Source organism: Astyanax mexicanus, chromosome 6, assembly GCF_023375975.1.
Source record: "Astyanax mexicanus isolate ESR-SI-001 chromosome 6, AstMex3_surface, whole genome shotgun sequence".
Classification (NCBI taxonomy): Eukaryota; Metazoa; Chordata; class Actinopteri; order Characiformes; family Acestrorhamphidae; genus Astyanax; species Astyanax mexicanus.
This window is the reverse complement of record NC_064413.1, coordinates 12,381,411-12,525,589: the sequence shown is the minus strand read 5'-3', so window position 1 is coordinate 12,525,589 and position 144,179 is coordinate 12,381,411. Positions and strand designations below refer to the sequence as shown.

General features: G+C 38.6%; 4 protein-coding genes across 9 annotated transcripts in view; 1 reads left to right on the top strand and 3 right to left on the bottom strand.

Moving 5' to 3' along the window:
* Positions 1–36,899: 36,899 nt before the first annotated feature.
* On the bottom strand, positions 36,900–48,822 carry cdk5 (cyclin-dependent kinase 5). The gene is made up of 12 exons (XM_007239269.3): positions 48,670–48,822; positions 47,236–47,324; positions 46,910–46,977; positions 46,712–46,772; positions 46,393–46,449; positions 43,776–43,871; positions 43,601–43,675; positions 43,417–43,513; positions 43,244–43,313; positions 42,414–42,474; positions 41,757–41,837; positions 36,900–41,644 (listed from the first exon to the last, which is right to left on the bottom strand). Exons 1-12 carry the CDS (start codon positions 48,704–48,706, stop codon positions 41,558–41,560), a joined length of 879 nt encoding a protein of 292 aa, XP_007239331.1. The 5' UTR covers positions 48,707–48,822; the 3' UTR covers positions 36,900–41,557.
* Positions 48,823–51,764: 2,942 nt separating this feature from the next.
* Positions 51,765–66,968, bottom strand: abcb8 (ATP-binding cassette, sub-family B (MDR/TAP), member 8). Its single transcript, XM_007239271.4, has 16 exons — positions 66,733–66,968; positions 63,598–63,922; positions 63,219–63,374; positions 63,032–63,126; positions 62,375–62,480; positions 62,107–62,268; positions 61,858–61,943; positions 60,598–60,695; positions 60,397–60,502; positions 60,158–60,191; positions 59,348–59,484; positions 57,587–57,681; positions 56,867–57,000; positions 55,881–56,028; positions 54,852–55,102; positions 51,765–52,275 (listed from the first exon to the last, which is right to left on the bottom strand). Exons 1-16 carry the CDS (start codon positions 66,840–66,842, stop codon positions 52,192–52,194), a joined length of 2,127 nt encoding a protein of 708 aa, XP_007239333.2. The 5' UTR covers positions 66,843–66,968; the 3' UTR covers positions 51,765–52,191.
* A 2,040-nt stretch (positions 66,969–69,008) lies between these two features.
* On the top strand, positions 69,009–93,591 carry atg9b (autophagy related 9B). Its single transcript, XM_049480484.1, has 15 exons — positions 69,009–69,094; positions 71,183–71,335; positions 71,975–72,020; positions 72,407–72,469; positions 72,649–72,819; positions 75,620–75,761; positions 76,443–77,191; positions 79,074–79,227; positions 80,327–80,506; positions 81,668–81,913; positions 86,393–86,634; positions 87,104–87,206; positions 88,524–88,608; positions 88,902–89,087; positions 89,365–93,591. The coding sequence occupies exons 2-14, from the start codon at positions 71,227–71,229 to the stop codon at positions 89,066–89,068; spliced, it is 2,457 nt and encodes an 818-aa protein (XP_049336441.1). The 5' UTR covers positions 69,009–69,094; positions 71,183–71,226; the 3' UTR covers positions 89,069–89,087; positions 89,365–93,591.
* Positions 93,592–98,675: 5,084 nt separating this feature from the next.
* Positions 98,676–144,179, bottom strand: part of asic1c (acid-sensing (proton-gated) ion channel 1c) — a 222,435-nt gene continuing 176,931 nt past the window's right edge. For 4 of the 6 annotated variants that reach the window (XM_049480485.1, XM_022673947.2, XM_022673949.2 and 1 more), the window contains exons 3-12: positions 143,034–143,161; positions 129,593–129,743; positions 127,690–127,746; positions 124,645–124,798; positions 123,117–123,208; positions 122,901–122,980; positions 119,690–119,761; positions 114,099–114,151; positions 113,852–113,887; positions 98,676–102,354 (exon numbers count right to left, since the gene is read on the bottom strand). In XM_049480485.1, coding sequence (XP_049336442.1) covers positions 102,276–102,354; positions 113,852–113,887; positions 114,099–114,151; positions 119,690–119,761; positions 122,901–122,980; positions 123,117–123,208; positions 124,645–124,798; positions 127,690–127,746; positions 129,593–129,743; positions 143,034–143,161 — 902 coding nt within the window. In that variant the 3' untranslated portion in view covers positions 98,676–102,275. The remainder of the gene's footprint in view (positions 102,355–113,851; positions 113,888–114,098; positions 114,152–119,689; positions 119,762–122,900; positions 122,981–123,116; positions 123,209–124,644; positions 124,799–127,689; positions 127,747–129,592; positions 129,744–143,033; positions 143,162–144,179) is intronic. The other 2 variants (XM_022673946.2, XM_022673948.2) reach the window with 2 other exon arrangements.

Sequence of the window (144,179 nt, the reverse complement as noted above, 5' to 3'; positions counted from 1 at the left end):
GTGAAATGGTGCAGGCTGAATTTGGGCTGACCCACACTGGCTCTGCATGGGATTTGTGTGGGCATGCCAGAGTGCGGGTTGCCCACATATAACCCACACTGGCCCTTCAGGGTGTGAAATGGTGCAGGCTGAATGTGGGCTGACCCACAGTGGGCCTGCCTGGGATTTGTGTGGGCATGCCAGAGTGCGGGTTGCCCACATATAACCCACACTGGCCCTTCAGGGTGTGAAATGGTGCAGGCTGAATGTGGGCTGACCCACAGTGGGCCTGCCTGGGATTTGTGTGGGCGCATCAAAGTGTTGGCTGTCCAAATAATTCCCACACTGGGCCTACAGGGGCATTAATGCACTGGACCAGTTCAGGCTAGCCCACAGCGGCCTTTTATAGGATTTGAGTGGGCCAGCCAATGAACAGGCTGCCCACAGAAAACCCATGTTGGGCCTGTTTGGAATTTTAATGGGCTAGCCCCTGCCCACAGTGCCCACACTTAGCCCACGAAGGGCCGATGTGTAGCTTTTTGCTGGGTCAGCGGTACAGTTCAAAAAGCGCCGCAGTACAGTTTAAATAGCTCCGCGGCACAGTTTAAAAAGCTCCGCGGCACAGTATAAAAAGCTCAGCGGTAAAGTTTAAAAAGCTCAGCGGCACAGTTTAAAAAGCTCAGCGGCACAATTTAAAAAGCTCAGCGGTACAATTTAAAAAGCTCCGCGGCACAGTTTAAAAAGCTCAGCGGCACAATTTAAAAAGCTCAGCTGTACAGTTTAAAAAGCTCACGGTACAGTTTAAAAAGCTCACGTTACAGTTTAAAAAGCTCCGCGGTACAGTTTAAAAACCTCCGTGGCACAGTTTAAAAAGCTCACTGTACAGTTTAAAAAGCCCCGCGGTACAGTCTAAAAAGCTCTGCGTTACAGTTTAAAAAGCTCCGCGGTACAGTTTTAAAAGCGTCGTGGCACAGTTTAAAAAGCTCCGCGGTACAGTTTAAAAAGCTCAGCGGCAGAGTTTAAAAACCTCAGCGGCACAGTTTAAAAAGCTCAGCGGTAAAATTTAAAAAGCTCTGCGGTACAGTTTAAAAAGCTCCGCGGTACAGTTTAAAAAGCTCATGTTACAGTTTAAATAGCTCCGCGGTACAGTTTAAAAAGCTCTGCGGTGCAGTTTAAAAAGCTCAGCGGTACAGTTTAAAAAGCGCCGCAGAACAGTTTAAATAGCTCCGCGGTACAGTTTAAAAAGCTCCGCAGTACAGTTTAAAAACCTCCGCGGCACAGTTTAAAAACCTCTGCGGCACAGTTTAAAAAGCTAAGCGGCACAGTTTAAAAACCTGTGTGGCACAGTTTAAAAAGCTCAGCGGTACAGTTTAAAAAGCTCAGCAGCACAGTTTAAAAAGCTCAGCGGCACACTTTAAAAATGCTCCGCGGTACAGTTTAAAAAGCTCACGGTACAGTTTAAAATGCTCCGCGGTACAGTTTAAAAACCTCCGTGGCACAGTTTAAAAAGCTCACGGTACAGTTTAAAAAGCTCACGTTACAGTTTAAAAAGCCCCGCGGTACAGTTTAAAAAGCTCCGCGGTACAGTTTTAAAAGCGTCGTGGCACAGTTTAAAAAGCTCCGCGTTACAGTTTTAAAAGCTCCACGGTACAGTTTAAAAAGCTCAGCGGTACAGTTTAAAAAGCTCAGCGGCACAGTTTAAAAAGCTCAGCGGTACAGTTTAAATAGCTCAGCGGTAGAGTTTAAAAAATTCCGCGGTACAATTTAAAAACCTCTGCGGCACAGTTTAAAAACTTCCGTGGCACAGTTTAAAAAGCTCCGCGGTACAGTTTAAAAAGCTCAGCGGTACAGTTTAAAAAGCTCAGCGGCACAGTTTAAAAAGCTCCGCGGCACAGTATAAAAAGCTCAGCGGTAAAGTTTAAAAAGCTCAGCGGCACAGTTTAAAAAGCTCAGCGGCACAATTTAAAAAGCTCAGCGGTACAATTTAAAAAGCTCCGCGGCACAGTTTAAAAAGCTCAGCGGCACAATTTAAAAAGCTCAGCTGTACAGTTTAGAAAGCTCACGGTACAGTTTAAAAAGCTCACGTTACAGTTTAAAAAGCTCCGCGGTACAGTTTAAAAACCTCCGTGGCACAGTTTAAAAAGCTCACTGTACAGTTTAAAAAGCCCCGCGGTACAGTCTAAAAAGCTCTGCGTTACAGTTTAAAAAGCTCCGCGGTACAGTTTTAAAAGCGTCGTGGCACAGTTTAAAAAGCTCCGCGGTACAGTTCAAAAAGCTCCGCGGCAGAGTTTAAAAACCTCAGCGGCACAATTTAAAAAGCTCAGCGGTAGAGTTCAAAAAGCTCCCCGGCACAGTTTAAAAAGCTCCGCGGCACAGTTCAAAAAGATCCCCGGCACAGTTTAAAAATCTCAGCGGCACAGTTTAAAAAGCGCCACAGTATATTTAAATAGCTCCGCGGTACAGTTTAAAAAGCTCAGCGGTACAGTTTAAAAATCTCAGCGGCACAGTTTAAAAACCTCCGCGGCACAGTTTAAAAAGCTCAGCGGTACAGTTTAAAAAGCTCAGCGGCACAGTTTAAAAAGCTCAGCGGCACAATTTAAAAAGCTCAGCAGTACAATTTAAAAAGCTCCACAGTACAGTTTAAAAAGCTCACGGTACAGTTTAAAAAGCTCACGTTACAGTTTAAAAAGCTCCGCGGTACAGTTTAAAAACCTCCGTGGCACAGTTTAAAAAGCTCACGGTACAGTTTAAAAAGCTCACGGTACAGTTTAAAAAGCCCCGCGGTACAGTTTAAAAAGCTCCGCGGTACAGTTTTAAAAGCGTCGTGGCACAGTTTAAAAAGCTCCGCATTACAGTTTTAAAAGCTCCGCGGTACAGTTTAAAAAGCTCAGTGGTACAGTTTAAAAAGCTCAGCAGCACAGTTTAAAAAGCTAGGCGGTACAGTTTAAATAGCTCAGCGGTAGAGTTTAAAAAATTCTGCGGTACAATTTAAAAACCTCTGCGGCACAGTTTAAAAACTTCCGTGGCACAGTTTAAAAAGCTCGGCGGTACAGTTTAAAAAGCTCAGCGGTACAGTTTAAAAAGCTCCGTGGTACAGATTAAAAACCTCCGCGGCACAGTATAAAAAGCTCAGCGGTACAGTTTAAAAAGCTCAGCGGCACAGTTTAAAAAGCTCAGCGGCACAATTTAAAAAGCTCCGCAGTACAGTTTAAAAAGCTCCGCGGTACAGTTTAAAAAGCTCAGCGGCACAGTTTAAAAAGCTCCGCGGTACAGTTTAAAAAGCTCCGCGGTACAGTTTAAAAAGCTCAGCGGTACAGTTTAAAAACCTCGGCGGCACAGTTTAAAGACCTCCGCGGCACAGTGTAAAAAAACCTCCGCGGCACAGTTTAAAAAGCTCAGCGGCACAGTTTAAAAAGCTCAGTGGCACAGTTTAAAAACCTCCGTGGCACAGTTTAAAAATCTCAGCGGTACAGTTCAAAAAGCGCCGCAGTACAGTTTAAATAGCTCCGCGATACAGTTTAAAAAGCTCAGCGGCACAGTTTAAAAAGCTCAGTGGCACAGTTTAAAAACCTCCGTGGCACAGTTTAAAAATCTCAGCGGTACAGTTTAAAAAGCGCCGCAGTACAGTTTAAATAGCTCCGCGATACAGTTTAAAAAACTCTGCGGTACAGTTGAAAAAGCTCAGCGGTACAGTTTAAAAACCTCCGCGGCACAGTTTAAAAACCTCCGCAGTACAGTTTAAAAACCTCGGCGGCACAGTTTAAAGACCTCTGCGGCACAGATTAAAAACCTCCGCGGCACAGTTTAAAAATCTCAGCGGTACAGTTTAAAAAGCGCCGCAGTACAGTTTAAATAGCTCAGCGGTAGAGTTTAAAAAATTTCGCGGTACACTTTAAAAACCTCTGCGGCACAGTTTAAAATCTTCCGTGGCACAGTTTAAAAAGCTCCGCGGTACAGTTTAAAAACCTCCGTGGCACAGTTTAAAAATCTCAGCGGTACAGTTTAAAAAGCGCCGCAGTACAGTTTAAATAGCTCCGCGGTCCAGTTGAAAAAGCTCAGCGGTACAGTTTAAAAAGCGCAGCAGTATAGTTTAAATAGCTCCGCGGTACAGTTTAAAAAGCTCAGCGGTACAGTTTAAAAATCTCAGCGGCACAGTTTAAAAACCTCCGCGGCACAGTTTAAAAAGCTCAGCGGTACAGTTTAAAAAGCTCAGCGGCACAGTTTAAAAAGCTCAGCGGCACAATTTAAAAAGCTCAGCGGTACAATTTAAAAAGCTCCACGGTACAGGTTAAAAAGCTCACGGTACAGTTTAAAAAGCTCACGTTACAGTTTAAAAAGCTCCGCGGTACAGTTTAAAAACCTCCGTGGCACAGTTTAAAAAGCTCACGGTACAGTTTAAAAAGCTCACGTTACAGTTTAAAAAGCCCCGCGGTACAGTTAAAAAACCTCCGCGGTACAGTTTTAAAAGCGTCGTCGCACAGTTTAAAAAGCTCCGTGTTACAGTTTTAAAAGCTCCGCGGTACAGTTTAAAAAGCTCAGCGGTACAGTTTAAAAAGCTCAGCGGCACAGTTTAAAAAGCTCAGCTGTACAGTTTAAATAGCTCAGCGGTAGAGTCTAAAAAAATTTGGCGGTACAATTTAAAAACCTCTGCGGCACAGTTTAAAAAGCTCCGCGGTACAGTTTAAAAAGCTCAGCGGTACAGTTTAAAAAGCTCCGCGGTACAGATTAAAAACCTCCGTGGCACAGTATAAAAAGCTCAGCGGTACAGTTTAAAAAGCTCACCGGCACAGTTTAAAAAGCTCAGCGGCACAGTTTAAAAAGCTCAGCGGTACAGTTTAAATAGCTCAGCGGTAGATTTTAAAAAATTTCGCGGTACAATTTAAAAACCTCTGCGGCACAGTTTAAAAAGCTCCGCGGTACAGATTAAAAACCTCCGTGGCACAGTATAAAAGGCTCAGCGGTACAGTTTAAAAAGCTCAGCGGCACAGTTTAAAAAGCTCAGCGGCACAATTTAAAAAGCTCAGCGGTACAATTTAAAAAGCTCCACGGTACAGTTTAAAAAGCTCACGGTACAGTTTAAAAAGCTCACGTTACAGTTTAAAAAGCTCCGCGGTACAGTTTAAAAACCTCCGTGGCACAGTTTAAAAAGCTCACGGTACAGTTTAAAAAGCTCACGTTACAGTTTAAAAAGCCCCGCGGTACAGTTAAAAAACCTCCGCGGTACAGTTTTAAAAGCGTCGTCGCACAGTTTAAAAAGCTCCGTGTTACAGTTTTAAAAGCTCAGCGGTACAGTTTAAAAAGCTCAGCGGCACAGTTTAAAAAGCTCAGCGGTACAGTTTAAATAGCTCAGCGGTAGAGTTTAAAAAATTTCGCGGTACAATTTAAAAACCTCTGCGGCACAGTTTAAAAAGCTCCGCGGTACAGTTTAAAAAGCTCAGCGGTACAGTTTAAAAAGCTCCGCGGTACAGATTAAAAACCTCCGTGGCACAGTATAAAAAGCTCAGCGGTACAGTTTAAAAAGCTCAGCGGCACAGTTTAAAAAGCTCAGCGGCACAATTTAAAAAGCTCAGCGGTACAATTTAAAAAGCTCCGCGATACAGTTTAAAAAGCTGTGCGGCACAGTTTAAAAACCTCCGTGGCACAGTTTAAAAAGCTCACGGTACAGTTTAAAAATCTCATGTTACAGTTTAAAAAGCTCCGCGGTACAGTTTAAAAAGCTCAGCAGTACAGTTTAAAAAGCTCCGGAGTACAATTTAAAAAGCTCCGCGGCACAGTTCAAAAAGCTCCCCAGCAAAGTTTAAAAAGCTCCGAAGCACAGTTTAAAAAGCTCAGCGGCACAGTTTAAAAAGCTAAGCGGCACAGTTTAAAAATCTCAGCGGCACAGTTTAAAAACCTCCGCGGCACAGTTTAAAAAGCTAAGCGGCACAGTTTAAAAATCTCAGCGGCACAGTTTAAAAAGCGCCGCAGTATATTTAAATAGCTCCGCGGTACAGTTTAAAAAGCTCAGCGGTACAGTTTAAAAATCTCAGCGGCACAGTTTAAAAACCTCCGCGGCACAGTTTAAAAAGCTCAGCAGTACAATTTAAAAAGCTCCACAGTACAGTTTAAAAAGCTCAGCGGCACAGTTTAAAAAGCTCAGCGGCACAATGTAAAAAGCTCAGCAGTACAATTTAAAAAGCTCCACAGTACAGTTTAAAAAGCTCACGGTACAGTTTAAAAAGCTCACGTTACAGTTTAAAAAGCCCCGCGGTACAGTTTAAAAAGCTCCGCGGTACAGTTTTAAAAGCGTCGTGGCACAGTTTAAAAAGCTCCGCATTACAGTTTTAAAAGCTCCGCGGTACAGTTTAAAAAGCTCAGTGGTACAGTTTAAAAAGCTCAGCAGCACAGTTTAAAAAGCTAGGCGGTACAGTTTAAATAGCTCAGCGGTAGAGTTTAAAAAATTCTGCGGTACAATTTAAAAACCTCTGCGGCACAGTTTAAAAACTTCCGTGGCACAGTTTAAAAAGCTCGGCGGTACAGTTTAAAAAGCTCAGCGGTACAGTTTAAAAAGCTCCGTGGTACAGATTAAAAACCTCCGCGGCACAGTATAAAAAGCTCAGCGGTACAGTTTAAAAAGCTCAGCGGCACAGTTTAAAAAGCTCAGCGGCACAATTTAAAAAGCTCCGCAGTACAGTTTAAAAAGCTCCGCGGTACAGTTTAAAAAGCTCAGCGGCACAGTTTAAAAAGCTCCGCGGTACAGTTTAAAAAGCTTCGCGGTACAGTTTAAAAAGCTCAGCGGTACAGTTTAAAAACCTCGGCGGCACAGTTTAAAGACCTCCGCGGCACAGTGTAAAAAAACCTCCGCGGCACAGTTTAAAAAGCTCAGCGGCACAGTTTAAAAAGCTCAGTGGCACAGTTTAAAAACCTCCGTGGCACAGTTTAAAAATCTCAGCGGTACAGTTCAAAAAGCGCCGCAGTACAGTTCAAATAGCTCCGCGATACAGTTGAAAAAGCTCAGTGGCACAGTTTAAAAACCTCCGTGGCACAGTTTAAAAATCTCAGCGGTACAGTTTAAATAGCTCCGCGATACAGTTTAAAAAACTCTGCGGTACAGTTGAAAAAGCTCAGCGGTACAGTTTAAAAACCTCCGCGGCACAGTTTAAAAACCTCCGCAGTACAGTTTAAAAACCTCGGCGGCACAGTTTAAAGACCTCTGCGGCACAGATTAAAAACCTCCGCGGCACAGTTTAAAAATCTCAGCGGTACAGTTTAAAAAGCGCCGCAGTACAGTTTAAATAGCTCAGCGGTAGAGTTTAAAAAATTTCGCGGTACAATTTAAAAACCTCTGCGGCACAGTTTAAAATCTTCCGTGGCACAGTTTAAAAAGCTCCGCGGTACAGTTTAAAAACCTCCGTGGCACAGTTTAAAAATCTCAGCGGTACAGTTTAAAAAGCGCCGCAGTACAGTTTAAATAGCTCCGCGGTCCAGTTTAAATAGCTCCGCGGTACAGTTTAAAAAGCTCAGCGGTACAGTTTAAAAATCTCAGCGGCACAGTTTAAAAACCTCCGCGGCACAGTTTAAAAAGCTCAGCGGTACAGTTTAAAAAGCTCAGCGGCACAGTTTAAAAAGCTCAGCGGCACAATTTAAAAAGCTCAGCGGTACAATTTAAAAAGCTCCACGGTACAGTTTAAAAAGCTCACGGTACAGTTTAAAAAGCTCACGTTACAGTTTAAAAAGCTCCGCGGTACAGTTTAAAAACCTCCGTGGCACAGTTTAAAAAGCTCACGGTACAGTTTAAAAAGCTCACGTTACAGTTTAAAAAGCCCCGCGGTACAGTTAAAAAACCTCCGCGGTACAGTTTTAAAAGCGTCGTCGCACAGTTTAAAAAGCTCCGTGTTACAGTTTTAAAAGCTCCGCGGTACAGTTTAAAAAGCTCAGCGGTACAGTTTAAAAAGCTCAGCGGCACAGTTTAAAAAGCTCAGCGGTACAGTTTAAATAGCTCAGCGGTAGAGTTTAAAAAATTTCGCGGTACAATTTAAAAACCTCTGCGGCACAGTTTAAAAAGCTCCGCGGTACAGTTTAAAAAGCTCAGCGGTACAGTTTAAAAAGCTCCGCGGTACAGATTAAAAACCTCCGTGGCACAGTATAAAAAGCTCAGCGGTACAGTTTAAAAAGCTCACCGGCACAGTTTAAAAAGCTCAGCGGCACAGTTTAAAAAGCTCAGCGGTACAGTTTAAATAGCTCAGCGGTAGATTTTAAAAAATTTCGCGGTACAATTTAAAAACCTCTGCGGCACAGTTTAAAAAGCTCCGCGGTACAGATTAAAAACCTCCGTGGCACAGTATAAAAGGCTCAGCGGTACAGTTTAAAAAGCTCAGCGGCACAGTTTAAAAAGCTCAGCGGCACAATTTAAAAAGCTCAGCGGTACAATTTAAAAAGCTCCACGGTACAGTTTAAAAAGCTCACGGTACAGTTTAAAAAGCTCACGTTACAGTTTAAAAAGCTCCGCGGTACAGTTTAAAAACCTCCGTGGCACAGTTTAAAAAGCTCACGGTACAGTTTAAAAAGCTCACGTTACAGTTTAAAAAGCCCCGCGGTACAGTTAAAAAACCTCCGCGGTACAGTTTTAAAAGCGTCGTCGCACAGTTTAAAAAGCTCCGTGTTACAGTTTTAAAAGCTCCGCGGTACAGTTTAAAAAGCTCAGCGGTACAGTTTAAAAAGCTCAGCGGCACAGTTTAAAAAGCTCAGCGGTACAGTTTAAATAGCTCAGCGGTAGAGTTTAAAAAATTTCGCGGTACAATTTAAAAACCTCTGCGGCACAGTTTAAAAAGCTCCGCGGTACAGTTTAAAAAGCTCAGCGGTACAGTTTAAAAAGCTCCGCGGTACAGATTAAAAACCTCCGTGGCACAGTATAAAAAGCTCAGCGGTACAGTTTAAAAAGCTCAGCGGCACAGTTTAAAAAGCTCAGCGGCACAATTTAAAAAGCTCAGCGGTACAATTTAAAAAGCTCTGCGATACAGTTTAAAAAGCTGTGCGGCACAGTTTAAAAACCTCCGTGGCACAGTTTAAAAAGCTCACGGTACAGTTTAAAAATCTCATGTTACAGTTTAAAAAGCTCCGCGGTACAGTTTAAAAAGCTCAGCAGTACAGTTTAAAAAGCTCCGGAGTACAATTTAAAAAGCTCCGCGGCACAGTTCAAAAAGCTCCCCAGCAAAGTTTAAAAAGCTCCGAAGCACAGTTTAAAAAGCTCAGCGGCACAGTTTAAAAAGCTCAGCGGCACAGTTTAAAAAGCTCAGCGGTACAGTTTAAAAAGCACACCGGTACAGTTTAAAAAGCTCAGCGGTACAGTTTAAAAACCTCCGTGGCACAGTTTAAAAACCTCCGCGGTACAGTTTAAAAAGCTCGGCTGCACAGTTTAACAAGCTCAGCGGCACAGTTTAAAAAGCTCAGCGGTACAATTTAAAAAGCTCCGCGGTACAGTTTAAAGAGCTAAGCGGTACAATTTAAAAAGCTCAGCATTGCAGTTTAAAAAGTTCCGCAGTACAGTTTAAAAAGCTCCGCGGTACAGTTTAAAAAGCTCCGCAGTACAGTTTAAAAAGCTCCGCGGCACAGTTTAAAAAGCTCAGCGGTACAATTTAAAAAGCTCCGCGGTACAGTTTTAAAAGCTCAGCAGTACAGTTTAAAAAGCTCCGGAATACAATTTAAAAAGCTCAGCGGTACAGTTCAAAAAGCTCCCCAGCAAAGTTTAAAAAGCTCAGCAGTACAGTTTAAAAAGCTCAGCAGTACAGTTTAAAAAGCGCCACGGTACAGTTTAAAAAGCTCTGCGGCACAGTTTAAAAAGCTCAGCGGCACAGTTTAAAAAGCTCAGCGGCACAGTTTAAAAAGCTCAGCGGTACAATTTAAAAAGCTCAGCGGTACAGTTTAAAAAGCACAGCAGTACAGTTTAAAAAGCTCAGCGGTACAGTTTAAAAACCTCCGTGGCACAGTTTAAAAACCTCCGCAGTACAGTTTAAAAAGCTCCGCTGCACAGTTTAACAAGCTCAGTGGCACAGTTTAAAAAGCTCCGCGGTACAGTTGAAAAAGCTCAGCGGTACAGTTTAAAAAGCATAGCGGTACAGTTTAAAAACCTCCGCGGCACAGTTTAAAAACCTCCGCGGCACAGTTTAAAAAGCTAAGCGGCACAGTTTAAAAACCTCCGTGGCACAGGTTAAAAATCTCAGCGGTACAGTTTAAAAAGCGCCGCAGTATAGTTTAAATAGCTCCGCGGTACAGTTTAAAAAGCTCAGCGGTACAGTTTAAAAAGCTCAGCGGTACAGTTTAAAAATCTCAGCGGCACAGTTTAAAAACCTCCGCGGCACAGTTTAAAAAACTCCGCGGTACAGTTTAAAAAGCTCAGCAGTACAGTTTAAAAAGCTCCGGAGTACAATTTAAAAAGCTCAGCGGTACAGTTCAAAAAGCTCCCCGGCACAGTTTAAAAAGCTCCGCGGCACAGTTCAAACAGCTCCCCAGCAAAGTTTAAAAAGCTCCGCAGCACAGTTTAAAAAGCTCAGCAGTACAGTTTAAAAAGCGCCACGGTACAGTTTAAATAGATCCGCGGTACAGTTTAAAAAGCTCTGCGGCACAGTTTAACAAGCTCCGCGGTACAGTTTAAAAAGCTCTGCGGTACAGTTAAAAAAAGCTCAGTGGTACAGTTTAAAAAGCTCCACGCCACAGTTTAAAAAGCTCAGCGGCACAGTTTAAAAAGCTCCGCGGTACAGTTTAAAAAGCTCCGCGGTACAGTTTAAAAAGCTCCGCGGTACAGTTTAAAAAGATCCGCGGTACAGTTTAAAAAGCTCAGTGGTACAGTTTAAAAAGTTCAGCGGTACAGTTTAAAAAGCTCAGCATTACAGTTTAAAAAGCTCCGTGGTACAGTTTAAAAAGCACAGCGCTACAGTTTAAAAAGCTCAGCGGTACAGTTTAAAAACCTATGTGGCACAGTTTAAAAAGCTCTGTGGTACAGTTTAAAAACCTCCGCGGTACAGTTTAAAAAGCTCAGTGGTACAGTTTAAAAAGCTCCGTGGTACAGTTTAAAAAGCACAGCGCTACAGTTTAAAAAGCTCAGCGGTACAGTTTAAAAACCTCCGTGGCACAGTTTAAAAACCTCCGCGGTACAGTTTAAAAAGCTCCGCGGCACAGTTTAAAAAGCTCAGCGGCACAGTTTAAAAAGCTCAGCGGTACAATTTAAAAAGCTCCGCGGTACAGTTTTAAAAGCTAAGCGGTACAATTGAAAAAGCTCAGCATTACAGTTTACAAAGTTCCGCAGTACAGTTTAAAAAGCTCCGCGGTTCCTGCATGTTAAAAGGTCCGCGGTACAGTTTAAAAAGTTCCGCAGTACAGTTTAAAAAGCTCCGCGGTTCCTGCATGTTAAAAGGTCCGCGGTACAGTTTAAAAAGCTCCGCAGTACAGTTTAAAAAGCTCCGCAGTACAGTTTAAAAAGCTCCGCGGCACAGTTTAAAAACCTCTGCGGCAAAGTTTAAAATGCACCACGGTACAGTTTAAAAAGCTCAGCGGCACAGTTTAAAAAGTTCTGCGGTACAGTTTAAAAAGCTCTGCGGTACAGTTAAAAAAAGCTCAGTGGTACAGTTTAAAAAGCTCCACGCCACAGTTTAAAAAGCTCAGCGGCACAGTTTAAAAAGCTCCGCGGTACAGTTTAAAAAGCTCCGTGGTACAGTTTAAAAAGATCCGCGGTACAGTTTAAAAAGCTCAGTGGTACAGTTTAAAAAGCTCAGCGGTACAATTTAAAAAGCTCAGCATTACAGTTTAAAAAGCTCTGCGGTACAGTTAAAAAAAGCTCAGTGGTACAGTTTAAAAAGCTCCGCAGTACAGTTTAAAAAGCTCCGCAGTACAGTTTAAAAAGCTCCGCGGCACAGTTTAAAAACCTCTGCGGCAAAGTTTAAAATGCACCACGGTACAGTTTAAAAAGCTCAGCGGCACAGTTTAAAAAGTTCTGCGGTACAGGTTAAAAAGCTCTGCGGTACAGTTAAAAAAAGCTCAGTGGTACAGTTTAAAAAGCTCCACGCCACAGTTTAAAAAGCTCAGCGGCACAGTTTAAAAAGCTCCGCGGTACAGTTTAAAAAGCTCCGCGGTACAGTTTAAAAAGATCCGCGGTACAGTTTAAAAAGCACAGCGGTACAGTTTAAAAAGCTCAGCGGTACAGTTTAAAAACCTCCGTGGCACAGTTTAAAAACCTCCACGGTACAGTTTAAAAAGCTCCGCGGCACAGTTTAAAAAGCTCAGCGGCACAGTTTAAAAAGCTCAGCGGTACAATTTAAAAAGCTCCGCAGTACAGTTTTAAAAGCTAAGCGGTACAATTTAAAAAGCTCAGCATTACAGTTTAAAAAGTTCCGCAGTACAGTTTAAAAAGCTCCGCGGTTCCTGCATGTTAAAAGGTCCGCGGTACAGTTTAAAAAGCTCCGCAGTACAGTTTAAAAAGCTCCGCGGCACAGTTTAAAAACCTCCGCGGCAAAGTTTAAAATGCACCACGGTACAGTTTAAAAAGCTCAGCGGCACAGTTTAAAAAGTTCTGCGGTACAGTTTAAAAAGCTCTGCGGTACAGTTAAAAAAAGCTCAGTGGTACAGTTTAAAAAGCTCCACGACACAGTTTAAAAAGCTCAGCGGCACAGTTTAAAAAGCTCCGCGGTACAGTTTAAAAAGCTCTGCGGTACAGTTAAAAAAAGCTCAGTGGTACAGTTTAAAAAGCTCCACGACACAGTTTAAAAAGCTCAGCGGCACAGTTTAAAAAGCTCAGTGGTACAGTTTAAAAAGCTCCACGACACAGTTTAAAAAGCTCAGCGGCACAGTTTAAAAAGCTCCGCGGTACAGTTTAAAAAGATCCGCGGTACAGTTTAAAAAGCTCAGTGGTACAGTTTAAAAAGCTCAGCGGTACAATTTAAAAATCTCCGCGGTACAGTTAAAAAAAGCTCAGTGGTACAGTTTAAAAAGCTCCACGCCACATTTTAAAAAGATCAGCGGCACAGTTTAAAAAGCTCCGCGGTACAGTTTAAAAAGCTCCGCGGTACAGTTTAAAAACCTCTGCGGCACAGTTTAAAAACCTCCGTGGCACAGTTTAAAAAGCTCCACGTTACAGTTTAAAAAGCTCAGCGGTACAGTTTTAAAAGCGTCACGGCACAGTTTAAAATGCTCCGCGGTACAGTTTTAAAAGCTCCACGGTACAGTTTAAAAACCTCCGCGGCACAGTTTAAAAACCTCCGTGGCACAGTTTAAAAAGCTCCGCTGTACAGTTTAAAAAGCTCAGCATTACAGTTTAAAAAGTTCCGCAGTACAGTTTAAAAAGCTCCGTGGTACAGTTTAAAAAGCTCTGCGGCACAGTTTAAAAAGTTCTGCGGTACAGTTTAAAAAGCTCAGCATTACAGTTTAAAAAGTTCCGCAGTACAGTTTAAAATGCTACGTGGTTCCTGCATGTTAAAAGCTCAGCGATACAGTTTAAAAAGCTCCGCAGTACCGTTTTAAAAGCGTCGCGGCACAGTTTAAAAAGCTCCGCTGTACAGTTTAAAAAGCTCATGGTACAGTTTAAAAAGCTCCGCTGTACAGTTTAAAAAGCTCAGCGGTACAGCTTAAAAAGCTCAGCGGTACAATTTAAAAAGCTCCGCGGTACAGTTTAAAAAGCTCAACGTTACAGTTTAAAAAGCTCCGCGGTACAGTTTTAAAAGCGTCGCGGCACAGTTTAAAATGCTCCACGGTACAGTTTTAAAAGCTCCACGGTACAGTTTAAAAACCTCCGCGGCACAGTTTAAAAACCTCCGTGGCACAGTTTAAAAAGCTCCGCTGTACAGTTTAAAAAGCTCAGCGGTACAGTTTAAAAAGCACAGCGGTACAGTTTAAAAAGCTCAGCGGTACAGTTTAAAAACCACCATGGCACAGTTTAAAAAGCTCCGCGGTACAGTTTAAATAGCTCAGCGGTACAGTTTAAAAAGCTCCGCGGTACAGTTTAAAAAGCTCTGAAGTACAGTTTAAAAACCTATGTGGCACAGTTTAAAAAGCTCTGTGGTACAGTTTAAAAAGCTCCGCGGTACAGTTTAAAAATCTCAGCGGTACAGTTTAAAAAGCTCTGCGGTACAGTTTTAAAAGCGTCGCGGCACAGTTTAAAATGCTCCACGGTACAGTTTTAAAAGCTCCACGGTACAGTTTAAAAACCTCCGCGGCACAGTTTAAAAACCTCCGTGGCACAGTTTAAAAAGCTCCGCTGTACAGTTTAAAAAGCTCAGCGGTACAGTTTAAAAAGCACAGCGGTACAGTTTAAAAAGCTCAGCGGTACAGTTTAAAAACCACCATGGCACAGTTTAAAAAGCTCCGCGGTACAGTTTAAATAGCTCAGCGGTACAGTTTAAAAAGCTCCGCGGTACAGTTTAAAAAGCTCTGAAGTACAGTTTAAAAACCTATGTGGCACAGTTTAAAAAGCTCTGTGGTACAGTTTAAAAAGCTCCGCGGTACAGTTTAAAAATCTCAGCGGTACAGTTTAAAAAGCTCTGCGGCACAGTTTAAAAAGCTCCGCGGTACAGTTTAAAAAGCTAAGCGGCACAATTTAAAAAGCTCAGCATTACAGTTTAAAAAGCTCCGCAATACAGTTTAAAAAGCTCTGTGGCACAGTTTAAAAACCTCCGAGGTACAGTTTAAAAACCTCCACGGTACAGTTTAAAAACCTCTGCGGCACATTTGAAAAACCTCCGTGGCACAGTTTAAAAAGCTCCGCTGTACAGTTTAAAAACCTCACGGTACAGTTTAAAAAGCTCAGCATTACAGTTTAAAAAGCTCCACGTACAGTTTAAAAAGCTCAGCAGTACAGTTTAAAAAGCTCAGCGGTACAGTTTAAAAAGCTCTGCGGTACAGTTTAAAAAGCTCCACGTACAGTTTAAAAAGCTCAGCAGTACAGTTTAAAAAGCTCAGCGGTACAGTTTAAAAAGCTCTGCGGTACAGTTAAAAAAAGCTCAGTGGTACAGTTTAAAAAGCTCCACGCCACAGTTTAAAAAGCTCAGCGGCACAGTTTAAAAAGCTCCGTGGTACAGTTTAAAAAGCTCCGCGGTACAGTTTAAAAAGATCCGCGGTACAGTTTAAAAAGCTCAGCGGTACAATTTAAAAATCTCAGCATTACAGTTTAAAAAGTTCCGCGGTTCCTGCATGTTAAAAGCTCCGCGGTACAGTTTAAAAAGCTCCGCAGTACAGTTTAAAAAGCTCTGCGGCACAGTTTAAAAACCTCCACGGTACAGTTTTAAAAGCGTCGCGGCACAGTTTAAAAAGCTCCGCTGTACAGTTTAAAAAGCTCAAGGCACAGTTTAAAAAGCTCCACGGTACAGTTTAACAAGCTCACGGTACAGTTTAAAAAGCTCAAGGTACAGTTTAAAAAGCTCCGCTGCACAGTTTAAAAAGCTCCGTGGTACAGTTTAAAAAGCTCAGCGGTACAGTTTAAAAACCTCCGCGGTACAGATTAAAAACCTCCGTGGCACAGTTTAAAAAGATCCGCTGTACAGTTTAAAAAGCCCAGCGGTACAGTTTAAAAAGCACAGCGGTACAGTTTAAAAAGCTCAGTGGTACAGTTTAAAAACCTCCATGGCACAGTTTAAAAAGCGCCGCGGTACAGTTTAAAAAGCTCAGCGGCACAGTTTAAAAAGCTCCGCTGTACAGTTTAAAAAGCTCCGCGGTACAGTTTAAAAAGCTCAGCGGTACAGTTTAAAAAGCTCCGCGGTACAGTTTAAAAAGCTCACGTTACAGTTTAAAAAGCTCAGTGGTACAGTTTAACAAGCTCAGTGGTACAGTTTAAAAAGCACAGCGGTACAGTTTAAAAAGCTCAGCGGTACAGTTTAAAAACCTCCGTGGCACAGTTTAAAAAGCTCTGCAGTACAGTTTAACAAGCTCCGCGGTACAGTTTAAAAAGCTCAGCGGCACAGTTTAAAAAGTTCTGCGGTACAGTTTAAAAAGCTCAGTGGTACAGTTTAAAAAGCTCCACGCCACAGTTTAAAAAGCTCAGCGGCACAGTTTAAAAAGCTCCGCGGTACAGTTTAAAAAGATCCGCGGTACAGTTTAAAAAGCTCCGCGGTACAATTTAAAAAGATCCGCGGTACAGTTTAAAAAGCTCAGTGGTACAGTTTAAAAAGCTCCGTGGTACAGTTTAAAAAGCACAGCGCTACAGTTTAAAAAGCTCAGCGGTACAGTTTAAAAACCTCCGTGGCACAGTTTAAAAACCTCTGCGGTACAGTTTAAAAAGCTCTGCGGCACAGTTTAAAAAGCTCAGCGGCACAGTTTAAAAAGCTCAGCGGTACAATTTAAAAAGCTCCGCGGTACAGTTTTAAAAGCTAAGCGGTACAATTTAAAAAGCTCAGCATTACAGTTTAAAAGTTCCGCAGTACAGTTTAAAAAGCTCCGCGGTTCCTGCATGTTAAAAGGTCTGCGGTACAGTTTAAAAAGCTCCGCAGTACAGTTTAAAAAGCTCCGCAGTACAGTTTAAAAAGCTCCGCGGCACAGTTTAAAAACCTCTGCGGCAAAGTTTAAAATGCACCACGGTACAGTTTAAAAAGCTCAGCGGCACAGTTTAAAAAGTTCTGTGGTACAGTTTAAAAAGCTCTGCGGTACAGTTAAAAAAAGCTCAGTGGTACAGTTTAAAAAGCTCCACGCCACAGTTTAAAAAGCTCAGCGGCACAGTTTAAAAAGCTCCGCGGTACAGTTTAAAAAGCTCCGCGGTACAGTTTAAAAACCTCTGCGGCACAGTTTAAAAACCTCCGTGGCACAGTTTAAAAAGCTCCACGTTACAGTTTAAAAAGCTCAGCGGTACAGTTTTAAAAGCGTCACGGCACAGTTTAAAATGCTCCGCAGTACAGTTTTAAAAGCTCCACGGTACAGTTTAAAAACCTCCGTGGCACAGTTTAAAAACCTCCGTGGCACAGTTTAAAAACCTCCGTGGCACAGTTTAAAAAGATCCGCTGTACAGTTTAAAAAGCCCAGCGGTACAGTTTAAAAAGCTCAGCGGCACAGTTTAAAAAGCTCCGCTGTATAGTTTAAAAAGCTCCGCGGTACAGTTTAAAAAGCTCAGCGGTACAGTTTAAAATGCTCCGCGGTACAGTTTAAAAAGCTCAGTGGTACAGTTTAACAAGCTCAGTGGTACAGTTTAAAAAGCACAGCGGTACAGTTTAAAAAGCTCAGCGGTACAGTTTAAAAACCTCCGTGGCACAGTTTAAAAAGCTCAGCATTACAGTTTAAAAAGTTCCGCGGTACAGTTTAAAAAGCTCCGCGGTACAGTTTAAAAAGCTCAACGGTACAGTTTAAAAAGCACAGCGGTACAGTTTAAAAAGCTCCGTGGTACAGTTTAAAAAGCACAGCGGTACAGTTTAAAAAGCTCAGCGGTACAGTTTAAAAACCTCCGTGGCACAGTTTAAAAACCTCCGCGGTACAGTTTAAAAAGCTCCGCGGCACAGTTTAAAAAGCTCAGCGGCACAGTTTAAAAAGCTCAGCGGTACAATTTAAAAAGCTCCGCGGTACAGTTTAAAAAGCTCCGCGGCACAGTTTAAAAAGCTCAGCGGCACAGTTTAAAAAGCTCAGCGGTACAATTTAAAAAGCTCCGCAGTACAGTTTAAAAAGCTCCGCGGCACAGTTTAAAAAGCTCAGCGGCACAGTTTTAAAAGCTAAGCGGTACAATTTAAAAAGCTCAGCATTACAGTTTAAAAAGTTCCGCAGTACAGTTTAAAAAGCTCCGCGGTTCCTGCATGTTAAAAGGTCCGCGGTACAGTTTAAAAAGCTCCGCAGTACAGTTTAAAAAGCTCCGCAGTACAGTTTAAAAAGCTCCGCGGTACAGTTTAAAAAGCTCCGCGGTACAGTTTAAAAAGCTCAGCGGTACAATTTAAAAAGCTCCGCGGTACAGTTTAAAAAGCTCAGCGGTACAATTTAAAAAGCTCAGCATTACAGTTTAAAAAGTTCCGCGGTTCCTGCATGTTAAAAGCTCCGCGGTACAGTTTAAAAAGCTCTGCAGTACAGTTTAAAAAGCTCAGCGGCACAGTTTAAAAAGCTCCGCTGTACAGTTTAAAAAGCTCCGCGGTACAGTTTAAAAAGCTCAGCGGTACAGTTTAAAAAGCTCCGCGGTACAGTTTAAAAAGCTCACGTTACAGTTTAAAAAGCTCAGTGGTACAGTTTAACAAGCTCAGTGGTACAGTTTAAAAAGCACAGCGGTACAGTTTAAAAAGCTCCGCGGTACAGTTTAAAAAGCTCAGTGGTACAGTTTAAAAAGCTCAGCGGTACAGTTTAAAAACCTCCGCGGTACAGTTTAAAAAGCTCAGTGGTACAGTTTAACAAGCTCAGTGGTACAGTTTAAAAAGCACAGCGGTACAGTTTAAATAGCTCAGCGGTACAGTTTAAAAAGCTCCGCAGTACAGTTTAAAAAGCTCAGCGGCACAGTTTAAAAAGCTCCGCTGTACAGTTTAAAAAGCTCCGCGGTACAGTTTAAAAAGCTCAGCGGTACAGTTTAAAAAGCTCCGCGGTACAGTTTAAAAAGCTCACGTTACAGTTTAAAAAGCTCAGTGGTACAGTTTAACAAGCTCAGTGGTACAGTTTAAAAAGCTCAGCGGTACAGTTTAAAAACCTCCGTGGCACAGTTTAAAAAGCTCTGCAGTACAGTTTAACAAGCTCCGCGGTACAGTTTAAAAAGTTCTGCGGTACAGTTTAAAAAGCTCTGCGGCACAGTTTAAAAAGCTCCGTGGTACCGTTTAAAAAGCTAAGCGGCACAATTTAAAAAGCTCAGCATTACAGTTTAAAAAGCTCCGCAATACAGTTTAAAAAGCTCTGCGGCACAGTTTAAAAACCTCCGAGGTACAGTTTTAAAAACCTCCACGGTACAGTTTAAAAACCTCCGCGGCACATTTGAAAAACCTCCGTGGCACAGTTTAAAAAGCTCCGCTGTACAGTTTAAAAACCTCACGGTACAGTTTAAAAAGCTCAGCGGTACAGTTTAAAAAGCTCCACGGTACAGTTTAAATAGCTCTGCAGTACAGTTTAACAAGCTCCGCGGTACAGTTTAAAAAGCTCAGCGGCACAGTTTAAAAAGTTCTGCGGTACAGTTTAAAAAGCTCTGCGGTACAGTTAAAAAAAGCTCAGTGGTACAGTTTAAAAAGCTCCACGCCACAGTTTAAAAAGCTCAGCGGCACAGTTTAAAAAGCTACGCGGTACAGTTTAAAAAGCTCCGCGGTACAGTTTAAAAAGCTCCGCGGTACAGTTTAAAAAGCTCAGCGGTACAATTTAAAAAGCTCAGCATTACAGTTTAAAAAGTTCCGCGGTTCCTGCATGTTAAAAGCTCCGCGGTACAGTTTAAAAAGCTCCGCAGTACAGCTTAAAAAGCTCTGCGGCACAGTTTAAAAACCTCCGCGGTACAGTTTTAAAAGCGTCGCGGCACAGTTTAAAAAGCTCCGCTGTACAGTTTAAAAAGCTCAAGGCACAGTTTAAAAAGCTCCACGGTACAGTTTAAACAGCTCACGGTACAGTTTAAAAAGCTCAAGGTACAGTTTAAAAAGCTCCGCTGCACAGTTTAAAAAGCTCCGTGGTACAGTTTAAAAAGCTCAGTGGTACAGTTTAACAAGCTCAGTGGTACAGTTTAAAAAGCACAGCGGTACAGTTTAAAAAGCTCAGCGGTACAGTTTAAAAACCTCCGTGGCACAGTTTAAAAAGCTCAGCGGTACAGTTTAAAAAGCTCCGCGGTACAGTTTAAAAAGCTCCGCGGTACAGTTTAAAAAGCTCAGCGGTACAGTTTAAAAAGCTCCGCGGTACAGTTTAAAAAGCTCAGCGGTACAATTTAAAAAGCTCCGCGGTACAGTTTTAAAAGCTAAGCGGTACAATTTAAAAAGCTCAGCATTACAGTTTAAAAAGTTCCGCGGTACAGTTTAAAAAGCTCCGCAGTACAGTTTAAAAAGCTCCGCAGTACAGTTTAAAAAGCTCCGCGGCACAGTTTAAAAACCTCTGCGGCAAAGTTTAAAATGCACCACGGTACAGTTTAAAAAGCTCAGCGGCACAGTTTAAAAAGTTCTGCGGTACAGTTTAAAAAGCTCTGCGGTACAGTTTAAAAAGATCCGCGGTACAGTTTAAAAAGGTCAGTGGTACAATTTAAAAAGCTCAGCATTACAGTTTAAGAAGCTCTGCGGTACAGTTAAAAAAAGCTCAGTGGTACAGTTTGAAAAGCTCCACGCCACAGTTTAAAAAGCTCAGCGGCACAGTTTAAAAAGCTCCGCGGTACAGTTTAAAAAGCTCCGCGGTACACTTTAAAAACCTCTGCGGCACAGTTTAAAAACCTCCGTGGCACAGTTTAAAAAGCTCCACGTTACAGTTTAAAAAGCTCAGCGGTACAGTTTTAAAAGCGTCACGGCACAGTTTAAAATGCTCCGCAGTACAGTTTTAAAAGCTCCACGGTACAGTTTAAAAACCTCCGCGGCACAGTTTAAAAACCTCCGTGGCACAGTTTAAAAAGATCCGCTGTACAGTTTAAAAAGCCCAGCGGTACAGTTTAAAAAGCACAGCGGTACAGTTTAAAAAGCTCAGTGGTACAGTTTAAAAAGCGCCGCGGTACAGTTTAAATAGCTCCGCGGTACAGTTTAAAAAGCTCCGCGGTACAGTTTAAAAACCTCCGCGGCAGAGTTTAAAAAGCTCCACGTTACAGTTTAAAAAGCTCAGCGGTACAGTTTTAAAAGCGTCACAGCACAGTTTAAAATGCTCCGCAGTACAGTTTTAAAAGCTCCACGGTACAGTTTAAAAACCTCCGCGGCACAGTTTAAAAAGCTCCGCGGCACAGTTTAAAAAGCTCAGCGGCACAGTTTAAAAAGCTCAGCGGTACAATTTAAAAAGCTCCGCGGTACAGTTTTAAAAGCTAAGCGGTAAAATTTAAAAAGCTCAGCATTACAGTTTAAAAAGTTCCGCAGTACAGTTTTAAAAGCTCAGCGGTACAGTTTAAAAACCTCCGTGGCACAGTTTAAAAACCTCCGCGGTACAGTTTAAAAAGCTCCGCGGCACAGTTTAAAAAGCTCAGCGGCAAAGTTTAAAAAGCTCAGCGGTACAATTTAAAAAGCTCCGCGGTACAGTTTTAAAAGCTAAGCGGTACAATTTAAAAAGCTCAGCATTACAGTTTAAAAAGTTCCGCGGTACAGTTTAAAAAGCTCCGCAGTACAGTTTAAAAAGCTCCGCAGTACAGTTTAAAAAGCTCCGCGGCACAGTTTAAAAACCTCTGCGGCAAAGTTTAAAATGCACCACGGTACAGTTTAAAAAGCTCAGCGGCACAGTTTAAAAAGTTCTGCGGTACAGTTTAAAAAGCTCTGCGGTACAGTTTAAAAAGATCCGCGGTACAGTTTAAAAAGCTCAGTGGTACAATTTAAAAAGCTCAGCATTACAGTTTAAGAAGCTCTGCGGTACAGTTAAAAAAAGCTCAGTGGTACAGTTTAAAAAGCTCCACGCCACAGTTTAAAAAGCTCAGCGGCACAGTTTAAAAAGCTCCGCGGTACAGTTTAAAAAGCTCCGCGGTACACTTTAAAAACCTCTGCGGCACAGTTTAAAAACCTCTGTGGCACAGTTTAAAAAGCTCCACGTTACAGTTTAAAAACCTCCGCGGCACAGTTTAAAAACCTCCGTGGCACAGTTTAAAAAGATCCGCTGTACAGTTTAAAAAGCCCAGCGGTACAGTTTAAAAAGCACAGCGGTACAGTTTAAAAAGCTCAGTGGTACAGTTTAAAAACCTCCATGGCACAGTTTGAAAAGCGCCGCGGTACAGTTTAAAAAGCTCAGCGGCACAGTTTAAAAAGCTCCGCTGTACAGTTTAAAAAGCTCCGCGGTACAGTTTAAAAAGCTCAGCGGTACAGTTTAAAAAGCTCCGCGGTACAGTTTAAAAAGCTCACGTTACAATTTAAAAAGCTCAGTGGTACAGTTTAACAAGCTCAGTGGTACAGTTTAAAAAGCACAGCGGTACAGTTTAAAAAGCTCAGCGGTACAGTTTAAAAACCTCCGTGGCACAGTTTAAAAAGCTCTGCAGTACAGTTTAACAAGCTCCGCGGTACAGTTTAAAAAGCTCAGCGGCACAGTTTAAAAAGTTCTGCGGTACAGTTTAAAAAGCTCAGTGGTACAGTTTAAAAAGCTCCACGCCACAGTTTAAAAAGCTCAGCGGCACAGTTTAAAAAGCTCCGCGGTACAGTTTAAAAAGATCCGCGGTACAGTTTAAAAAGCTCCGCGGTACAATTTAAAAAGATCCGCGGTACAGTTTAAAAAGCTCAGTGGTACAGTTTAAAAAGCTCCGTGGTACAGTTTAAAAAGCACAGCGCTACAGTTTAAAAAGCTCAGCGGTACAGTTTAAAAACCTCCGTGGCACAGTTTAAAAACCTCTGCGGTACAGTTTAAAAAGCTCTGCGGCACAGTTTAAAAAGCTCAGCGGCACAGTTTAAAAAGCTCAGCGGTACAATTTAAAAAGCTCCGCGGTACAGTTTTAAAAGCTAAGCGGTACAATTTAAAAAGCTCAGCATTACAGTTTAAAAGTTCCGCAGTACAGTTTAAAAAGCTCCGCGGTTCCTGCATGTTAAAAGGTCTGCGGTACAGTTTAAAAAGCTCCGCAGTACAGTTTAAAAAGCTCCGCAGTACAGTTTAAAAAGCTCCGCGGCACAGTTTAAAAACCTCTGCGGCAAAGTTTAAAATGCACCACGGTACAGTTTAAAAAGCTCAGCGGCACAGTTTAAAAAGTTCTGTGGTACAGTTTAAAAAGCTCTGCGGTACAGTTAAAAAAAGCTCAGTGGTACAGTTTAAAAAGCTCCACGCCACAGTTTAAAAAGCTCAGCGGCACAGTTTAAAAAGCTCCGCGGTACAGTTTAAAAAGCTCCGCGGTACAGTTTAAAAACCTCTGCGGCACAGTTTAAAAACCTCCGTGGCACAGTTTAAAAAGCTCCACGTTACAGTTTAAAAAGCTCAGCGGTACAGTTTTAAAAGCGTCACGGCACAGTTTAAAATGCTCCGCAGTACAGTTTTAAAAGCTCCACGGTACAGTTTAAAAACCTCCGTGGCACAGTTTAAAAACCTCCGTGGCACAGTTTAAAAAGATCCGCTGTACAGTTTAAAAAGCCCAGCGGTACAGTTTAAAAAGCTCAGCGGCACAGTTTAAAAAGCTCCGCTGTATAGTTTAAAAAGCTCCGCGGTACAGTTTAAAAAGCTCAGCGGTACAGTTTAAAATGCTCCGCGGTACAGTTTAAAAAGCTCAGTGGTACAGTTTAACAAGCTCAGCGGTACAGTTTAAAAAGCACAGCGGTACAGTTTAAAAAGCTCAGCGGTACAGTTTAAAAACCTCCGTGGCACAGTTTAAAAAGCTCAGCATTACAGTTTAAAAAGTTCCGCGGTACAGTTTAAAAAGCTCCGCGGTACAGTTTAAAAAGCTCAACGGTACAGTTTAAAAAGCACAGCGGTACAGTTTAAAAAGCTCCGTGGTACAGTTTAAAAAGCACAGCGGTACAGTTTAAAAAGCTCAGCGGTACAGTTTAAAAACCTCCGTGGCACAGTTTAAAAACCTCCGCGGTACAGTTTAAAAAGCTCCGCGGCACAGTTTAAAAAGCTCAGCGGCACAGTTTAAAAAGCTCAGCGGTACAATTTAAAAAGCTCCGCGGTACAGTTTAAAAAGCTCCGCGGCACAGTTTAAAAAGCTCAGCGGCACAGTTTAAAAAGCTCAGCGGTACAATTTAAAAAGCTCCGCGGTACAGTTTAAAAAGCTCCGCGGCACAGTTTAAAAAGCTCAGCGGCACAGTTTTAAAAGCTAAGCGGTACAATTTAAAAAGCTCAGCATTACAGTTTAAAAAGTTCCGCAGTACAGTTTAAAAAGCTCCGCGGTTCCTGCATGTTAAAAGGTCCGCGGTACAGTTTAAAAAGCTCCGCAGTACAGTTTAAAAAGCTCCGCAGTACAGTTTAAAAAGCTCCGCGGTACAGTTTAAAAAGCTCCGCGGTACAGTTTAAAAAGCTCAGCGGTACAATTTAAAAAGCTCAGCATTACAGTTTAAAAAGTTCCGCGGTTCCTGCATGTTAAAAGCTCCGCGGTACAGTTTAAAAAGCTCCGCAGTACAGTTTAAAAAGCTCAGCGGCACAGTTTAAAAAGCTCCGCTGTACAGTTTAAAAAGCTCCGCGGTACAGTTTAAAAAGCTCAGCGGTACAGTTTAAAAAGCTCCGCGGTACAGTTTAAAAAGCTCACGTTACAGTTTAAAAAGCTCAGTGGTACAGTTTAACAAGCTCAGTGGTACAGTTTAAAAAGCACAGCGGTACAGTTTAAAAAGCTCCGCGGTACAGTTTAAAAAGCTCAGTGGTACAGTTTAAAAAGCTCAGCGGTACAGTTTAAAAACCTCCGCGGTACAGTTTAAAAAGCTCAGTGGTACAGTTTAACAAGCTCAGTGGTACAGTTTAAAAAGCACAGCGGTACAGTTTAAATAGCTCAGCGGTACAGTTTAAAAAGCTCCGCAGTACAGTTTAAAAAGCTCAGCGGCACAGTTTAAAAAGCTCCGCTGTACAGTTTAAAAAGCTCCGCGGTACAGTTTAAAAAGCTCAGCGGTACAGTTTAAAAAGCTCCGCGGTACAGTTTAAAAAGCTCAGTGGTACAGTTTAACAAGCTCAGTGGTACAGTTTAAAAAGCACAGCGGTACAGTTTAAAAAGCTCCGCGGTACAGTTTAAAAAGCTCACGTTACAGTTTAAAAAGCTCAGTGGTACAGTTTAACAAGCTCAGTGGTACAGTTTAAAAAGCTCAGCGGTACAGTTTAAAAACCTCCGTGGCACAGTTTAAAAAGCTCTGCAGTACAGTTTAACAAGCTCCGCGGTACAGTTTAAAAAGTTCTGCGGTACAGTTTAAAAAGCTCTGCGGCACAGTTTAAAAAGCTCCGTGGTACCGTTTAAAAAGCTCCGCGGTACAGTTTAAAAACCTCCGCGGCACATTTGAAAAACCTCCGTGGCACAGTTTAAAAAGCTCCGCTGTACAGTTTAAAAACCTCACGGTACAGTTTAAAAAGCTCAGCGGTACAGTTTAAAAAGCTCCACGGTACAGTTTAAATAGCTCTGCAGTACAGTTTAACAAGCTCCGCGGTACAGTTTAAAAAGCTCAGCGGCACAGTTTAAAAAGTTCTGCGGTACAGTTTAAAAAGCTCTGCGGTACAGTTAAAAAAAGCTCAGTGGTACAGTTTAAAAAGCTCCACGCCACAGTTTAAAAAGCTCAGCGGCACAGTTTAAAAAGCTCCGCGGTACAGTTTAAAAAGCTCCGCGGTACAGTTTAAAAAGCTCCGCGGTACAGTTTAAAAAGCTCAGCGGTACAATTTAAAAAGCTCAGCATTACAGTTTAAAAAGTTCCGCGGTTCCTGCATGTTAAAAGCTCCGCGGTACAGTTTAAAAAGCTCCGCAGTACAGCTTAAAAAGCTCTGCGGCACAGTTTAAAAACCTCCGCGGTACAGTTTTAAAAGCGTCGCGGCACAGTTTAAAAAGCTCCGCTGTACAGTTTAAAAAGCTCAAGGCACAGTTTAAAAAGCTCCACGGTACAGTTTAAACAGCTCACGGTACAGTTTAAAAAGCTCCGTGGTACAGTTTAAAAAGCTCAGTGGTACAGTTTAACAAGCTCAGTGGTACAGTTTAAAAAGCACAGCGGTACAGTTTAAAAAGCTCAGCGGTACAGTTTAAAAACCTCCGTGGCACAGTTTAAAAAGCTCAGCGGTACAGTTTAAAAAGCTCCGCGGTACAGTTTAAAAAGCTCCGCGGTACAGTTTAAAAAGCTCAGCGGTACAGTTTAAAAAGCTCCGCGGTACAGTTTAAAAAGCTCACGTTACAGTTTAAAAAGCTCAGTGGTACAGTTTAACAAGCTAACTGGTACAGTTTAAAGAGCTAAGCGGTACAATTTAAAAAGCTCAGCATTACAGTTTAAAAAGTTCCGCGGTACAGTTTAAAAAGCTCCGCAGTACAGTTTAAAATGCACAGCGGTACAGTTTAAAAAGCTCCGTGGTACAGTTTAAAAAGCTCAGCGGTACAGTTTAAAAAGCTCAGCGGCACAGTTTAAAAACCTCCGCGGCACAGTTTAAAAACCTCCGCGGCACAGTTTAAAAAGCTCAGCGGTACAGTTTAAAAAGCTCACGTTACAGTTTAAAAAGCTCAGTGGTACAGTTTAACAAGCTCAGTGGTACAGTTTAAAAAGCTCAGCGGTACAGTTTAAAAACCTCCGTGGCACAGTTTAAAAAGCTCTGCAGTACAGTTTAACAAGCTCCGCGGTACAGTTTAAAAAGTTCTGCGGTACAGTTTAAAAAGCTCTGCGGCACAGTTTAAAAAGCTCCGTGGTACCGTTTAAAAAGCTCCGCGGTACAGTTTAAAAACCTCCGCGGCACATTTGAAAAACCTCCGTGGCACAGTTTAAAAAGCTCCGCTGTACAGTTTAAAAACCTCACGGTACAGTTTAAAAAGCTCAGCGGTACAGTTTAAAAAGCTCCACGGTACAGTTTAAATAGCTCTGCAGTACAGTTTAACAAGCTCCGCGGTACAGTTTAAAAAGCTCAGCGGCACAGTTTAAAAAGTTCTGCGGTACAGTTTAAAAAGCTCTGCGGTACAGTTAAAAAAAGCTCAGTGGTACAGTTTAAAAAGCTCCACGCCACAGTTTAAAAAGCTCAGCGGCACAGTTTAAAAAGCTCCGCGGTACAGTTTAAAAAGCTCCGCGGTACAGTTTAAAAAGCTCCGCGGTACAGTTTAAAAAGCTCAGCGGTACAATTTAAAAAGCTCAGCATTACAGTTTAAAAAGTTCCGCGGTTCCTGCATGTTAAAAGCTCCGCGGTACAGTTTAAAAAGCTCCGCAGTACAGCTTAAAAAGCTCTGCGGCACAGTTTAAAAACCTCCGCGGTACAGTTTTAAAAGCGTCGCGGCACAGTTTAAAAAGCTCCGCTGTACAGTTTAAAAAGCTCAAGGCACAGTTTAAAAAGCTCCACGGTACAGTTTAAACAGCTCACGGTACAGTTTAAAAAGCTCCGTGGTACAGTTTAAAAAGCTCAGTGGTACAGTTTAACAAGCTCAGTGGTACAGTTTAAAAAGCACAGCGGTACAGTTTAAAAAGCTCAGCGGTACAGTTTAAAAACCTCCGTGGCACAGTTTAAAAAGCTCAGCGGTACAGTTTAAAAAGCTCCGCGGTACAGTTTAAAAAGCTCCGCGGTACAGTTTAAAAAGCTCAGCGGTACAGTTTAAAAAGCTCCGCGGTACAGTTTAAAAAGCTCACGTTACAGTTTAAAAAGCTCAGTGGTACAGTTTAACAAGCTAACTGGTACAGTTTAAAGAGCTAAGCGGTACAATTTAAAAAGCTCAGCATTACAGTTTAAAAAGTTCCGCGGTACAGTTTAAAAAGCTCCGCAGTACAGTTTAAAATGCACAGCGGTACAGTTTAAAAAGCTCCGTGGTACAGTTTAAAAAGCTCAGCGGTACAGTTTAAAAAGCTCAGCGGCACAGTTTAAAAACCTCCGCGGCACAGTTTAAAAACCTCCGCGGCACAGTTTAAAAAGCTCAGCGGTACAGTTTAAAAAGCTCCGCAGTACAGTTTAAAAAGCTCCGCGGCACAGTTTAAAAACCTCTGCGGCAAAGCTTAAAATGCACCACGGTACAGTTTAAAAAGCTCACGTTACAGTTTAAAAAGCTCAGTGGTACAGTTTAACAAGCTCAGTGGTACAGTTTAAAAAGCACAGCGGTACAGTTTAAAAAGCTCCACGGTACAGTTTAAAAAGCTAAGTGGTACAGTTTAACAAGCTCAGTGGTACAGTTTAAAAAGCACAGCGGTACAGTTTAAAAAGCTCAGCGGTACAGTTTAAAAACCTCCGTGGCACAGTTTAAAAAGCTCAGCGGCACAGTTTAAAAAGTTCTGCGGTACAGTTTAAAAAGCTCTGCGGTACAGTTAAAAAAAGCTCAGTGGTACAGTTTAAAAAGCTCCACGCCACAGTTTAAAAAGCTCAGCGGCACAGTTTAAAAAGCTCCGCGGTACAGTTTAAAAAGCTCCGCGGTACAGTTTAAAAAGCTCCGCGGTACAGTTTAAAAAGCTCAGCATTACAGTTTAAAAAGTTCCGCAGTTCCTGCATGTTAAAAGCTCCGCGGTACAGTTTAAAAAGCTCCGCAGTACAGTTTAAAAAGCTCAGCGGCACAGTTTAAAAAGCTCCGCTGTACAGTTTAAAAAGCTCCGCGGTACAGTTTAAAAAGCTCAGCGGTACAGTTTAAAAAGCTCCGCGGTACAGTTTAAAAAGCTCACGTTACAGTTTAAAAAGCTCAGTGGTACAGTTTAACAAGCTCAGTGGTACAGTTTAAAAAGCACAGCGGTACAGTTTAAAAAGCTCCGCGGTACAGTTTAAAAACCTCCGTGGCACAGTTTAAAAAGCTCTGCAGTACAGTTTAACAAGCTCCGCGGTACAGTTTAAAAAGCTCAGCGGCACAGTTTAAAAAGTTCTGCGGTACAGTTTAAAAAGCTCTGCGGCACAGTTTAAAAAGCTCCGTGGTACCGTTTAAAAAGCTAAGTGGCACAATTTAAAAAGCTCAGCATTACAGTTTAAAAAGCTCCGCAATACAGTTTAAAAAGCTCTGTGGCACAGTTTAAAAACCTCCGAGGTACAGTTTTAAAAACCTCCACGGTACAGTTTAAAAACCTCCGCGGCACATTTGAAAAACCTCCGTGGCACAGTTTAAAAAGCTCCGCTGTACAGTTTAAAAACCTCACGGTACAGTTTAAAAAGCTCAGCGGTACAGTTTAAAAAGCTCCACGGTACAGTTTAAATAGCTCTGCAGTACAGTTTAACAAGCTCCGCGGTACAGTTTAAAAAGCTCAGCGGCACAGTTTAAAAAGTTCTGCGGTACAGTTTAAAAAGCTCTGCGGTACAGTTAAAAAAAGGTCAGTGGTACAGTTTAAAAAGCTCCACGCCACAGTTTAAAAAGCTCAGCGGCACAGTTTAAAAAGCTCCGCGGTACAGTTTAAAAAGCTCCGCGGTACAGTTTAAAAAGCTCCGCGGTACAGTTTAAAAAGCTCAGCGGTACAATTTAAAAAGCTCAGCATTACAGTTTAAAAAGTTCCGCGGTTCCTGCATGTTAAAAGCTCCGCGGTACAGTTTAAAAAGCTCCGCAGTACAGCTTAAAAAGCTCTGCGGCACAGTTTAAAAACCTCCGCGGTACAGTTTTAAAAGCGTCGCGGCACAGTTTAAAAAGCTCCGCTGTACAGTTTAAAAAGCTCAAGGCACAGTTTAAAAAGCTCCACGGTACAGTTTAAACAGCTCACGGTACAGTTTAAAAAGCTCAAGGTACAGTTTAAAAAGCTCCGCTGCACAGTTTAAAAAGCTCCGTGGTACAGTTTAAAAAGCTCAGCGGTACAGTTTAAAAACCTCCGCGGCACAGTTTAAAAAGCTCCGCTGTACAGTTTAAAAAGCTCACGTTACAGTTTAAAAAGCTCAGCGGTACAGTTTAAAAAGCACAGCGGTACAGTTTAAAAAGCTCAGCAGTACAGTTTAAAAACCTCCGTGGCACAGTTTAAAAAGCTCTGCAGTACAGTTTAAAAACCTCCGTGGTACAGTTTAAAAACCTCCGCGGTACAGTTTAAAAAGCTCAGCGGTACAATTTAAAAAGCTCCGTGGTACAGTTTAAAGAGCTAAGCGGTACAATTTAAAAAGCTCAGCATTACAGTTTAAAAAGTTCCGCGGTACAGTTTAAAAAGCTCCGCGGTACAGTTTAAAATGCACAGCGGTACAGTTTAAAAAGCTCCGTGGTACAGTTTAAAAAGCACAGTGGTACAGTTTAAAAAGCACAGCGGTACAGTTTAAAAACCTCCGTGGCACAGTTTAAAAACCTCCGCGGCACAGTTTAAAAAGCTCAATGGCACAGTTTAAAAAGCTCAGCGGTACAATTTAAAAAGCTCCGCGGTACAGTTTTAAAAGCTAAGCGGTACAATTTAAAAAGCTCAGCATTACAGTTTAAAAAGTTCCGCAGTACAGTTTAAAAAGCTCCGCGGTTCCTGCATGTTAAAACGTCCGCGGTACAGTTTAAAAAGCTCCGCAGTACAGTTTAAAAAGCTCCGCAGTACAGTTTAAAAAGCTCCGCGGCACAGTTTAAAAACCTCTGCGGCAAAGCTTAAAATGCACCACGGTACAGTTTAAAAAGCTCAGCGGCACAGTTTAAAAAGTTCTGCGGTACAGTTTAAAAAGCTCTGCGGTACAGTTAAAAAAAGCTCAGAGGTACAGTTTAAAAAGCTCCACGCCACAGTTTAAAAAGCTCCACGCCACAGTTTAAAAAGCTCAGCGGCACAGTTTAAAAAGCCCCGCGGTACAGTTTAAAAAGCTCCGCGGTACAGTTTAAAAAGCTCAGTGGTACAGTTTAAAAAGCTCAGCGGTACAATTTAAAAAGCTCAGCATTACAGTTTAAAAAGCTCTGCGGTACAGTTAAAAAAAGCTCAGTGGTACAGTTTAAAAAGCTCAGCGGCACAGTTTAAAAAGCTCCGCGGTACAGTGTAAAAAGCTCCACGGTACAGTTTAAAAAGCTCAGCGGTACAGTGTAAAAAGCTCAGCGGTACAGTTTAAAAAGCTCCACGGTACAGTTTAAAAAGCTCCGCTGCACAGTTTAAAAAGCTCCGTGGTACAGTTTAAAAAGCTCAGCGGTACAGTTTAAAAACCTCCGCGGCACAGTTTAAAAAGCTCACGTTACAGTTTAAAAAGCTCACGTTACAGTTTAAAAAGCTCAGTGGTACAGTTTAAAAAGCTCAGCGGTACAGTTTAAAAAGCTCCGTGGTACAGTTTAAAAAGCTCCGCGGTACAGTTTAAAAAGCTCAGCGGTACAGTTTAAAAACCTCCGAGGCACAGTTTAAAAAGCTCCACGTTACAGTTTAAAAAGCTCAGCGGTACAGTTTTAAAAGCGTCACGGCACAGTTTAAAATGCTCCGCAGTACAGTTTTATAAGCTCCACGGTACAGTTTAAAAACCTCCGTGGCACAGTTTAAAAACCTCCGCGGCACAGTTTAAAAAGCTCAATGGCACAGTTTAAAAAGCTCAGCGGTACAATTTAAAAAGCTCCGCGGTACAGTTTTAAAAGCTAAGCGGTACAATTTAAAAAGCTCAGCATTACAGTTTAAAAAGTTCCGCAGTACAGTTTAAAAAGCTCCGCGGTTCCTGCATGTTAAAACGTCCGCGGTACAGTTTAAAAAGCTCCGCAGTACAGTTTAAAAAGCTCCGCAGTACAGTTTAAAAAGCTCCGCGGCACAGTTTAAAAACCTCTGCGGCAAAGCTTAAAATGCACCACGGTACAGTTTAAAAAGCTCAGCGGCACAGTTTAAAAAGTTCTGCGGTACAGTTTAAAAAGCTCTGCGGTACAGTTAAAAAAAGCTCAGAGGTACAGTTTAAAAAGCTCCACGCCACAGTTTAAAAAGCTCAGCGGCACAGTTTAAAAAGCCCCGCGGTACAGTTTAAAAAGCTCCGCGGTACAGTTTAAAAAGCTCAGTGGTACAGTTTAAAAAGCTCAGCGGTACAATTTAAAAAGCTCAGCATTACAGTTTAAAAAGCTCTGCGGTACAGTTAAAAAAAGCTCAGTGGTACAGTTTAAAAAGCTCAGCGGCACAGTTTAAAAAGCTCCGCGGTACAGTGTAAAAAGCTCCACGGTACAGTTTAAAAAGCTCAGCGGTACAGTGTAAAAAGCTCAGCGGTACAGTTTAAAAAGCTCCACGGTACAGTTTAAAAAGCTCCGCTGCACAGTTTAAAAAGCTCCGTGGTACAGTTTAAAAAGCTCAGCGGTACAGTTTAAAAACCTCCGCGGCACAGTTTAAAAAGCTCACGTTACAGTTTAAAAAGCTCACGTTACAGTTTAAAAAGCTCAGTGGTACAGTTTAAAAAGCTCAGCGGTACAGTTTAAAAAGCTCCGTGGTACAGTTTAAAAAGCTCCGCGGTACAGTTTAAAAAGCTCAGCGGTACAGTTTAAAAACCTCCGAGGCACAGTTTAAAAAGCTCCACGTTACAGTTTAAAAAGCTCAGCGGTACAGTTTTAAAAGCGTCACGGCACAGTTTAAAATGCTCCGCAGTACAGTTTTATAAGCTCCACGGTACAGTTTAAAAACCTCCGTGGCACAGTTTAAAAACCTCCGTGGCACAGTTTAAAAAGCTCCGCTGTACAGTTTAAAAAGCCCAGCGGTACAGTTTAAAAAGCACAGCGGTACAGTTTAAAAAGCTCAGTGGTACAGTTTAAAAACCTCCATGGCACAGTTTAAAAAGCGCCGCGGTACAGTTTAAAAAGCTCAGCGGCACAGTTTAAAAAGCTCCGCTGTACAGTTTAAAAAGCTCCGCGGTACAGTTTAACAAGCTCTGCGGTACAGTTTAACAAGCTCAGTGGTACAGTTTAAAAAGCACAGCGGTACAGTTTAAAAAGCTCAGCGGTACAGTTTAAAAACCTCCGTGGCACAGTTTAAAAAGCTCTGCAGTACAGTTTAACAAGCTCTGCGGTACAGTTTAAAAAGCTCAGCGGCACAGTTTAAAAAGTTCTGCGGTACAGTTTAAAAAGCTCTGCGGTACAGTTAAAAAAAGCTCAGTGGTACAGTTTAAAAAGCTCCACGCCACAGTTTAAAAAGCTCAGCGGCACAGTTTAAAAAGCTCCGCAGTACAGTTTAAAAAGCTCTGCGGCACAGTTTAAAAACCTCCGCGGTACAGTTTTAAAAGCGTCGCGGCACAGTTTAAAAAGCTCCGCTGTACAGTTTAAAAAGCTCCACGGTACAGTTTAAAAAGCTCAGCGGTACAGTGTAAAAAGCTCAGCGGTACAGTTTAAAAAGCTCAGTGGTACAGTTTAAAAAGCTCAGTGGTACAGTTTAAAAAGCTCAGCGGTACAATTTAAAAAGCTCAGCATTACAGTTTAAAAAGTTCCGCGGTTCCTGCATGTTAAAAGCTCCGCGGTACAGTTTAAAAAGCTCCGCAGTACAGTTTAAAAAGCTCTGCGGCACAGTTTAAAAACCTCCGCGGTACAGTTTTAAAAGCGTCGCGGCACAGTTTAAAAAGCTCCGCTGTACAGTTTAAAAAGCTCCACGGTACAGTTTAAAAAGCTCAGCGGTACAGTTTAAAAAGCTCCGCTGCACAGTTTAAAAAGCTCCGTGGTACAGTTTAAAAAGCTCAGCGGTACAGTTTAAAAACCTCCGCGGCACAGTTTAAAAACCTCCGTGGCACAGTTTAAAAACCTCCACGGTACAGTTTAAAAAGCTCAGCGGCACAGTTTAAAAAGCTCAGCGGCACAGTTTAAAAAGCTCAGCGGCACAGTTTAAAAAGCTCCGCGGTACAGTTTTAAAAGCCCAGCGGTACAGTTTAAAAAGCTCCGCGGCACAGTTTAAAAAGCTCAGCGGCACAGTTTAAAAAGCTCAGCGGCACAGTTTAAAAAGCTCAGCGGTACAATTTAAAAAGCTCCGCGGTACAGTTTAAAAAACTCCGCGGTACAGTTTAAAAAGCTCAGCGGCACAGTTTAAAAAGCTCAGCGGTACAATTTAAAAAGCTCAGCGGCACAGTTTAAAAAGCTCAGCATTACAGTTTAAAAAGTTCCGCAGTACAGTTTAAAAAGCTCCGCGGTTCCTGCATGTTAAAAGCTCTGCGGTACAGTTTAAAAAGCTCCACGGCAAAGTTTAAAATGCACCACGGTACAGTTTAAAAAGCTCCGCGGTACAATTTAAAAAGCTCAGTGGTACAGTTTAAAAAGCTCCGCGGTGTGTAAAACTCTGTTCTGTAGGCTGTACTGGTGTATATATCACTGTCCTGTTGTGTACTGGTGTGTAAAACACTGGTCTGTAGGGTGTACTGGTTTATACATAACTGTCCTGTTGTGTATTAATAAATGAAGAAATGTGGAAAAAAAATGCACATATAAATGAATCAATAAATAAAAAAAAAAAAAAATATATATATATATATATATATATATATATATATATATATACAATTTATCGTTCAGCCCTAACCACAGTTCTTCCCTTTATTGTTGATGTAATCACAGGTAGCAGAATACACAGACCAGACAGACAGATGAACCCGAGACCAGTCCAAGCTGTGGTGCATCTTATTAACAACATGGCTGCCCACAGACAGACAGATAGAAAGTAAAGGTAAGGACATGTGTTTTTATGAAAATTGATTTTGTCTGAGTTTTAATTTTCACCACATATGCTCTCACGATTTACAATTGTTTTTTTGCTTGTTTCTGGTTGCACTTTAACCACAAAGGGGACATTTAAGTTAAAACTAAATAAATACAAAGTTTTTTACCATTTCTTTATTATCTGTAATTAGTTTTTTTTTAGTAGGGGAAAAATCGATTTAAATCGAAAATCTTATTTTTTTTTTTTTAATTGAAGATTTATTTTTTGGGCCATATCGCCCAGCTCTACTGCATGGGTTTTACACTGAGAAATTCTGTGAAATGTCAGAGCTAACAGTACTAACAGTGCTAACGCTAACTAGCTGTAGCTGTAACAAACAACAGCAGGCACAGGAGCAGGGGAAAAACACAAGTAGGCACCATTTTTGTCAAGGGGCATGACATACTGAATTCCTGTTCAGTGTCGAGTTCATAGTGTTTAAAATGGTGAACATAATAAACTAACAAACATTAAAAGGATAGTGTTCTGCTATACAGTATATGCAGGTTTTTAAATTAGAAATAATTAATTGTGTTTGTATTTTTCATGTTTATTCTCAAGTTTTATTTAGAAATAATTTAATTAAATGCACATTTTCAAATCCTTCACAAAGTATGTACAACAGGAAGATTAAAATGTCTAATGTCTAATTTAAAAAACTTCAATATCCTGAACAAATTCCAAAGTAGAATTAGTGTTATTCACTTAACCTCCACAATAAAACTGCAGTTATAGAAGTGGCCCAAGTTGCTGCGAGTGTATATTTGATCTGTCACCTTAAGTGCCTGTTACATTTTGTTCTTGTTTTTGTGCTTTGTAACAATTTTTTTCCAAGAATACATTATTGACAGTTGACATACTGTTGCAACTGGGGGCTGTACAAATCACAAAAAACAACCTAGAAAATGTTTATCATTTGAGTGCGGTCAGGTTTATTCATTAATTTATTTTATGTTCTATGTCATTGTATCGCCTCACTATGCAGACTCAGTTCAGCTGTAAATACAGTTTAATTTTAAATGTCATTGCCCATTTTAAGGTTGTATTATATCATACAAATGCATTTTGGGTAGAATATACAATGATCAATGTAATAATTAAGCAATAGAACACGAGAGGGAGTGTGTTATCACGAATAACAATCACAGCTGTGATGCGGTCGTAGGCACGAGCCGAAGGCGAGTTTTAAGGTATGCATTATGATATACAAATGCATTTTTATACAACAGTTTCTTTTTACAAAATGAATGAAGAAAATAAATCAAAGAACTTTAAGAAAATCAGTTTGAATATGCTTAAATATGGACTGTGCCTTCCGCCAAAAAGTAGTTCCACCACAACTGTAACAGAACTGAAACTTAACTAAAAAACGGTGTATGGTTCATACAGACTAACACCATGAAAGTTAGCTTGAAATCAAAATTGGGAATAAGTGAAGATGCTAACGTTAGGAGCGTGGAATAACGCTAATACTCCTCTCCTGCTCCGTGGAGTCGTCTTCGGGTAAAGGCTGCGCATTTTTGGAGCATTTCTGCCTGTTTTGCTGTGTGGTGTTGGTTTTAGCTAGCCGGCTGGACTGTGGTTAGGTTAGTGTAGCTTGCTTTAGCTCAGCAGTAACCGGGCGATTTTCTTTCCCTTTTTTCCAACGAAAGACGAGTCAGTGCTGCGGGCGAGCGTGCCGCGGCTGAGCGCTAGCCTGTGCTAAGCTAATGCTGCTGCGGGTGTCCTGTGTATATACGCCGCTACTTGGCAACGCGTCGGCGGAGTGATACAGGTTTAGTGTGAGAAGGCCGTGATGTTATCACGAATATCATCACGGCTAGATCACTTCGCAACCAATCAGATTGTGAGGTCGGAACTAACTGTTGTATGAAACCTAATATATATTTCTGTTCATTTAAACCTGGTTACCTACAACGGCTTGTGGTTTAATAACACATATTTGTTGAGTATTAAAAATAATTAAAACTACTAATTTTCTTTTTGAGGATGCATATCTGGCAGCCATCAGAGCCGTGACCTGAAACGTGTGACATGGAAACAATGGCAGAAAAAGTGTAAATATGCAAATCTATACATACCACAAACTTTTCTAATAGTCTTCTTGTTGCATATAATATATATTAAAGCTTGTATCTTCAACTAAAGAACAAAATTAAAAATTCAACTCGAACTCTTGTTGTTTTTGTGTTTATGTTCATGCCTATATGTCTCTCTAAGTAAAGAGAGTAAGTATGAAAACTGTGTTTTGAGTGGTTGTAGGAAGGAATATAGTTTTTATTAGAGCACATTTACAAGTAAGGCTATAGGTTTTGGACCATATCCGCTTTGGGTATAAAGATGTTTAGCACAGAAGGTGGGGCGGAGCTGGGCCAGTGTCGGTCTAACTGTAAATGAGTCACAAATTCAAGTCAGATGTGAAAAACGTATTTGTGCCGGTTTGGGCCCGTTGTGCAAAAATAAACCGGGCCAAATTCATCTGCCAGATTTTTTTACAGATGTTGTGCCTCGTCTGGGCCAGATTAGGACCAGAGTAAGTTTGCTATCAGGGCAGAATGAAAAAAGCTAAAATGAAATAAGAGTAGGAAGGCTATTTTTAAAATGTAAGCAGTAGAAAGTAAAGGTAATTGTGTGAAAATGTAAAGAGAAGTAAAATGTCAATTAAAAATAAAAATATAATTACTCCAATAGAGATATCCAAAATGTATAGGTAACAAAGTAATTGTACTTCATTACCCAACACCTCGGATCAGTATAATGGCAATAAAGTTAAATTAATTTGAATCAGTCTGATTTGATGAAATGTATTTAATTAAGGTGAAAAATAAATTCTTACAACAAAAACCACACATACAGCAGAGTGCCAAATACATCAACAAAAAAGATGAACCGTATATCCTGTGGTACTGTATCTGCAGGGTTGTAAAACAGGATTGTGCCGAGTCTGACTTCTGGAAAATCTCACAGGCTTTGGTAATGGTTGGTATTTGAGTAATGAATGGATATAATATTGTTGTGAACAATGACAAAAGAAAGCATTGGTTGAATACTGTGTTTACCATGTTTAGTTTGGTTTGTTTATAAAATCCAACATTATTTTAAAATAAACCAGAAATGTTCACATGCCATAATAACCCTGATCTGATGCATTTTAAAAAAAATCTACTGGGCAACAAACATTCATATACAAATAAATACATGCATTCTATTTCACTTTACAGACCAAACAGGGAAAAAAGGAATCATTCTCCACCCTAAACAAAAACTAATGGAAATAAACAAACAAATAATAATAATAAAAAAAAACTTTAATTATACAATCACTATGGAAGGTCTGGGGGATTTATGGAGTATAATTGCAATAATGAAAGCAAAGTGATGAAGTGTATTTAAAATAATTATATATAAAAGAAACATTTAGGGATACATACCAGTCTTAAAATGAACAGAGGGGATTTGTTCAATAAGAAATAAAATGGCAGAGAACTGTTGTAAGCATCACTTAACTGGCACTTGAAAATTTGAGTTTTAAAGAAGCTCTGAAATGTCCCTCAATTATTTTCTTCTCATTTCTGTGAAGAAGTCTTAATTCAACACAGCTATTGTTTTCCAGTAAAAAATGTCCCCAAACACATTGCTAAAAGTATACATTCTATGGGGAACTTAGAAGGGTTCTTACGTTTGATTTTTTTTTTTCCAAAAAGCTTTTCTTGAGTTTAAAATTAAAGAACTAGACTTAAATTGGAACTTATACATTAAACAGTTCCAAAAAGGAACTGAAAGAATTAAACACTGAAAAAAATCCAGATTGTACTCTACATGTTTGTGCGCTGATCAGCCATAATATTAAAACAATTCACAGGTGACCGACTGAAACATCCAAGCCTAAACAAATAAAACACCTTTGGTCTGCACAAGCAAGACCTGAACAGTGTTAGGGTGCTCAGGACTTTGGTTTAAACAAACGGGTGTGAAAAGTGCCCCAAACTGGAGTTTTGTTTGGTCTGTGTAAAGGAAGTTGTTTAGACTATTCCCAAAACAACAACAGCAGAAATGAATGAAATCTGCATTCACATACATGCACATCATGCTGCAGTATAGTCTGTGTGAAGTACAGGGACACACAGATCCACTTAAGTGATGACAACATAAATGTATTTTTTTTTTTTGTCCGCTCACTAAACTGCTAAGCTTTAGACGTGTGGTTTTAATCTTTTGGCTGATCAGCAATGTTGCCAATGAACAAAAAATGAAGGGTGGCCTTTTGTACAATATTGTAGATATACAGCTCTGCAAACAAATTAAAAATAATCAGTTTCTCTGATTAAACTATCTGTAGGTATTTGTTTAGGGAAAATGAAAATTGTGGTTTTATTCAATAAACTACTGACGATATTTCTCCCAAATTCCAAAAAAAAAAAAAAAACATTGTAATTTAGAGAATTTATTTGCAGAAAATGAGGAATAGTCAAATTAACGAAAAAGATGCAGAGCTTTCAAACCTCAAATAATGCAAAGAAAACAAGTTCATATTCATTTAGAAACAACAGTACTAAAGTGTTATCTAAGAAAGAGTTCAGAATCAATAATTGGTAGAATAAACCGGATTTTAATCTTTCACTTTTAGTCTTTCACACTGCTTTTGGGTGACCTTATGTCACTCCTGGCTCAAGAATTCAAGCAGTTTAGCTTGATTTGACGGCTTTTGCCCATCATCCACACCTTAATTGATCTAGCTGTGTGGAATTGATCATTGTCCTGCTGGAAGAAAACAGTCCTCAGATTTGGGGAACACTGCCAGAGCAGAAGGAAGAAAGTGTTTTTCCAGGATAACGTTATGTGTGACTTGATTAAAACGTCCTTCGCAGAGATTAAACTGCCCAATTCCAGCCTTCCTGAAGCCTCACCAGATCATCACTGATCCTCTAACAAATTTCACAGTGGGTGCAAGTTCACCTCTGCAGATCTCCACCTAAACATCTGATGAGCAGGTGTTGATCAAAGCTGAAAATTGGACTCATCAGATAAAATGATCTTACTCCAGTCCTCTATGGTACAATTCTTATGAACTCTCTTGATGTCATCCTGCGGTTGCTGACAGTCAAATAAGTTGACGATGAAATTCCAGACCTGAACCTCATTGAAAAAAGAATGAAATCTTGTAAGATGTAAGTTGCTCACAAGGCATCAAACAAAGCTCAACTGCTTAAATTAGTTCCAGTTGTGGAACAAGGTCACCCAAAAGCAATGTGAAAGACTTGTGGAGAGCATGCCAAGATGTTTAAAAGCTGTTATTAAAAATCAGGGTAATCCAACAAATCTTGATTTCTGAACTGTTAAAACATTAGCATTGTTGTTTCTAAATGAATATGAACTTGTTTTCTTTGCATTATTTGAGGTTTGAATGCACTGCATCTTTTTCGTTAATTTGACCATTTCTCATTTTCTGCAAATAAATGCTCTAAATTACAATGTTTTTATTTGGAATTTGGAAGAGATGTTGTCAGTGGTTTATATAATAAAACCACAATGTTCATTTTACTCAAACATATACGTATAATTAGTAAAATCAGAGAAACTCATCATTTTTAAGTGGTCTCTTATTTTTTATTGATAGTGGTCTAAATATACATTATATATATGAATATCTCTGACTGGGGGTCAAAAACTATAGCAAAGACTTTGGCTCTTGAGCCAGATTCCCATGAGATATTTTAGCAGTGGTTTGCAGCTACATATTCTTTAAGCCTGTTGTGGAAACTATAGGAATGACTTCAAAGTGAAAATTACACTGCATGTTAAATCACAACACACATTTTCATTTCACACATACGCATGTGCTGAGTCTATAAGAATGCAGGAGCTACTATTGGTCCACATCACAGAGCAAACACTCCTCAGACACCTTTGAGGGCTAAATGGTTTCTTACCAGAGACAAAAATAAAACTAAGCAATCCGACCAGAGCACCAAAATGTCAAAACCTTTCCAAAATTAAGTTAAAAGGGAATTTAGCACAAAAAACAAAGACTTATAATTGTATAGTCTATTAACCTAAAGATCCTTCACATATGGCTAGCAGAATGGAAAGCCAAAAAATACTGAGCAAATGGACCTAATGTTTTTATACTCTTACCAAATGATTAGTAAGTGCAAAAAGAGATGAAATAAAAATAATACCTCACAAGAGAAACTGATTATTTGCTTAGCTGCTTAAAACCCTTCTGTACATAATGACTTCATGGGCTGGTAAGCACCCTGCCCGCTATCAAACATATTTTGTTCATGTGAGCTTCAGAAAATAGATTACTATCTTGATGACTTGCCTTCAAAATAGCAGTTTGTAAACCTATTAAGCACATTTGGCAACTGGCTAAAACAACCTTAATGGGCCATGACTGATGTTGAAATATCTCTATATGCAGTGTACAGCTGCATCTCAAGCAATTAGAATATCATTGAAAAGTTACTTAATTTCAGTAATTTAGTTCAAATTTGAAACTCATATTATATAGATGTATTACACACAGAGTGATGTATTTTAAGTGTTTATTTCTTGTATTGTTTATAGTAGCTTACATTGAAAAAGAAAAAAACAAAAGTCAGTATTTTAGAAAAAAAATAATATTATATAAGACCATTTGGTACTTTTTGCAGTGTGCCAAGTCCTGCTGGAAAATTAAATCCTCATCTCCATAAAAGTTGTCAGCAGAGGGAAGCATGAAGTGCTGTAAGAGTTTTTGAGAAAACACTGCACTGACTTGATATAAGACAGTGGATCAACACCAGCAGATGAAATGTCTCTCCAAACCATCACTGATTATGGAAACTTCACACTAGACCACAAGCAGCTTGGACTGTGCATCTCCCCACTCTTCCTCCAGACTCTGTGTAAAATGTACTGATGATCAGTGATGGTTTGGAGAGTCATGTTATCTGCGGGTGTTGATCCACTGTGTTTTATTAAGTCCAAAATTAGAAAATTACAGCACTTCATGCTTCCCTCTGCTGACAACTTTTATGGAGATGCGGATTTCATTTTCCAGCAGGATTTGGCACACTGCCCACAGTACCAATTGGTTAAAATTTATATTAAAATTATATTAAAATTTTCTGAGATACTGACTTTTGGGTTTTTCATTGGCTGTAAGCCATAATCATCAACAATAAAATAAACAAACACTTAAAATAGATCACACTGTGTGCAATACAGCAATATAATATATGAGTTTCACATTTTTAACCGAATTGAACTACATTTTGAACTGAAATAAACTACTTTTAATGTTATTAAAAATGTTTGACATACACCTGTATATTGAGTGACATCCAAATTAATGTCATAAAAGATCAAAGCAAACTATAAGGAATAAAAACTAAAAGTGTTTTTGAGGGGTGTGAGAGGTAAGATCAGGGTCCATTCAAAAGAATGAAGCGTGAGACCTTTGGACACTAAGGAGGGCAGAAATCTGCGAAGTACGGGTGTTGTAGTGCTTCCTCTGCTGAAATTCGCTGTACTGGATTGCATTTCAGGAGATTCTGCAAAGAGAAACAATGCAGACACACAGCAAATGAATATAATCTGAATATTTGAGGTATTTTAATTGGTATTCATGGATTTTGTGCAAATGTGGCCTCAATAACAACATACCTGAAGTAAGTCCCGTCCTGTGCTACTGAGTTTAGGGACAACATTTACAAGAGATGTTGTTGCAGGGTACATTGGATATGGCTATAGAAAGCAGAAGGAAAATTTAATTAATCATTTTTAATTTTTCTTATGATTATTCAGCAAAAAAAAGCAATATACTAAATAGTTTTGAACAGTATTATTTTTTAATACTACTACATTTTAACTGTATTGGCTGCCCCAAAGTAAATGACTCTAATATCAGAATACAGGTAAAACTAGTGTAGACTTGATGTGTATTAACTAGTACTCTTTTTGTTACATTATCTCAAGGGATGGCTTGGAAATGCCCACATCTGTTTGGCAATGCTACATGTTTAGGCATTGTGAGGTGTTATATTGTGAGCGAGGTTAAACACTGGTCAGTGTGCTCATGGCAAGCCATCATGAAGTATCAGTGTTCAACAGTTTACAATGTCAGATAGTGGGCGTCAGATGAAGAGGATGTTCCATTTTTGAAATTGTGCAGCTTTACCCCCCAGAGTGGACAGCACAGTGGGTGGTAAAGATTGTGCCCTCAATAGTTACACTGTTTATAGTGAACAGGATTTTAAAATGTATTTATTACTGGAGAAGTTTTAATAAACAACTAAATGTTGTGTAAAATGATTGCTATACCTTATAATCTGGGAGTTTGGTCATAGTCTGCCACTGTTCTTCTGTTGGTGTCCCCAGCAACGTGCCAGTGTGTTAAAGAATAAATGCAGTTTAAGCAGGCAGAGCATTAAACAAGACTATAGAAATGCAATACCCATGACCTCAGCAGGACTGATGGCGTTGCCAACTGGCCAACTTTATTACGTACAAAACAACCTTTAAATTTAGTCAATGTTTAGCGTTGAAAGAAAAATCAATAACAAGTATGTGAATGTAAAATGGCTACAGGGGTTCAATTTCCAACCTCCCCAGAGGCTCACATGGGTTGCCAGATTGACACCCAGCGTCATACGACAAAAAGTCCGACTCCGTAGCTCATCAGTGAACATATACGTTTCAATGTCCAAAATGCCACTTAATTACCCAGTAATGGTTAGCAACCTTACTGAAGCTCAGCGATTACCTGTTTCCATTTCTGCAGCACAATGTTTGCGAGCTCTTGTCTAATACCTGGCAACAGATTTCTGTGATGTAGCAAACAGTTCAAATAAGGAAAAGTGGCTAAGGCTCTGCAGACAAGAGCTGGTAGTGATTGAACTCAGCATGTTTTCTTAATATCTGATGATAAAGCCTGATCATTTTATGAGTTGCTACTTTAGTTACTACTACTACAAAAATCCTTAAAAGGTCCTTAAAAAGCACAGAACAGACATTGCTACTAAGCAAAGGATTGTGGTTAAACTGCACTAATATACACACTGTGCCAAAATGTGTATTAAGCAAGAACAGAGAAACAACAACTAACTGATGATTTACCCAAGCAGGACAAACAACATTAATCTGAAGGATATCTAAAAATTCTCTTCAACTGATCATCCACGTCGTTTCCAGGAAAAAGTGGCCGACCAGCATTTGCCAACTCTAAATACAAAGATAGAGGGGAAAAAAAAATCACATTGTAAAATGTAAACAATTCAGTTTCATTTCTGTAGTCTGAGTTTCTACTCCTGTAGCCATTTCCTACCTGCAAATATGCATCCAGCTGACCACATGTCAATGGAGGTGGAGTACAGTTTGGCACCAAACAGCACATCTGGTGGCCTGTACCACAAGGTCACCACCTAAAATGAATTACATATAGTCAATGCTAGTTAAGATCAGTTAAACTAAAATAATTAAAGGAGTGGAACCCATGAACTTGCTCTTACCTCAGCAGAGTAACATCGTACAGGGATTCCAAATGCTCTGGCCAAACCAAAATCTGCTAATTTCAGCTCGCCATTCTAAATAAAACAATAAATATCATATTTCAGAAACCTGAATCGGGTTCTATTTCCTTGACTGCAGGTGGGTACCAAGTGAGTATACAACAAGAGTACTTACTCTGTTGATAAGCAGGTTCTGTGGTTTAAGGTCCCGGTGAAGAACATTGCGACTGTGGCAAAATGCTAGTCCTTTCAGCAACTGATACATGAAGGACTGTAGGAAACATGAGCAACCACACAAACAGTTCACATTTCAGAAGAGTCCATTTTGATTACATTTTTGATTACCTGAAAGATTACAGATACTTATGCCTGCAAGTACAGGGTGAATGAAACACATAGAAGGCTTTTAAAAAGCTATGCATTTTTTTAAGCAGGACTTTGTACAATGGCTCACCAGTAAGCCAGCCTGTTTGTTTGATCTATGGAGCTAAACAGCGTTGCATGCATAATAAATCAAACTGCTTAAGATTTACAAAAGCTCAATCTTGCCACTGAATGGAGAACTCTGGTGGGAAACTGACTTTGGGTGTAATAAAACATGATAAAGAGTACTAACCTTTGTTGAATATCACACCTCCGTTTTCCTGCAGTCATTTAATTCTGTTTGTCCAAACCCCCTTTAGACTGGGTGATACAGGGCATATTCTTGCCCCTGCAGATACATTGCTTTTTACATTGTTATCCAGGATCAAAGTAGCTCCACACCTCATTTGTAGAATCCGGAAAGCTCTGATATTTACACGAGGAATTAAGAACTTGTGGAGAAGAAATTTAATAAAAAATTTCTGTTTTCAACCAGTAGCATAGCCTACATCTCCGGGCGCCACCATCTTACATGATCAGTAGAGCGACAAGCATGTACTGTTGACGGAAATACATGCTGTATACGTGAAGTCGACGTGGCCGGGATGTGTGCTGTGATCGGACGGCATAAGAAAAGTTGGTGCCTTTCCAGTCTGCAATATTACATGCTTGAAGGTCTACTGATCATGACTTTACTTTAAAATGTCAGTGCCTGGAGCTGTAGCTAAGGCTACGGGATGTAAGCAGTAGTTTTTATAGTTCTTAATTCCTCGTTTAAAATGTCAGTGCTCTCTGGATTCTACCAAATGAGGTGTGGAGCTACTTTAAGCCTGGATAATGGTGGAAACAGTGATTTATCTGCAGGGACAAGAATATGCCCCGTATCACTAGGGCTGGACCCGAATATTCGGGTATTCGGATATTCGTTCGTTGAGTAGGTATTCGGTTTTTAATTTTGGTATTCGGATATTCGTTTTTTTTCCCCTTTCCAGAGTTCCACCTCACTCTAACCACTTCTGTTCTCGCGGGTCCCGTCAGAATATCTTGCGCGCGGGACAGAACTGAACTGTTATTGGCTGGAGCGGGAGTTTAATCCAGACGATGCGGGAGCAAATTAATAAATAGTTAAGAAAACTGTAATAATTGTAAAAAAAAAAAAAACCTAAAGAAAACTCTCAACGCGCAGGATGGACCGACACACACACGCACACACCGATGGTGTTTGGACTGGGGTAAGGAACGGGACCACACTATTTTAATAAATATATAAGTAAATTTGAAGCATTAAATGTAGTTTATTTAATTTATATTAGGAACGTGGGGCGGGAGCGGCAGAAATGTTTATGTGGCGGGCGGGCGCGGGATTAAAAGAAGCAATTTTTTTGCGGCGCGGTAACGAGACAGAAACGCGGGAGCGTGGAAGAGTGGGTTTAAAAATCAGTCTCGCGCAGACCTCTATTATACATGATAAAAAAAATGCAGGCTCTTCGAAACTGATTTATATAATAAAACGTAAGGGGTAATGTGGCAACAGTAGGGGCTAAATCGGTTACAAAAGCCTGGCCTACAAAAATGATGTCTGAACGAATTTCCTCTTATCTAATATAATTTAAAATGGTTTAAAAATATAAAATAATTTCTAAGCAAACGAAATATTTAATATTGAGCTTATAGCCCAAGTGCAAAAATACAAAATCAGTAATATGCCCTGCACAATCCTTTAACCGAAATAGACCAAGTACAGTTTACAATGACTGTCCTCTAATATAATCAACAATGTTTAAGAATATAAAATACTTCCTGAACAAACGTTTTTTGTTTGTTTGTTTTTTTAAGCAAATAACCTAAGTGTGAAAACACAAACAGCAATTTACTGGGCTGGCTTGCGCAGCGGAGAAACCGTGCAGCAGCAGCCTCGGTGTGGGGCAGCAGCAATTCCGGGATGAAAACACAAAGAAATCTGGGCTAAAAACAGAAAAAATATGGGGTGAAAACACAAAAATCCGGGATAAAAACACCAAAAATCCGGGGTGAATATGTCTCGTCGGTCAGAGCAAATTGAACATTTTTCAGTGGATTAAAGGGGCCGTGATTTGCTTTTTTTTTTACCTCTTTTTTTAAAAACGAATATTCGAATATTCGCTTCGAATCAGTGCCGAATATCCGGAGCTCAAAAAACGCTATTCGGGCCAGCCCTACGTATCACTCAGTCTAAGGGTCTTTGGTCAAATGGAATAAAATTGCTGGAACATCAGAAAGCAGTGGGAGAACGGAGGTGGTACTTTTCATAATGTTCTACTACAATCAAAGTCAATTTTATACAGGAGTTCTCCTTTAATCTGAAACTCATGCTGGACACAGTTGTTCAAGTTACAGTAGCATGACTTTCCGAAGCTTTTATATTAAGACTACACAAAATGACCACATACCTTTACAATCTCTGGATCCAAATCGCCATTGCAGCTGTCAAAATATTTCTTTAGATCCTGTTAATAGAGAAATATATACATATATAAAAGATACATGGAACTGCAAAATCAGTTTCTGTAATATATAGGGTGGGGGGTCTTAATAACACATCCTGTGTTTTTCAAATAAAGGATACTGTGCAAAGACAACATACTCAGATATAATAATTGTAGGCATATAATGGAAATGAAAACAGCCCTAAAACATCCACTATCCTATGCTATGATTACAGCACCTACTACAGCCCTTTTACTGTATAATAAAACAGTGTTGCCTTACCTGATCACAATATTCAAACACTAATGTCAGCTTTTTGTCACTGTGTAGAACATCATGCAACCTTGACAGAAAAAAACAAAAACAAAAAACAAACATTTAAATTTTTCAACACTGCATGAGTGGAAAAGAAAACGTCAACTACTGTATAATTTCAAATACATGTAAAATGTCAATTGAAATTACAGTAAATAATCCTACCTTACAATGTTTTTATGCTTCAGCTCCTTCAAGAGACAAATTTCTCTTAAAGCTGAACTGGGAACCCCCTACAAAAGAAACAGTAAAATTAAAAACAATGCTTAAACAGAACATGTAGGTGTTTAAGAAACGGTTAAAAGTATTGCTTTAGTTTGGTCTGTAATACTGTATACATTTACTTTCAGTTTTCTTACATTTTCAGTAAACAATGGCAAAATATTGCCTTGCTTACAGCGTCAAAATATACTGCAATATATTGATTTATAACCAAGTTCTTGTCGATACACAGCCCTAATAACATTAGTAGCACTGTCTGATCTCCTGACCTCATCATCATCATCCAGCCTGACCCGCTTCAGAGCCACTATCTCGTGCGTCTCTCGGTTTTTAGCCTTGAAGACTGTTCCATATGTACCTGTTGGAGAACAGAAACAGCATGCACTCAGAGACGATGAAACATATAACTACAGTATCAGTCAAATGTTTGCACACAACTCTTCTCATTCAATGTTTAAAAAAGTGTTAGTCCTCCACATTAATCCCCTGACCTAAACCTGATCAACTGAGATGGTGATTAGAGGTGATTTGGGATGAGCTGGAGCTTCACAACGTGAAGGAAAAGCAGCAACTATGGTTCAGCACCTCCAGGAACTCCTTTAAGACGCTGAGAAAACTATTTCAGGTGATTCACAAACTCAAAGATAAATGTGCTACTTAGAAGAATCTCAAGTATTAAACATATTTTGGTTTCTTTAACACTAAATTCCACATGTTCAAACTTTTGACTGGTACTGTATGTTTGGAAAAATACATCCTGTAACAGATTTATTCTAAAATAACAGACTGACACACACACAGTGTGAGAGACAGTATGTGTTGTTCTTCTTTGATGTTATTTTGGGATTAATGATCCCTGCTGTGTCTTGCTTCTTTCTACTGCTCTCTTTCTGAATGAACAGAGGAGCAAAGCCCTATTACTCACAGTTAAGACTCCTTTTGAGTCAAAAACAGATTTAATTTGTGAGACTATTAACCAGGGGATATTAGCCATTTGTCTAGTTTCTGTAACACTCACCTTATATGTCTGTAACACATATCGTCCACAAAAAAATCGTATTGTGACAGACCACGATGTAAATAAACGGTTTGCAGTGTATACAATTCTGACTCCAGCAAATTCTAGAACTGGTTTGCCACAACATCAATTACAGGCTACAATTCATCATGTTTACAACATATTATTCACTATTATATATACATTTATGTATGTGTGGACTAAGTGCATTAGGTAGCTAACTAACTAACAGCTTACTTAGCTAATTTACGTGTTTTGTAGCTAGTTAATCTAGCACATTATTATTATTATTTTTTTTTTTATCGTTAATTAACGTTAGCGTTAGCTAAGTCACAGCCTGTCTTGTCTGTGTGCGATACCAGCGGCTGGCGAGCTGGAAGCCTCCAATGGAAGCCTCCAGGTAACTCCGGCTCGTTGTAAAGGTAAATGTGCTGAACTCTGGCTGTGTGTGGCTTTGTTGATGGCAGCTCTTTAATCTCCTGTCACTGTTTGTAGCTCTCCCACTGATTTACAACCTATGGCCCGCAGGCAGGCTGGCCTTCGCCGGTAACGCTGGGTTAAGCTCTCTGGTCCCCAAGCTAAGCGAGCCAGCTAGCAAACACAGCTAGCCCGGCTAACCCAGCTAACAACCGCTGCAGCGTCTCTCCCAGCCGGACAGCAGGGAGGCAGCACAGCTCGGGCTTACCCTCTCCGATCTTCTCCAGCTTCTCATATTTCTGCATGCTGAACCAGTGAAGCTCGCCGTATCTATCTCTCAGCCGCTGGCCCGGTTCCGCTGCTCCGCTCGGTTCAGCTCAGGCAGGTACCGCTGATCGCAAGTCAACAACAGAAGGGGCGTGGCTGCTCCAGCAACATGGCTACAGTGAGGAGAAGCTTCAAAATAAAAGTCACTTAGTAAGTATTGATCCTGAGGTAATAAAGAAAGCTATTATGTATATAAATGTAACATTAACATGTTAAATATATCATTTTAAAAACATTTAACAAAACAGAGTTACGCTCAATTCCAATTCATCCTTGGCCCTACCGCTTAGCTCAACCAATAGACAGTCTAAGAGCCAATCCCATGCGTAAAAGCATAAAGACGCATGAATTCTGATTTGACATTTGAATTGGATTTCACATTCATACAGCCATAAAAAAATCTAATCTGAGCCACATTGAGCAAGAAAAACAGGTTTAAGTCACTTCAGTCTGGTAATGTGAACATAGCCTAGGTAACTTAAGGGCATCGTATGTCTTCAAAAAGGGGGCAGGTGGTAACGCAATTAATTATTATAAATTCCTTAATTCCTCTGTAAAGAGGGCTGAAGCTTATTTTTATTTAGTATCACTAAAAGTCTTGATGTTCATGTGTCCACGGTACGACAGATGGTCTACAAATAGAGAAAGTTCAGCACTGTTGCTACACTCCGTAGGTCTGATCGTCCTGTAAAGATGACTGCAAGAGCACAGCACAGAATGATCAATGAGGTGAGGAAGAATCAGCTGAAGACTTACAGAAATCTCTGGCACATGCTAACATTTTTGTTGACAAACCTACAATAAGAAAAACATTAAACAAGAATGAAGTTCATGAGAGGACACCATGGAGGAAGCCACCGCTGTCCAAAAAAACATTGCTGCATGTTTGAAGTTTGCAAAGGAACACCTGGATGTTCCACAGCAGTACTGGCTAAATATACTGTGGACAGATAAAGCCAAAATTGAGTTGTTTGGAAGGAACACACAACAAAATTAGCATATTGTGATAAAGTTAATTTTTTCCATAATTAAATGATAAAAAGTAAACTTTCATATATTTTAGATTCATTGCACACCAACAGAAATATTTCAGGTCTTTTATTGTTTTAATACTGATGATTTTGGCATACAGCTCATGAAACCCCCAAATTCCTATCTCACAAAATTAGAATATCATGAAAAGATTCTCTAAAAGAGCTATTAACCTAATTATTTGAATCAACGAATTAACTCTAAACACCTGCAAAAGATTCCTGAGGCTTTTAAAAACTCCCAGCCTGGTTCATTATTCAAAACCGCAATCATGGGTAAGACTGCCGACCTGACAGCTGTCCAGGAGGCCATCATTGACACCCTCAAGCAAGAGGGTAAGACACAGAAATAAATTTCTGAACGAATAGGCCGTTCCCAGAGTGCTGTATCAAGGCACCTCAGTGGGAAGTTTGTGGGAAGGAAAAAGTGTGGCAGAGCCACAGGCTGATTGCCTCCATGCCACGCCGCATTGAAGCAGTAATTTCTGCACCAAGTATTGAGTGCATAACTGAACATAATCATTTGAAGCTTGACTTTTTTTGCATTAAAAACACTTTTCTTTTATTGGTCAGATGAAATATGCAATTTTTTTAAAATAAGTATTTTTGTTTTGTCTTTACTTTTTTGCCAAAATCATCAATATTAAAACAATAAAAGGCTTGAACTACTTCAGTTGCGTGTAATGAATCTAAAATATATGAAAGTCTAATGTTTATTAGTACATTGCAGAAAATAATGAACTTTATCACAATATGCAAATTTTTTGAGGACCTGTATGTGTGGAGAAAAAAGGCACATCACACCATTATCAAAACCTCATCCCAACTGTGAAATATGGTGGAGGGGCATCATGGTTTGGGTCTGCTTTGCTGCCTCAGGGCCTGGACAGATTGCCGTCATCAACGGAAAAATTAATTCCCAAGTTAACCAAGACATTTTGCAGGAAAACTTAAGATAATATGTCTGAAGCTCAACAGAGGATGGATGATGCAACAGGACAGCGACCCAAAACATAGAAGTAAATCATTAACTGAATGGCTTCAACAGAAGAAAATGCACCTTCTGGAGAGTCCTGACCTCAACCCAATTGAGATGATGTGGCATCATGACCTCAAAAGAGAGATTTACACCAGAAATCCCAATAATATTGCTGAACTGACACAGTTTTGTAAAGAGGAATAATCCAAAATTCCTCCTGATGTGCAGGTCTGATCTGCAACTACAGGAAACGTTTGGCTGCAGTTTTTGCTGCCAAATGAGGGTCAAGTTATTAAATCCAAAGGTTCACATACTTCCCCCCCTTACTGTGAATGTTAACATGTTGTGTTCAATAAAACCATGGAAACATATTTTTTTGTGTGTGGTTTTAGTTTAAGCTGACAGTGTTTGTCTATTGTTGTTACTTGTGATCAGAACACATTTAACGACCAATTTATGCAGAAATCCAAGTAATCCCAAAGGGTTCACATACTTTTTCTTGCAACTGTAGATATATGATACACAGTCTCCATGTATCCATAGAATGATTTGACGGTAAATCAAAATTTAAAAGTGCTTTAAGACATAGCTTAGAGATTTAGACTAGATGTTACAAAGATGTTTGATTTCAGGATGAAACCTAAACTCACCAAATACTTTATCATGAACAGAACACTAACCTTTGGTAGTCTTTACATTGCTCAAAAAAGCCTTAGTTTATGTATTTTACCTGGAGAAAATCTGCACAGACACAGGGAGTACACACCAAACCGATCACAGTGTTCAGATCGGGGATTGAACCCCCAAACCCAGGCCCCTGGAGCAGTGCGACAAACACGCTACCTGCGGTGCCACCACTGTCCGCCAAAATCTGCATTACTTTATTGCCATAAATCAATATACTACTCTTTTATTGACATAAGCTTGTAGAAAAAAAATTCTATTATGGGCAAAAAATATCTAAAAGGGTGTACCAAGTGCATAATGTGTATTTTTGTGGTATATATATTTGCATGATTGCTGAGGTGTAATAAATCAGTTTTATTTATTAACAATACTCCAGTTACATCAAATATACATCTTAACCCTCGTGTTTACTCAGGCATTCTTTCTGAAATTCATTATAACACATACACTTTACTATACATTCATGTACATAAAACATGTAATTCTACATATTATTTAAAAAATATATTACTAAAATACTTACAGTCAGTAGACAGTATGCTCTATAATGCTTAGAAACACCGCTCATTCAAAACTACTCCAATCCTGAGCTCAAAACTTTCTCACAATTCACAATCCTTTGATCTACAAGTAGTGTAGTAAATCACCCTGATAACACATCATACAGGGAAATGTAATTAAAAGGTTTTGTTTACATCCAGTAAACTATGAACAAGACCAGTCAGTGTTTTGGACTGTAGTGCTGCACTTCCACCACATCACGGATTCATTGTTGGCCATTAGATCTTTGTCTTCTGATCAGCTCAGCATACAGACCCCCTTTGCTCAATAATTCCAGATGGGTTCCAGTCTTGAATAACAAAAAGATAAACAAACAGTTACAAAATAAGCAAAATAACAGGCTAAACTAAAGTCAGAAAATTATTACATTTTATACAAATGTAAATTAACAAGTAATGCTTGTATTCCCCTTCTGTCTTTATAATACAGTGCTAGTCTTTTACAGCACATGAGTGTCTGAGTGAGTAACCGACTAACTAAGTGAATGAGTACACAGTGAGTGACCATCAAAGTGAGTGACAAAGTAAAAAAAATGTAATATAAATGATATAATCCTGTCATTAGCTCTTTAAGTACAAATGTGCACACATTTAATGTATGTTATCACCAATGCATATCAAGTTCACACAGCGTGTAAGACTGGTGGAGGAGAACATGGCTGTATTCGGAATGGCATACTACTGTACTGCGTACTGCATACTGCACTAGTATGTACTGCATACTACACACTGCCCAGTATGTAGTATTCGGTACTGCAACACTTTTGATTGTAGTACCCTACACGGTCCCTGACACACCAATCAGTGCTCTGTAGTGCTCCGAATTCCTTAGAGTGAGTTGTAAACAGAAAGAACATGAAAAATGTCCTACCTTTTCATTATTAAAACTAATGAGATCTGCATACTGTCCAGAACAGCAATTGCTGCTTTTATTTTAGAGTTTAGCAGCTAACCCAATTCTAACAACCAATTAGCAGCAGCCCCCACAACCCAAGTATGTTCCAGTTATATTTAAATATGTTTTTCTATTTATTTTAGTAGATTACTATTTTCATCTATGTAAGTACCAACAAGAAGAAAACATTTAAACAAACTCTCATTCATATTTACACAATCTCAACACAAATCAAACAATTAATTTGTATTCAAATAATTCCCTTATTTAAAAGAAAAATATGTATTTAAACTAAGGGAATTATTTATTAAATCAACAGAACGATTTATTAAACAAAGGTCATTATTTATTAAATAAAGAGAACGATTTATTAAAACTGAGGGAATTTTTTATTAAAGTAACAGAATAATTTATTAAAACTGAGGGAATAATTTATTAAAATAACAGAATAATTTATTAAAACTGAGGGAATCATTTATTAAAACTGAGGGAATCATTTATTAAAACTGAGGGAATCATTTATTAAAATAACAGAATAATTTATTAAAACTGAGGGATTTATTTACTGCATCAAGGAAAGTAATGGCTCACCGCTGTCGAGACCCTCTGCTGTCCCGGCAGCGGAGGGTCCCCACCCGCGGAAAACGCGTGGCCGCGGCAGCGGAGGGGGCTCGACAGCGGTGAGCCAATACTTTCCAAAATAATTCCCTTAATTTAAAAATATATTTATTTATAAAATTTAAAAATATCTCGCACTCGCATCCATCTTGTTTTTTTCTGAAGCGAGCTGGAGAAGCCAGTCGCAATGCATGTTGGGATGCAGTACACCGCAAAGATAGCTCCCCATGCACACTGCGAAATCGGAGCGGAGTAGTACGTACACCATCCGGGTACCTGTAGTGCACTACAGATCCTCAGTTTGGTCACATACTGCGTACTGCATACTGGCTTTAGGCAGATTTAGTACGCGAGTAGTATGTAGTATGCCATTCCGAATACAGCCCAAGTCTGGATGCATGAAAACTTTAATTAAAAAACAGGGTCATTGAACTCTGAAATATGAACTTTTTTTTGGCATTATTTGAGGTATGAAAGCTCTGCATCTTTTTGTTATTTCAGCCATTTCTCATTTTCTGCAAATAAATGCTCTAAAAGACAATATTCTGATTTGAAATTTGGGAGAAATGTTGTCCATAGTTTATAGAATAAAACAGCAAGTTAGTTTTCCTTAAACATATACCTATAAATGACAAAAATCAGAGAAACTGATAAGTGGTCACTTATTTTTTTCCAGAGCTGTGTTTATTGCATTCTAATAGAAAGGCTAATAAATATGCATTTGTTTAATGTTTTATATTAACCTACAAATTCTATAAATACATTTTTGAATGCATAAAAATGAGTAAATATACTCATTTCTATATACAAGAATGAACATTTTAAAAGTAATTGTCTATAGTTCTATATGTTTCTATAAGTATAGAAGTACGCTTTGTGAGGGGTTATTTTGTGAGTAAGGTTGAACACTGGCCTCATTGCAAAGCAACTAAATTATTTAGAGTTGGACTAAGGCCTGACAGAAGGTGCCAGATGGATCGGTTGTAAGGATATTTAACATTCCTCAATCCACATCATCTTGTGTTTACCATCATAGAATATGTCATAGAAGGCATTAAATTCCATTTCCACTCACAGTAGACAGTTCAGTGGGTGATAATGATCATGACAATGGTGTTTGGTTAGAAAAAAACAAGCAACTCTATTCAATCGTCTTTAGCTTTAAATGACAAACATGTAATTCTACTACATACAGTCATAATTGTTTAATCACTTTCCTACCATATTCCCTCTGTATCATATTCATCTACAGAACATCTAGCCATGATTACTCTGGCACCTTGACCAAAACTACAAGATCAGAAAGATTCCTACTGGCCTGTTCTAATCCGAACAGGTCTCTAATATCCTCACCTCCACCACCTTGCCGTTGCTCATCACACAGATGATGTCAGCCCCCTGGATGGTGCTGAGGCGGTGAGCGATGATGAGCACAGTGCGTCCTGTGGTGGCCCTGTCCAGCGCCTCCTGGACCACTCGCTCTGACTCGGCATCCAGGGCACTTGTGGCCTCGTCCAGAATCAGGATGCTGGGGTTTTTAATAAGAGCACGAGCGATGGCAATCCTCTGCTTCTGACCACCTGACAGAGTCACACCTCGCTCACCTACAAAGATCATACAAATTCAGATCATACAAATTACATCTAGAAAGGTATAATACAAAAACATCAGCATTAGGGGCTGCTTATACAATTGACTGGTTTGATGTGTATCATGTTGCGTGAAATAGCAGATTAGCCAAGGTACTAACAGTCAGGCTCAGCCAGGTTAAAGCCACAGTGATGATAGATGCAGCAGCCAGCTTCAGCAGATTTGGAGTGGTTAGCTGCAATGCTAACTCTTTTCAGAGCTGGATTACTGGATAAAAGTTTATGAAGGTTATAGCGCTAGCTAGATACAGTAAGTCTTACTGTTTGCTATGACAGGTTTAACCGCTAGTGGTTAGCGGCTAATGCTGCAGACAGTGCTACACTAAGGAACCTAGCCAGGGTGATATTATCTATCGGTTTGTCCAACATAGCTTGTTTTTAACAAGGTAAACTTGCAGGCTACAGTTTGATATACTCTTCTCTAAACAAAAAAAGGGCTAGAGCTTTCTGCGGTTAGCACCTAATACTAATACTGCTGGAGAACTAAACTGAAACTCCTGTATAATGCTGTACTTCAGCGGAGTAGCTTTACTACTTCTTACATCCTGAGTGGTAAAATTCACACATACGGCAAACCAGATTAAAAGGCGCACTGACGATTTTTGGGGAAATTTAAGTCCCTATTTATGTGTGCTTTATAGTGCAAAAAATACGGTAAAATACAGGTTATAGCACAGAAATGGCCTGAACAGGTTATTCTAAAATGTGTGAGCTTTACCCTGCCATTACTCACCCACCACAGTGCTGTAGCCCTCTGTAAAACCTATGATGAAGTTGTGAGCGTTGGCTTGTTTGGCAGCAGCCACCACCTCAGCATCAGTGGCACTGGGCTTTCCAAAGCGGATATTCTCCATCACTGAGGTCCCAAACAGGACGGGCTCCTGCAGTTAACACCAGCAAAACCAGTACTTAAAATATACTGCCAATCAAAAACACAAACACAAAAGCAGCATGTGTATTCAGCTGCACATCTGTCTGCTCTGTACAAGTAATCATCTGTATATAATAATCTGTCTTTTATAGTCATTTATATAAAAGCTTAAGTTATAATAATATACTGTATAAACAGAATCCTCATTGACTGTATTAAGGAGAAAGGCATCTCTGACCCTCTGCTAAAAGCATGTAACGCTGCATAAGCCATGATCGTCACATTTATGTAAAATATTAACACTGTAATATTACTGTACTGCAAACGTCCACATGCTTTATTTTATTTTTTAATGTCCACGAAGAAGGGCTACAAGTGCTTTTTCTGTTTACTGAAATAGAATGAGTGAATTACGCTTCCAAGCTGTAAGAATACCAATTGCCACATAACATGTAAAATATTGCTTTAACATGTAAAATACTTACTGTAAGTCAAACCAGTGGAAGAACTAAAAATATGCATTATTTGAATGAAGAAAATAAAGGAAAATATGAAGATAAATGGTAGATTAAAAGTATATATATATATATATATATATATATGTATATATATATACATATATACATATATATATATATATATATATATATATATATATATATATATATATATATATATATATATATATATACGTACATATATATACGTATATATATATATATAGTTTTCAAACTATATAATCGGGAGTAACTTTTCTGTATGTGTCAACTGCTATTCTGTACACAATTAGAAACATGTGGTGCTCTTCTTCCTTCTCCAAGACGCTTTATACTTATATTGCGACATGCCTGACTAATGAATCCAATCACATCCCCTCTCAGCCAGGAGGGGTCCAGAGTCCTGATGTCCAGACCATCCAACATGATCACTCCATTGCCCGGGTCATAGAAGCGCTCCAGCAAAGCTGCCACAGTGGATTTACCTAAAACACACAACAAAGAGAAATACTTATTTAATTAATCCAATTTAAGTCAATATAATTAAAAGAAGATTAAAGACTTGGACGGTCAAAATTAATCCCACACAGACACATACATCGATGAGCCAAAACATTACAACCACCCAGATCAAGCTTACAACACTCACTGTAACAATGGAGCATGTAAAGTTCATGAAAGGCTAATGCACTGAAAAAAAGAGATGGACAGGGGTGAGGCCCAGTGAGTATTATCAACCTGTAGCCTGCTGCTAATCCCAGCTAGCATTAGCCACTAACCACACTAAGCGCTAGCTCTTTCGGCGTTCAGAAGTGAGTGTTGCCGTTAAAACAAGCTACTTGGGATGAACCGCTAGGTTTCCTCTGTGTATTACTGTTTATTAGTGAAAATCTGGAAATCTAAGCTTACTGTAAATAAATAGAAGCGCTTTACTCACCCCAAAAAAAACGGGGGCCAACAGTAACATTTGAGCAATTATTTTTGACTGCCATTGTTAAAAGTCTTTATTTGCTCAAATAAAAAGATTAAAATAAACAATATATTAAACACTAAATTAATCAAAGCCATTACCTCCACCAGATTCTCCAACTATAGCTACAGTTTTTCGGGGAGGAAGAGTCAGGCTGAAGTTCTTTAACACTTGGTTGCCAGGTCTTGTTGGGTAGCTGCAAAACATAACACAAATCACAAACCCCACCACCACAACAATATGAAGACAAGGGTATGAATTACAGGACATGCGTCATATTTGCTGCAAAATGTAAAGCTTTGAAGGCACTCAGACCAAAACATAAAAGCTGGATCAATATTCCATGTAATAAGGGGACAGTGTAGTGGGAGCTTGTGAGAGCAGGGATTAAAACCATGAAACTCCAAACTTTACTGAAAATATGCTGACATTTTCAAAACCATTTTTTCCCCAAACCACTTAAACTCCTTTAATTTTCCCAAAAATCGTCAGTGCGCCTTATGATCTGGTGCACCTTCTGTATGAATTTTACCAGTCATGTTGTAAAAAGCAGTAAAGCCACTCCGCTGAAGTACAGCGTTATACAGAAGTTTCAGTGACGTATTTCTCCAGCACCGAGACTGGAGTAGTATTAGCTTTAGCCTCTAACCCTGCTAAGCGCTAGCATTTTTTCAATTCAGAGGTGAGTATATCAGACTGTAGCCTGCGTGTTTACCATGTAAAAAACAAGCTACATGGGACAAACCACTACCTGATTTTGCCTTTATTTACTGGAACACTCAGGGTTCCTCAGTGTAGCGCTTTCAGGCGGCATTTACTAGCACTAAACGCTGCTAACCATGGCTAGGGCTGCTGTTAAACGTGGCTAAAACTGCTGCTAACTGCGCTTAAGTATTGGAAATCTAAGCTTACTGTAAATACACGGTAGCAATTTATTCACCCAAATGAACAGTTTTCAGGAAAGAAATCTGTGTAGATTAATATCCAGCATTCACTGATAGTGAGCCTTATAATATGGTGCACCTTATAGTCCGTAAAATACAGTACATGTATTTTGTACATGCTAATACAGATGCCTTCTTAGAACTAAGCAATTAGGAGTATTTTGTAATAGTGTAGTTATTATTATTAGTGTTAATTAATTTTTATTAAAAATAGACATTAGTTTTACTCTATGAATATATGTTAATTTCTACAGCTTCATCGTGCCAGTCGGATCAGCACCACATCAGTCAATCAGGTGAGATTTGAGAGGGAATAAATGGGAAGAAAATATAAGGAGAAGTAAGTTACATTTTTTACTGGTGTTTTTTACTGCAAGTGGACATTTTGCATTGGATGTATGAACTCCTTTAATTCAAGGTGGACTAAAGAAAACTCAGCAGAGGACTGGTGTCAGTCTTAGTGGTGGTGTGGGGGAAGGAATAAGACACGAGTCCCGCAAGAGCTTTGCAGCCTCATTGTTGAGCAGTCTAGAGCTTAGATCGAGCCAGCCCGACCCCGCCCAAGCCTGTGCACGTTCTGCCCAATCCAGACCCGACCCATAAACTGTCTTTGTGAGCCAGAGCCTGATTTAAACAAGACGTTTTTTCCGAGTTGGGGTCAGGCCTCGGGTCGGGTTTGGGCAGAGAATAGACACCAAAACTACAATAAAGCATGAGATCAGTATCTGAAATGCAGTGGGAGCTTGTGAGAATAGAGCTGACCTGCATAGCCAGAACATCTCCCTGATGAAACTGCAACCTGTTTAACTAACCTGCAGCGGCGAGTTTTCAGGTACATCAAAAATGTTCAATATTTCACTACTGAATGTCCAGAACATATTGTGATTTCAATGTTTTGAGGGCACCCTGCAGGTATACCTGAAGTTGATATTCATGAAGTCCACTCTTCCTGATAAAGACTTGTGAGGGATGCGACCTCCTCCTATCAGAGGAATGGTTGGTTCCAAAGCCAGGTACTCAAACACACGAGCTCCTGCACTGATGCCTCTCACCATCTAAAACACCAGACAGAACGTATCACTATTACACACTGGATGAAATCACATGATTTTCTAGCATTAGAAACTAGGGCTGAGCAAAATATCAAATCAAAATATAAAAAAAATATAAAAAAAATAGCAAAAAGTAAAAATATTATGTCAAGATATTTTACTAGGGATTTCATATTCATGAAAAAATTATAAATTCAGCTAAAAATGGCAAATAGTACTTTCAATGTTGAGTAAAAATTATACAGAGACTGAATAATACAAACAGAACTATAACTAGATCATTTTAAGTCATACTGTGCTATGTCTGTATGTCCGTTGGATGTTTTCGTAATTGCTTTTCCTAAAAAAAAAAAAGTCATTTAATTCATGTTTGACTTTGTTTATTCTGTTTATTAAAATATAAAAAAAACACAAAAAACATAAAATGCAATGCAAAAGTAGATTCTTAAAAAGTACTATTCAAATACAAATCACAATTCCATTGTTAGTACAGTGATGTTTATTAATATTTCCTGCACTTCATCCAATTAAACAGGACTAATTACGCTCTTTAAGATCATAATGTTTTATATTGTGTGTCACAATGACCAAATATATCATGCTATGTTAAAATATTGTGACATTGCCCAAAAAAAATAAATAGGTTCAGTTTAAAATAAGTAAAATTCACAATTACCTGTCCAAACAGAATCGAGATGCTGGCCAGAGATCTGCAAAAAGAGGAAAGGTACAGCCTTTAACATTTCTAACATTTAACATATAAATATTTCCCATATTATCCATAAATTACAAAATAGATTTTTAGTTTTTCTTGCTCAAGTGCATTTTATTTGTATAGTCATATTTGTAACACTGAAATAACTGTGGCAGACTGGGCGGTGTCGTGCTGTTACTGGTGTGGTGTTAAATTCCTACCTCTGAACTGTTTGGGACGCAACCAAAAAGGACATGAGGTCACCCGGAGACATGTCGTTATGTGCCATCAAGGACCCACCAGCAAAAATAGTGCCTAAAACTATGCCTGATTGAAAACAAACACAATCAAGAATTGACAAATAAAACATTCAAAGCTTTTGTCTTTTGAAAACATGAGTACTGTATATATTTCTTACTCACAGTTTAATACAATATTTGATAAGCCCTGGAACACTGCAATTCCTGTTCCTAAAGCTTCATTCATCGCAGCTGACTTGTCCACCTCTGTTGCATACATCCTGCAGCAGACACAAATGCTACTGGATTATGTACATCACTGACAGTGTCTATTTGTGAACTTCTATGAATTATGGTCAGTGAGTTATGCAGGCCTTCTGTGGGCTGTGAAATGATGTGGGGCCAAATACACTTTACTAAAGGTACAGACTAAACTACATGGTACTAACATTATATGACTGCATACATTGCTTGCATTATAGATAAATCGAAAAGAGAGTCCCAGTCCAAATAAATTAAACATTTGGCCAAAAACCAAATACCGAAGACATTTTTTGAAGCTTTCATCTATTAGGCAATTTTTTTTCATTCATATGCATAATAATATATTATGCATTCCTAGTGAACATACATATTTATATGCATATATAAAAGCATATAAAAGGGACACTCCAATTGTCCAGGGAACTAAGGCACTGCTGCTATGATCGGGAGATTGCTGTTGCAAATCTCGGTCATGCAGCTCGCCATCAGCTGCCGGAGCCCCGAGAAAGCACAATTGGTATGGCTCTGTCTGGGTGGGTAGATGGCGCTCTCTCCCCACATCACTCCTAAGGTGATGTCAGTCAGCACAAAGCGTCTGTTAGCTGATGTATCGGAACTGAGTCGCTGCGTTTTTCTCAGAGTGCGCTGTGATGCTACTCGGCAATCTTACATCAGCAGCAGCTTGAAAAGAGGTGGTGGCTGACCTTATGTGCTAATCCTTACCCCCCTGTTGTTGGAGCATTACTAGTAATGGGGGAGTCATAATGAGTTGCATAAAAGCATATAAACGCTAATATAATGTTTGTATAACCAAGTTTAAAAAGACACTCACAGAGCAGGTGAGTAATGTTTATGTTACTGCCAACCACTGCTATCATACTAAAATCTCTAAAATGCTTACTGAATTTAATACACTAAAAATAACCATTTTCACATTAAAGGGGCATGATGATATTAATGTTAATGTTAGCTGTAATGTAATGGTGATGCAAAAACAAGCATCATCACCATTATCATTCTATTAACAGTAAATTAACTACTATAATTACTATTGTTTAAAAGATGCATAAAAAGAACAGTGATATTATCCATCTTGTCTGGTTATAATATTTAACCATTTATGCAAACTGTTCTGCCTCCTTAAAGAGGTACAGAGAAAAACACTGAATAAAATCTTACTCCAGTTCTCGGTCCTCCATGGAGAAGGCTCTTACTGTTCGTACATTTCCAAGGGCCTCATCCGCGACACCTGTAGCTTTAGAAATCTGTGAGTCAAAAGACAAAATAAAATTATACACATCTGGAAAAAAAAATATCAAAAAATGATTTAAAAGAAAAAACTTGAATGAATCTGGATACGAGTCCCCACAAATCCCTCCAACCCACCATCAGTCACTCATTAGATACATTTTTATTAGTCTGTTTTACCTGTTCCTGTGCTTTTCTGGAAAGTCTGCGCAGAAATGATCCGATGATTGCACCAGCTCCCACGAGACACGGCAGGATCACCACAGTGAGACCCGTCAACTTTGGTGAGATAATGTACAGCGAGACAAAGCAGCCCACCGTCTGCGTAACGCTCCGCAAACCCTGACGACAGAAAAGCAGGCCTCTACAGTAAACACAATGTGTCATCCCTGTTAAATGAAAATGATATCTGTATATATTCATTTATGTGAAGTCAATTACACCTTACCTGAGAAATAACCAGCTTGAAGGAGGATTTGAACTCCTGAATGTCAGCAGTGAGACGGTTAACTAGCTGCCCTGTCTTGTTGGCATCAAAGAATGCAACATCTTGTCTGCAAGATAAAATAAATCACAACAGTAAAAAGCATGAAATTACTGTCCAAAACAATACGAGCCCTTTCAATGAATAACCATCAAATGAAGAAATCCTTTTGGAAGACATCACTTTCTTTATTTAGTTACTTACTTTTCTTTCTGCTCTTTCATTTTTTAAATTTGGATAAACTAAAATGTGCTTTAGACCAATATTTATTAAGGTACTTAAAATAAAATAACTTACAATAGTAAAGAAAATAATCCAAAACATTTATTCCGAAAGTGAACCACTCATACTACATTTGCTTTTGACTTATTTCCTCAGTTTTTACAAAAATTATTAGCAATGATATTGTACAAATTGCATTTTCTACCTTTCACTGGAAACTACAATCCCCACAATGCTTCATAAAAAAACTATATATTTTCCACACAAAGTAATTCTTTTTCAAGGAGCATCTTCTTTTTGAAGAAGCAACACAGGGAAATGTTAAACATGTACATTTCTTCAGATATTCCAAAGAGAATTGTATTTAATATATAGGTACTGCATGTTATCAAAACAAACCTGAGCAATGAAGAGAAGAGTGTTTTCCTCATATCAGCAGCCACTCTCTCTCCAACTCTGGACAGCAGGATGATGTACCCAGTGGTCAACAGACCCTGAGAAACATACAGCAGCATCAGCAAAGAGTGAGTTAAAGCAGCTGGGGCATGCACTTAATTCACTGCATCAATGTGTGAGAAAGACTCACCTGCAGACCATACAGACCCAGCAGTTTGAGTGCAGGTGCTCGGATATCCCTCATGTAATTACCAGCATGTTCCCTCAAGTGCTGAGCGACTACGTTTACCAAGTCCCCCAACATCAACGGAATCTGGATGTTCAGAGCTGCAGCTCCAAATGCAAGCTTTCAGAGAAGCAGATATATGTTTGTTATTAGGTCATGCAAAAAGTCCAGTCCATCAAATGCAATGTAAAATATAGCTCATGACATTAAAACAAATGGCACTATAACCTTATACATGTTCCTGTTACTGCACTACAGTACCTACAGTGCATGTCTGGTAAAATGACTATACAAAACTGTACTATGTAATGTCTTGTTTACAGTATAATCAAAAACTGCTTACAATAATGGCCCCTATGAGGGCAAGGATCTGTGGCCGAACAAACTCCCACAACACAGCCCAGCTGAATTCCGGCACTTTCTCTTTGGCATGGCTCTCAGGAGGAAGGTTATTGTTGAAATCAGCCTGACAGTAAGCTACACTTCCTAACAGTCTGGCAGTGACCGTTAATGCTGCTGGTCCCACAAACAGAGTCAGAGCCACTTTGGGGGACTTGGAGTGCCGACGTGCAGCTAGTCTCAGCACTTTCTGGGCTTGACCCCACAGTCTTATGACTGTACTGCTTGTGGAGTGTGTGGCTGGAGCCCTGGTCCATTGCTGTCCAGATCTGTAATAAGAAAATAAAAGACCATGAAAGTGGGAATTTGTGGACTACTGCACAAAAGGGTGACTGAACAAAAATCAGTAAATGATGTATTGGGCCCAAAAAATCCAGCCGGTCAAGGCCCGAGCCCCCGAGGCACCTCTCCCTATAAACTTTCATTATAGAGCCAATTTACACCCAACATTTTATAGTAAGTAGAGCGCTAAAACTATGCTTTTTAAAAACATTTTCAAGCTATTTAAATGAGCGAAATCTGTTCAGAATGATGTTAATTAGCATTGCAACACTGAAGAAGCATAGACCTATTATAAAGAATAAAATGTTTATTAAGAACAGCAACACACAGTGCTGTAAGTCAAGTGCATATTGTGAACAAGTGGATAAGCTCATGAATGGGACTTTTTTTTAACACAGTTTGATTTGTTTGAAACTTTGCTATATTGTGATTATCATGCCATAGCTTTATATAAAATATAAATAGTATTAAAAACAGACGCCTACATTACAGACCATTTTCTTAAGCCCTATCCAAACAAAGGATGACCGGCACATATTGCTGATCTGTTATTGCCCTCCTATCGCTAGTATGGACGACCAACTGCTACATGCACTGGCTCCCCAGATCATTACACAAGCAGCCTGTTCAGAATTGTCCTCTATACTTAAAGCAGACCATACAGAACCTAGATCCATAGCTAAAGTCGATACGGCTCCAGTCTGTAGCCGTCTAGGTCTCAAATTTACGATACCACTGCATATTACTACACGTACTTCCAGCACGCATTACACAAATGCAACTTAGAACCAATGGGAATCCTAAAATATTGGAAATATTATATTTGGCTTCCTAACAGCTCCAATCCTTCTGTATTACCCACCAATTATTAAAATTATGGTAAATTACGCCAAATTAAGGTATACCTCTAAGGGATTTTAGGCAAGACACTAACGCTACAATCACTTATCGCTATAACAGGATTAAAGTGTAAATCAGCAGCTGCCAAACGCCATGAAGGTAAACTTGGGCCAGGGTCATTAAAACTTAATGGAGGTTACTAACAATGTCATGTCCTTACTATCTTATAACCTTCTTAACCTAGACCTACTTAGTGACTGGCTAACATGCTTCCCACAGTGAGCCGTTCTTCAAGGAGTAAGAGAACACGGCTAAATGAAAAGGGATGGTGGGATAATATCATCTGTTTTTCAAGTTAGCATTGACAGATAGGGCTCCAGTATGAGTCCCATCTAAGCCGTAGGTGTAGTGTACTACCAGATGTTTAACCCCTCTTTTTCCCATCAATGACCTTTTTGGGGCTCATCACTAACATTCAGTCTGGTTCCCATTTGGTTACTTTTGTAAAAGCAGTAGTCCTTCATTACGACATTAACAAAACTGTAAAAGTGTAATCATTTATTTTGTTTTATTATAACTTCAGCAACAAGACTCTAGTTTATTCAAATAATTTTAAGTGATAAGACTCTAGTATCGCTTGGTTCACCAAACTTTTAATAGAATGTCATAGTCTGGTTACACTGATATATACTAAAATGATGTAAACATATGATTAGTTAAGCATTTAAAGTAATGTTGTTGTTTTTAATAAAGCAGCACAATCGTACTAACTGTTGGTTTGATCCAACTAGATCCAAAAGATGGAGCCTCTTATGATGACAGTACAAGAATGAGAATACTATTGTCGGCTGCAATTTTTAAAAAAGTATAAAAAAAAAGTACTGTTTGGGTATTGGTACTGAATTCAAATAGATACATTGATGTAAAACCTTGAAGTTAACATTATGTTCAGTTTTTTTTCTAAAATAGGAATTTTTAGGGCAAGAAAACTGCTGACAGGCTGAGATTTTTGGGTGGGCTATGTCTTTAACATAGTTAGGGACAGGGCTAAATTGTGTATGGTAACACCTATCAGCATGGTGTGTGTTTGGGTGGGACTGAACAGTAGTATGCAGATGTTTCAAGTAATTTAATACAATTACTTTGTTATCTTAAGTGGAAATGTTGGTTATCTCTACTTTACTGGAGTAATTATTTTTTAGATGACTTTTTACTTTTACTTCTTACATTTTCACACTGTTATGTAAACGTTATACTCCTGACATTTAAAAAATACGCTACTCCTATTTCATTTCAGCTTGGTTGGATGAGAAGTATAAACATGCACCATTCCGACATCCTATTAGTTTATATGATTCACCACATCTGCACATCTTATTATTTTGTTTACATTGTACTAATATACATTCCTATTAATGGGCATAGATGCAGCTAAAACAGAAAGCCTAGTGCATCCCAAATTTATTAACATTAATATTTTAATATAATATTATAATCATTATGGCTTATAGTAAAATATGTTTTGGGGAGGGGGGGGGGGGGGGGGGGTGTAGTGCACTATAGGACCCACTGGAGCGGCCTAAGCTTTTTGTCCTTAATGACATTTTTCCCCTTACCTTACTTTTACCTATCTATACTTCTAGCTGAGTAATAAACGTGAATACTTTTAACACCTTTTGTAGTATGTGCCACATTAGCTTGTGTTTACAGACATTACAGCAAGAAAGCAGGACACGATCACCCCAGTAATCACTGTATAATTCACATCCTTCTCTGAGTTTTTCAGCCCTGCCCCTCACTAGAGGTGGGTAACCCAGGTCCGGAAGATAAAAATTCATCCCAGGGTTTTGTACAGACTGCCTGAGCGGCTCTGGGTGGATTTTTACTTTCTGGACCTGGGTTACCCACCTCTCCCACTCACAGGACGGTCAGTAGAGGAGGAGTCCTGTACACATACCGGCTGTGCTGCAGCAGCAGCAGCTCCCCGGGTTTAGTAGCGCTGTACCGGGACCGCAGTAACCGCTCTGAACCCTGAGCCAGTCGACTGCAGCGCACGAAGTGAAACATCCTCCCGGTCCGCTCCGCTCCGCCGGGGACACGATACCCGAGTAATACCGCGCTCAGCTCAGAGAGGGGACAAGGGTTTATCTGCGCGTCGCCATGTTTAAACAATGACAGCAGCAGCAGGCATGTGCTTCTTCAGGGTCCTAATATAACCCCGCTGCACTGCCCCTCACTGGACTGGAGGACTGCAGCTACTGCAGCAGAAACTGCAACATATTAAACTTTTACTTTTCTGGTATTATTGATAGTCTGATCTGCATATTGTGATGTATCCATGTACCAAAGTACACAAACACATCATCCATGCCTTACTACGTTCACCAATGTAAATACTTTCAATACCAATTTTTTTTATTTTTTTTTACTAGACTTTACCTCACTTTTGAAATCATTTAGAATGGCTAAAAACGAGAAATGTAAGAATTTGTGATGAACTCTCACTTGTCTCTGGTTAATATCTAATTTTATTTATTTTGTTTTTCTTTCCTTCTTTCTTTCCTTTTCTTTGCATCTTTTTATATTTTTTATGCTGTCCTCTATCGTGGTTTCTTGTATTAACCTGAAACTTTCGATTTTCAGGAAACACAAAAAAACATATGACAGTTGTTATGGCTAATTAAAGTTTGCAATGGATTAGCAATGGTTTAAGGGGTTCATTTATCATACAGTTAAACCAACCAGAAACAATTTTAATCCATTTTTTTTCAAAATATTAAAAAGACAGGAAACAGTTTCTAACATTTTAACAGCCCCAAATTGTATTTCTAGATAACTTTATGGACTCTTTTTTTTGTCTGCAATAAGAAAAAAACAGCTATGAAATATTTATAGCCTAGTTATTACACTCCTGAGTACATAAAACCTATATGGATGTATAAAAGACTTTTTAAATTTTAATTTAAAAGCCGTTTGACCAGTGGTAGGATGGTCCCCCCTCAAATGTGAGTCTTGGTCCTCCCAAGGTTTCTTCCTCCTCCTGCAGCTCTGAGGGAGTTTTTCCTTGCCTCCGCGCTCACTGGGGGTTCTGTATTCTGTATTTTCTATGTTTAATGTTTTGCCTGATTCTTTGTCCTGTAATCATGTTTCTGTAAAGCTGCTTTGTGCCAACACCTGTTGTAAAAAGCGCTATACAAATAAATTTGATTTGATTTGATTATTAATAAGAAGTAAAGTTTATATTACAGTAAAAATCATATCACTTACTAATTGGGGACGAGCACTAAATCATGGAAAAATGTTTTGTTAAAAAGTAACATTTTATTTTGACTTGGGTATAATAACATTGTTTCAAGATATGTATTTAGCTCTAGCCAATACACAGCCCTAGTATTAGCCATATCGTTTCTTCATACAGTGAAATTGTAATGAGACATACTTTTAATTTTGTTTATTTATTAAATTATTTATTCCCATTTTCTCCCCAATTCACACAGCTAATTACCCAACCCACACATTAGGACTCCTCCTATCACTAGTGATGCCCCAACACACCAGGAGGGTGAAGACTAGCACATGCCTCCTCTGAAACATGCGACTCGGTTCTGATACATCAGCTCACAGAAGCTTTGTGCTGAGGACATCACCCTTTGGAGTGGTGTGGGGAGAGAGCACCATCTACCCACTCAGAGAGAGCAAGGCCAATTGTGCTCTCTCAGGGCTCCGGTAGCCCTTTTTAAAAAAAAAAAAAAAAAGGTCAAGAAAAAATACTTAAAAAATAAAGGTCCGTCAATTTGAAAAAATAAAACAAAAAACAAATCAAGAACTTAGAGAAAGTATTTCAAGCTTCGTTGCAAAGAGCATCAAAAATGTTATGATAAAACTGGCTCTCATCAGGACTGCCCCAGGAAAGGAAGGGCAAAAGTTACCAGCCTCAGAAAGCGCAAGTAACAACAGTCCAGATAAGAGCACCTAAATGCTTTACAAAGTATTTTAGTTTGTTTAACATTTTTAAGTTACTACATGATTCATTATGTGTTCCTTCATAGTCTGGAAGACTTCAATAATAAACTAATAATAATAATAAGAAAATAATAAAAAGAAAGGTAAACACATTGAATGTGTTTTAACGTTTGACTCAGTTATTTGTCTGATAGTGAGTCTAAACCATGTCTTCATAGTAAAAGAGTGAAATACTACATTAACCAGAATCCTCAGCGGTTAAACCCGTCAGCGGCGTGACGTCAGGGAGTTTTGTTGACATGTATGTGTGTTTTTGTTGAGGAGACTGGAGCAGTGGACCCGTCTGCGCTCGGATGGTAAGAGCTCAGCGCTTTGTAATGAGGACGTCTGGCATTCTGTATAGAGTTAATGTGTATATCTGCACTGCTTTAATCCGCGACAGAGGCGGGAAACTCACCGTTTAGCTGCGAAAACAGGGTGTTACTTACCTATGAGTCAGCTAACCTGCTAACCTGCTACCCCAGCTAGCCTGTCCTGTTAACTGGATGGTGGTGACATTCTCATCCAGCTGAGCTGCTCAGATAACATGTAGCTTCTTCAGCTGGGGTAGCTAGAATTCTCTATATTCTCTACAAGAAGTACATTAATACGAAACGCCGGCTGGCTATATAACGCTAGATTAACTTAGTTACATTAGCTATTATTGTATCATGTGCCGATACTGTATCACTGGTGTTGTTTTACCATCTAACGTACAAAACCATATAGCATTAATTAGCTAGGTTCGTTAGCTTGGTTAACTGTATCAGCTAGGACACTTTATTGTAGTTAAAATGTCAATATGGATTAGTCATTGTCTTAGCTATAGATCTGGTTTACAGTTAATAAAATGACTGAACATGGACTATGTGGATCTGAATCACAACACATGTGCCTCACCTCTTGTGCCTTACCCTCAGGCCACAAACCACATTTTTAGGTATCACCTTATACCATACCGTACCGTCTTTTTATGTATTTATTTGTTTATTTCTTTTTAATATACTGTTCAAAGGCATGTCTACTTCCAATACAATTATATGTACAAGTGAGTTCTAATCAAAAACATGTAAATGTGCAAGAACATGTAAAGAAGTATATGTTGCTGTACATATCTTTGCTATAGTATTGTTGTAAGCTTGCTAAAACAGTGTTTTGTCATTTGTTGCCTTTGGGCAACATTACACAGGTAAATACTACTGCACTGCTGCATTTGTTGGGAGCTTTCCTGCTCTAAAACATCAAGTTAATCAGTTTGTTATAAAAAGTCAAAATATACATTTATATTTGATTAATCCACAGGGACTACAACGCTTTTAAATCTTTTATTTTTCCTCCTGAAAATTGAGCATAAACCCTTTGTCTTTAGTGATTTCTGACTATATCAAAGTCAATATCAAAGACTAATCCAGTTCTTTTATATTTTATATAGTTCTGTTATATTTGCAACAAGACAGATTCCAGGTCTTGAATATCCAGTCACAGTACAGGTAAATCTAAGTTCAGTTCAGTTTCAATCTAGATACAATGAGTGTATACTAATTATATAAAAACAGAGATCCGCTTAAAATCCTTGGTTTCTTGGTGCTCAGATTTGCCTATAATTGGACTGGATATGCAAGATCTAGAATCTATAGCAATAACAAAAATACTATAAAAATATAATTTAAGTGGATTTAATTTTTCTTTGACTTTTGACTAAAAATGAGAATTTAATCATAAATCACTTAAAGACTTTATGCTTAACCCTCTGTGGCATGAATTATATTTTCAGGAAGAAAAAAAAAATCACACCACTATTTAGGAGATATTTGCTTTGGGAAACGTTTTGCGGAACATTTTTTATTTTGATAACAAGCTGATTATTTAATTCACCACTGCTTTATCATGATGGCCCTAACTAAACTGATCTACATAATGTTGCAAAAAAGTAAGCTTACAACAAGCACTATGTGAGACTATAGTAAGGATATAAATCAAGACAAATATAGTTCTTTACATAGTCTTACACAAATATTTTTGTATGACCCACGTGTACCCCTCACTGTGCTGGATGTAGATATGCCTTGTAACATTATATTAAAATAAAATAAATAAATAAAAAAGATGGTTTGTTGCTTGAGATCAACCCCATGCCATAAAATGTTAAAAACAGTACAAATTGAAATGATGGAAATTAAGAAGAGAGCTGTGAGAAAACACTGTTTATTTTTTGTACATTAAAAAAAACTGTTATCTTTGCAGGCCACATTGACAACAGTGATCTCAGTGTTGTAGAGAGTAGATTATTTAGTGCACTTATAATCCTGAAATACTGTGAAGGTGCCAGTAAGTTTGGCTGGTTTGGTGACTATATACTTGATGTTAACTAATTCCAGTTTCTGCTAATGTCTCCTTTTCTATAGGACCTGACCTGTGTTATTTAGTTGGAGTGAGAATGTGAAGCACCATGGCTGATTTTGAAGCCTATCAAGAGTACCAAAGAATTGAAGATTATGAGGAAGACTCGCCTCCAGGAGAGGAGGATTTGCTGATTCATGTTCCAGAAGGCCTCAGAGGTGCCTTTATCTTCCTATTAGATCCTTGTGTTACCAGTATGATTCTTAAGAAGTAATGATTTACAAAAATTGTATGCTGAAATGTATGAGCTATACTGTGTATATTGTGATGTTAAATAAGGCTGTTTGCTAACATGTAATGATAATAATGATAATAATAATAATAATAATAATAATAATAATGCACTGTATATATGCTATGTTGGAAATTAAAGTATATAAACTATATTGAACAGATATAATCGCCTTATTGTACTTTAAAAGGACATTACCTCAATAATATTTGATAATCATGATGTGTTTATTTGCATATTTGTTCACATAAATACGACCAATGTCATAAGTAGGTGAATAAAAAATATATATATTTCTCAAACTATGATTAAATATTTTTTTGTCTTCTTAATATGATAGAATTGCTTTGTTAAGCTTTCTTATTCTATTATCATTAGGTCAGTGGCATTTAAATAGTCTTAAATGATGATAATATTGTTTATTGCAATAATTTCTGGGAAAATATATTGTCCACAAAAACATGTTATTGTGAAAGGCCAAGTCATGGGAAATAAGAATAAATCAATTGTCAATTGAGCAGCAAAACTCTAATATAAGCTCTAATACTTATTTTTTCATCCATAGATTCCTGGCATCACATCAAGAACCTTGACAATTTCTTCACAAGAATATCCTTTTTTGTGAAGTTACATTTCCTCACATCTTTCACGTCTTTTGTTAGTCATTTGTTTTTTACAGGGTAACATTGATTTTCAGTTTATAGTTTTAGACTGAAGCTCAGCTCAGTAGAACATTATACAAGATTTCTTCTCCTCTATTCACATTTAGATAATTAGAAATGCACTGCAAACAAGAAAGCGTGTTCATTGATATTTAGTCTCAGTTATGCTTCACTGATTTTACTTCAGAACATTGGGAGCTTGTGAACTGTAACTATGCTGACACTCTATCCACTTTCATTGTGAATGAAACTGTGACTTATGGAGAGAATATGTGTAGTTTATTAAGTTTAAATACAGAAAAACTTATTGTTATATACCTTAATTAAGCTCACATTTACCATTTCCACCAGAAGAATGGATTTACCTGCATGGTGGTGTCGGAGTTATTTGAACTTGTGTAAGTAAATATCTGTTTTTTAACACGGTTACAATTGGTCAAACCCTTTCAATTTAATAAGCTTCCCATCAATCATCCCTACAATTCATTCAGAAATCTGCCTCCAGCTTTTAAATGTGATCAGTTGTAAATGAAACAATGTTTTTGATGTTTGTTTGTGTTTTGATTCCCCCATTTAGACAGTTTCTCTTTGTGGTCACTTTCACAACGTTCCTCTTCAACTGTGTGGAGTATGATGTGCTGTTCGCCAACCGGGCGGTGAACCACACTGGTCAGAGCCTCAACCCACTAGACAGGAACAAGGTCACCCTACCTGATGCCATCCTCCCTAGTCAGCAGTGCATTGAGAGGTCAGTATAGTCAAGTTCTTAAATGCGGTTGAGGATGCACACTCTAGGACACTTGTTTTCAGTGGTGGGATATGTGGTTATTTTTTATGTATTGAAACCCAATGCGTGTCCTATTTGTGGCAGTGAAACTCAGTCTGAAAAGCCAGATCAGAATTCTTGTGGACCTAAGGAGTAGGGGACATGGACAACAGCAGTGAGGAAGATTTTCAGTGGCAAGATTTTCCTACAAAATTAGAAGACAATGGAAAATGTATAGGTATACGTTTAAAAATAATTAATTAAAAATATTGTCATTTAGAGTATATATTTGCAGAAAATGAGAAATGGCTGAAATCACAAAAAATATGCAGAGCTTTCAGACCTTAAATAATGCAAAGAAAACAATATTCAGAAATGTTCAGAAATCAATATTTGGTGGAATAACCCTGGTTTTTAATCACAGTTTTCATGCATCTTGACATGTTCTTCTCCACCAGTCTTACACACTGCTTTTGGATAACTTTATGGCACTCATGGTGCAAAAAGTTAAGCAGTTCAGTTTGGTTTGATGGCTTGTGATCATGCATCTTTCTCTTGATTATATTCTAGAGGTTTTCAAATTGGTAACAACAAAGAAACACATCATTTATAAGTGGTCTTTTATTTTTTTCCAGAGCTGTATATCAACCATTACTTTTTGGGGGAAAATCACTGCTTTTCTTTACATAAGAGACAAATCTGGAGGCATTATGACTTTAGAGACAAGTTTTAAATGGTAAAACATATATGTCTATGCTGTCTATGGCTAAGGTAAAATGCTTTGATTTTCTGATTGATTGAAAAAGAAGCTATTTTCATGTTGTGTAGTAAACACTGCTCAGCCCTTTTTCTTGAGGACTGCTATGGTTTGCTTTGGTTTGAGGCCACTGTTCTTCCAGCTGGGCTACAACCTGGGAGGCAAATATCAGCTCTTGCACAATGCTGTCTTTCATGTCTGTCACTCATGTGACAGTGTAGGAGCTGCTCTGGTTTCGGTACCTGGTAGTCCTGTTACCCCTCAGCCTGCTCTGGTGTAGCTAGGTCATAAACAAGCACCTTTATTGCAACACCAGCAGAGGAACTTGCTTTCTCAGAGCTTGCTATTTTTGTTAGTGTGCGTGGAATGGATAGCTTTTTATAACCACCCTGGGAAGATCTGCCTTTTGGTTATTAATCATTAATTTATTGTTAATACAGTCATCTGCCTTGTGTTTTAGTGTTTTAGTGTTTCTCTGTAATTCAACATCTTCATTCGGCCTTAAAAAGAAAAAAAAAACAATTTTTACTTGCTCAGGACCAGAGCAAACATGTTTGTCTTGAATATGACGAAGTGCCAGTGTGGGAGATGGGCTGAGTCCAAGAACAGTTTGTGCCTCTTGGCCTCAGGTTATTGAAGCCCTGCTTACTTGGTAGTGAAGAGGGAACAGAAACCAATGAAGCAACTGTGTAAGATTAATTAGAAGAAAAGTTTTGTAACATGGATATTTATGTGTGTTTGTTGGTTGTGGTGTTTTGGTGCTGGGGGCTAGCCAGCAGAGAGGTCACAAGGCAGAGAAGAGTGCCCAGCCTTTTCCTTTGAGTTTGTGGATCTGTTTAAGAGCCCATTTCCTGTATTAATCCTTATTCCTGTTTCTTTTAAGGTCCACTAATCTAGCCTGAATGGGTGGGCCACTGTAGGCTGAATAGATGTGTGAGCTCCACTGACCATGCTGGAGCACTTTGTATTCCTGTTTTTTGTTTAGCATACTTGGTTAGCCACTGGTTTTACCCTGTTCTTAAATGGTCAGAACCTCACAGGACCACCACAGAGCAGATAGTATTTGGGTGGTGGCTCGTTCTCAGACATGTATAAAGTACTAGAGATCCACACTTAAGTAAATGTAAAGTGTTCTAGCTAAAAAGTGACTTGAGTAGAAATTAAAGTGTTCTTTTTGCATCATACTTAAGTAGAAGTATTCAACATTTATTTGTTGTATTGCATTTTTAATTGTATTCAATTCAACTAATCAAGTACTGAAAATAAAAGTACAGTACAGTACATAAGTTATAGTAATATTACAGAAAGCATTGGAAAGTTCCACTGAGCAGAGTAAAAGGCAGAACAGGATCAGTGTGGTGCATCTCTACTCTACTTGTTCAGTAAAATGTGGATTTGATTGGTAAAATTTTTTAATTGTAACTATGCAGCAAAGGTATCAGAGTAAAAGTATTAAACTCAGCGATTTCGTACTTAAAGGAGAACTCTGATGTGAAATTGATTTTGGTCTAGTAAAGCATGATAGGACTACTTTGTTGAATAGCCCACCTCCGGTTTCCCACAGCTTTCCGAGATCCAGTTTCTCCAAACATGCTTAGGAATGCATGATATGGGGCATATTTAGCCCCTGCAGTTAAATCGCTTTTTACACTGTTATCCAAACTCAGAGTAGCCCCACACATCATTGGCAGAATCTGGAGAGCCTCTTTAAAAGTGCACAAGAAGCTTAATAAAATACACTGTGTACAACCTAACGCTAACATACATCTCAGGGCGCCTCCATCACTCTACTTTTCATGACTTTACTTTAAGATGGCAGCGCCCGGAGAATAGGTTAGGCTATATTTTTGGTTGTTATATTTTAAATGACTAAAAGTTCATGACTGTTCCTTTGTGTAAAAGTTCACTGTGAGTAGAAACATGTAAATATCAGAACATGGTGGGGTCAATAAATCAGGTTTCTAGCTCAGTCAGCACCATCATATAACCATGCAATTTTTTTTGTTTGTTGTTTTTTCTGTTTAGGATTCAAAGCAACAGTTGGATCATCTTCCTCCTTATAATGGCGGCCATTTTTTGGATCTATCGCCTTGGGAAGGTCATCTGGAACGTCCTGAGTTACTGGGAGATCCGTCAGTTTTATATAAAAGCCCTGAAAATCAGGATGGTAAGCATCAGTCATTCACCACAGTTAATAAAACCATCAAAGATGTAAAAAGGATTCACATTCGTTACTCAGGTAAAAGTATAGATACTAGGATGTAAAATACGTCTGCAGTAGTTGAAGTTTCAACTCAACTTTTTACTCTTTAAAAGTGTAAAAGTACTGCTTTCAAAACTATTTAAAGTATAAAAATAAAAATAATATAAGGGGGAAAAATGGCATTAAGGACAAAAGCTCAGGGTCCTATAGTTCACTACACCCCCTCCTCAAAACACATTTTTCTAAAAGCAATAATGATTAAAATAATATATTAAAATGTTAATGTTGATAAATGTGGGATGCACTAGGCTCCCTGTTTCAGCTGCATATATGTTCATTGAAAATTAATGTATTTTAGATCATTTTCATACTAGGCTACCTACGTCTGCTATTTTCTTGCTGGTGATTTACTCTGTTTGGATGAAGAGGATTATCTGGATAGGAAGCAAATAAGCTAAAATGAAATAGGAAAACTGAAACTATTTTAGAAATTTTAGAAAGTACAGATAATTGTAAAAATAATAATAAATGTAAAAAAATATATATAGTAAAATATAGACTCCTACTTGGGTAATGTAAAAAAGTATTTGTACTAAGTTACTTGACACAGTTATTAAGTTACTAAAATGCTTTTGTGTTTGCCAGGATGAGCTGTGTAACTTCACCTGGCAGGAAGTGCAGGGGAGGCTGATTAACCTGCAGCGCGAGCAGCAGATGTGCATCCACAAGAAGGAGCTCACTGAGCTGGACATCTACCATCGCATCCTGCGGTTCAAGAACTACACAGTGGCCATGATCAACAAGTCACTGCTGCCCGTCCGCCTGCGCGTGCCCTTCTTCGGGGACGTGATCTTCCTCACGCAGGGCCTGAAGTACAATTTCGAGCTCATCCTTTTCTGGGGGCCCTGCTCTCTGTTTCAGAACAAGTGGAACCTGCACCCCAAATACAAGCGGGCGAGCAACCGCCTGGAGCTCGCTCGGCAGCTGAGCCGGATCATCCTTCTGGCTGGGATTGCGAATCTGTTGCTGTGTCCGTTTGTGCTGGTGTGGCAGGTGCTGTACGCCTTCTTTAGCTACGCTGAGGTGATCAAGCGTGAGCCGGGAAGCCTGGGTGCACGGCGCTGGTCGCTGTATGGCCGTGTCTACCTGCGGCACTTCAACGAGCTGGACCACGAGCTGCAAGGCAGACTGGGCCGAGGCTACAAGCCGGCCGCCAAGTATATGAACGCCTTCATCTCGCCGCTGCTGGCAGTGCTGGCTAAGAATGTGGCATTCTTCTCGGGCTCTGTACTGGCCGTGCTCATTGCGCTGACCGTCTATGATGAGGATGTCCTCACTGTGCAGCACATCCTCACTGCCATCACTGTACTGGGCGTGGTCATCACTGTCACCAGGTGAGTCGGTATTGATGGTGAGAGAAGCATTTCGATCACGTAGCTTCGGTGTGGGTATAAAGGAGAGAATAATAATATATACACATAGGGAATAGAGAAGGACCAATCTGTGTTTTTGGAATCTTTACCAATTGTCAATTTCAGCCAAATAGGCAGCGCTACTCTGAGGAACCTTGAGTGTTTTGGGAAGTCAGAGCGATATTAGCTAGTGGTTTGTCCTAAGTAGCTTGTTTTAACACAATAAATGCGCAGGCTACATGCCGATAATACTCCCCTCTAAATGGAGAAAGAACTAGCACTTAGCATGGTTAGTGGCTAATGCTAATATTGCTCCAGCAATGCTAGCTGGGGTTAGCAGCAGGCTACAGGCCGGTAATACTCACCTCTAAATGGAGAAAGAGCTAGCACTTAGCATGGTTAGCAGCTAATGCTAATATTGCTCCAGCAGTGCTAGCCGGGGTTAGCAGCAGGCTACAAGCCGATAATACTCACCTCTGAATGGAGAAAGAGCTAGCACTTACCATTTTCTCCCCAATTTACACGGCCAATTATCCAACCCACTCATTAGGACTCCCCCTATCACTAGTGATGCCCCAACACACCAGGAGGGCGAACACATGCCTCCTCTGATACATGTGAAGTCAGCCACCGCTTTTTTTCGAGCTGCTGCTGATTCAGCATTGCCAAGCAGCCAGCGCGCTTGGAGGAAAGCGCAGTGACTCGGTTCTGGTACATCAGCTCACAGATGCCCTGTGTTATTCAAATAAAGGTACAGCTACGCTCACAGTCACAATATATATAAGTGCAATTTGTAAGTGCAAACACCAAGGGCGATATCACGATTATTAAAATGATTGAGGTCAGGTCTATTTATTGAACGATAAGTCGATAATGTAGTTATTGTGACCGGCCTAGTTGCGACTGCTGTAAGGCTATCCTGTGTGCCATCCTGCCTCCTGCCTGGTGCCCGCTGCCTCTCCGCTGCCTCCCTGCTTCATGATGGAGTTTTTCAGGTGGTTGCTGGAACAGAGGCACTGCAGTCTGGAGGATCCACCACCCATGCGCACCCTGCTTCAATAAATGCTGTGTTGAGGCGGTGGGCACCAGGCGGGGTGGGCACAACGAGCTGGGGCACCCCGCCACAATCGCAGCATGAACCAAAAGCTCATCCACGCTCAGCCCCAGCTCCCACAAGCCAAGAGAAACAGCTGGTCCATAACAAACCATTTGAGGAGGCTGCAAGAAAAAATGATGGACAGCTAACTCTGGCTGTTAATTGGCCTGAGAAAAGTGTATTTCCTAAACAGTAACTCAACAAGACCCTAAATTTGTATAAAACAATAATAGTGTTAAATTAAAAAAAGACAAAAAAATATATAAATAAAGTTATGTAACGACAAAAATCGACCACAAAATGAATGTGCAGCATACTGAGTGCATGCATATTAACTTGCAAACATACAATTACAATTAAATTCAGTAAATAATAAAAAAGTAAATAACAATACAAAATAGACTTTTTTGGTGATATTAATGCATACGATATGATATGACACACCCCTACTGTGTATACCTTATTGAATTTGGACCATGCACTTTATTCACGTCTGAGCTGTTAAAATATTAATTCAGACCTGTTGAGTACAGAGGCTAAACTTTTTCTTTTTTATTTTTACTTTCTGTAAACATTATGAATGTTCTAAAACTTTATGGAGGGCACTGTATGGTCAATATTCCCACTTGCCACTCATCGCCTGAGGGCCCCAGGTGATTGGTGATTTACATGCCCTTTAGCCTGACTACTGAACATACTGTACATGTAATCTCAGCACCTGCTAGGTGTCCCTGCATTAGAGGTTACACGTTTTATACTCTCTTCCAGATCCTTTATCCCAGACGAGCATATGGTGTGGTGCCCAGAGCAGCTGCTACAGTGTGTGTTAGCGCACATTCATTACATGCCAGACCACTGGAAGGGCAATGCCAATAAAAGTGAAACTCGTGATGAAATGGCCCAGCTGTTCCAGTATAAAGCGGTAAGAATGATGCAGAGACAGCAAATCACACACAGACGTAACACAATCGTAATATTTAATTCCTATAGATGCACATGCATGCTGCCCTTAAAGAGGAAACATACTTTTAAAATTAGAATAGAATAAAGTTTAAGTAAATATCTGGCTTTAAATCAGTTAATTTATACAATAATTTCTTGATACAACTTCAGTTCCAAAAAAGTTGGGAAACTGTAATGATTTGTAAATTTCATAGCCTCATATTTTATTCACAAAAGAACACAATAAAATCTCCTCTCATATAGTACTGCCCAAATGTCATTTTCTCTGCATGTGGCATGGCAGTTCTGTGTAATTGGTGAGATCAGGGAGTTGATGTTTGTTCCAGAAGGCCTGTTGGTCACTCCTCATTCAGTTGTGTTTACCAACTGGGCCATTCCTTGAGGTACATGATGCTTAATGCCCTGAAGACTGAAAGTGTGGCCTTTTGGTTTTAGGGTCTTTGAGTGTAAAAGATCAAAGTTCTTTGATAAAGCAGTGACCCCAACATCTCTGTAATCAGAGATACACTTCCTACTGTGATTAAACAGTGCAAATATACATAATACACAGACATTACAAAACAAGGTATAATGATACAGATAAAAATACAATAATAAAATATAAATGTAAAGAATCTAAAGTAAAAATGTGAAGAATAAATGTAGAGTCTTTTAGTATGTGTGTAATGGAGATGCAGTTAAACAGTAAAACAACAATGCAGTTGCTGGACATATTGAGAAGAGTACTGATGTCAGTCATACAGGCAGTGCAAGAACGCAATTATATAATAATTTAGCAGTGCAAATTTACAACGTTTTGATTTCAAAAACAGTAATAATAATAATAAGAAAATACAAATAATAATGGTGTTACACTGATCTGTAAATTCCACCTGTTATTTTATGAAATTATAAAATGTCTCACTTTCAACATCTGACATGTGTTCTATATTCTATTGTGAATAAAATATGGGTCTGTGAAATTTGACAATTATCACATTAATTCTGTAATAATTAAAGAACTGGCTGTACAGTAGAACTAAGATGTTAAGATGATGTGATGTGTGTTCATACTGCAGGTGTTCATACTGGAAGAGCTGCTCAGTCCAATCATCACTCCTTTTATCCTCATCTTTCTGTTACGGAACAAGTCTTTGGAAATCATTGACTTCTTTCGCAATTTCACTGTGGAGGTGGTGGGCGTCGGTGACATATGCTCCTTTGCGCAGATGGATATTCGCCGCCATGGCAACCCACAGGTCTGTTTGTGTGTTTCTCTTAGCTTGTTTGTTTGTGTGGGAAAAGAGAAAAGATCTAAATTAAAATACATTTATCGTCAAAAATATTTGCACCCAGAAGTAATCAGAATGAAACTTATTGAGTTGTCTTGCCTGAATGTCACGACTCAATCGAGTGCCCCAGAATGTCAGTAGGTCATCCTTGGTGACAAGCTTTTCTTCCTGGTCACCGTGGTCAGCACCACAATCAACAATTTGCTGTCACACATCACACATCCAGAAGGCCTGAAATGAAATCACAACCACAATTTAATAGGTAGGATAAGGGAATAGATAGCTTGATTATTCCTTGGAAATTTACATTACCTGAAGGTCTTTTTAATAAACTACCTGCTCTTTTTATGTTTTCAGTGCCTCGTCTGTAAATGACTGGGCACTTAGAATTCTGCAAATGAAGTGTGAAGCTTGTTAATGGTGTAAAAATAGCCATTTCTTTGCATAGGCAATGCTATGCCCCTATAACTAGCACTGTAAGCCTGTTGGGAGTATCAGCTAAAAGCTCTGTATTTTGGAATACTGGGGGAGAACAGAGGTGGAGTATTTGGCAAATGTTCACACATTTCCCTACACCCAAAGTCCTGAGAGCATAAAGACAACAGATGCTATGCCGTGGCCAAATGCTTTTTCAGACCTATCCCCTGACTGAAAATATGTGGTATTCTTTTGGATGTGCTATAAACACTCCATCCACCCCTACTGCAAAATCTGCAGGAACTGTGTGAGTATTTAGGCTGCATGGGATGGATTATGGCCGGACATCACTAGGAACTGATACAGCTGCATGCAGAGACATCTGGCCTGTTGTGTAATCCATGCATTGCACACTATTTATATATACATAGCTTAAAAAATATAACAGGGTGGTCCATACCAGTTAAAATTTTAACCGTTATACTGGTGTATAGAATTGCAATCCAAAACTACTTTCTGGGTACAACTATTTATGCAAAATAATCCTGAGGCTGAAAAGTGAAGAGAGTGAGCAGTAAAGCACTGCAAAGCACTGCAGGTGCTGAACCAACAGATTTTTGCGTAATAATGTTCTGTTATGTAGGCTTTCTGTGCAGGGCTGCAGTTTCTCCTTGCTGGTTTATTTACCGTGCGCTACTTCCTCCCACACAGTGGATGTCAGAGGGCCAGACTGAGGCCTCTGTGTACCAGCAGGCAGAAAATGGCAAGACAGAGTTGTCCCTCATGCACTTCACCATAAAGAACCCACGCTGGCAGCCTCCCCAAGAGAGCTCGGTCTTCATCAGCCACCTGCGTGAGAAGGTGCAGCAGGATGCACAGACCGGACCTTCGCCTCAGCTCCTCCTGTCTGAGGCTCCTCTGTGCACCTCACTGCTCTCCAACGAATCTGCCACTGCTGTGAGTCACTTTGCTGTTTGTGTTTTGTTAGAATAGGTGGGATATAATTCAATACAGTTTTAATTTCATTATGTTTGTGCTGTATTATATTCAGGATTTTTCTCTGAACACTTTGAGTCTTCTTGACTAGGATTAAGCCTAGTTCTTGACAAAATTCTCTTTTCTATGGAAACGTACCATACCGACATACCGTATCATAAGGCGCACTGTATTATAAGGCGGACTATCAATAAACGTCTATTTTCTGGTCTAATTTCATACATAAGGTGCACCAGATTATAAGGCACATTTCAGGAGACACTGTAAGGAACTTCTTATTCAGCAGGTCTCGCCGCTGGGTGGTGGTGGTGGGGGGAAGGTAACTATGTTAAGTAAAGCTAAGCTACGTAAACAAAACTGGAATAAAAAATACTTTAAAGTCAAAAGAGGACTGGATCTACACAGATTTCTCTCCCGAAAACTGTTTATTTGGGTGAGCAAAGCACTTCCATTTAGTTACAATAAGCTTAGATTTCCAGATTTCCACTACAGCTGGAGCATTATCATTAGCATTAGCGGCTAACCTCTACTGACTAATGCCACCCGACAGTGTTAACCTGAGGAATCCTGAGTGATCCAGTGAGGCAGGGGGATATTAGCTAGTGGCTCGTCCCATGCTTGTTTTAACACGGTAAACACGCAGACTACAATCTGATATACTCACCTCTGAACGAAGAGCTAGCACTGTTGGCAGATAATGCTAATGCTGCTCCAACAATGCTAGCCGCGGTTAGGAGCAGGCTACAGGCCGATAATACTCACCTCTGAATGGGAAAATAGTGGTTGGCGGCTAATGCTACTGGAGAAACTTCACAGAAACTACTTTATAAAGCTGTACTTTAGTGGAGTGGCTTTACTGCTTCTTACAAGCTGACAGGTAAAATACATACATAAGGTGCACAGGATTATAAGGCGCACTGACGATTCTTGAGAAATTTAAAGGGTTTTAAGTGCGCCTTATAGTGCGAAAAATACTGTAGTCAAAGGCTAGACTAAATCACTGTGTCAGCGACTGGCACATGCACAGCTACTGTTTAACTTTTTTTTTAGCTTGCGTTTTTATAGGTTGAACAGATTGAACAAAAAGATCAGGGAAACCACTGGCCTACTGCTGTCCAGACGGAGAATTGCTTTTAGGGTTTACTGTGGTCACACTGATATCTATACACATTCATTTACTATTCACATTTATCTTGTTTGACTGTGCTCACAACCATCCACTCGCTTAACCCCACAAACTCAAACTCGCACAGCTTTACTTAATAGGAATATGAAACGAAGGGTGTTTTTACACCTGAAAGTATTTCTTTGTTATATTTGTGCCTTTGTGTTTATGTGGACCGATTAGTTTTGAATTTACACTGCAGTTCAGTAAACAGATTAACGAACTTTACCACAGCCTGTCATTATCAGCTACAGGATCTGCGTCTCTCTACACTTCAGATTAACTGGTTTGTAGAATGTTAGTTATGAGATCGGTGAGTTGCTTTGCCAGGTGTTGTGAGGAATTCTAGCTCTCTGTCAGAATTCGACTTCTCTTCACATACAGACATCCCACAACTGTATGAGTGTAAAAGATTCTCCTCAGATTCCCTTTATTTCTGTTTATTAATATAACAGATTAATAAGGGTTAATCTGCTGTTACTCTAAATGAGTGTTCTTACTGCCGCGTGACGTGCCTGCACACCTAAAAGAGTCGGAATTCAGCACAACACCAATTCTTTTTTTCAAAGACTGACTCAACTTCTTGTAATTGGTCTAAAAGTCTGAACCATCTAGAACAGTGCTTTTACACTGCAGGTGAACCGGACTGTGTTCAGTAGATCTGGACTGATCCGCCCAATCTCTGGTCCTTTAGTCCGGCCTTTAGTCCGACCGTTCACGGCCCCTTTTCACACCTGCTATTTTGGTTCAGACCAAACTATAAAGTCAGAAAGTCTGGACCAAACAAGTTTTTTTTTTTTTTAACCTGCAGTTTTTATGTGATCTGTACCAATTATATAAAATAATGAAATTGAATAACACTTTATTTGGCATTTTAAAATGTATTCATCAAAGCATTAAAAAAAAAACGAACATATTACATACAGGTAGAATTATTTAACTTTTAGTAATAATGAACCAATTAAATTATATAACTCAGGTAATTAAATTTTTTTATTGGTGCTTGCAGCACACAGATCGTCCACCAGGGGGCAGTAAACACATATCTGATCCTATCTTATTTTAATGTAATTCTTCTCCTGTTGCACGTTATATATTACATTTTATTATTGTTGTTGTTAAATAATATTTAAATACATTCTTCATAAATATGAATAAGAATAATTTGATTAACTTTATTGTGAATTCCTTCTTATACTGCCATGTTCAACCCTTAATGCCACCATAATTATCATTTTTTTTGAGAAGCAAAGTCCCATTTATAATTTGTTCACCTACCCCTTGGTTTTAAGTGTAACCCTTACTCTTGGAACAGAGTTACAAGAAGAAGGGGTGAAATCCTTCCACTAAGAATTGGGACAACCCTTCAAGAACCCGTAGGCAACCCTGTCCATCCAAGCTGCTGGACTTTAGTTAAGTTAAGGACATTGTATGTTTTCAAAAAAGAAGGAAATGGTGGTACAGCAATTGATTACTTGTGTCCAATTCCCATTTCTCTGTAATGGAAAACTGAAATTAGCTTTAATTTATTTTTTTATTGTTCCACCAGTGTTTGCTGTGTGTTACACCATTTTAGGTATTTAAATTTAAGGTGTATGCTTATTATAAAGAAAATAGACTCAAAACATTACACAGTAAACTATAGTTATATAGTGGTTATTGTAATTCTAATGAGGAAAATACTTGTGGGTTTCTTTTGCCTCTTGTGGCACCATCTTGTCATTGATTTCTCATAGACCTCTGTTTGGAATGTGCCCCCCCTCAAGCCTTATAAGAATTGTGAGGGATAGAGCTAATTTGTAGAGCAAAGACATGAATAGGATTGAGCCTAAGCTGAGAAGATGTAAAAGAAGAAAACACAAACTGGATTATATGAGGTTGATTTATGAATGCTATATAAATTTCCAATAGAATATTTCCTGTAACAGTGCTTGGATATGGCAATATTTTGTAATGTTTTAAAGCAGTCATTTATATTTTGCAATGTTGGCTCTGTGGTTACAGACAGTCTGCCTCTTTACAAGGAGTCTGTTTCTGTTGAGGCATCCATCAAATACTATCCACTATCCACTGTACTGAAATTGCCTAAGCAAATGTGTTTCTTTAGTATAACACCATGGTGTTTTTTTATAACACCACAATTCCATAAAAACACAGCTACTCACCAAACCTGAATTCTGAAAGACTTTATTAGGAATTTGTTGATTCTGTAATAATATATTAAAGGCTGTCTTCAACATTTTATCATAAATGCACAAATGAGATGAATATAAAAGTAGTAAAGCTTTCCTCGTCCTTTGAGTTTTTACTCACTTCTATCAAACAAGCAATAAATAAACAAATGATCTACAAATAATAAACAGACCTAATGGCAGCTTCCCCACAATAGAAGAGACTGATTTTTTTTTTTTAAACATTTAAAAATTCAAAGTAATATAAATATACATTAATATACATTTTGTTAATATTGATCAATTGAAGACAGTAGAATTTCCTGAAAATAATATCTGGCATGTGTGAATGTCTCCTATAATATGCTTTTTAATTTTATATAGGTACATCATCTATCAAAATGTCCTGCATAATCTGTCTAGGGCCCTAAAAGTTTAACTGTCAAGATGCAGTAAAACATACATTGGATCGGAAGCCACTAAAGGAGGACTTGATGATAATAATATTTGTGATTATTTGACTTATTGTCATTAGTTTAAGTCTTATATATAATAACACACTTTAATAAAAATAAACATTAAGTTCAGAGACCCAAAAATGAGTCCTGTGGGACTCCTCAAGATATGCTATATTAAATGTTTTCCAAATCTGTCACGTTTTGGTCTGTGTTAGGACTAACAAATAAATCACAAACACAGGGTTTAAAGGTTAAGTGAAGAAAGGTCTGTCAAAATACAAAATAAACTGGATCCTTCCAAACAGGAAGCAGAGGTAAAGGCCTTGACAAAAATGTAATAAGAGCCAACACAATTAAAAAGAGCCAACACAATTAAAATGCCAAATAGAGTCCAGCTAAGCAAGTAAGTGTACACTCTTTTAAGACCAGGCTCCCCACAGTAGGATAGTAACTAGCTAAGCAGGCTACTCTAAAAAGTTACAGCATGACTATATTACCCCTCTACTCGTTTTGACATATTAGTCAACTACTACAGCAGTCATTAAATACAGCCACAAATGTTTTAATGTTACATGATGATAACAACGGTCAGCTAACAGCTAACCTTTGCGCTATTCTCTGCACCCGTTGACTGTTTTCCTCACAGCCTGACAACCTGTTGGCGAGTGTGCTGGCCCACCCGGTGCTGACAGCGTCCGGTTTACCTGGATGGAACCGCCGTTTCATTCCCCAAAGCAGTACAGCCTCAGCCGCGGCCAGTGTGCTGGCCTCGTTCTCCTCCTCACAGCAGCCCCATGCAGGTCGCACTCGCTCACATGTCCTGCTACCTTCTGCCCTTCACAGCCACGAGAGCCCCATGTATCACAGCGACCACACTGCTGCAGAGAGGTATGTGTGTTCCTGTACCTGAATGTGTAGACAACAGACCGCTGACACTGATACTCAGTGATGCTGAGCCTCCTGATGCATTCTTCTGTTAAAACAAACAAAACATGAGTGCAAAAATGAATATTTTAGTCATGCTAGACAGAGTGACACACTGTTTTCATGGATTGTTTTTTCTGTAAACAAGTAACTCCCCTATCAAGCCCATTGTGTCTTATCCAAATTGAGGCAATAACTCCGTGTCACTTGAATTATTACGTAATTAAAATAAATTAGGAAATTAAACAACACTGCTAATGACTCAAATTAGCATCACACTGTAGCTAATTGATCAGCCCTTTCATTTAGAACAATAAATACCAGTCATATAAATTAGGAAATCTGAGGAAATTTAACAGCATGGCTTATGAGCTCTTATTAGAATACAATGAATCTGCAGTGACCTGATTCAAAGTTTTTCATTTTAATCTAGCATGTCTGCCAGTGACTCCAAGGTCTTCAGCCAGTCCAATGTGACCCTGCTCTCAGAGTTTGCATCTGCAGAAATGAGCCTGCATGCCATATACATGCATGAGGTGAGTACACAGGGGAACGTCTGACAGGGCAACGTCTATAGTGAGTCTCCACTCTGCCTCTGTACTGTACACTGCAAAAGAATGAGACTCTAATATGCAAGCATTGTTAATGGACTACAACTATATGCATACAAAAGTCAGGGTGCTGTCATGGGACAGCAGTATGTAAATTGATTGCTTGGGAATGCCCACATCTGTATTTTTTGTTTATGTATAGTTGTGATATGTTATACTTTATGTATTAATCTTAGGCCCAAACCCATTTCTCTTTTGTACCCCTACCCATTGTTTTCGAGTGTAAGGGGGAACATTGTCCCCCTAAGAATTGGGATAACCCTTCAAGCACTTGATGCATATTTATAACAGTGGAGGGCTAAAGTTTAGAAACCTTGCTGCTGTTGGGTATCTAGGTAACTTTAGGGCATTGGAACTCTTTAGGAAGGAAGCAGGTGGAGCAGCAGTTATTTATTATTGTCCACTCCATTTTTTTCGTTGTGATGGGAAGCTGAAATCCCCATCACAACTTTTATTTTACTTTTCTGTTCCACCTTAAATGCTGCAGCCTCTGCTGTCTGTTGCATTATTTAAGGTTGAATTTGAACGTTAACCAGCCAGCTACTGAGATGAACTACTTGAAAATGTTTATGCTTGTTATAAAGAAAGCATTAAAACTACACTTTAAACTCTGGCAGGATAGTGTTTATCGTTTTTTACAAGGAAAATACTTATATTTGTTTCTTTGGTCACTTGTTCCACCATCTTGCCAGTGATTCTGAGTCCTCTGTTTTGAGTGTTCCTCTTTTGAAGGGTCATGTAGCCCTAACACTTACCCCTCCAGCCTAACAGGAATCGGGACATCCTACCCCTAGTTGTAAACATTAAAAATCTAATATATTAAACATAAATAATAATTGAACATAAATTTATTTATATAGCACTTTTTACACCTGATGCAGGGCTATGTGGTAGGGCCAAGGTGTGAAATGGAATTAGCACTTAGAGTTGTAAGAAATGTTTTAATCCACACTCATTAGTGAGCACAATATGAAGCAGACAAGCAGAATTAGATTGATCAATCATTTTATTTATCTTAAAGGAAAAGTCGCACATTACAGCGGCACAAAAACAGTAGTGAGTAGTGAAGATTGAAAAATGCAGGGCAGTAAGTGTTGCATATATTTTATACAGTGTAGATCCTTTATGAAACCTAAGGCACACTAGCAGTCAAGCCCAGGTTTGTTTTAAGTATCTCATGGAAAGAAATAAAATATATGTTATATAATATATGGGCTATGACCCATTCATTGTTTTTTCTAGGTCCACCAGCAAAAGTTTCAGACTCATCGTGGACCAGGCCAGGTCCAGACTCCTGTGGCCATGAGGGACATTGGTGCTGCTGCAGGTGAGCTTTACATTTATGCTCCTAACTGTAACTGTGAATCCACTGACAGGACGAACCACGCTGTCATTTAGTGCTAAAAATGTGTGTGTGTGTGTGTGTGCTATTTATAGGTATATGTTTGAGTAAAATGAACATTGTTGTTTTATTCAATAAACTACAGACAACATTTCTCCCAAATTCCAAATAAAAATATTGTCATTTAGAGCTTTTATTTGCAGAAAATGATGAATGTCTGAAATAACAAAAAAGATGCAGAGCTTTCAGAAAAACTAACTCCATATTACTTCTGCCAGTCCCAGCGCCTGGGTCTCAGATGCAGTCCACCCAAACGGCCAGCCTGGTGGTGCCTAGCCCACTCCGGCTCGGAGGCTGGGTAGAGGAAGAGGAGGAAGAAGAAGAGGAGGAGATAAACAGCAGCCCTGCGCCAGATCCCAGTCAGACCAGCAGGGGGAGCAGCTGAAGTGCCTTACAGCTCTAGGGTGTGTTCTCCACTCACAGCCTCCAGTCCCACCATTTAGAATTTCTCACACACATTTCCCAACACTGTCTCACATTCTGTCTTCTTTCATTTTGTGTGTGCTTCCTCCCTTCCTTCCATTTTTCCCTTTTCATTATTGTATTAATGTCTGGGCACTGCATATGCAGTCCTACGGTCCCTGTCACTACATTTCAGCATTGCTGTGTTGAATTTTTTACAGTAACTACTTAAGAAAAAATAATGGTTTGTCATTTTTCTCTCTCCTTTCTTATTTGCAGTCTTTGCATTCATTTTCTGGAAGAACGTTGTGGCCTTAGTTTAATTTGAAGCTTTTTGATCAAACGTGTCGGTCGGCCACAGTCCAGCTGCAGCAGCCGTCAGATCAGAACCTTCACTGCACTGTCTTCCAGCAGCCCAGAGGAGCCGTGGCATTGTGGACTACAGTGTATGTCGACCACTCCTCCTCTCGCTTCTTATTGTCACAAATATTTAATTTGGAGGACTATTCTTTCTTTTTTTTGGTTTTGTTTTTGAATGTGTAGAGTCTGAGTGAATGTTTGTCCCGAGACCAAGGATGCTTGTCCTTAGCAGTGTGTTACATAACCAGAAAATACCAGAAAAATATTACATTACTAGATGCTAAAAGAAACATAAGTTTGGTGGCAAGCATTGAATCGGACATGATTGGTGTGGTTGCTGTTTTAAATCACTGATCAATAGCAGTAGTGTTATGTTTTTTTGTGTGTGTGTAAGACACCTCAGCAATGGACATCTACATAAATCTGTTTATGTCAGAGTTCAGAAGTTTTAGAAGTGAGAAGAAAACAAAACTAGACCTACTTACAATAGAAATGCTGCTTGAGCATGAGTAACAAATGTGCACCCTAAAACAGAGTTTCAAATCTCTGTTTTATCCTGAGGGCATTCAGATTCTTTCGCCCAGGTTGAGATTTACAAGCAAAACATTAAACATCAGTTTCAGACCTTAAGGCTACGTTCATATTGCAGGTGTATTTGGCCCTAATCCGATTTGTATTTTTTGATATTTGTTTTGACGGTCGGTGCTGTGTAACTGACATGCATGCACATAACAGCAAAGCTTCACATGAAGTTTCAGTTTCATCCTTTCCAGCATCACAAAAGCTAGAAAGGTAGAAAGCTAGAAAGTCAGGCTGACACAGCTGGGCTTATCACCTATATACCCCCTTAAACTTGTACTTGGCTATGGTCACTTTGTTGACGTGTGTTCATTCTTTAAACTTAATTTTTTCAAGTTTTATTTTCGTGTTACCTATTTTTTTTTTGCCAAAGAAACACTCATTCACCGCTTACCAATTTTTCATGTCCATTTTCCTTCTCATTGCCTTTTTCCATTTCTTTTGATGTAAAAGCCTCGCTTTTCTGTAAATCAGATAAGTCTTGAATTTTAATACCTGCCTCACAAAAAACACTGTCATAGAAAGACTGGAATGACACTGGAATTAGGCCAACTCTTACCTGCCGAGTGAACATAGCCGAAGAGTCTGCATTTATTAGCATGAACGTAACTGTCCTAAAAACGTTACAGCTGTTTTACACTACAAAATTGTTAAAAGTTACCATGCCTGAAGATGTGTTTTTTGCTAAGGTGTTTGTTGAAGCAGCATTGATATGAATTTCTTTCAACTCTGCTAAAACATTTGTTTGTTCATTATTTTTTTTTATTTATTTGTTTTTTTTTTGTTTGCTTTTTCTTTTGGGTGCTTAGTGAAGCGAAAGTGTTTCTAATGGATAATTTTAATATTCTAAAGTTATTACAACACTGCATGAAAAACTAAGTAATAGGTCAAGTAATTTAACCACTAAAAAACCTTTTTTTAATGTGTAACCCAAAATACAAACCCAAAATAACACAGACAGTGACAGTCCTGTCTTAGGGGTCACAGTTGTTTTGAATATAGAATGAAAATATAGAATGTAGTGCTCACATGATCCCTGTCTGCTTGCACAGTGGCACAGTGTGAACTGAACTGACACCACTGGACATTTTAATAATAATCATAGAAACTGACATTAAATGGTGATTCCACTGTGATTTACATGATTTAAAGCGGGGAGGTGTACAAAAGAACAAATGCTACATGACATATTTATACTTATTGGCCATTTTATAAGGTACTCCCATTAAATTAAAGCCCAGAGTTCAGCACAGTCCACCAACCAAAGCCGTCCTAGTCATTTCTCAAAAACTGAGCAATGACTAATGTCTAGGGCAGTGGTCCTCTAAACTTAAGTCTGATGCCACTTCAGAAGTTCTTGGTCCTCTACTGGTCTAGAGCAGGGGTGAGCAGTTCCTGTCCTGTATGGCTGGATTCCTGCACAGTTTTGTCCCTTCAGCTCAGCCATCACCCCTGATTCCGCTCGCCTGTTTATTGCCAGATTCTTTTTTAAATCAGATCTGTTAAGATTGTGGTCACATTTTAAACCACCTCCAAGGTTATGTTCAGACTGCTGACCAACTGAGTTAGTTTCTTAGATCAGATCTCTCGAAATGACCGTCTGAGATCAACACTGTCATTTGCAAGTGATCAGATTTGTGTGTCTAGACATCATGCATTGGTTGCTGTGGTAACGAGGTTGGGGTCAGAAACTAACCTTTGCCGCACTTTTTGGACCCCCAAGTATCAGTCTGAATTTGATGAGGTTAGGCAAACGACTCACTGAAATCAAATCTGAGCTGCCAGTGTATCCAGCCTCTGTTCCAATCAGATTCTCACAAATCAATCTGGATTCAATCTAGAAAAAATGGAACTGGCAGTCTAAACATAATCTAAATACGGTTAGGATAAGATTTGAGAAAAAAAAAAGAGTCCAGATATGCCAAACATTTGATTTGGGCTGAACGTATCCTAAATGTGGTCAGATTATCAAAAATTTAAATAATCAATTTGTATACCATCTAGACAAAAATTTTGTCTTCAGATTTGGGTAGTCTGAACATTTGACTATCTGAGCAGGGAAATCCGCAAACTGTGCTAGACTTTGGCCCGTATTGTTGATTATCGCACTATTGTACATGAAAAAAAGATGATCTGTAATGCTTGCTGTGCCTCCATCAATAATACCAGTGCAATACACACACATCACCGTGTCTGTGTCACAGCTGTGCTGACGGTAATCTACCCTGTTAATAATATCTGGTCTGCAGCGAGCGGTCCTGTGGTGATTTTTCTCCATTGTTGAATAGGGAAGTGATAAATTGAGCAGCAACATCTGGGATAGACCTGATAAAATGGTGAATAATGCTGTATGAGTATTTATTTCTTTTCTTTTTTTTCTTTTAAAATGTGTGTACACCTCCTCTATCTTTTCAGAGAGCTCCAAGATAACAATTAAGTGTAAATAGTCATTTCCCCCCCAGTATTTGTGAACTGTTAGTATGGTGCTCATACAACAACCACATTGGTCCTACGAAGTCGGTCCTCACTATAGCTACTAATTAAGGAACTGATTCATTAGGTATGCATTAGCTTTTAATCAAACCGTAGACCTGTTGTCAGCTCGACAAGTGATATTAATAGGTTTTAATAATCTGTTCTCGTGTACCGTTCCCAGATACATATGGCTCTAATACATATCACAGACAGGCTATTACAGGAGCCAGAAGGCTATGACAGTTTCTATAAACTCTGATGTAGTATTCTCTTGTTGAGCTCATACAGTGCCTTGCTGCCCCCCCTGCGACTAGCAGCAAGTGCCCGGCTCAGCTGTCCACTGTCCACACCTCCAACCGAGCACATCCCGTGGGTACAACATATCAATTTGAAGCAGCCCTTCCTGATGGTTTGTCAAAAGTGAGTTGTTTTTGTTGTGTGTAGGAAAAGTCACATCAGTGTAGGTCAGTTCTGAGTCACTTTCTTTGTACATCAGGGTGTACATCATATGCATAGATCTTCAAAGGAATAGCTTAAACAAACATGCTAGCTGAAAGCTAACAACAAATGAAAGATCATATTCTACCCAGCCACCAACGAGCTGCTCACATTAGCAACCTGCTAATGAAGGTTGTTATCTTGTGACTGGACTATTCCTTTACCACAAACTGAAATACCTCCAGATGAGTGTTGAAACATCAGACTAGTTAATGTACAGTATTTATTTTTGGTGGATGTAACGTGTTTTCGCAGCTTAAATACAGAGAGAGAAACCTCAGCGTGTGATTCATCAGATGAGAAATGTTCACGCGGCATGTTTCACGGCTATTAAAGGCTTGCCATTTTACGCATAAATACCGAGCATGAGTAGAGAAAGGTGGTTCTTTGCACAGATTCAGAACGATAACTTTAATTGCGATAGTTTGCGATCCGTTACTTTTACATCTCCGTTATCCTCATGTCCACTATGAGCAGTCTGAAATAGGACTGTGCAAGGTGCTATATATTTTGTTGGGTTGGTTTCAATATTTATCTATTTTTTATTTTTCTGACTGTTTTGTCTGAGTAAATCAACTTGATTAAAAAAAAAAAACATAAAAAAAAACATGTCTCTGCTTTTATGTGTCTTCTGAGCAACCCTGCAAATGCACTTTATTATTAGCGTGGCTGGGAAGTACGTTCCTAAACCGGAAATTCCAAGGCAGCGAGGGAGCCGGCAGAATATCCACCACTTTAAATAGCAGCACCTGTGTGGAAAACTAACCTCAAACACCTCCCTGAATTAAAAGTGAAAACAGTCAAAAATGAGTGCAGGATTCCCCGGACTGTTTAACAAAAAGGCTACAGCAACTGCATCGAGGGTTATGTGCAGGAAGTGGAAGCCAGGTAATTGTTTTTGCTTGCTGTGTTTAAAAATGTTTGTGTGTTAGCTAGCTTGCTAGCAACTAACTAACTAACTTGTATTTTTCTATTGTGACTGTAAAAAAAAATACCTTGTAGTTCATCTAACTACAGTCCTCCTTACAGGCTTCTGTCCAGGTAAATAATGTGGGCACAGCATCCTTCTTCAACTACCCAGTGTTTAAAGAAACACTCTTTAGTTAAGTGTTCTGAATTTACTTTTGTGTCCATGTTAATCTGTAATATTAAATCAGACCTAAAATCAATAATAACACAACCTTTATATGCCAAATACAGTTCAGCTAAACATGAAAGTGTGGACTTGACCAGGCTCCCCACGCTAGGATATTAACTAGCTAAGCAGAGCTACGTCTTGTCTAAAGTTACCCCCACACACTAATTTTAGAGAAAATAACCAGTTCAGGGTTAGTTAAGTCATAGCTGGAGAACTGCTTATCTAGCTCGTTGTCTCTCTGCTAAAGTTTATCTGGCTCAATTGGCTGGCTGGGTAATATTAATATGGCTAGCCTTAGCTAGCAGCTATCACAGTATCATTCTTAAATTGAAATGGGGATCTCTACTGATTTTGTGAATCCATTTACAGTAAAGTAGGGGATCTTTGGGGAAACTATAGAACTTTGACCTTTATAAGATTTCTTTCTTTTTGAAGAAGAGCGTTTGGGAACGCGGCATTGCTAGTACCCAGCGGTACAATGCTAAATTCATACCTCACAGCCTCGTTTTGGTAGATGATGGTGACATAGCTGAATAAAGCAAATGAGGTATTAGACTTTTTTTTAGATTAAAACAGTACTGTTCCTACATTGTTATCCTGTGTCACCAGGATCGTATACCTTTACGGTTGGTTTAAGCCTATTCCTGGACTATATATCACTGTGAATGGAGATTCTCCATTGAAAAAAATACGTAGCCAACTCCAAAGGGCAGTTTCCCAGACAGAGATTAATCCTAGTCTTGGACTCTAAATTGTTTAGAACAAAGATTTCTGATTGAAAGGAAAATATAAACCAGATGTAATCTCTGACAGTAAACCCACCCTGCAAGTTTAAATTAAACTAGAACTACACCTGCATTATCATTCCCTGCCTCTACCTAAGAATGTATATTTAACCAGTACTGTTCCTATATTATTATTCTGTTTCTCCCCCACACTGAACCTCTCAGTATGTCAGCGGTGGTCCATCAGTTCAGGAAAAGAAGCCTCACTCTTCCTTGAAAATGTGCACAAAATAAATTTTCAAGCAGCATGATTAAATTAAATGCCAGCTTATTTTAGTTTTTAATAAGTCTGAGGGAAAAGAGGGAGGTAGGGAGGCGGTGGTATGAAAAACATTTTCTCAGGAAATATAATTAGAGATTAAAGTTTTACAGAACATCAGATTGGGAGGATTTTACGTTTAAGTCTTTACTTCTGAAATGAACTCTACTGAACAACTTGCATCCAGTATTCCATAAACATATTTTTGATTTTACAAACTTGACAAAGTGGGGTTCTGTTTTTTTCCTGACACAATAACTTCTAATAATTAGGGGAGAGCGGGGTAATGTGAGCCATTTTTTACATTTGCCCCTTGCTAGCTGAGCTACAATGATATATCAGTAAAATTTATTTTTTTTTCCCCAATTAATTCAGGATGTTTCCTAGCTATTAAAGTTATCAGAATGTCTTCAAGACAAAGGGCAATGAAAATATGTTTGTTTTTAAAACTCAGGGGTAAACTAAGACAGACCAGAGAAATTAAGGGGGTAAAGTGAACCAGTTGGGGGTGTGCTGTTCCACTTATGTTTTCCACTTTAAAAACTACCATTAACATTACATGTTGTAACAATTACAATCCTTACAGCTAGATTGACAACCACACATTACATAACTAATATCGGACTAGTGTTAGAATCATGGAGATTCAGTCCATTAATATTTTGCAGTTCAAAGTTTCACAGGTCATTATCACAACCCACTCACTATTAGTCTGTTGCTCTAAGGTATCATGTAAAGCGCACCTGCCGTGGTTTTTGAACTGTAAAGACACCTGTTTCATCCACATTGTAAATCATGTGTGGAGGGAATGCGTGTCTATTAAAGATGAGAGACAAGGGAAAATCAAAGCCAAAAATTACAGGTCTCCATAAAACTTATACAACTAAAGAATTGATTCTGTCACCTGTCCATTACTACAGCGAGATTTTCGGAGAACTCCCTCACTGTTGTTTTATTAAAAGTTGTAGCCCTTCGCAGGGGTGGTGCCTCAGGAGTTCATACAGAGAGATGTTGACATGCTAGGAATCTGCCAAACCACTCTTTTCCTAAAAAGTTCAGTATTCATTAGTATAGATTTTGCTTTTGGAAAGTTAACCTACAGAATCATATAGTCATGTAATCTCTTATCTATGTAATCACACTCTAGCCTACCTGCACAATGTTTCTCAGTCTAATTGGGTGGGACGGTGTTTCACTTAACCCCACAGCTACCATTTTAGAAAAAACATAATCTCTAGCAAATCAGGCTAATCTTCAACTAGCATCAATCACATGGTTTGATATGGTGAAAGGTCATAAGCATGTATGATATAAATTTTTCTACCTGAATCAATTTACTTTGATAAAATAGTTGACTAGGATAAAAGCAAGAAAATGTACTTTTACATGCAGAAAACACCTTTTTGTGAAACAGCAACAACTTCCTCTTCCTAGTAGTGGGAAATGGGAGGGACTTGACAACATAATGGTCACATGACCACAATTGTGTTACAAGGGGTGTTTCACATTACCCGATGTCTCACATTACCCCGCTCTCCCCTATTTATCTGCTCTGCTGAAAAATTTGTCTCAACACCAGCTTTTGCTAATTGCTGGTTTTAGATTTAAGTCTAAAGCTGGTCTCTGATAGTTAATGTGGTTGAAAAGGTCTTGCAGGCAAAAACATCCCATATGCTGGTAAACTAACTGGTTAACCAGCTCTTGACCAGCATAGTGTACCAGTAGGTTGCATTTTGTGTGGTCCAGTTTGGTAACATTGGCCAGCTAACAGAGAATTTCATAAAAATGTTTAGCAATGTTTTGAAAAGGTTCCAGGAAGGTTAACCTGTAATGTGACAGAAATAATGTTCCAGGTGATAATGGTTTCACAATGTTATTAGAACATTTCTCACATAATGTTCCCAGCTAGATGAATTATAACATTATTGAAACATTTAAAGTTTCACATTACATTAAAAAATTACAAATTTAAACTTTTACACAAAGTGGCATTGCAGCAATGTTACCAAAACAATTGATTTAAAACATTTTAGGAACATCCAGAAAACCTGATAGATTGAACATTCTAAGAAAACTGTTTGCTAAAACTCTTGTTGTTACATGTTTGGACAGAATTAGAATCTGGCTGTTTGAGCTGTTGCTCAAATGACTTGGAATCACATATTTTCACATAGTTTCCATTGAAAATTTAGGTCTGTGGCTTTAAGGTAAATATGTCAGTTTAGAAGCGAGGGTTTATATAAAGGTGTTTTTGTCCCAGATAATAATTTTTGGTTAGTAGAATGTTTTCTGATTGTTACAGTTAACTTTCTTAGAACGTTCAATCATGTTCACCATTATGTCACATGTTTACAGAAAGTTCCTCGAATATTATTTATGTTAAGTGACAGGCTAACCTTCCTGGAACCTCTTCTTATTATGGATGCATTGATACCATTTTTTTTCCAAACTAGTATTGATGTATTTTCGTACTCATTGATTATTTGTTATTTTTTTTGTTTTGTTTTGAGTCACATTATATAAACTTTTTTTTTTTACTATTCCAAACAGGCATATTTGCAAGAAAGAATATTCTTCTGACCTTTCTCAGAATCTTCATTGCCCCACAAGAAAAGGTCTTGCATGCTTCTTCCACTTTCTAATAGCTGCACCAACAGCTGTTCCCTTCTCCCCAAGCTGCTGCCTATTGTCCTGTAGCGCATCCCAGCTTTGTGCTGGTCTACAGTTTTGTCCCTGGAGTTCTTATACAGCTCTTCGGTCTTGGCCATGGTGGAGAGGTTGGAGTGTGATTGATTGAGTGTGTGAACAGGTACAGGTGTCTTTTATACAGGTAATGAGTTCAAACAGGTGCAGTTGATACAGGTAATGAGTGCAGAATAGGAGGAATAGCTTTCTAAAGAAAAACAGGTCTGTGAGAGCCAAAATTCTTGCTGGTTGGCAGGTGATCAAATACTTATTTCTTGTAATAGAATGCAAATGAATTATTTAAAAGTCATACTACTTTAGATTCTGTCTCTCAGAGTTGAAGTGTATCTACGATAAAAATTACAGACCTCTCCATTCCTTGTTGCTGGAAAAACTTGTAATATAGGCAGTGTATCAAGGACTTATTTTCCCCACTGTATATATAATTTGGACATGAGCGATGATGTCTGTTTGTTAGGGCAGCACTGTGTTGCATGTGCGTGGTGAGTTAGTTGTAGTGGTTCCACTGCTGGAGTGTTGTTCTGTCTTCTGGTGTTGTGGTGAAGTTTGGATACAAGCTTTTTTTTTTTGGTGGATACCACCATTTTATCAGGTTATTCACACTCTCCCCTCTTCTAAATAAAGTTCATTAATCATCAATGGGACTGCAGCCTGGGTTCTGCTTTCCACCCCTAGTTATGCTACACCATTATCTGTTAATAGCATATATATTTGATTCTGAGAAAATAATGACCCCAAAGCCCATGTTTTCCATTACCCATGCGACAGAAACCCACAACAAACACGCAGCTCATTAAGAGATGGTTAAATAGAATGTTTATTATATAGGTTGATTTACACTTCACAACCGACTGTTTTAAAATGTGGATATATGTGCTAGAAATCTCCTCATAATTGTAAATATAAAACAATGCAAATATACAGTGTAGCTGAATGCAGAAGCAAACTCAAAAGAGGGTGGATGTGTGTGATACTATCCCTCACTCTATTGCTACGCTCTGAGCATGTGGCAGGCCTACGTGGCTTCTTCATTTTTTTATTTTGTGCAGGAGATGAGGTGTGCATGCAGGATAGTGAGCAAGACGCACACTTGCTGTGAATTCTGGAATTCACCACAAATGTACGTCCAGATTGTGAGAGGTGAGCCTGAAACAGTATTTGTAAAAGCTGTGAGGAAGAGATTATGACTGACTAAAGCGATCCCAGGGGTATTCAGCAATAAAGTCTATAAATTACTCTTTAATCTCAATGTTTGCTTTATATTGTGTTGCTGATATAGGCCTTTAATAAATACACGCAGCTAGTAACACACCAGCCATTCGCCATTACTCACAGACAGCAGACTGAGGGACAGATGAGTGGGAAAACTGGACTAAAACAGAGCTCTAATGACGTCTAATGAGCGCATGATTTACTGCTTTATTCACAGGTTTGGTTGGGTCAGCTTTGGACGTGTCACATTTGTCATCAGGCCATCACTGATAATGACGTTTCACAAGGATTTAAAAAGTGGATACAGAGCTAGAACCTGGATCTTTCAGACCACCCAAACAAAATTATGACCAACTGCTCATATAAGTCTCATTTTATGTATTTCATGTGTTTCATAATACCAGAGTATATATAGGTATATCAAAATGAACAGACAAACAGAAATACAATCAAGAACAAACGTAAAATACTGTTCACACAAAGAACCAGAACCTCACCTTTCTCTTCCTCAACAACTAATAGTTAAGACTTAAGGGTAATACATTTGTTATTCTAACACATTATGCATATTATTGCACTTTAAATATATATACGTCATGTGAACAGACAAACATTTTTGGACGACTTGGACGATTTTTGAGGTTTTTGAACACTATAGTCAAGAGCAGTTCAATAAGGATGAGGCGCGTTGAGCAAATGATGGTAAAATCTGCCGCTTGTTGACTAATGGATATGTCACCGCCATAAATTCACCTCCTCTGACGTCTTTTATTTTGTGCAATGGTGTGCCTTCATTTATCCAGGTTACTTTTAATCCATCAGTGGCGGTCTCTCAATAATAATGCTGCTTTTTGGTACACAAGAATCACTGAAAGCAGGGACGGATTAATAAATCATGGGCCCCTGGGCATAAACCAATGCAGAACCCCCCAGTCCATCCACACAAACCAATACAGCCCTGTGTTCCTCAATCTGATCTATCCTGTTCATCAAATAGCAGATCTGTACAGATGAATCTTAGTCTGGACACACTGGATGCTTAAATCTAAAAAAAATCGAGGAACTAAAAAATTTCGAGGCAAAAAAAAAAAAGGTCGTGAAACAATTCTCTTATCCAGTGACCAATGAAGAGGCACTGTCATGCGAGGCCGAGGGCGCAGAGATGGGGGAACGGCACACAAGATTAAAAAAACGTATTTTAAAATTCTGTGACAATGCATTCAGTGGTTCATGTTTCTTAAGTCAATGTCTTGGTAGGTAGGTGGTGCGTGTTAGCTAAGGTACAAGTAGTTGTACCCTGGTGGTAATTCTCATTTTGGTGTGTCTGCGTGTTCTATTTTCATGTTTAGTCTTTCTGTAGATGCAGACCTGTGATTGGCCAGGAGCTGCGTTCACTACAAAAAGGCCTGTATTATTTTTTTGAAACAATATATGGTATCAATATAAAACAATATAATATAAAATACTGTCACATCAGTTCCAGCTTTTTTTTTAGATGCTTTATATCTCTCTTCTAGGTCATGCTTGTTTTATAGTCATATGGTTTATGGTTGTATTGTATTTCAAGTGAATGCAGTCTGAAGTAGCTACTACTGTGATCACTAATCATAAAGTAGCTAGATATGCTAACCTAACATTCCAACAGGATATAAAACATTATTTAGAGCTGTAGCTAACTAGCTTCACAGCTCAACACAGTGCTGCAGGGACACAGCATAGCTACTAATTGTATATCTACCACCTTCCAATGAAGAGGAGCTGCATCTGTGGTTGAAGGAGCTTAATTTAAAACCTCCACTTTAACGTCTTTGTGTCTGCTATTATTATTCAGTGAAGGGAACTTGGTTGAACAGTTTCATCAGGTGCTGTGAGTCTGTTGGAGAAGATGCTAGCTTAACCTAGATTCTGCCAAGCCATATGAAGCTAGAGATGTTATTGTACATAAATACATTTTCGAACATAGTTTCAAATATAAAACTTTTGACAGTCTCGCCATTTTGTCCCCAATCAATTGAGTTTTCATGTGATCACTAAGAGGTTCGGGCAGTGTCTCCATATGAGACCAAAGAAGAGTCAACATTTCAAAAAATGAAGTGTCTTGGTGCAAAGAATCAGAAATATATTGTCCTTTTTTGAGGACACAGGGTCTTCAGAGATTAATAGCTTATCTATGAGCTCGAGAGCATGAGTGCCTATAGAGGGTAAACCTCACAAACACACCCATTGTGTCGACTTAATTGGAGCATCATAACCAAGCCATGTCCTGGTGTTGGTATTTCCAAGAGCAGACGTATAAGCGACGTTTGTGTGAATGTTATAAATCTAGTGCCTTCAGCCACAGATGCAGCGCCTCTTCTTTGGAAGGCATTGGATTACATTTTAATGTACAGCTCCACAGCACTTCAATTTATTTGTGTTGTGTTCATAAATTTATTATTAAAGCAAATTTCTCCTCTCCTCACAAATACTGTGACACCCTGTACGTAAATGAGCATATTTTAGTTTATTGTTACTGCAGTTGTAATCTATATTACTACTGTACACAAAGTAAACAGACTTTGATGACCCTTTTTGACATTCTGCAAAAAATGAAGTGTATAAGAGTGTCCCTGTTTTGCCAATCACAGTTCTGCACCAACAGGAAGGCTGAATTAAAAAACAGCACAAGCGAGCACACCAAAAGGAAAATTACAACCAGAGGTTGTAACATTGACTACCAGTACACATTGACAATCTTGTTGAGGGGTCCTTGTTGGGCTCATAGGCATTTGCCCAGTAGGATCGATTAATAATCCGTCCCTGACTGAAAGTCAAAACTCTCTGAGTATATGAATTGATTTTTTTTGTTATATTTATTAACAGTTTACTAGCATTTTCACAACATGAAACAAACAGGTGGCTTTAAGATGATACTGAGTTATGCTGATAAAACCTGAGTTTTGTTTTGGAAGTGTTGCCTATTTGTACTTTATGGAGAGAGAGAAAGAGATTTGTTCGTATTCGGGTGTTGATTTATTGACTGATTGACTGACTGAGCTAGTCATCATGTTCTGTTTGGTGAACTTACACACAGTTTGGAGTATACAAGTTATATCACAGTTTGCTGTCAGACTAGACCTAACCGTCCTCGTCGCGCCCCGCGTCCCGCATCATCAACAGGCGAACTCCTCGAAGTTGCCTACAGTCGGGTGACTAGGTAGCATGTTCGGCGCGAATCCGAGGCTGTCCGAGTGACTCCGGAGTGTGTCGCATGTGCTCTGAAAGAGAAGGGAAGGGGAAGGAGGGGAGTTCAGATGTGTTGGAGGTGTGCCATGATAGGATGGTGTTAGTGACAAGACAGACCAATGAAACAAAAACAGGAAAAAAGAGAGAAAAACAGATAAATGACAAATATGATCAGAACAAACAAAAGATGGCAGAGAATTGAAGAAAGACAAAACAGATAACGAACAATGAAGACAAAAGATAACAGAGAAGAAAAACATCCACACAATAAATCAGAGCATGTAAATATTATATATTTGAATATGGATTGTGATGGAATAGAAATGAGAACGTTTTTCAGATGAATGTTTGTACATCACAAATAGAGATACAATGATAAAAGTGGGTAAAAGTGGGTGGGTGGTAAGAATGAAAGGGAAAAGAGAAAGAAAAAGATCTGAATTAGTCCTGGAGTCCTGGAGACATTTGCATGGTCTCTTTGACTACATTCTTACACAGTACATTTTAAACACAAGATGGTTCAAGTAAAAAAGAGCATCTTCTTCAAGACTTCATGACTTCTTATTGTATCTTCTCTTAGAGCACTACAGCCTTACAACTACGTTCCACAGGGGTTTGTTTTGGACCACAGTAACTATAATTTACTGTGACAATTACTGGTTACTGTACTTCCATAGTAGGTGTACGTCTTACACTTTAGTTTCTTTTTTTTAACCCATTTTCTCCCCAACCCATTTTTCCACCTACTCACTATAACTCCCCCTATTACTTGCAATGCTCCCAACTCAAGGAGTTGAGAGCCTTTATTTTTCCCAAATTTAGCTGAGGCAATTATTCCACCTACTAACTACGACTCCCCCCATGACCTGCAATGCTCCCAACTCAAGCACAGTGAGGACAAATGCATTCCTCCTCCGATACATTTCTCTTTTCAAGTTGCTGCCAATGTATTCTGAGGAAAGCCCTGACTCCCCAGCTCTGAATAATCAGCCAACAGACGCCGGTGCTGGCTTGAATTAGTCCTGGTCTTGGATGGTCTTTTCATGCATCTGTTCATAGTAAATAGTCAACCTAATAAATAGTCTACCTTCTCTCTTAGAGCACAACAGCCTCATATCTGTGGTTTCACAGGGGTTAGTTACTTTTATACAGAATCAAAAAGCTCTTTTTGTGTATGACTTAACTATGGGTTTCTGTTAAAGGCCTGGAAATCCTGTATTGGTGATTTTTATTTAATATCCAATGTAGCTGAGCCAAATATCCCACCCACTAACTAGGACTCCCATTATCAGTAGCAATGCTCCAGACATTTGGAGGCTATGGTCAAGAGCATGCCTTCTCTGATACATTACTCTTTTCAAACTAATGCCAATGCATGGAGGAAAATGCCATATCCCCAGATATGATACTTCAGGCAACAGATTCCTCTGCTGGACTGATTGAATCCTGGACTTGAAGCATTTGCATGGTTAATGGTACATCTTCATACAGTATACAGCATACACTTCTTTTATCACATTATTATCAGCCTGAAGGGCCTGTATTGATGCATCCCCGATTTTCATTTAAGATCTATGTATTAATTGATTTCTCCCCAATTGAGTTTAGCCAATTAATCAACCCACTCACTAGGACACTCAGCATCATTTGCAATGCTTCCAGCACTAGAAGAGAGAGGACAAGTGCATGCCTCCTCCAATACATTCCTCTTTTTAAACTGCTGCTAATGCACTGAGAGAAAATTGCAGGCTCCCCAGCTCTGATGCATCAGAAAGCAGGCACCTGTGCCGACCAGCATCACAGTAACACAATGGCATGCCAAGACACTTATGATCCTCTGACCTTAGTATTAATGTTTAAATTAGTTTCTAACTAGTTTCTTTACTGACCTTTCTTAACTGTAGACATGTAGACCTGTGATAACACCAAGAACAAATTCATCTATCACACAGATTTCATCACAATGGGGAAAAAGCCCTCTTCAGCTTCTGTGCATGTTTATAGGGCATGATTTATGAAGTGCAAAGTCAACCAAAGCTCTGCTTAAGTAAGGTACTCTTAATACTTCTCATATGTCATTACTCTTCTTCCTAACAAGAAAAGTGCTTAAGGAGTGCTTTCTTAAGTTGTAAAGTAGAGGTCTACAACCTGACACTTAGACAGTGGAATGCTGTCCTTTGGTCATTCAGGCTACATATTTTAAAGCAATAAAAGTGTTACCGTTCTTCAATTCTGGCCTGACACAGTATAAGCAAAAAATATTTAACAGGTCGATTGGCAAGAATGGCAAGCCAGTCTGTAAATGATGAATAGAACGATGGATCAATTTTTCCATTTCTCATTAATGTGGTGTATTTGGCAAACGAGTCTCCAGTAAAAAAAAGAAAGGAGAGTTGTAGTCAGTTCCAAATTATGATATGCATTAGAGATGCAAGATATATTAGGAATGTATTAATCATTGATAAATGGAACATTTTAAATACAACCCCAAATCAGAAACTTCTATTCGATTGCAAAGTATGAACCAGAGATTGTAAAAAAGATGGACGCCGTGTCGCCGTTCCCATTCATTCAGTGAAAATGAAGCCAAAATCTTCCGCCATGTTTGCGATCCTGAAACCCGAGTCTGCGCAGTAGAGACCAGAGGAGGGAGAAAGACTGTGGAGAGACCGCCTACTCATTTACATAACCCCGCCCCTGAGGGCTGCCTCCACTGAGATCACGCAGTCACTGGTCCCACCCATACAGTCATTGGTCCCACCCCGGCTAGGTGTAACCCAGCCCTTTTACAATAACCACACCTTTTTTTAATAGAGCTGAATAACGTTTTTAAAAAACTGTGGGGATATAAAACATTTACAATATAAGCAGAGGTTACACTAGCTGTTGCATTTAAATAATGGAGGTAGAATTACAGTATATTGGAAAAAAACGTGATTGAAAGTTGTCTGTTTTGCCATTGAAACCTATGGGGATGGGTGGGGTTACACAGCTTTCTACAACCGAACAGCAGGGGGCGCCCCACTTAAGATGTTCAGACTATGAAGGAACACATAAGAAATCACGTAGTAACTTAAAAGTGTTCAACATACCAAAAACTCTGTTTCTATCTGGGGAGCTGTTAACTTGCTGTTAACTAATTATCTTATCCTGTGCAACAGAGGTCACTCATGCTCTTCATTTCTTGTGATCCTGATGAGAGCCATTTTATTTATAATGTTTTCATATGGTCTTTGTGACTAAACTTAAAGATACTTTCAAAGTTCTTGTAATTTTTCAGATTAACTGACCCTTATTTCTTAACGTTTTTTTATTTTCTTAGTTGGGTAGTTCTTGCCATAATATGGATTAGAACATTACTCAAATAAAGCTATTCACTGTATGCCAATTCTACCTCTTCACGACTTTACAACTGATGCTCTCAAACACATTAAGATGCAAGAAATTCAAGTAATAAACTCCTGACGAGTTCAGCACAGCTGTTAACTGAAACCCATCCAGGTGACTTTACCTCATAAAGCTAACTGAGCAAGAGGTGGTACTTGAAGAATTTAAAACATATTCTGGTTTGTTAAACCTTTTTTGTTTATTAATCAGTCAGTATGTGTTTTTATTGTTTGGGTGACTTAAGTATTAATCTACAACGCAGAACATTTCTGCTTCTCTGCATCAGGAACACTGACCCTTTAGCCTCATATTAAGACCATTTAGAGTGTACCATGACAATGTAACTGATTAAAAACAAGATGGCGTGAATTTCTTCTACAGCACTAATCCCAAATTGCTAGGAAAATTTAGAAATGTGTCAAGGAATGTTGGCACTTCAAAGTGGCAATTGCAATATCTTTTGTGAAGTAAAAAAGAAAAAGCATTAATAGAGGCAGATAACCTTATCAATTAGCATATATATATTGTTTTACTGTTCTATGCTACTAACTTGTTACTGTTTCAGCTGGGACAGCCTGTGTTGATGTTTTCCTGATTTACCTTCAAACCACTCAGTGAAGATATAGTGACAAAGCATAGCCTACCATATATGGTCAGTGTAACGTTTTTACTATGTAAAAAACAGTCTGAAAATTAAACTGATAAACTTTACACTAACCATATATCCACTGACCTGCCCTGACCCGAATCCTACCACCCTACCTAAACAACCTTTACTGACCTTTCCCCAACTCATTTCTATTAACACCTAACTAAAGTTCTGTCCATTTTTATCTGCCTTACTGAGTTACACTGCAATGTAAATGGCCACTAAACCCCCTGATTATAGCTGACTCCACCCTCAGCTCAATGTGATCAGGCTGAGTGATAAACTACATTACCTGTGATCCAGGATTTAGTGCAGTATGCCTAAACCATTACACCCTGCCACTTCATTATAATAAATGGAGTCCGGCAAGAATCCTCCCGTAATCGGCCCGTCAGGTTCCCTAATCTTACATTAAACAGTATCAGTAAATGTGCTGTCTGAGCTAAACTTTAAATTCAAAGCTAGGTTTGTTCATTGCTTTACAGTGGCTACAGATATCCAGCTTACCATAACTCTGTCAGCTGTTTAAACAGAATTCCCCTAATCGATTTTAAATCAATTCCAAACGGCTTGACTCACTCACACAATTATTTACATATAGACAATAGTTTTTAGGTCAATTTATTATTATAAGCCTAAAATAATAATTAAATAATAATTAAAGCAAAGAAAACTGAAAGAGTAAACATCTAGCGGTCCAGCTTGCTAACTGACTAGCTTTAACTAAGCTAGCTAGTTAGCTAGCATTAGCTGACTTAGCACAGATATTCCTCCCTCCCTCTAGGAGCAGCAGATAGCGGTGAGAGACAAATGGTTGGACGTCAGCAGAGGATGTTTCTTTAAGACACTTGTTGGAATGTGAAAGTTGAAGAAGGAATCTGTGCCCACGTTATTTGCCTGGACAGACAGTTCAGTGAAGCCTGAAAGGAGGAGTGTAGTTGGACAAACTACAAGGTATTTTTCTATAGTCACTAAGTTAGTTAGTAACTAACAAGCTAGCAAGCTAGCTAACCTGTTTTCAATACAGCAAACACAGGCCATTACCTAACTATCTTCCATGTCCTGCACATAACCCTCAATCCAGTTGCTGTGGCCTTTTTAATAAAACACCTGACTGCTTTTACCGTTAATTCAGGGAGGTGTGTGAGGTTAGTTGTCCACACAAGCGCTTCCATTTAAACTGGTAAATTTCCGGTTCAGGAGTGTACCCCCAGCCTCGCTTTCAGTTTAACATGGGCAGGGACTGAATAAGGTCCATAGGGACACATCATTCATGCCTATAGCACAGTTGAACCTTAGAGGGTGCTACAGAGGTGGAAATGTTTATAAAACAATAAGCAGGACTGGTGTTTTATTCTTTCAAAGAAACACATTTTAGATATTTTCTGTTACACACCTTTAAAAAAAATAAAACTAAAACGAAGTTTTTTAGTGCCACTAAATGAATGATTCAGTAACCCATCATCACTTGATCAAATGTTTGTTCACCAGTTTAAAGATTCTCTCCAACCTAACCTAAAGCCAGACAGTACTACTATCTGTACCCAGTCCTTCATTTGACATTAGATGTTCATTCAGTTCTTTTAAACTTGATTTAACCAAGAGGCCTGAAATGGCTTTCTCTCAGAGCACCGCAGCCTCACAACTGGAGTTCCTCAGTGGTTCATTTTTGGTCCACTTCTGTTCTTCTGTACACCATCAAACAGCCTCTTTTATTACTGATGCACTGATGGAACCAAGCTGTTCTTTTCATTTCTTAGATCTGCCCCCCAAATCCCACAGAAGATTTCCAGCTTTCTAATATTTCTTTCCAGGTGAGAACAGAATGCTCTCCTAAACTAAATCCCTCCATCACTACTGACTGATTCACTGTCTATCCATTGTGCACTGTCTCACACCACATAACATTCAACCTGCTCTGAGAACTTCTGACTTTTCTCCATAACACTCCTGTTCTGTGGAGCAGAGATCAGAACCTGTGGAATCTCAGGTCCTCACATTTCAAACTTCAAAATCACACTTCCTCAGTTCCACTTCTGTACCTTGGTTCAGAAATACCCTGCTGAATATCAGATTGGGTCTTTGATTCTTAGTTCTTGATACAGTACATTATCTGCGGAGTCTGAATGCGCCCATAAGGCACGTCCCCTAAATGGTTTGCTCCCCTCAAACAAGCTCTGTACTGCACTCTATATTACCCCTGTATCTCCAATCAGTCCCTTTCATTTCTGAATAATTATTTGGTAATACTTTGATGACAATTAGAAATAAACTCTTATAAACAACAGCACTGGTAGTTCTAGGGGGCCAAAGGGGGCCATGTCCCTTTTCACGGTCAAAAAATGCAGAGTGATGCAGGACTCGCACGCGCAGAACTATAAAGCTTGGGTCGTCTATGACACACTAAATGACAATCTAAATGTAATTTTTAGCAGCAAAGGCCTTAAAACGGACACTGTTGACTTGTTGTAAGAAGACAGCTGATGTATGTTGTATATAAAACATAAACAAAGAGTTAAAGCGTTCCAAAAATTCTAAATGTTAATGTTAGTGTAGTGCAGATAAAGCCATCTTGGATTAAGCACTTGACTTCTAGTTGAAATGTTCTGTTTGGAATTCAGAAATTCTGACATTTTAATTCAAATGGAATACAACATTAAACATTGGGATTTATTTCTACCATAAAAAAACAGACCTAATTTTATTTAAAAACAAGTTTTGTATTTTCTATATTCCATTCTTTTATTTCTGCTTAACCCTCCTGTTACTTTTAAATTTACTAAAATCTTTTATTCTTTGGGTCAATTTGACCTCAGCAATTTTAACCTCCAGATACGTATTATTTAATAATTTAAACTGCAATGTCAAGCCTCTTTCCCACACTCGCTCTCCTTGCAATCTGCAGCCTCCAGACTACATTGCCCAGGATGCACCACACACCCATTATCACATGACACAGCACATGACACTTACAGGAAGTAGATCACCTGAGTACTAACCACATTGTTTAGCCTCATTTGCTCACAGTCAGTGCTGAGTATTGACGGCTCTATCCTCATACAACGCATTACAGCTAACCGGTTTCTAATCAGGCACCAGAGAAACGAGTGTGAGCTGCTGGCTTAAACTGCCAGTGAGCTAAACGTGAGGTGTCAGAATGTTCGTGATTTCATATAGAATGAACTGACTTCTGAGGAAATAAAATAGATTTTTTTAAACGTGGTCTTGTTTCATCCATTCTGAGATCAAGCCAGACAGACTGAGAGGGAGCCAATTCAAGCTGATACAATTTTTTTTTTACAGTAAGCTTATATTTACAGATTTCCAATAAGGCTGGGCGCAGCAGCATAACCACTAGCACTAGCCGAGGTTAGCACTAGTAAATGCCGCCTAAAAGCGCTATACTGAGGATCCCTGAGTATTTCGAGCCAGGATATCAGCTAGCGGTTCGTCCCTCATCGCTTGTTTTCAGCTAGCGGTTCGTCCCTCATAGCTTGTTCTCAGCTAGTGGATCGTCCCTCATAGCTTGTTCTCAGCTAGCGGTTCGTCCCTCATAGCTTGTTTTCAGCTAGTGGATCGTCCCTCATAGCTTGTTCTCAGCTAGTGGATCGTCCCTCATAGCTTGTTCTCAGCTAGCGGTTCGTCCCTCATAGTTTGTTTTCAGCTAGCGGTTCGTCCCTCATAGCTTGTTTTCAGCTAGTGGATCGTCCCTCATAGCTTGTTTTCAGCTAGTGGATCGTCCTTCATAGCTTGTTTTCAGCTAGTGGATCGTCCCTCATAGCTTGTTTTCAGCTAGCGGTTCGTCCCTCATAGCTTGTTTTCAGCTAGTGGTTCATCCCTCATAGCTTGTTTTCAGCTAGCGGTTCGTCCCTCATAGCTTGTTTTCAGCTAGCGGTTCGTCCCTCATAGCTTGTTTTCAGCTAGCGGTTCATCCCTCATAGTTTGTTTTTTTAACTCAGTAAATGCGCAGGCTACAGTCCAATATACTCACCTCTGAATGGTTAGTGGCTAATGCTAATGCTGGGGTTAGCAGCAGGCCACAGGCCGATAATACTCTGAAGATTTTGGGGGAAATTAAAGGATTTTAAGTGTGCCTTAAAGTGTGAAAAATCTACAGTTAAAACAGCCTGGGATGACCCAAAACAACACTGACATATACAACGTGTACAGGACACTGAAAACATTTCATCATGTTAATTTAATGTTTACCCAGTTGCCCCTATTAAATTAAGATACGTCATTAAATATCAAGTTAAAAGCGAATTAGCTATCATTTTTGAATAAGGTAAAATTGAGGGTTAAAGTTGTGCATAACCCCTTCCAATGAAAAACCATACAACAAACATTTCTCGCCTTTGGGCAAAATCAAATTTTCTTTCTTTTTGTACATAACAATTTCTAAACTGTGTATTCAAAAAATAAAGAAATAAAACCCATTTCTTTTAAGAAAGGAATGATGTTTGTTTATTCACTGGAGGGCTTTCTGACAGTTCAAATCAATTCAATTCAATTTCATTTATATAGCGCTTTTTACAACAAAAGTTGTCACAAAGCAGCTTTACAGGAAAAACAGGTCCACGCCTCTTATGAGCAGCACCACAGAGATGAAAATTTTTATGGTGACACAGTGGCAAGGAAAAACTCCCTTTAAGAGGAAGAAAAGTTGGAAGGAACCAAGACTCAGTTAGAGGATCCCATCCCACTCGGGTTGGCAGTTGAGAAGGACCTGTAATGCTGTGAATACAGCAAATATCAAGTTGACCATGCTTTGTGCAAAGTTCACTAACTACTAAACAGTCACTCTTGGTTCACAGTTAGTTAGTAATCCTACTGACTTTCTGAGCTCAAAACTGAAAACATGCATTTATCCTCTGTTTTCATCTTCTTAATCTGTGAATCTTACGTATGTGTTTTTAGGGTGTGTTTTTAATTCCACGAATGATTGTTTTTAGTTCATATTTTACCAAGATATTTATCAAGCACTTTCCTGTGCTTAAATCAAATAAAACAAGCAAGGTTTCTTCTAAATACTGTGAGGGAGGACATGAGTAATTATGAGAGAGAAGCGTGAGAGTGAAAGTGTGGAGAACGAGTGGACTGAAAGGAGGAGAAAATGAAGGGAAAGAGACTGATGTTTGAAGGAGAGTAAGAGAGTGCAAGAGAAGAAATACAGAAGTGTAAAGTCATGAGAGACTCAAAGGTGCTGTCTTTTTTTTAGTACTGAAGACTGTAGTTCAGAATCTGTTCAGCAAAAAACTACATAATGCAGTATAGCTGTTATACACATACAGCTCTGAAAAAACCACTTCAGTTTCTGAATCAGTTTCTCTGATTTTGCTATTTATAGGTATTTATTTGTGTAAAATAAACATTGTTGTTTTATACTTTAAATTACTAATTTGTCTCCCAATAAATATTGTCATTTAGAGCATTTATTTGCAGAAAATGAGAAATGAAATAACAAAAAAAGATGCAGAGCTTTCAGACCTCAAACAATGCAAAGAAAACAAGTTCATATTCATAAAGTTTTAAGAGTTCAGAAATTAATATTTGGTGGAATAACCCTGGTTTTTAATAACAGTTTTAAGGCATCTTGGCATGTTCTCCTGCACCAGTCTTACACACTGCTTTTGGATAACTTTATGCCTTTACTCCTGGTGCAAAAAGTCAAGCAGTTCAGCTTAGTTTGATGGCTTGTGATCATCCATCTTCCTCTTGATTATATTCCAGACATTTTTAATTTGGTAAAATCAAAGAAACTCATAATTTTTAAGTGGTCTCTTATTTTTTCCAGAGCTGTATATTATATACAATATGTTGGATTATCTAGTTTTTTTCAAAGTTATTTTTAAAAAAGCTAAAATGGTCCACAATAACTACCATTAAAAGTTTTCATTTTAGTCCTTGCTAGACATTTTGACAAAACAAAAATTACATTGGGTTCACCACTACATGCTCAGTCTCGTAGATTTTATCTGAATATTCAAGACAATACATTTTAAACCCTTAGAAGTCGAGAGTTACTAGGTTAGGTATGAAATTGAACAAAAGTATATTCAATTGTAATTGTGATTATATTAATAAATTCACTTTGTTTTCTATGTAATAAAAAGGAACGTTTATGCAATGTTTAACAATGAACTTTCATCATTTTTATATCACAGATTTCATTATACATTGCTGGTGCTGGCTGCGACTTCTAAGGGTCAAGGGTTTTTTAAACAAAAAAAATACAAAATTAATTGATAAATAAAAAGTCACAAAAATGTCTATTTCCCAAAAGCCAACTGACATTATTCTTCATTTTATTCATTTATTTTAATAAAATTAGAGAAGTAGGTTGTACATTTAAGTATATAATACAAATTAAAGCAACAGTCCCTAAGTTGGGTGTGTTTTGGGCATAATGTAAAATAAACCAATTAGTGTGTTACCTACTATTCCCTATAAGAGCCAAGTGCACACTGACTTTGGCGGATTGGTGTTTTAGCAGCGCAGTGCTTCTGACCTTCATATCAGAGGAAACTGACTTTCTTTCACACTGTGAAGATGGAGTGAGCAGTTAATTTACAGGAACAGCAATGTTATGTTATTGTGTATTCGAACATACGCCGTAGCCTATGTGTACCCGGCGAGAGTGCGCTACGCAGTGGAGCACGTTTATACTTCTGTGTGCACGTATCAGCAACTCTGCATTGCTATGCAGTTTAAACTGCGAAGGCAGGAATGTGTGGGTGGGAACACAAGGCCTGGCGGCCAATCACAGGTGCAGCTGTTTTTGTTGCGTGATGCGTAGTTAAATTTACAGAGGGGTGCATGTCAAGCTATTGCATAGGCTACAGCGTAGGATATGCGGCGATACATAGGCTGTGGTGTAGGTTGGATGCAGAAGTATAAATTGACTGTTGACTGTTGTCTAGGTTCATTTCAGTCAGTGGCGCACCTGTGTTTTATATTGCCAAGATATCAGTGCACCAGAAATTTACCTAAACACACCTCACTTTTAGATCACCATCAGCATGTATATATTTACAAGAGTTGCTATTTTAACAGCGCGGGCGCAAAGTGTGAAAATAGACTGTTGGTGGGGTGTAAGTAAGACATAAGCATCATGACGCACCTTGCGCAGGGTGTAAGATAGGGCCTATGATGTTTTTAGATTGAATATATTAGGCGTTGCAGGAATGGATGTAGTTACACTTGTAATTAATTTAAATATTTTCTAATTCAACTCAATTTTAATTTAAAACATCTTAGGGACTGTTGCTTTAATTATCATGTGTAGCACATGACTTTGCTTGCTTTATTTTTAAAGCAATTCTTTCTCACTTACTTAAAAAAACACAATTAAATCTGAATCTCCTTTTTTATTTTAGTTTTTGGGAAAGAGGACAGCACAGTGACACAGAGCTTTGCAACAAACTAACAAAACACTGTTGCAAAAACAAAGAGGCAGAATAAACTAATCCATTCAGAACACTAATTTGTTTTACCTGAACTTGTGCAAAACATCATCTCCGTCATGAAAGCTACAGGATTCGAAAAACCTTCCTTAGAAAGTTTAGAAATGACAGCTTCCTGCTCTAATTTATGACTTGAGAAAAACAGAGTTCTATTTTAAGATGAAATCAAAAGAGAAGGGTTTGAAAGGAAGATGAGGAATGAAATGCTGATGAGAATGTGCTAAATTTAGGACAGATTAAGTGGATGCATTTGCAGTATTATTGATGGCGCTGCTACCTGGGGACATGATTAGGCGTGACAGCAGGGCTGGTGGGGTTCTCGGGGTAGTCCTGGAACACACACGATGGGGAGAGAGATGAGGATGACCAAAGCAGGTTTGGGTTTAGTTCAGTTTTAATTCAACCAGCAGGAACTCAGAGTTCCAGTAACTGACAAACTGTGAAACGACACCTATACATCTACATGTGGATTTTTTTCCTCAGCAAGGTTATAGAAAAATCTGCTGAATTGTAACTGAACTGAGCCCAACTCTGGACCAAACTTAACGTAAAACTGTACAATGTGGGATAAATAATGATCCTTTAAGTTCTTTTAAAAGAAGATTTGGTGTTTGTGTGACATTTAATGAATAATATCATTCAGAATGCATGAACTTAGTGAAGTCTTAGTGAAAATCCTGAGGGATCTATCAACCCCTTAATGCTCTTTGTAGAGCCATTTAGGTCCATTTTACCTTTAAAAAGTAAGAAGATCAATTCATGTCTAAACATTGATTGGAATGGTAAAACTAGAATTGTCTTTATGGTGAGAAAGCAACTGGTAAGTAAAAACATATCTCAGCCTAGACCAAAAAACTCTATTCATAATTATAAGTGCAGCCATGTATACAGCCCCAATCAGAAAAGAAGTTTGTACAGAATGCAAATGCAAAATAAAAAATAGGACAAAAAATGGTAACCTCTGTTTAATTGCAGACATGAACCTGACATATTTCACGCTTTGCCTGCTCAAATTAATTTCATTTCATTAAAAAAAATCAATAGTGATGTTTTTTTAAACAGGTGACATCATGGTTTGGTATGCAGTGCACACAGCAGGATTAGACTTTGACAAGGAAATACGAGCAAATTATCACCAGTTTGTCTCCAAATGCATAAAAAAAACATTGTTTAAAATCAATGTTCCTCTCCAGTGCTTAATATCATTAAACCGTATAAAGCCCTACATGAGCTCGCTCCTGAGTATTTGCAAGAATATGTTTTATAGTTTAGATTATTCTAAAGTAGCACATTTATCTTTGAAGACAGATCTGCACACTTTTGGTACTGTAATGTTTGTGTCCTCATGAGGGATAGTCACCTGGCATAGTTTTCTCAACGTCTTGAAGGAGTTCCTGGAGGTGCTGAACAATAGTTACAGCTTTTCCTTCATGCTGTGAAGCTCCAGCTCATCCCAATTAAATCACCTCAAATCATCATCTCAGTTCATCAGGTTTAGATCAGAGGATTGTGGAGGACAAACATTTTTTTTTTACAGTTCACTAAATAATTCCATATGTGATCATTAATTGTTTCCATGTATTTATTTATGTATTTATTAATCTACAATGTAGAAACTTTTGTCCAAACGTTTGACTGGTACTGTATTTTCTTAAATTGCTAAACAAAAAAATGTTCAATGCAATTATTCCTTCCTAAAGTACATATACATTCACAACAAAGTGATATGCATTATATGAATGCATTATATTAACTATTAATATATTTAGTAACAGTCAAATTAACCAAAACGTTTTGATTTCCAATCAGCAGGACCAGTTCATAATACCATCACCCTAATTCAGACTTTTACATTCAACCTGAAAACCCAACTCTAATCTTCACCACTGAATTAGTCCAGCACAATCCAATGCATGATTCTACGCTATAATTTGTGTCTTTATTAGCCAATATATATTCGAACAATTGATACTGAACACAAAATCTGTTGCAGATCATTTGGGTTTATTTGGATTGTTATGTCAATTATGACTAGGACCAGGAAATGTAATTTTCATATAGGCTAGACTGTTGAAAAAAAGTTTACTGTAAATTTTACAGTTATAGGTAAACACCAAAAAAGTTGCCAATAAAGACTGTAAAGCATATTACTGTATAATAAGAATAGTAATTTGCTGTAAATTAGTTACAGATTATTACAGCTTCTTAGGAGTAAATAAATAAATACATTATAAAAACACAAGTATTCTTTACAATTACCATATGTACTATACAATTATTACTAACATATTACTGTAAAATTATAGCTAGCCATACACTGTAAAATACTGGCAGCAGAAACACTCACACATTACGCTTTGCAGTAGAGAAAATGGCAACTAGCACTTATGGCCTACAACACTATGGCCAGGCAGTCAACCATTATATAAAATATATGTAACTGAATAAATACTGAAGCAAAGATAGGCCTGGTAGGCTTGACTCCCCACTGATAGTGAAACGTGTTTTATTGGGTCTCAGCTGTTTAATTTAGGTCATTTTTACTCAAAATATGGGGTGAACTCCACCCAAACAAAGCTTTTTGTTTCCAATGTACTGAGTAGATTCTATGTGGTATTTTTTACTGTCTATAACTAGCCTATGTAAAAATCTTCTGCATGTGGTAGATTTGATGTGTTTTCACCTGATAAGTACAGTAGTCTCACAACACTGCAATAAATGCTTGGGAAACTTCTTCAATCTAACAACCTGTTTTCCTCAAATGTTACTGTTATACATTGTGGTGAAAAAGTATTTGCCCCCACTATAGATTTCTTTAGTTTTTTGCTTTTTTGGCATACTGTATTTAACACATTATAAGGCACACTGGATTATAAATTGCACTATTAATAAATGTCTATTTAATGGTCTATTTTCATACACAAGGCGCACCGGATTATAAGGCACATTATGCGACACTAGTAAGAAACAGGGGTGTCACCAGGTTTTACTTCTAATTCAGCAGGTCTTGCTGCTGGGTGACGAGACCTGTAAAGCTAAGCTAAGTAAAAAAAAATGTAATTCTTAAAAAAAAAATAATAATAATTTTTTTAAGTCAAACGCAGATTTCTTTCCTGAAAAATGGTTATTTAGGCGAGTAAAGCACTTCTGTTTATTTCCAGTAATCTTAGATTTTCAGATTTCCACTAAAGCTAGCCGCAGTTAGCGACAAATGCCGCCCGACAGTGCTACACTGAGAAACCCTGAAGGCGATATTAGCTAGCAGTTTGTTCCATGTAGCTTGTTTTAACACAATAAACGCACAGGCTACAGTCCGATATTCTCACCTCTGAACGGCAAAAGAGCAAACGCTTAGTGGCTAATGCTAATACTGCTCCATTAGTGATATCTTGGGTTAGCTACAGGCCCATAATACTCACCTCTGAACAGCCAAAGAGCTGGTACTTAGCACAGTTAGCGGCTAATGCTAATACTGCTCCAGTCTCGAGTCTCAGTGTTGGAGAACTAAACTGAAACTCCTGTATAAAGCTGTACTTCAGCAGAGTGGCTTTACCGCTCTTTACAGCCTGACTGGTAAAATTCATACATAAGACGCACCGGATTATAAGAAGCACTGACCACTTTTGAGAATATTAGAGGATTTTAGGTGCGCCTTACAGTGAGAAAAATACCTTACTTACATTTTTCAAAATAAATGATAATCAATTTGATAATTGATTATGATAATTTTAGTTTTTAAAGGATAATTCCTTTTATTAACCTGACAATGTGGGACAAATTGTCCAAGTCCTAGAGCAGCCCCAGGAGGTCAAAAAAAAAAAAAAAAACCCAGAACAACATCTAAAGAACTGTAGGCTTCATCCGCAGCCCCAGACCATCAGTCTAGCTCCACCATGTTTAACATTAGTATGATGTTCTTTTTCTGAAATTATGTGTTAGTTTTATGCCAGATGTAATGAGACATGCGCCTTTCAAAATTCCACTTTTGTCTTGTCAGCCCACAGAAAATTTTCCCAAAGTCCTGGAGATCATCAAGATGTTTGTTGGTAAATGTGTGATGGGCCTTTGTGTTCTCTTTGGTCAGCAGTGTTTTTTGCCTTGGAACTCTCCCATGGAGACCATTTTGACCCAGTCTCTTTCTTATTATTGAATCACTAACACTGACCTTAACTGAGGCAAGTGAGACCTGCAGTTCTTTAAATATAGTTCTGGGTTCTTTTTTAACCTCCTGGATGAGTTGTTCATGTCCTTTTGGAGTAATTACAGTAGCCAAATACTTTTTCATGGCACTGTATACAGACCTGGCAGCTGTATTATAGGGCATCCCAAGATGCATTGCATTTTACAGTTTTATAATGAAACATCGCTAAACAGTTATTTACTGCATGATTTTACTGTAACTAAGAGGATTCATAATTCATTATATAACTCTAAATACTTCAAGCCTTTTCCGTTTACACAATGAGATGTACTACACAGAATTACACCTGACTCCACAATCCTTAAACCAGCCATTTTATATACTTCAAATTTAAGTTTGATTTATTTTATTTTTAGTCCATATTGAATATACTGCATAACAAATTGCTAAGGAAGCTCATAAAAAAGCTGTAAAAAAGGCCTAGTTGTAAATTCCACCATTCAGTACCATCAGTCAAGTTCAAACGAACTGATAATTAGAATAAGCATTCACAGGTATTCTTGTTTAAGGAGAAATTTGCCCAGATTGTATTATAATAAACATATTAAGCAGTTTCTAGGTTTAAAAATACAAGTATGAGTTCCACAGATGTATTGTTTGTTTTCTGTTTTAGTTTCTTTTATATCATTTAGTAGGATATGCATGCATTGCACAAGTTAAGGTTGGACTTTTTTTGGACGGTTTCCCTGAAAGGGATTACGTCTAGTTCTAAATTTTTCTTTCAGTGGAGATTTTCCATTCAGAAAGCTCTGTAATCCAAGACAATGCTTAATCCCTGACTGGGAAAGCAGCCCTGTATCTGCATGGGTGAATCTGCATCTGTTCAGTAGTGCAAGGTAGCCATGGGTAAAAACAATGTTCTTAGAAGTCCTAAGAACCCCATTACCTGTTCCTAGAAAGCTATAAAAAACATTCAACTAATTAATCAGAAAATAAACATTATTTAAACACACTTCAGATATCATTCTTTAATCTTACAATGAATCCTTTAAAGAAACATTTCAAGGCTCCCTCAGATCAGAATTTGCACCAAAGCCAATCTCCATGCCAGCATCATGCAGCAATTAATATAGATATGCACAGATTAGGGCACATCAGGTCAACTGGCATGTTTTGTTGATTTGACTGTTGGTCAAGTCAGAAAAAGTACATTTCCTCTATAGAAAACCATACAAAATATCTAGATCTTTAAAATGAAGAAATATTTAGATCTATAAAATGTAGAAAATAAAAAGAAATATGCATTAAAATGACATGCCAAAAGTCAATGGATAGCAGTATGTAAACTAATCATAAAGTTTTGAACCTGTCTTAGTTGTGAGGTGTTATCATGTGACCGAGGCTAAACACTGGGCAGTGTGCTCATGGTAAGGCAACATCAATAATCAGAATTTAAAGAAGGCCTAATAGTTAGTGCTAGATGGATGGGACATTTTTGTATTTAGTATCAAAGAAAGCCTTCCCTCCCACAGTGGACAGTGCAAGGACTGGTAAGGATGGTTTCCTGTAGAAGATTTGTTAACCAATTTTTGCTCTAAATCAACAAACATGTCATTTAAACAGGCGTGTCCAGTACTGCATATTACTGTATCTGTGCATACTAATGCAAACAGCTGGACTCCACCAACAGTATGCACAAAAGAACTGTATAGAAGAGACTCAGTTACCAGATTATCACTTGCGCTCCGGCGTGGCCTTCCCTTGCGTAGAAAGTAGCCCAACACTTTGTCCTTAAATACCTGTAGAACAAGATTGTGAAGTTGAGTTTGTGATACACAAACTAAATTCAGGTCCTGACAATAAAGATACTAACAAATACTATAACACTCTCAAATACCAAATACTTAAATACTCTTAAATACCAAATACTTAAACACTCGAAAATACTGAATACATTTAAATAGAGGGGTTGGACAATGAAACTGAAACACCTGGTTTTAGACCACTGTAATTTATTGTGGTGACGGACAGTTCTGGTGGAAACAGGAGAGTTGAGGTTCACATTGAATTCTGTCGTGATTTGATCAGCCGTGGTTTTATGTTTTTTGGATACAATACAGGTTAGCATCCAAACATCCCTTTCAGACAGCTTCCTCTTACAGCGTCCACAGTTAATCCTGTTGGATGTGGTTGGTCCTTCTGGGTGGTATGCTGACATTACCCTGGATACCGTGGCTCTTGATGCATCACAAAGACTTGCTGTCTTGGTCACAGATGCGCCAGCAAGATGTGCACCAACAATTTGTCCTCTTTTATACTCTGGTATGTCACCCATAATGTTGTGTGCATTGCAATATTTTGAGCAAAACTGTGCTCTTACCCTGCTAATTGAACCTTCACACTCTGCTCTTACTGCTGCAATGTGCAATTAATGAAGATTGGCCACCAGGCTGCTCCAATTTAACCCTGAAACCTCCCACACTAAAAAGACAGGTGTTTCAGTTTCATTGTCCAACCCCTGTACTCTTAAATACTATGTACTAAAATACTCTCAAATACTATAATACTCTCAAATGATAAATACTACCATACTCTCAAATACTAAACACTAAATCACTATTTTTCATGTTTTTTGGCAACATTTGTGGCAGTAATTGCTCCTTTTTGGGCTTGGTTTTGAAATGTTGTAAAAAACAGTTTTACCACTTTACACAAAGTCTCACTGGAATTCAGATGATTGACTGGGAGCTTTATCAATATCAGCTTTGTATTTCTGAAACTAATCCAGCTTTTGCCTTTTACTACAAATCTCTGTCCTTCAGCTTTTTCTCAAAAAAAAAAATCTCTGGATTTTCATGTAACATTTTTTCTGTTCAGCTGTTCATGTTCCCACAGCACAGTGTTCTGAGCACCATGCTTCAGTACAGGGATGACATTGACAGAATGCTCTCAGTTGGGTTCTAGTCTTTCAATTTGTGATATTTCCTCTGTGAATTGATTAGAATATAGACAACAAACAGGAATGCTCAGTGATTTCATATTTTTTTTCTCTCTATTGATCTCAGTACTTTTACCTCTGAGCTGCTTTGAATGCTCTGAGTGCTCTGCAGGGTTTCGCACACACTGGTGTTTTAATTCTAAAGTTGTGAGTCTGCAGGCAGGAGTGACTTTACTTGTGTCTATTTAACTTATGATTCTCAAACCTCTTACAATACGTACCACCAATTATCAACCTAACACATCTCAGTCACATCTATAAATCTAAGAAACGTGCCACATACACACCTATACACCTAGAGTGGACTTGATGTAGCCTCCACACAAAATATATCATTTCTTTTGCCAGTGATATTTTACCTGGTGTGTAAAGCATGACAGCTAGCATGGTGTGATGTTTGCTTACTGTTTTTGTTTAGAGCAGTGTACCTAACAAAGAACTTAATGTGTGTAGCATTGTTGTGAACTACGGTGTCTACATAGCATTCCCTTGAGTCTGAGGCAAATTGAGCCCTTCCAACCAATAAATAACCATATCTTAACCACCTCTTCCTATTGTGAGAAATCAGTTATTTACTGATTGTCTTTAGCTAGTTTCAAATATTGATAAAAATTTATTTAGGGACTTTATGGTCCAGCGGTCAAGGACCTCCAGTTTGAATCCCGGGTTATGCTGCTTGCCATCAGCAGCTGGAGTCTGAGAGAGCACAATTGGCTTTGCTCTCTCTTGGTGGCTAGATGACGCTCACATCACTCCTAGTTTAATGTTGATCAGTGGAGGCATCTGTTAGCTGATGTATGAGAGCTGGGGATCCGGCGCTTTCCTCAGAGTGTGCTGCCTACAGCTACCCAGTAATGCTGCATCAGCAGCAGGTAGAAAAGAGGCACTGACTGGCTTGAGGTGTATCAGAGGAGTAATGCACTAGCCTTCAGCCTCCTAGCATTGGGGGCATTACTAGTGATAGAGGAGTCCTAACGATTGGGTTGGGTTATTGGTCTTCCAAATTGGGGAGAAAATTGCTACAAAATCATGTCCCAATGCAACATAAATGATACAACATTTTTTGGTTGACTACGTAATTTCATATTTGTCCCTTAATTTCTTTCTTGTATTTAATGTTAATCTACAATGCAAAAAAAAAAGAAATAAAGAAATAAATAAAACATTTAATGGTAAGTCCAAACTTTTGCCTGGTACTTTATGTGGAACTTTCCACTTTAACATCTTAATGGTTAAAATGTTGGAACAGACCTGTAAAAGCATTAAAACGCTGGAAAGGTGCCAGTTTTATCTCAAGCTCTAAACCAAGCACACGTACAGTCTGCACAGTATACAGTATGTGTACAGTAAGAGACTTCTCTTAGAAAGGGTCAAAGTTATGAAAGAAACTTTACACAGCTTTACACAGTGTCTTTAATGTAGAAAACAACTGATTTCTCCTGAAATGAAGAGATGGTTGATGTATGTTTGTTTTTGTTGGAAGGGCACATATTAATTCCAATGCAGAAAATAATGTGAATGATTGCAGACTGTTTAGTTTAACGTATTGAGTTCCACAAAGACCAACTGTAGGGACTATGCCAATGAGGTTATTAATTATAGTACTCTAGTTATGAGAGAAGAACTAAAGTGTGGGTTTATATACTGGGTCTAACAGGTTAAAGAACTAAACACAATCTAATGTAATGTTGAGAACATTACAGATAAGCTTTTTAGAGATTTAAATCCTTCAATAAAAAAATACATTTTACTTTTTTGCAGATCACCCAAAATATGTTTTAATGATAAATCTAAAATGTTTTATAAAATCTGAAAATTTGCATATTTGTTAAAAGCATACATATTAATTGATGATTTCTGATAACTGACTAATCAAGTTTACTGAGTCAATGTGAAAGATCTAGTCTACATAATCTGCAAACAACAGAAATGCAGCGTACCTCATACAAGTAGTCGAATATTTCCAGTATTGTCAGGACACTCGCTCCTATAAACAGACCCATCTGACCCCCAATGTCACCTGAGAGAAGGAGGATATGTCAAGTTACAGTTCACCAGATGTAAAAGAAGAAGCATCAGATCACTCAATACTGTAAAACTCAATACTGCATGCACTAAAGACTGTGCTCAATGTGATTCAGATAAAAATATCTCACCAAGCAATCCAGCCACTTCATATGCTTTCTTCTGCTCAATCTTTTCATAGTTCAGAGCCTCAAAAAAGATATCTAGAACTAGAATGTTGTCTCTGTGAATAAATAAACAAGTGAGATTTTTTTCAAATGCATATCAAACACTAATGTTATACCCAGCATGCATTGAAACTGTACCAAAAGTTCTGGAAAAAAATAAGAGACCACTTAAAAATTATGAGTTTCTTTGATTTTACCAAATTGAAAACATATAGAATATAATCAAGAGGATGATGGATGATCACAAGCCATCAAACCAAGAACTGCTTGAATTTTTGCACCAGGAGTGGCATAAAGTTATCCAAAAGAAGTGTGTAAGACTGGTGGAGGAGAACATGCCAAGGGTTACTCCACCAAACCAGAGTTATTCCACCAAATATTGATTTCTGAACTCTCAAATCTTTATGAATATGACATTTTCTTTGCATTATTTCAGGTCTGAAAGCTCTGTATCTTTTTTTGTTTTTTTCAGCTATTTCTTATTTTCTGCAAATAGATGCTCTAAATGACAATATAACATATATATTATTAGCAAAATCAGATAAACTGATTCAGAAACTGAAGTGGTCTCTTAATTTTTTCCAGAGCTGTACTTAAGTTACATTTTGTAAATTTGGTCCAGTTCGTTTTGGTTTCACACTGCAGTTTAGGCTCAGCACAAAATTGGTTATTTTTCCTTTTCTTTGTGTTTAAAGGCTAAGAGGTTTTCACGTTGCAAAAAAAGAACCATAGTTTGGTAGATCCAGGCCAATACCATCTCTTGTGAACAGACCAAACTCAGGTCTTTTGGTCTCTGTCAGGGTTTGTGGTACCTTTTTACACCTGATACTTTGGTTCGGAGCAACCTGAAAAGTCAGAAAGTTCGGAAGGTGTGGAAGAACCCTTACATTAGGTAATTAATCGTGTAAGTTTAACAAAAAATAGTTTCATATTAATTTAATTACAAATATACTGCCATTGAAATTAAACTGACAGCCCAGAAAATATACCCATGTGGGGCCTGTGTGGGTAGAACGAATGGGAACCAGAAGATTTTGTTCACAAGTTCCTAGATGGGATAGTTCCTGTTGTGACGTTAAGGTGGGCTGCAACTATGCTGCTCTAATTCCAATTCAAACCCACTCAGAGCCCAGGCCCACCTGAAACCCATCTAGCCCACACTGCACCCACATGAACCCCACCTGAACATGTTGGTTGAGTCCAATTAAAGGCTTTACATGTTGTACAGGGATGTGTAATCTAATCTAATGTGATATTGTGCTGTACGTGGAGATTAAAGGCCAATTTATACTTCTGTGTCAAACCTACGCCCAGCCTACGCGTATCCATCTGCGTGTATCTGCAGCTCTGCGTCCCTCTGCAGTTTAATTACCAGGGAGGTGCATGTCGAGCTATGGCATAGGCTACGGCATAAGTATAGCAGAAGTATAAAAATTGGCCTTAAACATTATTCATACACTCTTCACCGTAAAGTGAGTTGATGATTTCGTACCCGATGTACTGCTCAGTTTTGTTGAACTTCTTGGCCAGGTATTTGGCGGAAGCTTTGCTGGGTATTTTTACCATCGACAGCTCCTTGCCGTATCGGGTCATGTTGCAGGGTGTCTGACACACACAGTAATCGTTGTCTTTCTCCACAAGAAAATCTGCAAATTACGACAGCATACATTTCAAACCCTTTCATTGTATAATTATAATTATAATATGAAAAAGCATTATATAAACAATTGAGTATACAAATTCAGTGTAAACTATTTGTAATGTTGAAAAGTCAAATTAAATGATTCAATTGAATCCTGTGTTGTTTTAATTAAACAAGTTATACAACCTAAATGTATACAAATATGCATATTCAAATTAGACAGATGTGATTAAAAAAATAAACTATGTCAACTCAGGCATGTCTACTTTTTTCTTTACTTAAACACATAAAAAGAATACATTTCTATAGAATATACGCTACTAGTCAACGTTTTTGAACACCCCCATTTTTCCCCTTTATTTCTGCCATTTAATCTCTAAGTCCAGTCACTAATAGGGAATGGTACAAAATCCAGTGTACAACATTTTGCAGTAAACTGACAGGAAACAAACTAAATACTGAAAAAGAAAAAGTTTTAGTATAGTAAAAAAAAAAAAACGATATAACCTGAAAAAAAATCATAGTGTTTAAAAAGAGGGGTTGATTTTTAACAAACAGTTTATTGGTTAAGTTTATTGGCTTTGTCTGCACCATTTACACACAGCACACACACACTTTCATCATCAACTAGAAAAACACACAGAGAACTCTGTAACTATTTATAGAAGAACTATCTCTGTAGAGAAATGACAGAAAGCAGTGAGTACTGTTTCCTACACCTTCAAAAGACTCTAGGAAACTGGAGAAAACTGGTACAGAAATAGGCACGTCTGGCTGACCCACATGGCAACAGAGCCTTAATCTCAGTTTAACAAGGTGAAGTGCAGTAATAAAGTCATTGATGAGATGAGAAAATATAAAAAAGTTTTTTTTTTTTTAATCTTTCAATATATGGTTAACTTTACCATCAGGGTACATTACTTAACACTACTTACAGCAGAATTAATTGACACTTATTAAGTCATTATGAATGTTAAAACACCTTCTTCGCTTTCAGGAAGTCAATATAAATATATTGTAATCCAAAAAAATGTTATATTTTACTGTGCATTTGTCACGTTCTTGTCCTGTTCTGTGTCTCTCCTGTCTGTCTCTGTGCTTCTGTTTGTTTATTTACCTTCTCTAAGCACACCGTCACATCGTCTTCGTCAGTTCAGGTTGCATGTTATTTTGGGTCAAGTCTAAGTTCTTCTAAGTTAGTTTGGGTTTATTGTTTGTTGTTTTGTTCTGTTAATTAAAATATTCGCATCCGCTCATTGCTGCACAGCTGACAGAAGAACCGAGCGATATTGACACAGTGAGTCCGTCCCTGTTTTCTGTCCAGTCCCCTGTCCAGTCTGCATTAAAGTCTCCTGTCCAGTCTCTGTTCCAGTACCCGTTCCATGTTCAGTCCCCGTTTTCTGTCCCGTCTCATGTCCCGTCTTCAGTCTCTTCCTGTGTCTTTCCTGGCCCTTCTTTTTTGGATCCTGGGTGTCGGTTTTCGCACCCCAGGAATTGCGCACTGTTCTCTCCATGTGTATTTAAGCCCCTGTGTTTTCAGTGTTAGTTTGTCAGTTCTTGTATGTTTCTTTGTCAGTTCTGGTTGCATGTTTCTTTGTCTTAAGTCTACTCCTTGTTTCCTTGTTGTTTTAGTTTTGGTTTATTGTTTGTTGATTTGTTTTCTGTTAATGAATATATTTGCATTTGCGTCCGCTCTCCCCGTCCTCTCCTTGCTGCTCCCTGACAGCATTAGTGTTCTGCTCTCCACATATATTAATAAGTAATTAAGTGCATTGTATTCTAGAGCATATTTAAACACTTAAAGCATGGAATTGTTTTACACATCATGAAATAAAAATTATAATAAAAAGAAAAGGAAGAAAAATAATGAAAGATCATTACTTAAAACATCATAATTTCACGTTAAAAGTAAAAGTCGGCTATTTCCAAAGCTAAACAATATAGGCAAAATTTTATCTGAATCTGAATAGATAGACTGTTCCAAAATCTTGGAGTAATCACTGGAAGAGCTCGGGTACCCTCTCTTTATTTATTCTGGGGAATCCTCAGAAGAAGCTGGTCAGCAGATCAGCACAAGGCTTAGTGAATGTAGTGGAAATAGTTCTGTGATATGAGTGGAAGCCATAAACTTACAATAAAACTTTAAATTACATTCTATAAAATAAATTGAATTGGAAGCCAATGAAGGGATCTCACTATTGCTGAGATGTGAACATCCCTTTTTTTGGACATGGTGTAATCGCGCCAGAGAGAACTGACTGAACCCAAGAAGCAGTTACTGAGTTACAGTAGTCCAATGAATAAATTGCCTTTTCCAAGTCGCTAGCAGTCAAGAATGGCTTATTCTGCTGGTTAATCCTCAGGTGGGAAAAGCTCCCTTTGATTACGGAACAGATAAGTCTATCAAATTAAATGTCCTCATCAAAAATCACTCCTAGGCTTTGGAACGTTATAATACACTGCCTGGACAAAAAAAAAAAAAAAAATCGCCACCTGGATTTAACTAAGCAAATGATCTGGGGTTGCTGCAGTTGGTCAGATAGTGTATAAGCCAGTAAATCTATTTCTTTGCTATTTTTGAAGAGTCTTAACATTTCTGGGTGGATATTGGAGAATTTGGAAGTCAGAATGCAGATTTCCATTAATAAAGGAATAATTATGGTTCCCCTGTGTTGAAAAGCAAGCTGTTTTCTGAAGGCCTACCACAAGTCTTTCATCAAAAAGTTCCCCACCTTTAATATTCATCTGTCTTAATATTTGATCAAGTTTTAATGAAAAAAAGTCTCTTTAGGGTACCTTCAGCTTTACCCAAGACTTATTAAGACTCTGCAGGTGATTATGCATAGACTAGTGATGGATGAGAAACTACAGTTTTCCCTTCCCACACTCTCTTACCCAGCGCCGGGTCTGCACAGTCCTTATACTGCTCTGGTGTGCACACTGTGGAGGTACCTATTAAACAGTTCAAAAACAAAACACTCAAAATGCTTAATGACCAATCATTACCATAGAGAATGAGTATTAATACATATAAATTACACTGTCAAGTGAACAATCTGTCATCATTTGCAAATAAACCTATTATACAGTTTAATGAAGTTAACTGTATATCTATCAATTACAAATCTACAAACTCAGTTCCAAAAATGTTGGGATGCTTTAAAAAGAGTAAACAGGTCATAAGCGCCCATTTTTGTTTCATAAGCCTTCACAGATGCAGTATATTATACTCAAAAAACAAGAAAAAACTAAACAAACATAACAATAATGACTATTCCTGAGCAATCAATTTAGCAATATATGTTTTTTGTTAATTAATTATATAGTAGTCCAAGCACCACATACTGTAAGTGCTCAACCAACAAAGTGGTTTAATGTTCAGCCTTTTTGTAAAATGTGTTTTCCATTAAAAATGTCACTGGTTTTATCTTTCATTGGTACATCATTTACCATATTTTTCGCACCGGATTATAAGGCGCACTATTTTCTGGTCTATTTTCATGCATAAGGCACACTGAATTATAAGGCGCATTTTAAGTGACACTAGTAAGGAACAGAGGTGTTACCATGTAATTCAGCAGGTCTCAATGCTGGGAGGTGGTGGGCTAACTAAAAGATAAGCTAAATAAACAAAACTGTAATACTTAAAAAAGATTTTCTTTTAAAGTCAAACAAGCGCTGGATGTTATTAGTGCTGGAGAACTGAACTGAACTCCTGTATAACAACTATACTTCAGCAGAGTGGCTTTACTGTTTCTTAACACCTGACAGGTAAGATTCATACATATGGCGCAGCGGATTATAACATGCACTGACGATTCTTGGGAGAATTAAAGGATTTTAAGTGCGCCTTATAGTGCAAATAATACAGTAAATAAATGTACAAATAACTAATCTATAATTTATGCATATTCATACAGCCAGTAAATTATGTAATAACATGCATTGTGCATATTAGAAATATTGTGCCTTTTCAAAAGTGGGCTTTTCTGTAGCATGACCCAAATGATTTGTTTACAATAGATAATTCTAATAACACCATATCACACGTTAAGAAAAACCTAAAAACATTAACTTATATAAAACATGTTGGGATGGAACAGCAAAAGACTGGAAAGCTATTAATAAAAAACTGATTCAATAAGAGTAATTTGCAGCTAACTCTCAAAGTCTCTCAAAACCAAAAATATTTTTGTTCAATGAAAAACTGTGTTTGGAAACAATTCAAATTCATCGGACCACAAAACAGTTTTCCATTTTTCCTTAGTTTATTTTAATTAAGTTCAGCATAAAGAAGATGTACAGTGTGTTGGGATATATATATATTGGGGTCTTCTTTGCACGGTACATGTATTAGCTTTGTACATTTCCAGTACAGAATCATGTCAGTTTTAATGCAGCGCCACCTGAGGGCCCGGAAATCTTTTTTCCTTGCACACAGGGATTTCTCTAGAATCTTTTAATTTCATTTACTGTAGATGTTGGGAAATCCAAAGTCTGAGTAGCGTTTTCTGATTTTTTTTCCATTTTTATTATTATTTTGTTTTGTTTGTTGCAATTTGCAAACAAATCCTATTCCAGCTGTTTTTATTACTATTACATACTTTTTTCAGCCTTTTTGCTGCTGAAATTGCTCATGAAATTGAAAAATGTATCACTTTCAACATCTGATATGTGTTTTGTGCCCTATTATGAAAAAATATGGGTCTGTTAGATTTCCAAATCATTGCAAATCATTTGCAAACTTTTTTGAAACTGAGGTTGTACATAAAATGAAACAGTTTACATGTGTTCATACCTGGCATGTGAACCATCCTGCAGTTGCAGTTCTCCAGCAGATAGCGGGTTTCACAGTCAATACGACAGGCTGTTATGCTGTAGGTGGAGAAGAACTCAGAATCGATGGGAGTTGACTTGCAGTCGCCCCAGGGTGGTGGAAGGTACTGAAGCTGAGACACATCACATGGCTCCATTTAGAGAGTTATTTTCTTTTTTTTTGTTTTATAGCCTTATATATTTTCTATTCTTCTGTGTTTTGATTTGTCTGAGTATGTTTCTTATTGTATTGTGTTGTTGCTGCTGGATGCCTAAATTTCCTTCGGGATAAATAAAGTATCTATCTATCTATCTATCTATCTATCTATCTATCTATCTATCTATCTATCTATCTATCTATCTATCTCTCTATCTCTCTATCTCTCTATCTATCTATCTCTCTATCTCTCTATCTATCTATCTATCTATCTATCTATCTATCTATCTCTCTATCTCTCTATCTCTCTATCTCTCTATCTATCTATCTCTCTATCTCTCTATCTATCTATCTATCTATCTATCTATCTATCTATCTATCTATCTATCTTATCATTAATGGCACAACAGGTGCGATTCAATAACGAATCAATGACAAACGAGTCACGAGCAGCCAAGCAAAGAAAGAAAGAAAGATAGAAAGAAAGACTGTGTAAGTAGATACAACACAGAAGAGCAACACACTGAAGGACAACACAAAATCTATGAAGCCTAATCGAGCTGTTAAAGCACATATTAATAAAAGAGATCAAACAGAAATGGGATGCACAGACAAAACATGCTGCAACACACTGTTAATGTAACCTGGAGAAAACCAAAGACTTTTGAATTTCTTAGGGTAAGATTTAATGAAATTGTTTAAAAGCATCATTAATACCAGAATAATGTGAGTATACAGTCACTATACACTATAGCAGTCTTTCAAATATCACTCTCAAACTTCGTTTAAAGGCACTTAGAGCAGGCTAACTGAAGAACAGCCCACTTTGTTATCCAACAGCTGAATGGGCTTCACCTCTAGAACATCTGTAAAATTCAACACTCTGAGGGAACCTCCAGGGAGGACACCCAGGTGCTTGATCAGTGAGTTGTAACCTCCAAAATCAGATTTCTGTGACACCTGTCTCATCTTCCTTTGTGTGACATTAGGGCTTGAACTCCATTTTCAGAAGTCACCAATGTCATTCCTCTGCTGCGTTCCCCGCAATGCTGTCTGAAAAGAACTTTAAGAATGAAGAAGAACTCCGGTGTGAAGAGGCCTTGGGGTTTAGTGAAACATGATAAGTACAGCATTTTTGTTGAATAGCTCACCTCCATTCACCCCAGCATTCTGAAATACAGCGACAATGTTCCCAACAGGCTAACGATGCTATAATAAATTACTATTTTTACACAAACAACATACACAAAATAGCTCCACGCCAAAAGCCAAAGTCTCTCAAAGTTTTAAATTTTTCCTTAGTTCATTTTAATTGAGTTTAGCACATAATAGAAAGCAGTGATATTAGTGGAAATGCATGAATTCCTGCTGTTGCTGAAAATATCCCTATAATATTCATGCATTTTCACTGAATTAATTTAGCAGTCTGTCCCACTATCCTGCCTATTTGTTAATGGTCATCAGTCAACGTATCGAGATTTAAATTCAAGAAGGCAGCATCCAGAGAACTACCTCGTATTATTGTGTGTATGAACAGTGTTTTTACCTTAATATGCACAAAGTTCTCAGTGATTTCTTTGCATGAGCAACACTATGGCCCTGTCACTGTCATTGTAAGCCTGTTGGGAGCATCAGCTAAAAGCCCTGTATTTCGCAATGCTGTGAGAGAGCGAAGGTGGGCTATTTAACAAAGGTTTGTCTCATTATCATGTTTTATTACAACCCAAATCCATTTAACCCTGGATTTTTCCTTTAAGGCAAGAAACTACAAAAAGTAAAAAACTCATATTGATCATATTTATTGAGCTACACATACTGGATTAGTGTGTAATGCAACATACCACAGGTCTCAGCATGAAGATAAAAAGATTCCTACTGTTGTCTAATGGTGTCCATCCAACAGCATCCTACACATATTCATTTGTGGACAGCTCTGGCAATGAAGATAACCACAACATACAGCATAAAGCATCTTCAAGACAAGCTTTTAGGAGTGCAGCAGTATGTGGACGAGCATTGTCCTTTTGGAACATCAGACCAGAGTGTGTGTAGTTCAGCTTTTGTCTTGGTGAAGACAACAAGACAAAATGCATTGCCATGGCCGGTCACACCGCCACACCTATCCAAAATAGCAAGTGTGGGCAGCTAATGGATTCACTATCAACACTCTACCCAAAACAAAACATGTGCAAGAATTGCGTGAATCTGCAAGATGATTGGGGTGGATTACTGCAGGACACCATTAGGATCCTCTATGACTCCAAGATGGCAAGACATCTGTTATGTTGCATTACACATTACTTCTTATCTGTAATGGTCAATGAATATGACCAAGAAATGGCTGTATACAGCCAATACCTGCCAGCTGACAAAAAAAAACAGCAGGCATTTAACAATATAGACTTTACAGGCAAAAACCTAAGACAATGATTTTTTTTAACCACCATTTTTTTTCTACCACTACCGCATAAACTTAAAACATAAATGTCAAAAACTCGCCTACAACGCTAAAATGGACCAGCCCCATCCAGTGCAATTACCTCATCATACCTGAGCCCTTTTTAAATGGACCTAAGACTCCTGGACAACAAGCATCAAGGCTGATGGAAAGCAGTAATGTTTCACCCATAAAAAGAAAGAGGAAAATATCTTGTAGTCTCAGTGTGCTGTTTATATCTGTATTTCTGAACTGACTTCTGCTTCTGGCAGTGTCTTACTTTGATGGTATCTTTAGACTGTAGCCTATTTGCACTAGCTGAAGGCTATGCTTAGTAGACAACAAAGCACTTTTTTAAGTTGCTCTGGATAAGAGCATCTGCTATAGGCCATAAATGTAAATGAGCACCTTGTGAAAGCATAAACTGTAAGCTCCCCACCGTGGACCGCTACGGCTTTAGAGAATACAGCCCTCTTAGCTGACTGCACCACTCCAAAGCTCTCGTAAGACTGTGTGGACTTTTTAACATAATACTAACACTGCTTTTACAACCTTAAAGGACTCAAACCTAGAACAAGTGGGGACAGTATGTGGAATGCAATAACTTGTATTTGATTGCAGAAAGTATGAAACCAGGATATTTCATGTTTAGTCTGCAAAAATTAATTTCATTAATTAATAAATATACAGTCCTGCATTTTATTTAATTCCTGCAAAATTGGGCCAGAAAAGCCTAGAATGTGTCCCTTTATAATGTTGCCATTCCTTCTCACAATATTTAAAAAATGTTTTTGCACCAAGGATACCAAGAGGTGAAGTGTTTAAGATGTGAAACAGTACAGGGTCATCCTCTGTTTGTCTTTATTTGAGATGAACCAGGACTGCAAGCAGACCAGTCCAAAACAAGTACCCTCTTCTTCTGCAGCCATGCCTTTGTAATGTGTGCAGCATGTGGTTTTACATTGTCTTGTTGCAAAATACAAATATATTAAAGGCTGCACATGATGCTCTAATATTTCCCTATACTTTTCTGCATTAGTGCTGCAAAACCGAAGTGTACTGATACATCTCACAGTCTCTATAATTCTTGATTTCACTGTGTGAGGGTCCATCCCAGATGCCTCTGAACCCAGAGAACTTATTTTTTGTGGTATTTGTGAATCTATTTCTGTATTAAAGTGCTTGACAAAGTTTTTTTTTCCCCAAAAGCATCCCTTTTTCATGTGGTTTTATCAGCTATTATAGGAAGACAGTACTTGGTGCAGGATCAGAGATCACAGGTGTTCAGTTTAGGCTTGAGCACCTGCTCTTTTATGCACTAAAATGTCTCCTGATATCTTGAGGAATCCTTTCTATCGTTCTTTGGAGAACATAAGAGAGATATCATATCTCTGGTCTTAAAATGGTCCTAAATTGACCAAATCAAAACAAAAAAGTCAGAAATGGACGTATAATACATTAAATAATACATACATAATGCATAATAAAACAAATGAAATTAAGTTGACCTGACAAATTCAAATAATACCTTGGGCTCATACTGTCTGCAATAAAAAAAAAAATCAATGTACATGTAAAGGCTCAGAGAAAGTTCAATACTGATAAACACTGAGATAAAAACAGTTCTCACACAAAACAGCATGAAAATTAAATCGTTTTTGTTGACAATGATGACAAAGCTGATTATTTAGCTGATAGTGGTCAAAGAGGCACCAATGTCAAAGCATGGCTGCCATGCAACAGAGCGCATAGGGGACTTCTCATTTGAGCTGCCACAAAGAGCCACAGGCTGATAACCAAAATGGAGACACCAGAGGAAATGAGAACCGGTGGGCTGGACCTGCCAAAAGAGCCATTTATCTGACAAGGTGACAACGTTAGTTTCATGCATAATGAATATGCAGTCCACAGTGGGTTTGGTTCACAACCAGAATGCGGTTTTCTTAAAAGCATTAAAGACCATGAGACGAGCAGGATGAGACGAGCTTCAGTTAAGATGCAGTTAAGATGATCGCTTTTATGCTTTTGAGCAAGCCGGATAATAAAGTTAAGTCTGACAGGTGCATGCAGACACTGGTCGGAGACGTTGTCTCATACACTACCCTTTGCTCTTGTGTCGACACAAAGGTTTGGAAACCAGGCGTGACCCCGAATCCCAGCTCATTGGGGAATGGTGGCTCAGACTGAGAATGAAGCTGCACTTTAATACCAGCCTCATAGGATGTTTCATCTGTGAGAGTGAGCAGACACAAACCCTGCATTAACCCCTTTTAAACAGGGAATTCCTTTCGAAAATGTAAATTACTTTGTTATCTCATGATGTCTCAACTTTTACACAGATGGTATGATCTGGCATGGCCACGTCTGTTTCCAAATAATTTAATTTTTCACTTTGTTTGGTGCTTGAGAGTACCTTTTTGGTGCTCGATGATGAATTTACATGCTGTATGAGTGAGCTATTGGCACCATCTATTCATATACTGAACATATCTTTCCCCCTGACTCACCATCACTGTATAGTCTTTCCCCCTAAACTACCTTCCCATAATTTACAGTATATTCAATTGTGTTTGCCTGGACTTAGTGTTGTAGGCTATGAGAGCAAGTTTCAACTTACTCTATTGGGTGATTTTGAATGAGAGTTAAAATGTATAAGATGGTATTATGGTATGTTATCTGAGCCAAAGCGAGAATCAATACAAGCTTTTTACTAAAATGAATGAATGAAAAGAATGGTTCCCAAGTGAAAAAATAACAGATTAAAGCAAATAATCCACATCCATTCAATGTTAGCAATAAACTGAAAGTGAATAATGACATGTTTAATACTGCAAGTGAGAAATAAAGGCTAAGTAAAGAGCTGCTACCAGTTATAATCAGTTGACTATCATTTAATCAAGGTTAACAAGAGAAGGTGTGTTGATAATTCACACATAAGTGGAGCAAATGATGGTTATAAATGAAATGAAGCAGCTGTGCGTGATAATGTCTTAATTAAAGGGAAGATTTAATGTGCTAAGTAATGAATCCCAGTTTTGTCTTTATTCTCTTAAGTGAACGGTGTCACTTGTGTCTCTTTTAAGCCATGATTGATGATGATCCTCCTATCATCTCTTTATAGCAGTGGAATTAAATGAATATGAAAGAGCACGGTTCCCGGAATTAGTCTGCTAAATTTCTCCCAGAAAGCAATCTTGTTTGTCCAGCTCAACAACATTCTTATACATCTGGAATCTTTCCATATAAATGGATTTATTTGCATAATTTAGCTTTTTAACATTCGGAAATGTGCTCTGTGCTTGTAAAGGGGTGTCAGGGCATAAATTATGAGGCAATAATACAGAGGCTGACTGTGTTGTGGCCTGACTAATCATAGTAATAATAATGCCAGCTCATTCCATCACTGAATGCAGTGATTGTGCTGTTTCTGGGTTTACTGTGAAACATTGCTCTAAACAATCTGTTAATTACCACTGGCCTAACCAACACTGTTCACACAGAAAGCAGAACTTCAGTTTTGAAATATCCTTAACTCACATCTCCCTCAGGTGTTAAAACATTAGGAGGTCATTAGAGCAGTGTAATGATGCCACTACTCCTGTAAAACTAAAATCACTCGTTTAACCTTGTTCTGATTATTCTTCTTGCACACAAAGAGGATAATGAGTATTATCTAAGGGTGTACTCACACTAGGCAATCCGTGCATTTCCCGGGCACGAATACCTCCCAAAGCATGGCTAATCAATTGATTAGTGTGATTTCTCCAAAGAGGTGGGCCAGGGCACGGTTAGAGTGAGTACAGAACAAGATGACGTCAGTGATGCGATGTTCCTGTAAGCAAACATGATGATGTGGTGCCATAGTCAGCACACTGCCGTCAGAAAAATCATCCCATCTATGTCACTATGTATATAACTATGACTGAGATAACCTTTGGCACATATTTCTAAATAAGTTAAAGCTGATTATCTCTGATCTTTTATCAAGAAGAGAGGTTGCTTTTCATAGCGGGGGTGTTAAATTCAGCACAACACAGACTAGCCCACTGAGTAGTGAGTAATGACATAAGCATGCTCAGGCACGAATTGTTTAAACGCATTGTGAGTGCAGGCCAGCAGGGCAGTGTGGAAGGGACAGAACCATGCTCGAGCACGATTCAACTGAACCGTGCTTAGTGTGAGTACACCCTAAGCTATATAGAGATATACACAATTTAAAAGCCAAAAAAAGTACATTTCTGGTGTATTATAACTTGGCAACAGAGAGCACAGGTGCACCACTGACTGAAAAAACCTAGTCAACAGTCAGACGTTTATTGCTATCTTGGCAACACAGGCATGATGTGTGTGCCCATCTGCCACACACATCTTCGCTGGTTGTGCACACATATACATGCAGTAGAGCACAAACTCAATATTTACATGAACAATAAACAGAAAAAAAAAATAACATTGCTATTCCCGTAAATGAGCTGCTTGCACACTTTCACAGCATGACCGAGCAGAACCACAGAAGTGCTGTACTGTTAAAATACAAATCTGTCAAAGTCAGAGTGCACCTGGCTCTTAAAGGGAATAGCAAGTGACACACTGATTTTTTTTACGCACAAAACACACCCATAATTTATTAAGAGAAATAGCACATGCCTTTTGCACATTTCGAGCTGTGCAAGGTGTACTTTTCCTGTTGTTATTATAGCAAAGTTACACTGACATGCCCTAAATCAAACTGCACGGTGCACGGTTGATGGCTCACCCATAGATGGCAAAAATAGGGTCCATGAATATTGCTCTATGTTCTATAGTGAACAAAATACTGGTTTATGAGATTTTCAAAATTTTGCACTCTGTTTTTACATTCATTTACAAACGTTTTTTGGAACTGGGGTTGTATATCTGTTCGTGTTAGAGCGAGAGCGCCTTTTCACATCAGTGATTATATTATTAATATCAGGATATCAGCTCACATTTCCCTCAGGTGTAAAAACATTAATATTTCATTAGTGCAGTGTAATGATGCCACTAATTCCCTTGTTAAAAAAACACCCTTTTACCTTTTTAACTTTTGCTTGCTCTACTTGCGCACAAAGATGATAATGACTAGTACCTTAAAAGCTTTTTAAAAGGGGTGACAAATAAAGGGAAAAAATAAGGGATTTAGTTCACTGTCTGAACAGTTTCAATGTGGCTATGCAAAGGCCATACCACAATATTTACACATACTATGTTCATGCAGTACTATATTAAACCTGTCATGGGCTTGGTGGATGAGGGCACCACCATTTAGAAAAAGGTTAGAAGAAAAGCTCTACACACTCACTCTACTGCTTTCAGGTGCCAAAGTTTGTTTTTCTTTAATTCAGCACCATCACCTCCCGTTTAGTCCTGCCCTGTTACCCAGGGGGTAGGGTAATTCCTACTGTCCATATATGACAGAACCTGCGAGGGTCCTGACATGAAACACTCACAACTGTAGAAGTTGTTTAGCTCTTTGTCTGACATCTCTGTAGATCTGTGGCTGTGGTTTCACACCACTAAACACTGAACAGATGTTCGGAGGGGTTTTTAAATTGCATTATTAATTTAACATCACCGTTTATTCAAGCAATAATACACAAGAGGCAGTGCCAATATTACACGTTATAGCACAAACCTTTATTATTACTGCGATAAATCCACAGGTCCATTATCGCTGTTTATACAACAGTTATTTCCAACCTCACAGTCTGATTGGTTGAGAAGTGTTCTAGCCGTGCCGATATTTGTGATAACAGCACATGATTCTCACACTAAATCTGTATCACTCCACAGGCATATACACACAGACATTTTTGTAGAAGCAGCAGCATTAGCTTAGCACAGGCTAGCGCCCAGCCACGGCACACTCACCCAAAGCCCGCAGCGCTGACTTGTCTTTTGTGGGAAAAAAAACAAAAAAAAACAAAAAAAAAACAAAAAAACAAACCATCAGTCACCTCGACTGCAGTCTGATAACCGGAATGGTAACCAGCCAGGCTGGGCTAAGCTATGCTAAGCTAAGCAAGCTACGCTAACCTAACCACACTTCTGCAGGCGCAGCTAGTTAACCAACACCACCCAGCACACAGGCAGAAATGCTTGCAGACACGCAACTTTTACATGAAGACGACTCCGCAGAGCAGGAGAGGAGAGTTTCAGCGTTATTTCACGGTCCTAACCTTTTGTATTTCAAGGCAACATTCATGGTGTTAGCCTGTATAAACCATAGGCCAGTTTGTAGTTACAGTTCTGTTTCAGGCTACATGTTTTGGAACTACTTTTTGGCTGAAGGCACAGTCCGAAATAAAGTATATTCATTATGAATTTCTTGAGGGTCTTTTATTTTCTTTATTCATTTTGTCTTCTTCGGCTCGTGCCTACAACCAACAGTGATTTTATTCACACACTCCCTCTCGTGTTCTATTGCTTTATTATTGAAAGATTTGAGGTTAAAGAGGTCGAGAGTTCAATTGCTGCTCTGTTTGTAGCTGCGTTGTTTGGCTTGTAATGGTTGCTAAGTTACCTGTATGTGGCGGAGTAACACACGGAGAGCTTCAGTTACAGTGCATTACCGGCTAATAATGGCATAATGCATTACCGGCTAATAAAACGCCTCTCGGCCAATCACATTGCAGGGTCGGGACTAACTGTGGTATAACAGTAGTTAGATGTATTGTTTGTTCTGACAGTTTGATTGTGTCCTACAGTGATGTTCTCAGTTACATAACGAACTGTTGTTTTTCTCATTTTCCTTACATACTCCAATAAAACACAAGCATCACACTCCGTAAATGTACACCCCCAACCACACTTACCATCACTATTTACTAATGACATGTCACCTTAATCACAGTTCCTGTTGAAACAATGGCCAGTTAGCAATCATTGAGCAGCTACATTGACAGAGCAGAAAAATGTATTCCAAATTCATCTTTCTTTTCATATGTGGCGTTGTGGCTCAGGCCAGCCTAAAAAACAATCAGCCATTGAGGCTCATGATAGAGTGCATGTATTGAATTGTGGAATTAGTGTTAAACAGATATAGCGGTTGTGTTATACAGGTACTTGTATGCTTCAGGGCAGTGGCTGTCTAAGTTGATTCATAGTCACAGTGGACGAGGTACACAGACCGGTAAATAAGAGCTGGGGGTTAGTCTGGATCCTAAATGTGGTTTAAAAAAAAAAAAAAAAAAACCCAATACATATCTGATAACAAAGCAACTTTAGCCAAGATCTCCACAGCCAGTTTTTAAAGCCTATACGCTTTATTCTCCTATATCACTATAGTCTACCAAAACGAGGCTGTGGGGTATGAATGTAGCGTTGTACTGCTGGGTACTGCGGGGCTTTCTTTCTTCAAAAAGAAAGAAATCTTATAGAGCTCAAACCTTCCATGGTTTCCTGAAAGATCCTGTACTTTACCGCCGTAAATGGATTCACAAAATCAGTAGAGATCGCCATTTCAATTTAAGATGTATGATACTGTGCTAGCTGCTAGCTAAGGCTAGCCATATTAATATTACCCAGCCAGCCAATCGAGCCAGATAACCGTTAGCTGAGAGACAGCAAGCTATAGCTAAACCCAGTTCTCTGGTTTTGACCTGAGTAACCCTGAACTGCTTACATTCTCAGTTTAACGTTAGAGTAGCCTGATTAGCTAGTTAATTATCCTAGCATGGGGAGCCTGGTCTTACAAGAGTCTACACTTACATGCATAACTGGACTGTATTTTGAATTTAACGGTTGTGTAATTTTATGTCTGATTTGATATTACAAATTAACATGGACACAAAAGTAAGTTCAGAACACTTTACATGTGAAAGTTTAAGAAACGAAGTTGTGCCCACGTTATTTACATGGACAGATAGTTCAGTGAAGCCTGTAAGGAGGACTGTAGTTAGACGAACTACAGGGTATTTTTCTACAGTCACTAAGTTAGTTACTAAGCTAGCTAACATGCAAGTTTTTAATACAGCAAACAAAAGCAATTACCTAGCTATCTTCCACGTCCTGCACATAACCCTCAATCCAGTTGCTGTAGCCTTTTAATAAAAAAAGACTGGGAAACCTTGCACTTATTTTCTGCCCATTTTTTGACTGCTTTCACTGTTAATTCAGGAAGGTGTGCGAGGTTAGTTGTTCGCACAGGCGCTGCCAATTAAACTGGTGGATATTCTGCCTTTATGTAAGGGGGTCTCATGTATTTACCATCGATTAAGATTTTAAAAGTCCTGTAGTGTGAGCCAGGCATTACAGGAATAACCAACAAACAGCTCTTTAATATCAGCTATTCAAGAATGTTTTAAACAGAGTAAGTAAAGAAGTTAAAGAAGAGTCATCATGCAGGTTCAGTCTTTTTTACCCAGTATGTATTTCTCCCTGGGTTTAAGTGCCTTTTCACATCATTGATTATATCAGTACACTCGTGCACAGTAATGGACCTGTGTGGTGTTAAAGTGACCTCATACCATTTATTATTCATTTACAAGTGGCTTTGATGAGCACCAGAGAAGGACGGGACCCCTCCTGTGATTGCTGGTTGCGTGTACGGTTTCTTTTTTCAGCTTTGATTGGGCTCTTTCTTGCCATTGTGGCTTTGACTTGATTATCTGGGGTATCATATTCCATTTAATTTAATTCCTTTAGTCTCGTTTCCAGATTTCTATAAAGCTGTTCACAGATTTGTGACACCACCTGGCTGTGAAAGTGCGATACAAATTAATATAACTAACCTTTACTAACATCTTTGTTTATGCCACTTATTAATCAAAAGTCACTTTGTGTGTAATACAATATATAGGCCTACAACCAAAGTAATCTCACCTATTACATATAGCCGTTATGTAGCCAAACACACTATTTCTATTCTTATGATCTATGCAAGTTATACTGTAGTCACACTGTTACCTCAGCAGTGCTATTTTAGTCAGAAATGTATTTCAGTAGTGCTATACTAATTAAAAATGTACAGCTCTGCTAGCCCTGTACTGTTTGTATATTTTGGGAGAAAACAACCAGTCTGTGATGAAGCAGTAAACTCACACTAAATGTGATACTTATTAGAACAATTTAATTTAATTGTGTTAACATGTAAAAATGAACATTTTTCGGGTGTTTATCGGCGGTTTGCCAGCTTTCTTTATCAGTCTTTGCTGAGAATTATGCTTTAAATAATAAATTACTCTTATCAATATCAATAATTACCTCGTTTTACTTATTTGATTTAAAATGTTTAGTTGCCAAATATTTTCTTTGCATATTTTTAACAAATCTATTTCTTTCAAGCATGAACTGCCATTAATTGTGAGATTAATTTCAGATTTTTTTTTCCATATCTGCTCACTTTGACGTAGGCATCCTTACTAGTGTCGCATAATGCGCCTTATAATTCGATGTGCCTTATAGTTCGAAAAATATGGTATATAAACACAGCCTTGTAACTAAAACTACCATTTTTTTATTTCAGATCTTTTCCTCTTACCATCTTATACCAAAATCAAGGTCAAAACCATCTAACTCTTACAGACTGAAAGAATGTTAGAAAGCATTGTTCTACCAGGGGGACCAATGAAGTTACATTAATGTAGCACCATTATAGAAACCTTGGGACATTTTAAAATCAACTCAACATTCAACCAATACACATGCCATTAGCTTGTGATTATGCAGGAGGAGACTGAAGAGAGGGTAGAAAACTCTGAGAACTTTGAACTGAAGTTTAAGCAGCTTCTACTTGTGGTAGGAAGTCATTTTCACTTTTCAGATGAGTGTAGTTAGGTAGAGTAAGTGCATTAAAGAGAGTATACGGGGTAGTGGAGGGTTGCAAAGACTCATCGTAAACATTTATGCAAGGTATAGATTGTATTTATAGGATGTTAGATTGGATGTTAGATGTTGGTTATTTCATAACACCACTATCTAATTAACCTGAGCATGTTCTTTTTTCAGGCTGTTGGGGGAAAACAAAGTTCTTGGAGGAGAATATGGCACGGATACGGTGAGACTATTGGTGCCGGTGCTGGTGCCAGCACGGTTCTTTGCTTTTCCACCGCAAAATAACAGGTTCTCGGCCAGAAAAGCCGGTTCCGTTCTGGCCCCACAATCTTGTTGGTCTGGAACCAGCGGACCTGTGATGCGAGCGGCCAAAGGACAGGGCGTTGAAGCGTCTCCAGGGCAAAGTTGTTTACAAACCGCACCTCCATTCACAGCTAAGAGCAGCAGAAGCAGCTAAATAAATGAAATTGAATCAACAGTGCTCCACCGAAGATCAGCAGCACAAGTTTCAAGAGGAGTTCGGGTTCTGCCATGTTGTTTTCAAATCGCCCCCCGACTTCTGTTGACGCCCACATTCACATACGTAGAGAGCAGTGGAAACGCAGGCCAGTTCTTAAAGGTTCACAGGAACCGAAATCGGCTCCGGCACAGTACTTTGCTGGTGGAAAAGTGGTACCAGATAGGACTTAACTCTAAGACCCCAGCACTGAGAGGCCACCAAGCCTTTGTTCCAACCAGGACTGTCTGGAAGTGTCTGGAAGCATCTTAGGGTTTTTCTTTTTTGTCACCCATCTGAAGATACTATACACTTCATCATTTTCACTAACATTATTCTGGATTGCTCTAAAGTTTTTATTGTGCAGAACTATCTATATATAACACATTTTTCCACAATTTATCCCTAAAACTGTTTGGGATTGTCTTTGGTTTTCTCTAGGTCTGTAATGGTTTCAATAAAGCACAAATGTTAAGCACACACAGACAAGCAGAGGTAGCGTTTGAGAATGGGTTGAATACAGTAGGCTTAGCATTAGGTACCAGTTGTTGCTGACAAGACACAAAAGTCTGAAAACCAGGGGCCACACCAAATCCCAGCTGGTCTATGAAGGGCGGCTCATCCTGGCTGTGGATCTGAACTTTGATGCCTGCTTCATACGAGGTTTCGTCTGTGGGGAAAGCAAGCCAGGGCGTTCAAATATACAGATTTAACAGGACTGTAAAAGAGGCAGGAAAGTGGCCCTATGTTCATTTGCAGTATATGCAGTATACTGGTGCATGCTGGTTTAATGATAAACGTGGTATTTCACACCCTGTAAACTGTGTTCAGATAGAAATTCTTTATTAAACCTGCAAGGGGCATACATATTCATTCAGCCAGTCATTCTGTGGAATCAAATCATCACTGTGTAATGTGGTTGCCATTAATTTCTATTTCTGATCCTGTTTCATAAAAAATGTTCCATACTGCTGCTGCGGTTTGTGATTAAATTGAGTTGAGAAAGAGATGGATGTGACGGGGTAAAAATAAAGACAGCACAGCATGGCAGATGAGAAAAAAGCCATAATGACGGTTAGATACACTCACAGAGGAAACTGATGAGGGAAGCAGATTTTTTTTGAGGTGATTCCAGCAGTAAAATGAAAGCCAGGAGTGTCTGGCTAACTTTAGATGGTAGTTAGTTCAGAGGTAAGTAAGTAAGATTTGAGTTATCCTATCAGAACATGTCATCTGATCGCTGTGCTTCATGTACTGTATTCTGTCTGAGAAGCTTCTGCAAGACTTTTACTGACTGCACCAATAAAAGACTTTAGAATCCAAATAATTAGAAACAGTGCAGCTTCATGCATATTTAATGCACTATAATGATTACAATCTGAAATCCATGTATAGAAAAAAGACGCATAATAGCCACTGGCACCATATTTAGACTGCAGGATGCTGGTAACCTAATGTACATCTTGTTAATTTAGTAGAGCAAACGTTCTTAATGATTAATTACTGTTAAAAATACACATTCAATGAATAGTACAGCTGTTTTCTTAACATTTAAAGAAGATATCATCGTGCTGTTTACTTAAGCTGTTCAACATCTTTGTGACACCATCAGACGTTAAAGTGTGAATTAAACTTTTCTAGCATTCCTATTCTCAGCACATAAACAAAAGTAAAGTAATACAATCAGT

Coding starts and splice junctions, on each gene's coding strand:
- cdk5 (XM_007239269.3), bottom strand. CDS start 48,706: ATGCAGAAATATGAGAAGCTGGAGAAGATCGGAGAGG. Junction 46,450..46,711: donor TGTTTGAATATTGTGATCAG/GTAAGGCAACAC, acceptor CTCTATTAACAG/GATCTAAAGAAATATTTTGA. Junction 41,838..42,413: donor CCAAACTCCCAGATTATAAG/GTATAGCAATCA, acceptor TGCTTTCTATAG/CCATATCCAATGTACCCTGC.
- abcb8 (XM_007239271.4), bottom strand. CDS start 66,842: ATGTTTCACTTCGTGCGCTGCAGTCGACTGGCTCAGGGTTCAGAGCGG. Junction 55,103..55,880: donor GGGCTACAGCACTGTGGTGG/GTGAGTAATGGC, acceptor TGATCTTTGTAG/GTGAGCGAGGTGTGACTCTG. Junction 52,276..54,851: donor GCAACGGCAAGGTGGTGGAG/GTGAGGATATTA, acceptor TTGTTATTCAAG/ACTGGAACCCATCTGGAATT.
- atg9b (XM_049480484.1), top strand. CDS start 71,227: ATGGCTGATTTTGAAGCCTATCAAGAGTACCAAAGAATTGAAGATTAT. Junction 72,470..72,648: donor TCGGAGTTATTTGAACTTGT/GTAAGTAAATAT, acceptor TCCCCCATTTAG/ACAGTTTCTCTTTGTGGTCA. Junction 87,207..88,523: donor ATGCCATATACATGCATGAG/GTGAGTACACAG, acceptor TGTTTTTTCTAG/GTCCACCAGCAAAAGTTTCA.